Here is a 143,298-nt window from a genome sequence, read left to right as displayed (position 1 = left end):
TGCCAATTCTCTACTGCCTTTATGTGAACAATCTGCCCGAAGTGTGTCCTGAAGTGCTCCTTCAGATGTATGTATGTATGCAGTAGTTTATGTGTCCAACAAATCTCTGGCTGTCGTTGGTGCAAAACTGACCAACAGTCTAGAGAAAGTGTCTAATTGGCTGAACAAATCATGCCTGACAAGAAAGAAAAAAATAAAACCGAATCCATGCGCTTTTCTATTAAAAGGACACCTGCAGAAAACTAATTAAACATGATCATGAAAGGTGGAGTCATTGAACAGGTAGAACAAGAGAATCACTTAGATGCAATGTGGTGACTTGATTGACGTTCCCATGGGGAGGTGTGTGGCAAGAAGAAGCCGCGGACACTGACTCTGTACTTTCAAAGGTGTTTAATACAGAAGAAACAGCATCAATACAGACATGGTCTGGGCTCCTCCGAGATTGTGAGAAGCTCCGTCTCTGGGCGTACATCACCTTATATATCTCCACACACAAAGACCTATATATCAAACATTTTGACAGCTATGATCTCACACATGTAAAGGCCGGTTAGCCAATAAGAGAACAAGATGTAAAGAATATCCATATTTGGGTAGAATGAGGACCGAAAAGCCCTCCTCTGTAGGAACGGAGACATCCCAGAATCAACAGAGACTGGTACCAGCAGCTCTGGGAAGGTACATCCTGTTTAGATACACACATTCCTAAAACCAGCCTCAGAATGAGGCCTAACCTTGCATGGGCCTAACTTTAATACACTTCAGTAATTATAGTATAGACTCCCAATCAAACTTATAATTGTCTTTGTCAATACAATTATTTGGTCTCAGCTGCCATATTGCACCACTGTCTGGTTGCTGACCAACCAAAACACTCTACAATGCTATGAAAAAATTAAAAAATAAAATCAGATTTCATCAGTGTTAAATTCAATCAAAACTCAAAATATTAAACTGTATGCATTTTCTTAACTTAAGTTAGAGTTTCTCTCGTTTAAAACCACTTTCGCTGCCTTTTTAGTGAAATGAGCTAAACTTTGTAACTCATTACCTGCTCACATAAAGACTATTACCGTTCCCTTCACATTCAAAACACAGACTGAATCCTGGACTACTTCTTCTTCTACTTCTACTTCTTCTTCTTCTTCTTCTTCTTCTTCTTCTTCTTCTTCTTCTTCTTCTTCTTCTTCTTCTTCTTCTTCTTCTTCTTCTTCTTCTTCTTCTTCTTCTTCTTCTTCTTCTTCTTCTTCTTCTTCTTCTTCTTCTTCTTCTTCTTCTTCTTCTTCTTCTTCTTCTTCTGCAACAACAACAACAACAACAACAACAACAACAACAACAACATGTATGAATTGTGTATGTGTGAGGAGAGTGACAGTGGATAAGTGTGTGCGTGTGTGAGCGTATAGAGCTGTCCTATTATATATTTGGTGTTTTTGACATATCCACTGTAAGTATTGCTTTTTTTTTTTTTAAGTAGAATTAATTTAACACTACATCCCCTTCAGGGACTGGTGTTGTGAATTAGCCATGGCTAAAAACACTGTGATACCTGCCTCAGATTATTGTTACCTATGTTTGTGATTACTGTTACCTATGTTTGCTGTATATGTTCCTATCAAATAAATAACAATTAAATAAATAAATCCGAGCTACAGTGAAATTGATCTTCTGTTATTAAACAATATGTTTCCTGTGTGCTCCTGTGGGCTCCTGTGGGCTCCTGTGTGCTCCTGTGGGCTCCTGTGGGCTCCTGTGTGCTCCTGTGTGCTCTCGTTTTGCTTTGACAGGAGCCCTCTTTGTCCAAAGTGCTGACGTGCAGTACTGTTATGGTCATGGTTGTGCCTGGTCCATCTTGTCTCATTATCCAGACCTGATAGGCCATGAAGGTGCTCTTTCTCTCTCTGAGGATACTGGACTGCGTATGTCATTACACTATTACTTCAAAAATATCCCCAAAGACCATTTACATGGCTTGAGAGACCAACAGGCACGAGAAAATTAAATCCCAATGACGATTTTGACCACCAAACGTAACTCTTCAGCATCCCTGTTATTCTATTCAAATACACTTTGCTACAATTTAAAGAAAATAATCTATAGACTTGTATGTGTCTCTAGGCTTTTGAACTATGCCCCAGTATGTTCAAGACCAATATGAAGAGCATGACAATAATAAAATGTATAGTTAAGAGTTAGTTAGGCATTGTAAAATAATAATACTCATCATCATCATCACCACCATCATCATCATCATAATGATAACTTTTTTCATCCACTTGAATTTTTCATTATTTTAGACAAAATATGGCTCCAAAAAGTCGTCTTCAGATTTAAATGGGTTTTTAACATCAGTGTAAAGATGAGCGTAGTGCTTGACAAATTCCACTAGATGACAGTGTGTACACACTTCAACGAGCTCATGTTCCAAGATGGATTGTGTGAAGAAAACAAAAGGAAAAAGTAATCAAACCAAACTTAAGTAAACAAAAATGTTACTATACAACAGACACAGACTTAAAGAGAGTGATACTTTAATAATAATAATAATAATAATAATAATAATAATAATAACAATTAAAAAAAAATCTGTACAAGTTCAAATAGGTAGGATATAATATTATGATGAATAATTAATGCGAACCAGATTTAGGAAAAACACACATAAGGCCATACTTCAAACAAAAGCACGTTGAATTTCGTTTGGTTTCTATCTTTCTATCTGCTACAGCAACACACTTTGGTGAACTTCGAGCACAATGAGTGGCACGCGTAAACAAAGTCTTTACACGCTGGTGCCACGAAGAGCACACGCGGTATTGTTTGTCATCCTTTAAACGGCATTAATTAAAACGTTAACGTGATTGGGTGAGGGAGAGCGGGTCTCTGTCCCAATAGGCGCATCCTTTAACAACCCGCCTCAAGATAATGATGTAAAGAGACTCGGGCGTCTCGTTCCAGTGAAGGTGAACCAGAGCCAGGGAGAGAGAGGCAGGAGCCACACTTATTCCATGAGTGTTCTCCTCGCGCCCACACCTCCGCGCACAAGACAGGCGACAGCAACTAAGTGCAGCCACAACTAAGTCCGGCACTGAGCGCAGGCTATGGACCGGAGGATCAACGTGAACGGTGGTGCCGCGGGCATTTTTCACAAAACTCTCAGCGCTAAAATGGACCAGTTTCGGCCAGCACCAGGTTTGGAGCGCCAGTCACCCATCAGCTGCTTCGACCAGACGGACTCGGACTCGATTCAGCCCGGAGGACTGGCTGGTGTGAGAGGTGGGCCACTGGGGTTACCCACCGGTTCTCTGTGCGTAAAGTACGGGGAGAGCGCCAGCAGGACATCCGCGGCAGAAAGCAGCGGAGGGGAGCAGAGCCAGGACGATGACAGTGACGGCAGGTGTGAAATGGTGCTGCTGAGCGACGGGCGGACAGTAAGCGCGGGCCCAGTAGAAGGAGGTAAGAAAACCAAAGAGCAGAAGACACTGAGGCTAAACATCAATGCCAGGGAGCGGCGACGAATGCACGATTTGAACGACGCACTGGACGAGTTGAGAGGGGTGATCCCATACGCGCACAGCCCGTCAGTGCGCAAACTCTCCAAAATAGCAACTTTGCTTCTCGCCAAGAACTACATCCTGATGCAAGCACAGGCACTGGACGAGATGCGGAGGTTAGTGGCATATCTTAACCAAGGCCAAGCCATCTCTGCAGCCTCCATCCCGGCCACCACGGCTCTCGCAGCGCCTGGCCTCGGCGGGTACGAGCAGCCGCCCAGTTACCCCTTTCCCACCGGAGTGGCCGGATCCTCGTGCCCTGACAAATGTGCCCTTTTCAACAACTCAGCGTCCAGTCTGTGCAAACAGTGCACTGACAAGCCTTAACGCAAACACACACGGCACACGGAGAACTCTTTTTGAAGACGCTGTCGGCCGCTCAACAGGCGTTAGTGACTGATGAGTACTTTTATAATATTTACTAAATACATTTGTTGCCACAATACTTGATTGTGTACATAGTTCATCATAAGTGCTGGTGTGAACACTGGCCGTGCAGTGGGCCTGAGTTGTCACTTCTCGCTCTGAACTGGACTTGTTCACGTGAACACCTCATTATCTGCTGCTTCCTCACGATTTAGCGCTATTGAAACTTTTGTGATCAAAGCCTAAACTCTTAAATTAAATTGTCGAATGTCAAGAATGAGGAAAGTGGGAACAGTGGGACTAAACAACTTCAACTAACTCAGATTGAAAAGGCAGGAGGCATGCACTTACATGTTAAGTTAACATAGAGGCCCTTTGCGTTTTAACTTTGGTGGAGATTTGTAAGAAAAGCCGGTTTTATGTAAAAGAAATTCGATGTGTCTTTTGTAAGTTATTATTTGAGTTTATTTATTCAGCGTTTCGCGTGCTTTGCACTAATGATTAAAATATCAATTTTGAGGTTACAAGATGTTGTCAGGTCCACTGTACTTTACTTATGGGCGGGGAGGGTCATTTGTATGTATTAAGTGTGAAAAAGCTTTATTAAAATATTTTGAACAACATAATTGTTGCATGTAGTAATTTGGATTTTTTTAATTCAAATTTGTCGTTTTTGTTAAAGCTATATTTCATGTTTAAGCTTTTACAGCAGAAACTTTACTTGGGGCCCACGACAATCTTTATTCAGTGCAACTATCTGATGTGTGTCCACGCAGTAATATGTTGATTTTTAAAACAATTGAGTACCAAAAACGATCATGTGTAAATAATACCTAGTTGTAATGAAACACGTAAGGCAATTAGAGCCGTACAATGTGATTAAGGAACGCAATTACGACAGAGTTCATTGCCGTAATTTGGTGTATTCAATCACATTGCATTGAACGCAACACATGCGCTCACCAACCTGATCCTTTGTCCTCTTCTGACCACTGTAAACGTGAAAGTATAATACAATAGTTCTAGACATCATACCTGATATGTCGGAATATCGTCAACTTTGTTTCTGTTCTCAAGTTTGCTGTTTAACACTTAGGTTATAATGTGGCAGTTAGAAGCAAACTTCTTACAAAGTAAGTTAAATAAAAGACAAATCATTCCTTTAAAAAGCTTTAAATTTACTATTATTATGTTCAATTTCACAAAGGACTCAAATACAAAAAAAAGAAGAAGACAAAAAACCCGGCGACCATTTCAGCACCTTGGACAGAGACAATTTAACCTATAAAAATATATATATACAATTGGAAATTTGTAAAAAATGTATGATTTATGCTTTATTGGCTTTAACCCCATAGATATGGCCTAAACTATAGTTAGCGAATCAAAAAGAATTTGCCAATAAATAAGACAAACAAAACAGATTAGAATTAAATTAGATGTTACTGGAAATAACATAGGCAAGTATAAGATAACAATGAGCAAGAAGCGTATTTATTTCCTTTTCTTGTCTGTTTTCGGCCACAGATTGAAGCTTTCAGCAATGGGGTTGTTAAAGGATTCAGTCTATGTCAAATGTTACATTCACCAACAGGGTTTTCACTACTTTTGTTGGAAATGGATATTGTTGGTTAATTATGCCAGATGCATTAATGCATAAATGAGTGGAGCATTTAACCCATACTAATATTCACATTAGTCCAGAAGAGGACATTCCCCAGGGGTGAGACTGAGCCATATGTGTGAGCGAAGCACAACATCTGACAAAAAAACTGGCCTCATTTTTACAAATATATTGCCATATTTAAGTCGAACACAATACAAAACCTGCAAAACCATTAAAAAGAAAAGATCTAATTTAAAATATGGCATTTACACCCCTATGCCATACTCATGAATAAAAGTGTGTGATTCGTTTCATAAAAATCATAAAACGTCAAGTTTACCATATCAAGGGCCAGCAGGGTGCCTCCCCATAACAAGGATGTGATGTATGCTAAGGATGATAAACATGAAAGGGGAATATATTCTACATAAGCATGTTGAATTGAAATGTCCTCCTCATATCAGTAAGAGGGAAAAACTCCTCCCAGCAGTGAGCAACAAGATATATGTGATGAACAGGCCGAGGTACCAAATCAAAGAACCCGGTGGTAATTCACTTTTGGCAGGGTGACGATAGCGCTGCATAATGTTGTCTTTGTGTTTTGCGGGCACACAGAGCAGGCTAATAAAAGTGTAGAAACTAAAGGGGTCACATCTAGTTAAGTGAAGTGTACAGCTATAAACTTGTATGAGCTTTTATCCATCAGATATGACACAGCTAACAGGGACTGGCTACACATTAGTGCCGCTACATTGGCTCTTCAGGGTTACAATTTTTTGAAGTTTATTCCCTAATCTCCCTATAGGTGCAATTTTAAAATATCCTTCAGATGCAGCAGGTATTATTTATTCTTCACTAGTACTTTTCAAAGTTAAAAGTCTATTTGGGCAAGTTTTAACAGGATTGATCATTTTCAAAATACATTTCAATGCTTTTTACAAATCTGTTTTGAGAAGGAATAAAGCCTGTATTGTGGCACAGGCTCTACCCTTTACAGAGTTTTAACTTAAAAGCTCACTCAACAAAACAATACATTTTTCAACACCAAAATATAGCTATAGAATAATGCATATGAGCTTCTTTTACATTTAGACCCTCCGATTATATGCTTGACATAACATAACATATCATTTTATGATGTTTGTTCTTTATAATGTGCAATACTGATTATATGTTTCAGTTGTATTGGACCATGTCTTTCTAATTGTCCAGTTTCCCTCTCTTTTAATGAGCTCCTAATTTATTTCAGTGGGAATGTCGTTGGGAGGCAGTCTGGGGGTCAGGTAAACATATGGTGGCGTGTTCAGCACTGAAAGCTCTAACAGAGAACAATAAATGACATCCTCTCATCTGGAATACAATTATTGAGTAACATCTCTAATATTCCTACTGTCCCCGCAATAATCTGATTATATTCCCAATCCCCTAATCCCCGTTTACTGATGGCTAGTCTTCGTACCCTAATCTGATGTTCTTTTATTCCCATGGGATTGAAATTTGCATTGCCGCTGTAGTCCTTTGGGCTGTTGTTTTTGGACATTTTCCACAATAACAATTTTGGATTCAAGAAAAATATAAATAGATCGACAAAATTGATTTAAGTGTAATTGAATTGATAAAAAAACATGTTAAAGAGTAAGATTGTTTAAATGTCAAAACTGTTTCCAGAGCAAATCCATTTTAAATCTTCCGTTATGAATGTTGTAGCCATATTATAGTTGTTTTGAAAGACAGAAACATTCATTTGAAAATCTCATTGCAATTATATAGCTCACTGTAAACAAGGACGATTATGTTGATGATATAATATATGTTGATTGGATTTTTACTATAAATTGAAGGTACAAATATAAAGACAATTTTCTTCCACCAGATGGGTAACACAATAGGTTATAGGTTACAGGTATTAGGGTTGCATGAATGGGTGCAACTCTAAGAGGACTAGACAGTTGGAGACAGGGATCACCTGCCTGATCAATATGCAGATCGCGGATGCCCAAGGTTCACTGATGCTAAAGCCAAGTGGATTTCATCTTGACTTTGTGATATTCATTAACTCCGACTCCTCAGTGGAATAAAGACAGGACGATGACACAATAACACTATGAATCAGTGTCCGCTCAGCTTACACACTCACACAGCGCAGAGCACACACACACATGGGTTATGCCATGTAGAAGTCTGTCTCTAATACAGGAGGGATGTCTCTTAAACAGACACCCATTTGTTTACATGCACCTCTAATAATTGCTCATTTCCCTGTTTCAGGGCAGTTTTCTGATTAGAAATGTAATGAAGATTAAGGTTTATAGTGAACAAGGTCAACTCTCTTGTAAACAAGGGCACACAGATGCCTATAAACAGCAAATCAATAACAACATCAACTTTACTCAGCCATTTCTGCTTAAGAAACAATATTGTATAACCTATCCAGGAATGCATTTATTAAAGTAAATGAATACATTTAATTTAAAATTTGGTAAAATATGGTAAAAAATTAAGGGGCCTTGTCTTGTTGAAATTAATCCTCTTATTGGAGCATGAAACTGGGCCGTTAGTCGAACACTTGCTTGGCTGCTCCTCCTGATGCGTTGAGTGCTAGTGCAGGCTTCAGTGTATCTGTCTGAGCAGAGGTCTTTAACAGCCATGAATGCCAGGCATGGGGGAGGCAGGCCAGGCCAAGCGGAACCACCACGGCCCCATGTCCTTGGCTCCTCAGCGGCCTTCACCTCACACTCCCTGCACACTGAATTTTATGGCTAATTTCCGGCAATTTATCCTGGCACTTTGAGAAGAGAGATTCCTGCGGGAATAATGTGCATAATTTGCATAAATCATCCTGATAGAATGCATATCAGCATGTAACCCCTGTCTAATGCTGTAGCGTTTACTTTGTAATCAAAACTGACTCTTTCCATCGGCGACTGCACGGCGAAGTGCCACGACAAAACTCGGACTTTAGGTGAATTACTACAATACAAGCGATCGCTCATAACAGAACAGACACTTAATACATATCCACAATTACCTATTCAAAAGACCCTCACTATGAGCATACAGTTACTATTCAGCCCAAAGTTCTGCTTTCCATCTTTCTTTGTCCTCTCTGAGGCCTGCCATTTCTTGTGGTGTATAGCCATCCTGTATAGTGTGCACCACAGGCCTGCTCAGAGCTCTCCGTAAGCGACCAATAGTCTGAGGGGAAGAGACGGGGGTCAGCGCGCAGGATCTCCCTCTCGCTGTGATCTAATTTGACATACAGTGAGAACATGCATATTCTCTTGGACTGCCTTCGTTATTATAATCAGCTGTGGTCAAATCGGCTTTGTTGGTGGAGGAGGTGTGAGAGGAAAGAGAAAAACAATGCACTAAGTAAAGATGAGAGCACAGATTTTGGTGCATATGAAAGCACAATGCAGGCCTCCTGATGTAAATACTACACAACACAAGCTGCAGATGAGGTATTGGTTTGGCTAATCCGAGTAGACAGTCAGACCAAACATCGCTGCACGGTGGAAGGGAGCTCTACTGCTTTCATGCTTTAGATTTTGTGATTGACAGCAAAAACAGAACAAGTGGAGTGTTCTTGTGGGCCTATTTTGGAGGAGCAGTCTTCATCAGTGTTATAACAGTATTTTCCTTTTTTTTTGGGGCCTGCTTTTAGGGTGTAAAGATCTCAGGCTGGTGAAAATAGGACAGTTGTCCGCTGGGTGGACGTTAATCACAATAATCCAGGGCAGGCTAATCATGACTCACTGATCAAGCGCTAAATGACATGCCTGGCGTACCCACCATAACCAGTCAGTTTCAGGGGATTCGCACTCCAAGAATGGCCTGTATGGGGGGGGGGGGGGGGGGGGGGGGGGGGGGCACAGCCATCCAGACAATAATTACTCCAAGACTGTGGCCACATTAAGAATCAGTCAAAGCAGATTAATTTCGACTGATGGCATTGGTCTCTCCTAAATACAGATTTTCTTAATAAGAGTGAAATTGTGCCATTGAGAGGGTTAAGGATGGTAAGATTTACTATGTGGTGTGGTCCAATTACAATCTTTGCATGAATCAGACCAGTAGCTCAGGGAGGTTACTACATGCAGAATGTCAGATTAGCACGTAAATGCATTTTTTAACAGCCCATACTGATGTGTGTGTTTGTATGCACAATCACAAATGAGGCTGTGTGTGTGGTAGGCCTTTCACTAAATACCCAGAGACCCAGAGAATTACTCAGAGCAGAGAGGACAGCATCTGTTTGTGTGCTTGTGCCGAGCAAACAAGGCAATTTAGAGAACACCAAGGGAGCGGCTAATAAACACAACCTTATTCCCCCTTCCTCTTACACCTGGCCCTGAATATTGCAGTGCCACAATCTGTGGGACCGTATATTTGCATTGCTCTGAGGCAAGCCTGGTTTAACGGCTTTGTGCCCGTGTCCTTCATGTACAATTGTGTGGCATGATTGTTTCACCATTTATCATGTTACAGGGGGTGTGCCAGAGCTGCAGAGAAATTTCAGGTCAGTGTCCCATTTCACCCAGGAGTCTTCACAAAGCCAAAACAATGTCAAAACACCTTCTCATATGGCATCTTAGGAGTTTTCCACTGAACACAAAATAACTTCAAAAATACATTTTCATGAATGAGTCAGTTTTTGTGTGTGTACATGTTATACTATATTGCTGTGATGTTATAGTAAAAAGGCTTTTGTCCTTTTCTATCTGAGATTATGAGAGATATGTAGCCAAAGTGACATTAAGGCACGCCTCGGACTAGACACAAAATGGCCGCTCTGCGCCAAATCCTGCCTTGGCTTTCACATCATATTACAGGTCGCACCAGGCCTGGCTAGCTTTACCAAAACTCACCACCCTCTGTTGTCGTCTGACACAATCATTTATTTGAAGGCCTGTCTTTAAAGTGAATGTGATTAAACTAGTAACAAAGAACCGTGGAGAAAAAAGTGTAAAGGCCAAACATTTGTCCTTTCACTTACTAGGCTTCCAAGGTCTGTCTCATTAGAGCACATACCTGGCAACCTCAGACAAGATCCTGAATCCCATGTGCCTCTGAGCCAAGAAGATCCTGGAATAAAAAAGCCAGAAAAAATATAGTAAGTGCAAAAGGGGAGATTAATCGGAGTTATTACACTGATTAGATTTTCATAAATGCTAATTAAAAGATGTTAGGACATGAGCCCAGCCAAGGATCAGTGGACGCTAATGAGGACCAATAGGCTTCTGTAATCTGCACTATAATGGAATGGTTTCAATGTAAAGTTTGCAGGACGAGAGTGGGAAGGTGGATGGACTGTTAGAGATGGGCAGCAATCCTGAAAAAACAATCTCAAACAGCCATTACGATGTGAGGGCTTGCAGCCTCAGCAATAAGAGCCCATTGTGGGAATATGAGTAGAAATTCAATTATACAAAATGATTTGGTACAATAAAAACATTTGACTATGGGACAATTTCATGGCTGAAGGTCACATATCTCCTTGTCTTTAAATATATTTTTAAGTAACATGGCCATATCCTCTGCTCCATGTTTTTTAGGAATGAGACAATTCCCTCATGACGAGATGAGACAGAAGGTCTAGTCCACATGAATGAGAAAAGGCGAGATTTTGACATAGTAAAAAAAACACCCTTTGTTTATAAATTGCTGCGTCTCAAAGAGATGTAACTTTTTGTCCATAAAAAGGCAGGAATAGTTGATTATATCAAGACAGTTGCAACTCATTCCTGGGCCAAATGCTGGGGCAGGGGCACTGGACAAATCCAGAAATGGCAGGACTCACAGAACAACAATCCACTGTTTATTTCTAAACGTTTTCAGATTTATTTTGTATCATTCACCAAGCAGAAACAAACAACTCTTTCTACTTCAGGAAGGCTCCGCCCAATGGGCTGGACTTACCACAGAACAGTATAAATATCGGAGTTCTCGACCTAAATTCTTTTATTGACAATGAGTCTTGGATGAGAGTCGAAACGTCTATTTTTTCTAACTGAGTCCAGATGACTACAACTGAAGCTTTTTCTACTATTCACCAAGCAGTTGGCAACATAAAAAATAGGCTAAACCATTACCAGCTAGACATTGTCAACTTATCTTAAGGGGAAAATGCCTGTAAGCAAGTAAAAAGAATCCATCTAAAATCCATTTGCTTTAAAGAAAATGGCAGAATAATACAAAACAGACGGTTAAGGAGTCAACTGAAATTAAAAAGGACATTACTTATTCAGTGTAGAGTCATTATTAGCAAATGAGTTCTGCTGACAGGTGCACCCCACTCATTTACAAATTTGTGTATAGCACTATCATCAGCTGCTAATTTATCACAAATAATGATGTGTTGAAAACAGGGGGCTGTTAAATCCTCACAAAGAACATTGGTGTAATGTGCCTCATTCAGTCACAGTTTGTAAAAGCCAGGCAGCAAGAAGTTCTCTGAATTTGTACCAAAAACGCATACTTAATTGAGTTAATTTTCTTGTTTTACTTTTACGATTACAAAGCTGGATACACAATTAACAAATACAACATCACTGCTACTAATTCGTCCATCAGTTTGAAGAGCTATTTAATATGCAAACAGGCACCACCAACAACATTTTAAGGATATCATATTGAAAAGGTTAAACTTATGATGTGTGTTGATTTCAGCGCGTATTATCAACTCTAATAAGTCTGTTTGTCTGTGTGAACAGTAACAATAAAGCAATATTTGTCCCTCTAGTAGATGAGCTGTTGCTGGCTGCTCACAGTCAGTCATTCTGTCAAATCTTTGTAAAACAGTAGATGACACATGGCGTCGTCCTCTTTGAGAGTTGTGTTTAACTGAGCTTAGGGCTTACCATTCATCCTGACGAAAGGTTCAGGAAAAAAGATGCAGAAGATACAGCAGAGGTCGGCATGACAATGCTGATAGGCTATAAAACCATGTCAGTTAATGTCCCCTCTCACCCCTCCTCACTGGTCTCTGGTGTACCCACCATTAAGCCAATTCATCACTGTTGAAAGAAGGCCACGAGACAGATCCAGTCTATCAGTCAGACCATTTAGGATGTGATAATCAGGGATTCCCGCCTTACTAAACACTAGGGACATCTCAAAAATGATTTTAGGGTGAACTCTATCAAGAGGCAGCTCATTGTATGAGGAAAATTCCAAAAGCCGATAGCAGAAATTAGAATAGGAAAACATTGATGCAGAAATAATGTACAGTTTTGTCCGCTATTTGAAGCCAGTTGTTTGATATGTCACATCTCTAATAACCTCTTGAGATAGAATCTTAGATTTGCATTTTGGGCCCCTGCTTGCATAATGAAAAAAGGTAGAGCGGAGCATATTTCAGCCGACCTGTCAAAGCCACTCACGCCCTCTGCGAAGCACTCAGGAACTTCATTCTCATGGCTCAGCTTTCAAATTGACTATGACAAAATTAGCAAACCTAGACTGTTTGGACACATCGCCAATAGAGTGGGTTCCTATTTTTTCTGAAATGCAATCAAGGCGAGCAACAGCCAATATGAAGTCTCCTTGAAAGTTGCTCAATCTTCTCAGTGCAGTATCAAATGCAGCTGTAGATTTATATGCAATGTGCAGAGCTTGTTAGGCAGATCATTCGGGCCACTGACAGTGACAAGCATCGGGGTTTGGCAGAGGTGACATGTGGGAGGCACATATCGGCAGCACCACCCCGCCACAACAATTACAGATCTATATTTCTAGACAGGTCCAGATCCTGTTCTGTGGTGGAGCCATACTTTAGACTTAAAGACTGTATTAACATGACATGTGTGTCCCACTCACCGGTGTCCACTGACAGTCACTGGGTCACTGTGGAAGGGGGGCAGCAATCATAGAAATCATGCAGCCAGCACTAAATACAATGTCAATGACAATAATTCATTTAAACACAATAACAGCAAAAACAATATAGCTATAATTAAGTTGAGTCTCAGTAAGAGCACATTTACTATTAATTATTATTATTATGAAATAATGCCTGTGCACTTTCTTCTTCATTAAATTTTAAAATAAATGGCATTTGAAAAAAACACCTAATTGACCCCAAATAGTAGTAATAAATAATGGGACTTTAAGAAGATAATATTATTTTTGAATACTTTACAAATGTATTTAGTCACAGAATACTGAATACTTATATTAAAATGTTTTTTGTAACATTTTCAGCTGCATGGTGCAATCAGTATTGTGTTCTGAATATTTAGAATACTTTCACATTGAGTGGGATTACTATTTATTTTGTTTGTTTGTTTCACTACGTTTATTCATCACAAAATAAAAAGAAAATTGCATGATCAATTATCATAATGTATTTGTCTGAGTTTAGGAAAGTAACTGTAGTAACTGTTGCAATTGCATTTAGAGTTGTGATTTACGTTTTAACAATCTGATTACAATTGACAAAAAGACTGAAATATGACCAGACAAATTGTGTTTCAGAACATGTATATACAGATCTAAGGGTTTTTTCTGCAATAAAAAAATAGATATTTTGTTATTTGTGAAGGAATTTATGCTACTTCTGAAATTGCAGCCTTTGCTAATTACAATTGTAATTAATCTCACAGCCCTATTGTACTCTATATACAATCAAATTATGATATATTTTGAAAAACTCTAAATGTGTATTTTCTGTACATGTATTTTGTTATTTCACTGATGCAACATTTAATATGCAAAAGGACACAATCAAATAAATGTTACTCACTTCCATCAAAGCTCTTGAGGCGGTTCTAATATAGATGTAATTGCACCAGTTATGAGAGCATTATAGTTACTGTAAGTTAGCAAAGCACACAGTGTTAGATAATTGTGTTTCAGTTGTTTTTTGTGCCTCAACACACACTGAATGCTCCTGTTTAAATGAATCTCCACAGGCCTAAGTAATTAGTTCTGACTATTAATTACTGTAATTGCCTATTATCATGTTGGTTTTAATTTCAACATGCTCCGTGCATGTAAATAGGCCATAACAAATCTGTTTCGGTTCGAGCACTAAATGTCTTGCAATAAAATGGCATGGTTCAAGTATTTAATGTTAGTAAGAAAAAGATCTGATGTCTGCATAATATTCTGAATGATAAAGAAAACTGACCTAAAGCCTCATCCCACAACTACAGTACAAGATCAGACTATAGTTTTGTGTTGTGACCCCTTGAGCGGAGACAAATAAGTGGGTTCTCAGGAGGAGCCGCTGTAGCGTGGTAAACAAGGCGGCCCCGCTCCTCGGCTGTGAAGGTGACACAGAGATGCTACACGCAGAACAACCCTTTTGATTAATCACAGGATATTTACTAGCTCAGATCTAATCAAGGAGCGCAGGATCACAGCCTATATCATACACAGCCCGGGAATTTACACAGCAGAGTTAACCTGTCACCTGCCACTGTCCTCTTCCTATAAACACAATGAATAGACTGCCCCACTCTCGGGAGAGCAGCCCCCAAACAAACTACTCTTGAAGTGATTGTTTTATTTCTGCTCGAACAATATAAGCTGTAGTAGTCAGAAGCTAAACACATGTCGTTTGATATAAACCCTTATGGCAGGGACGAGAAAGAGCCGTTTATCTCAAGGTGAAGATGGTAATGACAAACATAAGCAGGTTTTTCACCTAAGTAAAGTTGAACTGTAAGTCTTCACTGCACTTGGGAATTTGAGGGGAAAATACATGTTTTTTCTTCAGTGACGGCTTTATATTTGTTTACACAACTTTCTCCCAACACGACAATTATCATGGCATATTTCTAACAACACTGCACAAGCACTAAAGCACTCTATAAATATTTGAATATAACTAACTGAGAATCTTAAGGACTAAAAAGAAGGAAGAAAAAAAGTCCTTATTAGAAATCTATGAATTTTGCCTTTTCAAATTTCATAACACTCTTATCATTGTTATGCATCCTTCTGTAACAAGCTAAGCCTAAACACCTCCTCAGCACTGTTTTGCATGAAGCCTTGTATATTGATGTACATCACACATTTAGTGTCATCTTGTCTGAAATCTATTAAGACATGACCTTTGGTGTGACCTGCGCCGTGTCTTCTGTTGTTAGTGTGTCTCTCACAAACACAGGCAGAAGTGCAAGTCTCCCGCCCTGCGCTGTTTATAAAGGGCTCAGTTTCAAGTGAGCCTGAAAAACAGCGTTGCGAGGAAAATGTCACCACACAGCAGGGTGCACCACTATTTACAAAGCACCTAATGCAAAAACTCACAAATAATAACGTGGGACAAAGACAAGCCCCATTGTTCACTGACGAACACAAATACTTTATGACTGATCCACTGTGACTACTCAAGCACATTTGTTTGTCTGAAATCACAAGTGACCTCAAGTGTTTAAGAAATGGATCTCTTAATGTATCGAGGCGCATGAGGCCAAGACAAATAGTAGGTCTATTAGATGAGAGTGTTTTTGTCTGTCAGCTTGTCTCTCAGATAATTCCTCCGACTGACGACCCACATTAAAACAAAGAGGAAGAATAATTTCAGTGTCACATCCTTTCAGCTCGACCTCACTGACAAAGGCTGAGACGGGGCCGTTCTCACTTAAAATTAAACACATTTGCCTTTTTAATGGAAATCCACACTCAAGTATTTACAATAGATTCTCATTCACTGTGTCGCGATCAACTTTATCAGATGAGCATAATGACCTGGTCCAAGATCAACTATAATCCTAAATATATTCTTTTGTTTAGTTTAGTCTATATTTGTCAGGGACCATGTACAAAATGATTCATCTAATAAAAGAAAAGCTTACCAACACCAAATTTCCTGACTGCTTCTTTCCATTTGCAGTCACAGGCAGGTGCACACAGCAATAAAAAAGTACACATTACAGTACAAGTACAACTAACCTAGCTCGTTATTAACATTAACTCAGTAAAATGTGCAATAAAATGTCATAATTGATGGCTTCCTAAAATGATTTAGGAAGGACAACGACAGAATCTACTGGAGTTAGCGGGGATTGAACCAAAATTCTCGGTCACTGGAAAAATGCTCAGCCAACTGAGCTACTGCACAGATATTGCCTCAGACCAGAGATTGTTAATGGACAGATTCAGGTTTATAAGTCTCACGGTGGTACAAGAATGACGGTTTGTTGCACTGAAACCTCACCATCAAATATTCAAACTCACTTGTAATTCCTTGTGAGCCGGGGCCTTTAAAATGAGACAAAACAAAACACTTGTGGTAAAACAATTTTTTGAGGATGTTCTGTCAGTTTTTGCCCTTTTTACAGCTCTCATCTCTGCACCGCTGTGGCGTAAATGCTTTAAAACCACTTTGACATAACATGCTGTGTCCAGAGACATCCAGCTTGTGAATAATGAATCTACAGTATGTTCACAACAGCTGTCTCTAAAAGAAGCTTTTTTTGTCCAACGGCATTTGATCAACTCTCTGAAGTCCTTGCACGATTTGAGTTTGTTTAGGAGGTAGCTTGTCACGACATTACCTGACCAATCAGTGGAGCATAAACTTTTGACAGGCCGAGGAGCGGACGAGTAAAGACTGTCCCCTGATTTCGCTCCCCCTGCTCTAAATATTTAATTCTGGCCCAGTGTATTTCTTTATGATTGCAACATCTGCTCGGTCCCAGTGCCAGCTCCCTCTGTCAGCCACCCTCTGTTCAATAATTCCTGTCCTGACCCCAAAGAGCCCGGACATCACAGCTCCGTCTGCTGCTCAAACTTCATAGGGAGCGTGCTCAGGGGGACACGTACCTGCTCACAAACAGAGCCAACTTCATCAAGTACACACGTCTTTAGCCTCAAGGTGTGCTGATCTTCATTACACGGACAAAACACAATCTTTACTTCAAAGTGTATGTATGTGGAAGGGGATTGCCAAGTAAACAAAAATGAAATTGTAAGACTAAGCACTACATATTAGGGTTGTGCAAGGACAAGAATCTCGCCATTATTCGGTTAATTCACAATATAGTCATAAGTAATGTATTATAATCATATGAATTTTAGAAGAAAAATATAAAAATAATTGTTCAATATGAAGCCCAATAATGGACCTAAATGTAAATAACTTGTATTTGTTTTATTTGGCTATTTATTTTTTATTTTGTCACACTTTTTTTGTCTTTCAGAAAGTTCACTTTAGTAAAGCTGGTCACAAACTTAATTAATATTAACATGTTAGACCAGGGGATTTAAAGAAAATCTGTTTTGTTTGGTCACAGTCTTTATAATCATGATTAACCATTAAACTATTATGTTTTTCTCACAAAAATCATAACACAAATTTTTGATTTAGTGACATCCCTTGCAACAAACTGCTATATACCAATTGATATTGAACAAAGATGATTTCAAGTTCCTAAACTTTCATGTACATTTATTCTAATCTGCTTAATGGTAACACAAGATATTCGAAATGACCTACAAATACATATACCAGCACTATAACACTCAGAAAAGGTTCCAGGCACACAATCTATGTTTTAGTCGCTTGAAGATTTCTTGCATTAGGACCTGGCAATAAAATAATACAAGTATTCTGTGCAGCTCTAGGCTCATGTAGACACTTTCCTATTGGTTAGCCTTTTTCATGCTCTGTGTGCGTGACAGGTGGATGCATAACTCACTATAATAAAGTTATTTTCACATTATAAATGTACAAATTCCAACACCACAGCTGATAATAAAGATTGGGAGAGTTTTGCATATTTTCACAACTTGACATTTGTTTGCAATAACGAGTAAATACAATATGATAATAAGTGGCTCATAAGACTATAAGGATTTGCTGTAATAAAAGTTTCATATTTCAACTTGTGTGCCGTCTCTTGGTCATTTTTCTTGACTTAGAGGTGACTATGGCAGGTTTGACTTGGTTCAGATGTCGGGCCTGTCAACACTTCTGACTGATCAAAGCTTTTCCCTGTGATTCTCAGCATGGCTCCTGTTGTCAGAGATATTGAAGGCGGCGTGGTCTATAAACAGATGCTACTCACTGACCTCAGAAAACATGGCGGAGGGGCCAGATGTTCACATGACCTCACGACCTTGGACCAGCTGATGTGGCACTGACAGAGATGGGGAGTGGCAGAAGAAAGTGATCCAGTGGCATCTGAGGGTCCCATTTTTACCACTTTTCTGTGTGGGTCTTTACCCCAGCACACGGGGCGACACTGGAAGGCAATGAGAGATTGAGAAAGATATAAACGCACAAGAAAGGGAGAAAGCCAGACAGGACTGGTCAGTAGTGCTGACAGTTGTCACAGATGTTGAGTTCAGCACAAAACTCTGCCAAGAGCCATTATGTCAAAGTTAAGTTAACCAAACGAACAAGAACAACTCCAGGCCCTGCCACTCTGCATCTTGCTCAAAAGTCAACAGCTGTTTCTTGAACGAATGCAGATGCAAAATAATGATAATAATGCCTACTTACAGCGCTTGCTTCACAGTAAACTATACGCCTTGACCACACCCTGTGCACATGGAGAGTCCCAGCTCTCCAAAGTTCAACTTCAGATACAATTCTGGCGGTAAATAAAACAGTAGCACTGGGGAAATCAATATTTGGGTTTTCTAATGATTACGCATCTCTTTAACTCTACAGTAGGTCTACATTTATGGCCAAATTATTTCACATAGCTTGTCAGAGATTCGTGGTCACGCGAGTAGGTCCTCATCGTGTCACACATGCTTCAACACCATTGCTCCTCAAATCAACGCCTGAGCACATCTACTCTGGTATCTCCATTTCTTAACATTTTGACTGGCTGCATCTTGGCTTCAAGCATCTTCACTCAGCTCGGAGAATGTCTCTGTGCCAAGGCTGCAGCCTGTGGCGCTTTTCTAGTGACAGATGAGCATGTCAACATGTTTGTGTGTGAGTGAGTGCATGTCTGTGTTGAAACAAAGGCCTCTGAAACTGTGAACTTTATGTGGTCATTATGGACACAAGAGCTGGTTAGGGGGCACTTTGGTTAAGGTCTATCAGTTCATCATTCCAGAGACACACATGAAAGCAAACATATAATACTGGTAAATAGAAAACATTTGTTTTGCCATTGATAGAGCCGTCAGCCTCGCACAGATGGCCTGATAACACTTGTACTTACTTACAGAGTGAAGTAGTTAAACAACAGTTACAAGTTGGGCCTGTGAATGTGAAAACTGTGAACACACTAAAACACAATCTAATGAAACCTTTAGGAGTCTTAAACACATTGAAATAAAGAAGTAGTAGATGGTGAGCATCACCTACACAGAGGTGGGACATGTGGATCTAAATGTGTCCCTCTTGTCTGGAGGCCTGTTGGCAAAGGGCAGCTCAGCTGCAGCAGACGGACTGTGTGAAGAGAGCGAGGAACATCTCTCCACAGGCCACACCAAGGTGTCTAATCCAGGACAGACTGTGAACACACAGCCTGTGGGCTCTGCGCTCCGCTGACTACTCTTCTTCTAGATACTGCCACCAAATCTACAATTGTATGCTCCTTACATCTTTACTTCAAACTCAACATCAGTCCTTTTTATATTGTTAAAATATTTAAGTAAAATTAGAATGTGACCATTAAGCAAATATAATTGTGGAGGGAATAACTGAACATTCAACTTCTTGCTCTCCACAGTATCTAACTTTTGGGGGATTATGTTTTCTTTAACATAACTTTGGTTTAAAAAAAAAAAAAACATACACATATACAGGTTTAAAGAAAATTATGTACCTTAAAAAATATTGCCAGTTTGCTGTGGAGTGTGTACCCTGTCCAACACCTGTCAGCTCCACTGAGTGTCACCCACATCACAGGGCATCATGAAACGACAGCCCCGGACTTCTGCAAGGAAGAGGCCTGAGGAGAGAAAAGAGGATGGATCAAAATTTCGTCAAGTTTATCAAAGTGACTCCTGTCAGCTTCACAACCCGAGTGCTCACATGAGAACTGTTCATTTCTCCTGTTTGAGGAAGCCGTTTAAATCATAACTCAGTTTATGGTACACTATTAAAAACACTGATTTTGCTATGAAGTTTTTAAAAAATCGTAACAAAAATCAAAACAAAATCTTATTGTCTCATAAACATCACTTAAGGCACAGGAATTTTGCATTAGAGAAGAGGGAAAAAAGAAAAGAAAAGCTTTACACAAAACAACATTGACAGCAACCATGGGGCAAGTCTATTTACCTCAGCTGTTTAGATAAACCAGTGCAAGACACACAAATATGAGTTCTGCAGCAATGACAAATATTCAAGACTCGGGGCAAAACCAAATCAAGGCGACCAAATCGAGATCAGTCCCCCAGGCCCAACTCTCACCCACCGCACTGTGGGCCACTTCTGATTTCAGCACTAGCTGGTGTAACGTAACCAGCCATGCATTAGCATTGGCCCTGCAGTTAAGAGCCAGCACTTAGGATCCTGTCATCCAAACTTACACAGCCTCACATACTCAGGCTTCGCTATGAGGCTTTGCATTTTTTGTCAACATTTTGTAAAAAACAAAACACAAAAAAATATCTATATGTGTATGTATATGTATTATTGTAATAATTAAATAATCACAAAGAAAAAATAAATTGTGGTAGTTGTGAGGTCATCTGTATCACTGGTTGTCACTGTCAGCAATAATCGCCCTTTTCACCACATAAACGACTGAATCCATGCGTTTAACCAAGCAGTCCAATATCGCTCTCCCCACTTAGAGAAGGAGGCCCAGCTAGTGCACAAAGTTCAACAACTGTGAAGAGGGAACTATTAAAGAGGACACACAAAGCAGTGACCTTGACTGACAAGTGCTCTTCATCCCGGCCATAAACAGCAGTGGGGCTGATAAGTGTTCATCGGTGCACGGAGTAATGACCTATCCGTCAGCACAGGTCGCCTGTGTGAGCTAGTATAAATGGAATATACATAATGTACAGCAATAATACCAGCACGCTCACAGCTTAATGTTTCATCATTATTCCTGGAGACCTGTTTTTTTTTACCCCTCCCCTAACCATGTGTGGGGGGCCCCAGCAAGGTGGGTAAATGCCTCTCAGACCTGATAATTTCATTCTAATCTTTGTTCCATATTATAATTTTCATAGTGAGAAATACACCAGGAGCGACACGCTGTTTCTATCAAGGGCTAAACAGAACACAGACCATAACTGTGGGTTTTATGTGACTGTATAACTGCCCATTCACGGTGCACCGCTCAATTTATGATAAGAAAAGAGAAGGCTGTAAATTCAGGTGTGATGGTCCATCTCAAACATCACTATTAAAAATGGAAACAGGATTTCCAGCACATAACAAGACAGTGATAGAAGAGAGCTCAAACATATTGCTTTTTAGAATTAACCAATAATGCAGTGTAAATAAAAATGCATGTGGACTTGTGGCCAATGCACTGGTAGAATGTACATATAATGTTTATCAAGTTGGGGAATGTATTTAATTTTACCTTTTATATATATAATACATAGATGATAAGTGAACATGCAATAAATGTAATTTTAGCTAAAAAAAAAAAAAGTATAAATCTACTTAAGTGTTTACGGTATGTGCAGTGTGGATGCATTACACTGCTGTACATCCCAAAATGCTTCCTGGGGAGTGCTAATTCCCTCTGGAAACTATAGTGTTAATCAAGATGCACTGCTAATTAACAAGCATTTAAAGGCCTCCCACACACTTTGCATCAAAGTCACAGCCTGTGTCTTTATCCAAAACACATCGCAGCGGAGATGGGATAGTGCCACTACAGCAACAGAAATAGTACATTTGTGTGTGTGTGTAAAAATAGTTTGGTTGTAACTGATGCAAAACCGTCGCAGACACTGCCGTAAATGCAGTTAATGACAGTGTTGAAAACAATGTATGTTTCTTTTTGTTCTTCAAATAATTGTTTGGCCCGTAGGCTTTACTAGACAGAAAAGCAAAACATGAAATGGGAAGGAGACTGGGGAAGGACATTGCAGCAAACTGTCGATAGCCGGATTCGAACCCACGACGCTGCAGGTTGTCTGCAGTCACATAGAACTGTATCCTGACAGAGCAGAGCTGCTGTGAGAGCTGTGAGAGAGCCTATATGAAGTTCAGAGACATTATCTCTCCAGCGGAGGTCAGATCTAACATGGCAGTTCAGTATCTGTGGAGATTGACAGCCTGGAGAATGCTGCCGGTGCCCACAACACGCAGTGACAGTAAACACCTCCCAGGGAAAAGGCTGGTCGCCAAGCCTCATAGAGGTAAAATCAGTGCTGTTATATAGGCTATCGACGGTCCGATATGTATTATATATATTTTTAAATGTTTTTTGCTGATACCAATATCCGATATTTGGCTTGGTACTGGGGTTGATTGCCGATATTTGCTGATACCAATATTTTGATTTTTAAACCCACAAGGTCCACAAAACAATGTAAGATGGTTACTGTTTCACTTATACATAAATAACAAAAAAGGTACTGCATATTTGAGTTCCCTTGATGATAATAAATTATAATAAAAACATCTTTATTAAATATCCACATTATGCAAAGTTATCAACATTAGTATTTTAGGTCACAGGCAAATATAGTCAAATGAGTGTCTGAAAACTGTAATAAGTAAGGAAGTAAGCCATCTCCTCCACTCATCTCTACGTTCGTCTGGTGTTACATATAGCTGCACACCACTAATTGCATAAAATATGTTCTCTTACAGGCTTGTGCTGTCTGCCTTTCATAAACAAAGGCTGACAGATCATGCCCTCAACCAGTGACCCTGCTGTGAGCATATGCACTAATGCAAGGTCACAATGGAGACTGGCCACATGAGGGTAAAACAGCCATCCAATTTGCTTGTGCACCTAACACTGCCACAAACCAATGACAGACTCATAATAATAGCCCTATAATAAAATATTAGTGTGCTGAACAGAACATTTTCATTTGGAGGCCTAATAAGGTGCTTATCTGAAATAGAAGATCCCATTTTATGTCCGTGAGAGGGGAGAGTGACAAAGGGCTTGCAGTGCCAAAAATCAACTCGATGCGCAATGTCAAGGAGGCTCCTTTGGCTCCCACAGAGCTCAGCTGTGAGCAAAACCATAACAGACCCTGATTTTCACAGTGGCATGTGGCCATCTTGAAACCACAGATCTACATACTATGTTGGCTCAGAGTAGGAACACAGTATTTCAAATCTTCAATGATGATAAATAAGCTCTATAGACACTATATTATGTCCACTTGGTTGTAAGGCTAGTATAGGGTGAGGAGCTATGTGATGGCTTTCCCCTCTTCCTCTGCTTGCCCTTTGTCATGCTTCCTCTTCACCTCAGAGCTGTCAGTGGCTTGTCAGAACCAATCAAAGGATGCCATGCTGTCTGGCAGCCATGTACGAGTTTAGACAGGATGACATCAAATTTCTGGTGCTACGTGTCAAGAACCATATGAAAACAGATGTCCTCATTACAGGGTTGCTTGTGCTTAAAACTGTAACATCGAATCCATTTGGCATATCAGATAATTATGACATATCATAGCTCTCATAATTTTCTTGAGCTGTGAATCCAATATGGGACTAAACTAAGAAAGATAATTTTCTTAAATAAATGCTTCAGAATGTTTTGGAACAAGCAAATGGCACTAAAGTGTATTTCAGACATGGCCTCATACAGTGGCCTTTAGTATAAATGAGCCTCTCTAAGATCCAGCATGACAAAAGTAACTTTATTGAATGGGACAGATCGCTGCTTGTCTGACTGACTTAATCTGTTTGATTGAGCAACAAGACGCCTTTGGCTTCACAAGTCCTTCAAAGGCCGGAGATTCTGCAAGTGTGAAAAAAGAGGGAGTGAAAAAGGAAAGCAAAATCCCCCATGCATCCATCTATAGTAGTCTCAAGCACACACCAGTGCAGCTTTCCAAAGGTTTATTTATTAGGTTTAAATGTCTTATTCATTATGCTACCACCAAAGCCCTTTCAGGTCATCAGGCAATAACAAAAGCTCAAGCTCAGAAAATCTGTCAGCTGTCAGAGGCATTGATCAGGAGCAGAAGTCTGGGCGGACAATGAGCCTTCATTGAAGTCAACCGTTGAAGAGTAATAAAGGGCAGAGTTAGAGGAGTTTGTCACTGACAATGCCACTGCTGCAGCTCTCCTCCAGATTCAAACCACTGTGTGTTAGTGAGCCATACATTCATTTACTCAAGCGTCACCATCTTATTATGGAGATGGGACCGTCCTCTCCACTCCCTTTTGCAGCAGCCTGTCATAGCACAAAGCCAATCACAGCTATCATTGTGCTTGATCTGAATTTTATTTAGCCCTCCATATGCTTCTCAAAGCGTGCTACTGATGCTTAGCCCCTCTTAGCTCATGAACGTTCTGTAACTGGGCAGCTCATTATGAGGGTCCCTGGTTCAAAACAAAAGTGTGAGATCATGTGTTTAGTAGTCCACGCACAAATCAGTCTTACCATGATCCAGCTTAATTAGAAATACAAAATAAATGCTAATGCACAGTCCCCAGCCATGTGTATATCTTTATTTTGTAAATAGTGAATATACATTAGGCCTATATGACTTCAGCCAGGAAGTCACTCTGTGGAGAAACACAGTACATAGAACGTTCATCTCTTCACAAGCTGGAACCTCCATGTTCAGCATTAATCCTTACACAGAAGGCCTGGAAGTACCTAGAGCTGTGCCAGTCAGGTCCCCCTTAGTGACGATTTGTCCACATCAGAGAGTCGTCAGTTTAACAAGATGTGACTCTGACACAAGAATGGGAGGGGCTGGCACAAGGCTGGAGCTGGGTCCCTGTCTGTCCCGGGGCTACGCAAAAACGCCATGCTCAGACTGTCGTGTGAGAGAACACAACTGTTTTCTGCTAAACTCTGCTTTACCACCATCAGCTCTACCAGCGGCAGCCCAGGCCGACAGTCTCAGGCCTTTTACTATGTCAAAGGATGAATAAACATGAATTTATTAGAACAATATTCTTTATAATACAGATGTAAATAATGCACAATTAGTATACCAAATTATAAGGAATGTCATGCAACAAATTTACTTCAAATGTAAATTGTTTATTGCAGTAGCAACCAAAGCAAACCCTTATGCTGTGACAATGTATGTTCACTCCTCAAATCCAAAAATATTTAGGCACTATGCACGTTTTAAACTAGAGAGGCTCCCCATCACCCCAATGACCCCGTGCCCTAAAATCAGTTACTCTTCCGGTCAAGTGCATTGGTGTGGGAAAGTTATGCAATTAGGTCATGCTGGCCTGTGTCACCCAAACAAAACAATCAGCGGAAATAATAGACAATGATTGAATGAAATGCTGTGTAAATTAAACTGCACTGTGGATCTACGATAGCTTGGAGAATCTTTCTTCAAGCATGTAGTCATTCTTAGAGCTTCATTTAAAGCAGTACACCTCAGCCCGTTTGGCTGCCCTCACCTCTTTCTCGGCCCTCTGGCCCTCTTCCTTGGCTCTTGTGCCTGACAAGCTCACCCACTGAGCTACAGATTGGCGAGCACACAATGCCCCAGATCCTCATTCACCTACACAATGCACTCACCGGCTGCACACCTTCCTTTCTCTTTTACCATACAAGTCTATGGCACATTCTTCGTTCAGTTTCATTCTTTTTGTCCTGTCACATCATTTCCTCAAGCTCACCCCAGGTATATGGTTTTTGCTCTGGTCCTTTCTTTGCAGGAACTTGTAGTTGACTGGTGGGCCAACAGGACCTATCTGTGCCGTATTCCCGTGCAGGACGGCATGAGTGGGACGAGCCAGGTCCGATAAAGCCACTGCCGAGCAAAACAAAGGTTGTGTGCTCCATCATTCAAACCGGGGCCACACCGACAGCTGCCTCCGCCACGCTCACACTGACAAACGGCCAGAAAAACAGATGGTTTGTGCATTCATGACCAGTTTAGTGGAAGCCCAGGAGTCACCCCCATTCAGGAGGAGGGTTTTGTCAGCCATTCCATAATAAAGCTTTTCAGTCTGGTAGAAAATTAGAAATGCATTTTAAAATTGTCCCTTAATTATTGAGGTCATCTCAGCCCCATGGAGAAGAGCAGAGCGCGGTGAGACTCTGGCTTCGTGACACATGACTGATCCGAAAAGATGGGCCGCCTCATTTCACTTTTTACATTCTGCCAACACATTAACATACATTTGTCAGTTTTGTCTGAAAAGCAGACGCACTGAATTTTGGAAGCCAGTCTTTCTCCAAAGAAAGTAGAAAGTAGAAAGGTTCATCCTTTCAACATTTTGGTCAATCTGTACATCCCATAGTGTAAGGCCAAAACATGTGAAACAGTGGACAAAGATTACATTGTAAGTAAATTGTAAGACACAGATTGATAAGATAAGTTTACAACCATAAGAAATTCCAGGTATTTGAAGTAAGTCAAGTGTAGTAATGTTTTGTGTCACATCATTAAAAAGAGCTTAGCGGTGGCTTTGAAGCAGTGATGCATGAACCATACTGGGCTTCTGAGCATCATCATCAAGGTTTTGGCAACACACCCCTAAAAGTCATCTCCAATTTTAGCAGAAAGCATCCACCATGTTGCACTATATCATACCCAATACTGTTCACATGGATTAGCTCAAGTGCCAGGCAAAATGACACTAACTAAAGTTAGTTTGTTTGTTCGTCCATATTAAATGAGTTGCACATCTCTCAGTGCCCAGAGACAGGGTCTAACAATGCAAAGAACGGCTGAGCAGATATGAATTAAAGATAGCGCCAGGCCACGGCACGTCTGTCTCTGCTTGGAAACCATCTGGACGTTCAATATTACATCCTCGTCTACACTTTTCACACTGATCATGATCAGAGTTTTGTGACAGCTCTTCCTGATGCATCACACCCAGATGTGGAGCCTGACGACACGCATTTGCTGAGCTCTCACTCCCTCTCAGTCATCATCCGACAGACCTAAACTTGCCTTAAACAAAAGTCACAGAGAGGCACGGAAAGTTACAAGTTGATTACAGTAAAGTAAAAAATGACAGTAAAATGAGTAAATATGTGAATAACTTTATGACTACCTGGTAGGCCTCTCACAATAAATACTATATTGACTTGTCAACATTTGCTCCAGCTATAGATGGCTCAAAGTGTTTCCTGCGTACGGAAAAAAGGATTTCTCTTTTTTTGTTGAAGGATGAGATTTGAGCTCTAAAGGGTCAAATAAGTCACTTTGATTTGTTATTAATTATCAGTGTTTCGTTCTGCTATTTATGTATTTATAAAATTGTTAGAGTTATTAGAGTTATCTTTGAGTAATTGTTTCGGTATTATTGTTTTTTTGTGATATTTTTCTCGAGCAATATATCACATTTGTTATTGTAGCTGAGGTTACATTTTCTTTAGTTAGAAGGTAATAGTTATGTTGCTAATACACTGAATAAGAGTCTTCTATCTGCCAACAGCTTTAGTCCAGCTTTAATCTTGAAAGTTTTGATTTCATTTTAACCAATCTGTGCAAAATAATTGAATACATTATTGGATATTAAAGGTTTATGTTAATTAAGTATTGACTTTTATTAATGGAATACGAATATCACACAATGTTGTTTCAAATGTAACTTTAGAACCCGCACTACTAATGTAATGTGATATAACTTGTTGTGATCCTATTAATAATGTAGTCTCAGCATCATTGCACTGGCGACTAATAAAACCAAATTAACATAATCATTGTCATCATTAGCATAATTTCTGTGTTAGTTTGTCTGTACTAGTTACTGTAATGTATAGTACAACAGAGACACCCGAGAGCATGTTACATGGACCAGCTAATAACATAATGCATGTCCTTACTGACCCACTCCTACACGACAACAAAGATATGCACCTTTGAATACACACAATTAAGTTGATTTGGCAATTTGTTTCCACTTGAACACTGCCCCCCATTGACCACACTCAGAAGTGCATGGATGCTTAAAGCTTAAAGACAAACCAGACAACATCTATAAACAATGTTTTTAAGCTTGTCACATTAAGACATTTCAAAGTGCGATATATTCCTACAGAAAAATATCACAAGAAATTATAATATGGAAACTAATTTATGCCACTGTATCTCAGTAAACCCTTTTCAAAATGTATACATCGTATTTAGAATTTACAAATTCTCTCATACTACAAAAAAACAAATCCAAAAACTAAAAATGATTTGTGCAAACAAATTCTACAGACAAGTTATTTTTGTGACAGACCTAGTTGTATCAAGACATTCAAAACACAGCAATATTAATGCAACTTTTATCTACTGTCACGTGCAAATGAACTGCACCTATTTGACAATTTGGCAGCGTAAAATGGACCCACTTTCTCCAAATGCAATGTGGGAGGTATTCAAAGATAGACACTGGCAGAAATGCGGTGTCTTTGCCAAAAGCACTGGCATTTCTGATGCTCATGCAGAAGCTCTGATAGGAATGCAATTTGATCAGATAGATGTGATAAATGTGTGAATTTTGGCAAAATATAGAACTGGAATTAATTAAATAAGATTGATACATTCTTAACTTCTACCACAATATATATATATATATATATATATATATGTAATTTGTAAAAAGAGGAGGAAGGAGGAAAAAGTTACCAAACTGCCATAACCATATATTCTTCAATGTCATGCATGTCGGATATGATTTACAGTCAAGACTGTTGATTACACTGAACACGCCGTACAGTCAAAGGCTTTTCCTTCCCTCCACAGACACACATACACAACATGGCTATGTGTTTGTCCCTCCCAAATTAATACCCACAAGTGAAACCATGACCTGTAGCAGGCAGCCCCGACCTGCTGTCTAGAGCTACTCAGAGGACCCACCCCCAAACGCCTGGGTCCAAGTGTCCCCCACTCCCTTGTCCCACCTCTAGGGCTGAGCAAGGACAACAGCACAAGATGAATATTATAATGATGGGCATGACTCTTCAAGTACACAACCCTTCAAGGGACCATACTTTACAATGATTGCCCGGATTCAAAATCTAACAGGATAGTCTATTTCATACTACTACGAAAGTCTTTATTTTACATTATTTTACAAAGATTTTACTATATTTTACTATACTTTACATCTTTTAAGAACACTGAGGCACCTCTTAAATGAGTATGACTGTGGTAAAAAAGAAAAGTAAAGTAAAGTGAAGCCTTTCAAGGCCAGACTGACGGTAAAGGACCTTGTCTGAACAGTCACTGAATGGCTATTGCTTGGTTAGCTGTAAGCTCCATTTTGGGACCTTTGGCTCCCATATTTAATTAAAAACCCATTATCACCTCTCAGCATAGTGAGCACCACTTCAGCCCATATCAGTCGCATTTGCACTCGTAATTGATCTTAAATGGCTAAATTGAATTTTGTGTTGTCAGTCTGAGTTGTTAATTTTCAAAAGCAGTGTTTAGATCTAATTTGGTTTGTTTTCTTTTCTAATCTTGGTGTAAAATCTTAACTTAGCGGAATAGTCAAAAATAGCATGTATGTAAAGTCCTTGTGCCAAGACCTGGCAAACTCTTGCTTAGGTAGTAGGTGCATTAATATTCAAAAGGTGATGCTGCCAAAGCACCTTGAGCAGATGCACACTGGCATTCACTGGCATACAATACTATTCTCTGCGGAGGATCAAAAACACAGGGATGGCAAGTTAAAAGTACACAAGAAAAGTAACTGGAGACTTTTATAAAAGAGAATGAGTTAAAAGTACATTAAAAACTCGAGGAAATGGAGGAGTAGAGGTCTCCTTCACATCCCAGTGCTGCTCTCCTTGGTTGTTACCTCAGCGAGTGTGGCCTGGTCCCAGCTCCCCTGGCACAAACTAAGTGGCTTGCTGGCATATGGTGTAACCTCCATTTGAGTGCTAAAAGCTGGATATTGTTTTTGTGGAGCAGATGTTGGCGGGCATGGAGAAAGGCACAGCTGACTGGGCCGCACAGCTGGGAACAATGCATGTGACCCACATACAGGGGGAGCAGTAGTCAACCGAGAGCCACAAGCCTAATGGAAAAGAAATAGATATTGAAAATCACACCAAATATTCAGTAACCATGCCTTTGTCATGGTTTTGGGTTATTTAAATAAAGAAAATAATAATAATAATAATAATAATAATAATAACAAATAGGGTTTTATCATGAGACGCTTCCATAAATATAGAGTAAATGGCTCTCAAAACCCCACAAAGAACAAACAAAATGGGGAAAAGGTTGCTCTTGAATTCAAGTTTTTTTTTAAAAAGTATCTACCTTCAAAAAAAAAACAACGGAAATAAAAGTAGTTTTCTTGCAAAGATTTGAGCTAATGAAACCAAAATGAGGACACTTCAGGTCTTGACCAATTTCCCAAACCCTGAAGTATCCCAATGCCAGCAGTGGACAAATGAAGATTATGCTGAGATTATAATAAGGATGCCAAAGCCATTATCCAGTCTACTTTGACAAATGCTGTGCCTTTCTCTGAGCAGATGGGACCAAGAGTTTGGGTGGGGAAACAGGCAGAGTATCCTTCACCCAGTTGGCCAGAAAAGACTACGATAAACGGCATGCAGAGACACCCTCAAGACTCCACATTAATGCTTAATACTTCAATACGCACACATTTCAAATATTGTCTTTGTTGTCGTTCATTTTGATACTATCTGTACGTGCAAAACATTTTACTTCTAAATCTTGCCATAAACGTTTACGTCCACATGTAACATCATCTGCCCCTTATCTGTCAATTAGCACCGGCCAATGCCCTCAGACTGGGCAGGGCCTTTTGGCTTTGGCTACTTAATTATGAGAGTGTTAAATGCCGTATGGTGTGGGCTGGGGAAAAACAAACTGACCAGAGTCTGCAATAAAGCCTGTTTTCCCTGGTGAAATGGGATTAGAATGGACTGTCACTCAGGAGGTCATGCAAGGCAGGAGCACTACTTAAAAAGTCGTTTGAAAGATTCCCGTACTTAAAGGCTGGCCATAAAAAGAAAAAATAACACAAATATTACTATGAAAATCAGAACTAGTTTGAAAACAAAAATCTGAATGTCTGTCACACTCACACACTTGCATTGCAATATGGGCAGCACGGTGGTGGAGTGGTTAGCACTCTCACCTCATAGCAAGATTGTTGCCTTCAATTCAGTTCAATTCAATTTATTTTCGTAACGCCCAAAATCACAACAGCAGTTGCCTCGAAAGGCGACAATGAAAACAGATTAAACAATATTCATAGGAACAATGTCCCAACAGCTTTACAGTACACATTCTTCTTTTTTATATAATAGGAGGACCTTCTGGTTTTGAATAGTAGGCTTACCCACATTTTTATTTTGTATTTAATTTGTATTTATCATATTCATGAATTTGTGTCCAACTTTTATTTTCTTTCAACCCCAAATTTGTATTGATGCCATTTTATATTCTGGGTCTTAGCTTCTACTCATATATTTAATTCTTACTTATTTTTATCCTTTTATCACTTTTAGAATGTCCAATGTCCTCTGAGGAGCCCTCTGTACAAGGGGCGGTGGTCTACTGTGGTTGTTGGGGCCTGACTCGTGGTCCCTTGGTGGAGGTGCAGTGTCAGCCTCATTTCTTCTCTGGAACCCGAACTTGAAGGGGGAGAAATAGAGACCGCCCGCGGAGGGTGAGGAAGAGTATATATATATATATATATATATATATATATATATATATATATATATATATATATATATATATATATATATATATATATATATATATATATATATATATATACATATATACACACACACACACTGCACTTTTCAGATGTCAGATGTTTTTCCTGGGATCTGCTCAAACCATTCCTCCAGTTTGGGGGTCACTGCCCCAAGTGCTCCGATCACTACGGGCACAACTGATACCTTCACGCTCCAGCTCCTCTCTGAGGCCTTGGTATTGCTTTAGTTTCTCATGTTCCTTTTTCCGGATTTCGGATGTTACCATAGGGTAATGTCCACCACCACGGCTTTTTATATATATATATATATATATATATATATATATATATATATATATATATATATATATATATATATACACAGTATATATATATATATGTATAGGTGTATAAATCAAGCTTGATTAATTGATTGAAACCATGAAGCAGCAGAATTTGCTCATGATGCATTGGCTTTCTCTTGGTTCCTGCCCTGCTGCGGCTCACAGCTTGGACTACAGTCTGGATAGTACAGCTTTGACAGAAGTTATGAATACAGATCAGATTTCATAAGTGAGAGGTCTCACAGATAACTGCTGTTGGCCTTAGGGACAGAACAGATGATTTGACAGAAAGACATGGAGGCCTGTTACTACTGAATATGTTTGCACCAGACTGGTATCCACTTGCTGCTTCAAATGCATGAGACATAAATTGTCTATCGACATTTGATTATTTTCTATGTAATTTATTACTAGCGCAGCCGGCCAAAAAGATATCCTGTGTTTTGTTTTATCATTGCTGTATGCTGTTATTCAATTTTATGGTAGAAATACAACTAATCTCTCATCAATAGCCTTGAAAGGTTAGGTTCTGAATTTATATTTCTGAGCTTTGTAAGAAGAGAAAGAGGCCCTATTGCTCCTAAGTGAAGCGGAGTGCTGAAAGTTTCTCTATAGAGTACATACTGTATGTGCTGATGCATTATGTCAGTGTGCTCTGGTGAGATTGACATACTTAAGCTTCTCTATGAGTCAGTCCGAGCCGTCCATCTCTGGAGTAGGCCTCAGCGCTCACGGCTGCTATTGGGCTGACTTTGATGGACACGTGCCCCCTCTGAGTGTGGCAGCACTGGCGTTTGAAGAAACTCAACAAAGCAGCAACTGCAATCAGACACACTCCATGACACAGCTCCAGAGCACCAGCTTCTAAATGATACACGTGAACAGAAATGACCGCATAGGACCATAAAAAGAATAGTCTACAAATGGTTGTCGTGTAATCTATAACATGCTCTTTTGGTACCGAACAGAAGATGTTGTCAGTTGTTCCTAAATTATGAAGACTAGTGTAAATAGGATTATTTTGTTATGTATATGGATGTGCCACTGCCACCTGTGGGTCGATGCCCTCAATCTACATAAAAATATATATTTTTAGACTCTCCCTTCAACAAAGCAGCACAATGGACTACAAAAGGATGTGGACACCAAGGAGTCCTGGACCACATCTATGTCAGTCGGCTCATCCCATTTTATTCACTCTGCTGCTTCCAGTCATCAGTGATGACGAGCCTTCACCTGAGCTGACAGGTGACTGTCCTGAGGCAGTGCGGCACCAACAGGGGAGCCCTAACCTGCCAAATATCTGTCAGCTCCCCAAAACCAGCTCTGTCATGTCATCTCCACCACACCAATCACCATGACACATCAATTTTATGTCAGCCAACAGTGTTGTAGATTACACTCTAATGCAACACGGCCCTAAGCCACAGAGAGACACCAGGCAATTACTCCAGACAGGGACGAGGATGTAAATGCTGGCAGGTCACATGCAAATAATTATAAATACCATTAGTCGAGCTACAAGTGTAACTTTTAGTATAATTGTTTTTGGTATTATAAAGAATTAGAACCAACAGGCCCCTATTAAACTTTCATGTAAAACTTGATCTCTCCATTTAATGAAAAATGTGTTATGGTGATGGTTTGCAGGCCTCTTACAACATGTTGTCGATGGATCCAAGTCAATTTACAGCCTGTACTTTCCTTATTATTATTATTATTTATTATTTGTTATTATCTAAAAGCAACAGCTTAATTAATTATATTTCATTGTATATTTGTGCAAAGAATGCTCTGACAATAAAGCCCTTCTCCTTGATTGGAATGAGATTTATTGATGCAAAGGTAAAGGTTATGCCGACCTGGCCCTGTAACCATAGATTTCTGAACATTGGGAAGGGGCACAGTTTGCGCCATATGGTTAATGATCACAACAATAAATCAATTTCAAGCACCTCACCATAATTTATCCGAGAATTTGCAATCAGTTTCCTCCTGTTATTTTCAGTTGCTGGGCCATTTTGAAGTCTGTAAACCAAGAGGTGCAGGGCAGATCGAGCTTTACAAGGCTGCAGTGATTTTATAGGAAACTAATCATGAAGCACTGATTGATTGAAGCTGTGTAATTATTAGTGAATGGCTGCCCCCATCCCCCAATATGCAAATGAATAACCTTTAGCAGGAGTGCGAGTGGCAGCAGTGGCAGATGGGCAGTAACTATAATGGGCCCAAAGTTGGCTGGAATAAATATCCCATAGTCCATAGCTACCTACAGCATCCAAGTAGATGTATGACACACACAGAGAGGGCACTTAAAACCTTTGCTTCTTGACACTAAATTAATTAGCTCTGTAGTTTTTAGCTATAACTAGATATTGGCTATGTATCAGGTACAAATTAGCTCTTGAACGTGAAGCACTGCTGAACCAAAAATACTATATTTCCCCCCTACAGTCCCACATAAACCCAATTTTTTTTATTACAGCAAAAGTGAGTGATTAGTATTATCTTTTAAATTGTAATTTGGCAGTTAATTAACATGACCTTGGTTTCTATTGCTGCATGAGTAAATGGGTGACCAGAGTGCAGTTTGGTGTATGGGCCGTCTGTGAAGCCTGGTACAGGATCAAGTCGCTCCGGTGACAAACCCCAATGAAGCAGCTGTCATCACCTACCTGAAATCCAGAGTTTATGTTTACCACAATCAACTTATGGCTGGTGGGAGAGTCTAGACTGACTTTCAATACCTTTCAACATCATGTTTTGTTTCATGCTCAAAAGCCAGTGAATGTGTTACAGTTTAACTCAATCAATTAATAATCAATACTATACAATTGAGTGTGTGTGCGTGTTTGTGTGTGTGTGTGTTTGTGGTGTTTGTGTGTGCGTGTGTGTGCGTGTGTGTGTGTGTGTGTGTGTGTGCCTGTGTGTGCGTGCGTGTGTGTGTGTGTGTGTGTGTGTGCGTGTGTGTGTGTGTGTGTGTGTGTGTGTGTGCGTGTGTGTGCGTGTGTGTGCCTGCGTGTGTGTGTGTGTGTGTGTGTGCATATTTATTATTTATTTATTTATTTTCCAGTGATGCAGTTGGTTGAAATGCATACGATTCATTCACTTGATGAGAAGTGATCACTAGATTTTTTTTTTAGTCAGTAGATATCAGTTATTCAATCATTGTTTCAAGCTTAATCTTCTCTAGAGCACTGAAAAAATCCTCCTATGATCTGAAGACACGGGTCCTGTCTTGCACTACACTCACCGGCGAGGGCGCATGAGGAGGCTGTCTTGTTTGTCTTTGTTTGTTTGAGCCTGAGAGAAAGAGAGAAGAGAAAACAGGACAGTCAGAGCGAGCGGCAGCTGTATCCACAGATGCTCATGTAAAAACATCTTTATTCACATGTTCCCCTCCACTTGTTTGTTTCCTGCTAATTTAGCCCTTCAGTTTAGAAAAAAAAACACTGCTTTGTTTTCATACTAACAAGCCAATTAGCAATCATTACAGTCAGGGTTGCCCACTGGCTGATACTGGTGATGATTTAACCAACGGCTTTCTAATTAGTTTTTGTATAAGCAGCATGTACATTTAGTGTAATTTTAAATCAGTAGACATGTTTATTTGGCCAGATGTTGCTAGTTCCACCTCTGCATACATGTACATTTTCACCCGGGAAGGAAGAGGGAACAGCAGTGATACAGCGGTGGAAACAAGAGCAGACAGGAGACGTTGACACCTTAAGAGCTGTAAAGAGCTGTTTGCAGTTCCCTCAGGACACTTTGTCACGCTATGATCACCGAAATCTGTGCTTTGAGAGCAGAGGGAGAGAGGGAAGAGGGTGGTGCAACGATGTACACTGTCTGGACACAAGTCACTAAATATCAACTGTTTTAATTCATCACTTCAACTACAATAATTTGATGTTGTAAATGTAAAATAAATTCCAAAATTTGTCTGTCCTTGCAGGCAGTTGTGATCCCTGTGGCCTCATATGCTGGTTCGTGTGACTGAGCCAAATGGCCCTCACTGCAGAGTGAGTCTCTGGGGTCTGGCCCTCTGTTCAGGGTCTCTGGAGGCAGCCTCCCCTCCCTGGTTACCTGCTCAGTTCACATGAGCAGCACTAAAGGCCATATGTGATGCTGCAGGAAAGCAGATGCTGTTATTTCATTTGTGAAATTATTTATTTGGAAAACAGTCAGTATTTTGTCGACCAGTCAGACCAGGTAGAGTGGGCAGAAGAGAGGCAGTTGACTCCAGGCTGACACACATAACCATTTGATAAACATTATCGTGAGAATCTGCAAGCCTTTCATGCAATGGCACACTGTCTCCGCTCAGGCAAACCACAGGTTGACATGTGGACAGCTTTGAAGAGGAACTGTCTTCAACTGAGCTGTGTCTTTGTCAGGCCTCACATGATCTCAGCTCATAGACAACACTGCTCTGAGGACACATGTCAAAGAAAAAGAGTGACTGAGATGACAGGGACTGTGGCCTTCTTCGGCTTCCTCTGACACCCCAGCACATCGCTCCCACAGCGGCCTGAAACACAGCACTGTCATCTGTCAGTCAGATCATAACAATGCGGCAGCAGCAAATGCAGCTCCACATGTCACTGCATTTGTGCACAGGCATGTGTAAACTGAAGAATCTATAAATCTGTTCATATAAAGCTAGTGCATTTTGGCCATTATATGTTTAGCAGGTGAAACAATGACACCGGCATTATATTCAAATTTTTACAACACATAAATGTCATGCTAGAGTCAGTATATTTATTTGTTTATTTTGGATTGCCCTTTGAGACGCATCATTTCTACCTCAATTTATTTTATACTGTATGTGGAAATACCTGATTAGCACCCATGTATTTCTTGGTTTAGGACTCAATTACAACCAAAGGAGAGCAGAGTGGTATTTTGGAAAGGTTATATCTAATACAATTATGTGTCAAAGCACTGAACAGCTACAGCCACTGAATCCCTCCTGGCGACATATTTCATTAACAAACCTGATGTATACATCACAGTTCAAATGGACATAAATTTGAGCCGTGGGGACCAGTGGTCACATTATAACTAATCAAAAGCTCCTCATACCCTTCAGGAAAAATCCTCTGTTCAGATGGGTGGGAGAGAAATAGGATAATATGATGCTTTTTTTAATCAGCATAAATTACCAGCATCCATCAGGTGAAGCACAAATTAAAATTCTCGTTTGACAAATCAATGGGATCAGTGTGAGCTCACATGAATCAGTACGATTTAATGCAATCTTACAAGACCCTAAAGCCAGACATTTCACTAAAGATCAACTCAATTGGCCTTTGTCACATTTCCTTCATTATAGGTCCTAAAGGGAACATTTGGTCCCAGTGCTCATCTGCGTACATAATGTTAAACACTTACCTCAGAACTATCTGAAAACCAAGGTTCATCACACAACCTATTTTTATCTTTTGCCTTGTGGGCTTGTTTGTAAAGTGCACAGATGAACAGGCCGGTTCAAATCTCTCAGACTGAAACCACTGCCATGGGATTTGGTCAGCCCCAACGTCACAAAAATGAAAGACAATGAAAAGCTCCAGTGGTTATCAGGCTTAAACTAATTCTACAATATTGCCAGTATTGGTTTGAACAGTATTTTTTTATAGACCCTATTTATGTACTATATCTAAATCTTGTTGCTATTAAAAGTTAGGCAGCTTTGGCTTTAGTCCACTAAATTACAATTAAAGTGCTACTTTAGCCACATGCTCGCTAGCACATCAGCAAGTAAAAACTGGAATAAGCCTTGAACTCGGTAAGTCAGTCTATTTATGTGTTTTTCTAAAGACAGAGTTAATCATTTGAAAGGAAATGCATTTCTGCCTGAACCATGTGGTATATAACCGCTTGTCAGTGCAGAGTTATTGGGACCAGGGGCACAAAACATGGTGAAGACACCAGATCCACATGCCGATCACCTGTACTTCCCATTGCATCAGAACTGGCATGTTTGACGGACCCTTCAACAACAAGCTGAAGGAAAAAGTAGCAGTAGTATCTGTAAATGTGTGCAGAATTTATAAAGCAGGATTGTGTTGTCTCACCACAATATCCTATAATACAAACACATTTGACCAATTATACTTTTTGTCAAGCTCAAATACTTTTTTGGGGCTTGAAGATACTGATGGATACAAAAATACAACCCATCAGGTTCAATTAAAAATATTGCACTTTTTAATGAGATATATAAGCCTTAAGTGAGCTAGCTATTGCCTTAATGTCCTTGCCGTTACATAGCACAGATTTAAGACTAGAGTCAAAAAGACAAGCCACTATAGGTATGAAACCTAAAAGCCACTTTACTGCTTTAATCCAAGTTATGATATTAATTAGTGTAATTGATATAATTATGAGTTCAAGTGCACATTTAACATTTGTAAAAATGTTTAATAGAAGATGATTAAGAATAGACTACTCCAGGACACCTCGATAAAACAGAGGCTATAAGAGAGACCACAATGGAACTTGTGTTATTAATCAAATAAGTGTGTCAATTAACTAAGTGAGTGCTTAAAGGGTGGTGCTCCAGGGAGGACAATTGATTTTCTCTCAAAGTACTTGGGTCCCCTTATTTCATTAGAACTGAGGGGTGAAGATGGCTGAGGCTGAACACTTGTTCATATTTCTCTTTGCCTAACACCAAAAAGGCTTGCTTTTCAAATGAAAATACTATTGTAGTGTAGAGTTCAAAGATAATATCTTTCCAGTCATTACTGTTTTGGAGGCATTTCTCTGTGCCTAGATTAGTTTTATTGAACAGATGGCGTTTCAATTTTGAACTTTTGCACTGGTACAAAAAAAGCTTGGAGAGTCAGGCTGTTTTTCTCACATCACTGACAGAAGCTGCGCATCAGATGAAGGGGATGTGTGAAATAGCATTCCCAAGCATTACTGTCTGCAGGCTCAGGACACAAACACCAAGATAGAGACACTGAGCGGAGGCCGGACCATGCTGCTCTCTCAGATGTTTACAAATTATCTAAACCTAGAAATTTAGTAACATCACTTTATTATAAAGCTATCATATTCAAATAGGAATACACAGTGCCGGTCTTTCATGTGTAAATAGGAGCAAGGTCATGTTGAGTTGGACTTGTCATATTAGTTTTTTACCAGCCTCCTACTTAATGCCTCCCCACCTCCATCCACCTCTATTGCCCCATATTAGCAGCATTATGCTCTCAATTTTACCCCAGTTGCATTGCTTGTCCTGGCAGTTAGCTCGCCCACGCCGGCACTAGTCGAGAGGACAACTGGAGAAAGATCACAGTTCAGGCTCAGTCAGACGGAAAATATGGAAATCAGGCGGCAGCAATGGACCGCTGCGTGTCCCCCCTGTTTCAGCAAGCTGCCACAGTTTGACTGACAAACTGACTTTTTGAGGGGCCTGTGCCCATTCCAGTCAGAGTTTATTGAAGGTGATTTTGATCTCCTCCATGAGGCCACAGCAGTGGTGCTGCCATCTGTCACCTTGATTGCATGGCGGTCTCTCCAGGGGGAGCGCCATGGCTCCTGATCGTTTACAGATTGTGCTGCTTTCGCCTCCATAAGGGCCACATGCACAGGGCCAGATGGTGAGCATACACGCTTATTATGAGTCTTTATCTCTGTGCAGGAAGGAGTGGAACCATTAGGCCTCCCTCAGGATCTCCAGTCCTCTCTGCAGCCATGCTGTTCCTCCACAAATACAGTCTTCTTCAGCTGTCACTGGCCTCGACACACGCACACACAAATACACACACACACACACACACACTGCACTTGTCAAAAAACTAACAGGACCACGTCAGGGCATGTGACGGCAGTGTTAATACCTCTGCTCACTCTGCCCTAACACCTGTTTTCAGAGCTAAATAATGGGCCAATGTGGCATGTGGCAAAACGCTAGGTGGAGATACGCAGGTGACATTCATGGTCCTGTAGCCCACTGCTGTGTGAACAATATTATGGAGTGATCTGAGGCAATACAGAGCACTGACATATGCTGTCAAAGTCACACCTTTCATAAGCATGCACAGTTATGACAGTGTTTAAACAGTAATAAAATGAACAGTGTGTCAAAGGGTTGTGTGCACAAATGTCCGCTCATGCATAGGTCTGATTCAAACAGATTCAGCCTGGTATGAGACGTTGGCAGGAGGCTGTTGTCCCTATCCCTGACATATGTACAGCATGACCAGGAGGGTGAGGAGTGTGCTCAGGATTAACTACTGACATGTGTAACGTCACCACACATTTGTCATGCTCCTTTAAAGTTCATTCACTTCACGCCACTTAGTGTTAGTAAACTCCCTCGTTTAAGGCAGCAGAAGTGGGAGTTATAATTAGTCAGTCATTTACAGTGTAATGCCTAATGAGCATTTGCTCAGTTCTTGATGAGAGGTAATATCCCACTTGATCAGAGATTAACAAACAGCAGCACAGAGCGTGCTTTAATGCAAATGCTTAACATCTCCAAGAATGGCTACAATTCTATCAGTTACATCTAATCAAATGTGTAGACTCCCTCTGCAAAGATACAATGTTCAAGGACATAACTGACCTAATGAGTGAGTGAACACTGATTTGTATGAACAATATGATGAGAAACGCACCTGATTTAAATTAAAACAATAAATAGATTATATAGCAATCAAAACTGTTCTATTGTCCTTTACTGTTCGTGAATGTCTGTCCTGGGGCATAAGAGCAATGTTCTGCACTTTTAGGACAACAGCCGGCTTTCTGCAAGGGTGCGCCCCCTCTCCATCCTCCAGCACGGACGGTGCACAAAGTGACATACTGTATGCCAGCCTGTGGTCACATTTCAGCTCTGGGCAACACACACATGCTTTGTGACCACAGATTATGCAGAATTGTTGCATTATTTGCATTAGGCAACTTCAAACCAGTAGTTTCACCTTAAATATATTTCTCCCAATTATGGCGTTTCCCATTATATTTGAATAGATCCACAAGGCAGACGTCTCCAATTTATAGTTCAGACTTGACACTTATATACAACCTCAGTTTTGTAAACCTGAGACAATCACTGGAAGCAGGTCACTGAAGCCTTCGGGGTGTAACGCTTTAGACTGAACCTGAACTGAGCCCAATCTGTGGGAGTTCATGGAAAATGCCATCAGCACCAGGCCTCGCTGGTCTGTCACAGACTGAAGGTGTCACCCACAAAACAACACTAAATTAACTTCAATGGGCTCCAACCCACATTGCCTGCAGCCTGCCATCTCAGGCCAAACCACACTGTGGTTATTATGGTCACCTCAAAGAGGCTTTGGTGAAAGTAGACCATGCAGGACACTAACGACCAAAACAACACACTAGCGGAAATCTTACAAAGGTCACTCATCAAAATTCTCAAACAACTTCATATTTTCAACAGGGATTGATGTAAACACATTTAAAATATCTCTACATGTTGAATTAAAATGTGGCCAAAATTAAAACAATAGAATTCTTCAAAACATGTCAACAGTTTTGGTTGGGATCTGGTGGGCAAACTTCCATGTAATTGAAAAAGCAATGGCCGCGCCCTCAGGGGACATAGCATCAGAGCACAGCAGAGCTGAGTTACTTAGAGGAGGCTTTCTCTTGTTTGCTTTGGAATCAGCTCTGAGAACACATCCACACATACACTCCCTCTCAGCCTCTTTCACCCTTCTGCATCAATCTGTTCCCAAGCTGTTCCCACATTTTGGTGAATTTCCCAGGCTTTTTCTCTGGCACAAGTGGATACTGGGGCTGATTACTTTAGCGCGAACCCATCAAGTTTGCCCAGGGCCTGCTAAGAATTTATGTCAAAAACCTGTCTCCTTTTTCAATTTTCAATATTTTTACTGTAAATTTGTTGAAATTGGTATGTAAATGATAATGTTAGACTGATATGATAAACAAGACGGCGTTCAAGTTCACATCATAACTGTAATTAACAGGATTTTCCTGGGACATAATCAGAACTACGTTGGTTGTTAATAATATGAATCTGCATCAAATCCAAGCTTTCTAAAAGAATATAAATTTAAAATCAACTTTGGTTCTCGACCCATTGCTGATTTGCTATCTTCTTCTGTCTCATAAATTACATTTCTGGTGCACTGTGCAAATATTACCAGGCTGTAAGACAGCTGTGCCCCATTAAAATGTGTTATGGTTGCTGATTTTCTACAGCACATGGTCATCTTGCCAACTCCAGCCAGTAATTAGCAGAGATGAAATGTTTAATTGTGCTTTAATTTTAATAAAATGTATCTGTCAGCTATCCTATAATCAGACATTATGCTCACAAGTCAGTGTCAGCTGATAGAGACACGCGTTAACCTTGCAGACACGCCACAGCCCACTCCGCCATGCAGCAGTAGTGAAAGTACTTGAAACTGTTCAGCTATGAAGAATTATTAATATCATTTTTGCTTTTCCTTTCCTAGGTTGTAGCAGTTTCCATGTGAACAGACAGCACAGAGGAGCATGTGGGTGATTGTGTCAAAATCACAAGACGAAAGGACAGCATTTCCTGACAGATGGATAACACAAGCACAGAAGAAGGAGTGGGTCAGAATGGGGCAGGCATAAAGCGGTCCACGCAGACTGGATGTGAAGGGCCAAAGTCCTGCCAAAGCACGGCCCGGGCACACGAGAGGAGCAGCCCTCAAGACAGGCAAGAGGACACTCTGTATGCCACAGAAACATGGAAAACATGGGTGTTATGTTGATAGACTGAAGCTGAATTGATAATATTGAAATATGTAGTATACAAGAATTATCGACGTATTTCATGGGATTTTAATTCATTGTTTCCATAAAGGTAACCTAGAGGACGATCAAAACAGGAAAAACACAGTAGGGACAGCAGCCGTTATTTTGCATATTTATGTTGTCACGCAGAGAGGCCATCCCTCCCAGGAGCATTATGGGTGATTATTGTCATCTCAGTGCAGCCAGTTATTCTCCAACATGCACCACATAAAACACATCATTACAATGGTTTGAGGACAGGAAATGAGATGAGGGGCAGGGCTCCAGGAGCGCTCCTTCTAATCACAATGACCAACTGTCACCCTCTGCATCCGCTCATCTGCCACAGCTTTAAGTGGCAGCGTGGAAGGATTTCACTGCAAACTTTCGAGTGGATCTGCAGTGGTAGGACATCCTGCGTAACATGTGGCACCCATGATAATTACGGCAGAATTAACACAGGCGGGTTTATGGCCCTTCTGCCGCCAGGAGAAGGCTGCCAGATAGACACAGGCCTCGTGTTTGAGCAGCACACTCGGTCCAGACGCCCACCCATCTCCAACACTTCTCACTACAACAACTGTTCTGGAGGAGAGGACCACTTTCAAGAGAGCTGCCTGTCACAAACCCTCTCAGGCTCACAGCAGAGACTGAATACATTTAAGACAATTCCACTGGCACGTTACTAACACGCACTGGCCAAATTAATATTGTTAAAGTGCTAGACTTATCTCCAATGCAGTTAATCCAAAAACAAATTTCAGTTCTTCACTTATCATCTTATACACTGCATATTTACCAGACCAATTAAAATCATAGAGCAGGGACATCCTTCAGAGATAGTGAACTACACAATAGATAAAAACTTGTTGTTTTGTGTGAAGTGTGAACAGAGAGGTGGCGTTCAAAGACCTGCAGCACCAGTGCAGTCATGTGCATTAAAATCAAAGCCTCCACACGGAAACTCTATTCATAAAGCCACACTACAAGGGACACCACATCAATGCACCACCGCAGTCCACCCCCACGGCCTTGATTTCTTGTGCTTTTTGTTCTCGGACTAAAGAACATTCGCAATTAGCATTCAACAACATTGTGATCAAAAACAATTAGCCTCCTCCTTCTGTATTTCTCGCACAACAAATGAGTAAGATTACAAGCCTTGGTGAGCGCTGGCTTCTTATGGCCTTGTTGCATTTAGATTATTTGAAGTTTCCTGCAGTAACTTCATTAGGCATATTTTGTCCAGAATTAGTGGAGCGTGCGGAAAATTGCTAATGACAGATGTTTCTCCACACTGTCACACTCCTTGTATCATTTGATTTGGAAAGCAACATACGGTGTTCTGCTCCATCAGTATGTCACAGACTGTCTACAAACAGCTGGTCATAACTCAGTTCAGTGAAAACCATTACTTTCCAATGAAGTGCTGGACATGATCCAAATTGGGTTTTGGCATGGCCTCAGCTGCACCCATGATGCGCTGTGGGCCGGAGGTGCAGGTACAAGTGGAGGAGTGAAGACTTGTCCATAGTAAAGATCATTATCCTTTGTAAACTTTAACACTGTGCAAAATACAACTTTACCATCAAAAAGTAAAACCTGTAATCATAGTTACATACATATTTCATGGGTATTCATATGTGTAAAACATTTTTTAAATACATTAATTGAAAATACTTAATTCAGTTAATATTCAATTTACTGTATTTCCCTAAACCCCAGGTTACCATACAAGTCTGCACAAACGTTCTCAAGATAAAAATGCCAGAGGGAAGAATAACATCTTTGTTTAATGTTGAAATGTAAAGGTAGATACAGTATATTTGGCTCTAAATCCCTGGCCAGAAAGACTGTGTGGTGTGCCAGGACATCTCACAGCTCAGCTGCTGCCTGTATGCAGCAGAAGTGTTATCCACACCTCCCTCCATCTCTAAGGATAATGCTGTAATATAATTTTGTATTTTGGGTCTGTCAAGTCTGGCTATAAGTCACTGTTTGGCCTGAAGGGTAAATATATTAACAGCAAAACAGCACAATGCTTGAGAGCACATGCTCAATTAATCAAAAAAGTCATATTTAGCTGAGATCTACCTTAAGTTCAAGAGTGTTTCAAATGTTACCACATTTATCAAACATACAATATTATTGTTTCCTAAATAGGAAAACTCACCCGCACCTTGAGGGTGCTAGACATTCAGGAGGTGAGGTCCACAGAACAGAACTGACAGCCACATGAGGACAAATCAGCCATGTGACTCCTGGTAATACCTGGTGCTCTTGTCTCCTCGATTGTGTCCAGTGTGCTGTGTTTGGTTTTATCCCTGACGATCAGAACAGATCGCTTTAATGAAGACAAATGTGTGTAGTGGCATGGATAAATGTAGCCTTTGAGTTGCCTTTTGGTGGTATTTCTGTTGCAAGAGCCTCATTGTAATCATTCTGATTCAGTCACACAGTGACAGCTCCTCAGAACTGCGTTTAGCACAGCAGCCTCAATGACTGGACTCACTGTACCGCACTCTGGAGTGAGAGGATGTTGTATTCTTCTACACACATACAAAGTATTTCTTTAATTTTACTATAAACAAAAGGTTTTAATATTTAATTGTTATTCATTTAAATACTTTTTTTAGTTTTGATTATAAAATGTTTTTTCTTTACAAGACGTTTTCCCTGGTGGAAGCTCAAGTCATCTGCCTCAAAGTACATTGTCAATCATGGATTCCAGCCACACAGATTTAACAAACATTGAAATTTCTTTCACCTGGGCTTGGGTCTGGCTCAAAGGAAACATTGGGTTGCTGCCTTTCAACACAGTAAGTCTTATATTTTGTACACTATATATACAATGGGTTTTTGTCTAAGTTATATGCACTTTTCAGTCAGAAATATAATTATCAAATGACAACTTTCCATGTAACAAATACATTCGGTCCCAAGTGCCCACTGCTCATTGAGCTGCTCAAATATTTTCTGTGCAGCCCAGAAATGTGTTGTTTAAGTACAATGGAGTGAAAAATGAACCATTATTTGTGCTTTCATACTTGTTCAAGCATTGAACACAACCGTGGCGCATGCTATTCTCCAGCCTTTTAATAGGATTTTGTTTAGGAGACATGTCTAATCGGGCGCTGTCGTGCGTTACACCCTATTAAAGGCTATGAAACACTTCCCATGTGGTTGCCTGTAGTGCTCTGCTAAGGCTAACATAACTAATATCATTTAATGCTTCTTTTTAGTATGCTAGTCTTCCCTGCCATGACCCAAAACTGACACTTGTGTTAATTAGACCTGATGAGGTTAGTTGACTCAAATTTATCTTTAACTACATTAAAGTGAAGGGAAGAAGACATCGCCCTTTGATCATCCGCTCAATCAACGTTAATGACACTAATGCTTCTTTGAATTGAACCCCTAATAGATTATAATATAAGAATGAGAAACTGGAATCTGAATTTTAAATCTCTCAAATCCAGTACAAATATATTCTGGATAAATCTGGGATATCCTTTCTTTTATGCCTCTTGACCTTTAACAGCAATTAAGTGATCAAGGCAATTTTATCATTCAGGCACTCAAGCATTTATTAACAATCTGAGTGACTTCACAAAAGAGGCTCCCCAACAAAAACTAAAGGCCCTTTATCTCAGTAATTGGATGCAGTCTTTAAATGCATTATGCGGTTATCATTGCATTCTTCCTCCTCTTCTTCCTCTCCGCTGACTCCTCTGTAAGTGTGGAGCTGGTGTAAGTGCGATGCAGAGGCACGTATGCACTCTGGAAAGGTAATCTCAAAGCCAGTTGAGCCATGACAAATAGGGACAGCTGGCCTAATTGAATCATTTGAACTAAGACAGCTCAACTTGGTTATCCCCTCCACAGCCCACACTGATATTAGTGTGGGAATCATTAGCCATGAAATCATGTCTGCTCTCTCCGAGTGCATCCTTTATGACTTGACAGCCTGGCCTGTCTCTGTCGCTCCCAAACCAAGGAGCGCCCTACTTCATAAACAAGCGGCTGGAAATACACTAAGTGGGATGTCTTTTCTCTTTAATAGACATTTGTTCTAGTGAAAGTAATTTATCCAATGCAGTGAGCAGTAAAGCTTTGTTTGTTGAATTTGTTATAGTAAAGCTTAGAATTTGTTAAAAGTGGACAGTAACAATTTCTCCATGAGGTAAAAAACCTGAAAATTGCATTGCATTAGCATAAAAAATCAATATAAAGAAGCGTATTCAAACAAGACATTATGTTTTGTCATTCTTGGGGCAGTATCATAGGCTGTATATATCTGGCTATGGGTGGTATAGGAACCACAAAGTGAAATAATTCTCCTCTATTGGCTCATTGGTGAATACGTAATCGGGTGATGGGCTCAAACATGGGACCGGGGGTGGAGCAGGAGCGCGGTGCCCATGTGCCCAGGCCCCTCCTGTCAGGCAGCCTGTTTCAGTGGTTTCACTCTGCGGGACGCCTCAGACATGCCAGTGGGTGCCACGGCATCGGCAGAGCTGTCTGGCTGGGGAAGACAACAGACTCAGACTATGCTGCGACTATGGGCTCTTGGCATGTGCCGCAGATACAAACTGGCCCTTGAATCCTTCTTCTTAATAATGAACATCCGTGACAGAGTGTGGTAACTTAATGGAGCCCAGACTGGGGACGGTTTAATGTTCAGGCCCATTTCTTCTTGCCTAACCGTCCCGTAGGTGGCATGACCCCAATGAGACGGCAGCTTTCCCAGGTGGCAGTGAGTGATGCACCTCCGTAGTGTCAGAGCAGGAGGGCAGTCACATGCCCCGTGCACACACACACACACACACACACACACACACACACCTCCAGGGACCACAGCCCATTTTCAAACTCACCAGGAATAATTGAAGGTTAGCAAACGACAGGTCTGTGCCAGGTCTGAGCAGCAGGCGCACACAGGAGGACTGCGGGTCCGGGACAAGTGAGCCACGTGTCTGTCACTCTCAGGGGACCAGCGTTTGGGATCTCCCTGTATTTTCACTCACCATTAAGGTTCAATGTTTCTTCTCTCTGTCTCTTGAGGTGAGACACTATAGTTAGAATGTTGTTGTGTTTATTTACGGGTTTAAAATGTTTGGCTATTTTTCGAATCATGTCTTACACTATATACTATAAATCAACCAGTAGTTATTATTTTTGGACTTAGAGGACTTTTATTAAAAACAAATCTCACAACAATTGTCCTAAATTCTAACAAGTCCTCTGTGTACCTAACACTGCCTCCTCAGCCAGTCATAAGCACAAAAAAAGACAATAATTTGGCCAAAAAAACAGAATAGCATCACAACACTTGAATTTGTATTTATCTAAATGCATTTTAGTTCTTCCTATTTCACAGTGATAATTACATGCTGATTTGCAATTTTTACACACTGAGAAAAATGATAAAGTAATTAGTAATGGCTGGTTTTATTTGCGTGCGCGCTAAAGAACTGTGTGATTTGAGTGGAGGAAGAAAAGGTAGAGAAATGTGGTTTGTGGCACAGACACGTTACACAACAGTGGTAATGAAGCATTGGCAGAAAGTGTTAATTATTTTAATTAATGATAATGGTTTTAATGATTCAACATTTTGGCTAATTGATTATGATTGATTGCACACTACTAAACAAGGAAAGTGAATCAGGGAGGTAATCAGGGAGATGACAGCACAGGTCAACACTGCAGCGTGACGGGACGTACACTACCCATGCTAATCACAGCCACACACTCAGCGAGACGGCAGACTGGAGCAGGGACACAAACTGTACCCACAAGAGTATACTATCTTACACCATAATAATGCAATGGCACAAATAGAAGTGGGCAATATATCAACATTTAGATAATAACCTGAATGTTGTTTTTAAGATATGCAAAATGTGTATATCAAGTACGTTGTAAAAACTAAAATGTGAGATTTGTTTGCATTTTTGTGATACATTTTACAGACATTTCACATTTGTGTGATAGTTTGTTTTTTAACACAGTTCTGTTGGAATTACATGATATCGATTGACTTTCGTTATCGAGATACTATTTTTTGTTGTTGAGACATTTTTGTCAATATCGCCTACTATAGGCAAACATGGAATTTGTTTTTGGTTCTAAATTTTAAATTCTACAGGAATACATTTACGCTTTCTTAACAAAAGTGATTATGATCCAATAGTGATGTACAATTTTTGTTCTTCCTCCTAACCTTTTCACAGCCCCCTGTCATATACACTTGTCCTCAAACTCCTTTTGACAGGTGAGTCCCTGATTTTCCATCTTTTTTCCTCCACATAACCTGTCCTGAGCTTTCAGGTGCTGCTGTGTCTCTGTCTCCAACTTTAGCCCACTGTGGAAATGGTGTCACATGCAAATATCTGTCCCCTTGATTTCACTTTGGAGCGAAGCTGAGTGGAGTGCTCTTGTGTCTTGGCCTCTGTCTGGTCCCCTTCACCCGCTTTCCGCCCCCGTCTCCTGCTCTTCTGCCCCGAGTGGAACAGACACAGGGGAGAGGGTCCTTCCTGTGAGTGGATGGACCGCTTTGAGTTTAATTAATGAAATGTATGATAATGTGATTTCTTTAATAGAATGACATAGTCTAATGGTGTTGTGTGATTATGATTAATACAGTACTTTGGGGGAAGAGAGTAGGAGCCAAGGTCTAAATGAGGAGCACCTCTCTCCAGTTCAGAGCTGGATACATTTCAGTTGTGCCCCAACCTCTGTATATAGGCTTATAAGCCAGGACTGCTACATTAATCATCTTTATGCAATTTAATATAACACAGTAATATGGCCACAAAAGACTAGATACTTTATTTTTAATTTACGTTTAAGGGTTTTACTTTTATTACTACTTAATCTCTGACTAATTATACTTGTTACCACAGTGAAAGTAGGCATGTAGAGGTTGTAAAAGCAATTGCACAAGTGACAGAAGTATTGGCTTTCAAACATTACTTATTACATGGTTTTGCGAATACCCAAGGGGCATGTTGTATTGCTGTTTTGCCGGGCTTTCCCATGGCAGAAGCCCAACTGTGAGAATATCCAGAGTGTTATTGCCAAAACCAGTCTTACCTGCCATAAGGTATTTGTTTCCTTGTTTGGCAGCGGTGCTTAGCATGTTACTTTGGATGCACACCAATAAGACAGGTGTACACAATCAAAGAATATACAAGACCAGGAAGAACTCATTTACAGGTATCAGCGATCATGGTTTTGAAATGTTGGTCTTTATTGCATAAAATGCCTTTTTGCTTATTAATATCATAGTACAAGTATGGATGTCACAATACATTTTTAGAGTTACTATTATTGTGAGAAAAAACATCCAGATTGAACAATTGTTATGTGTGAAATCTTTAATTTTCTTTCATTCCTGCGGTCTAACATGTCACTGTTCCTCAAAGTTAAAAGTGACAAAAAGAGCCATTTATATTTAGGTCTATTTTTGGGCTATATATTGAACAAAAAATTGTCAAGATTATTATTTTTGTTTCTTACAGTTATATTGTGACCTGAATAATTATGATTATCAATTAACCAAATAATCTTGACTTGATCCTTAAGTACAAGTGAAGTTGAATTATCCCCTCGGAATGTTGCCACATTAAGTCAATGTTATACAAGGAATACTTGATAATTGTGAGATAGCCCTGTCCAAATTAAGCCACAAGGTTCTAGTAATAGAACATTCAAGCGTTTTGTGCTGGGGAACCAAAAAAGATCATTTAGCTTTGATGCAGTCAAATCTGATCCTAAAATGAAGAATGATCTTTCAGTGTTCCCTCATTGTTTCACATGTCTGTGGTGCAGGGTTCAAAGGTAATGCTCTTGCCTCCAGATGAAGACGAGTGGAGTGGCAGTCGAGCGCGAATCATATTATCTCTGAGGAGATAAATGCAGCCAAGTGAATGAAGAGGCTAATGATGTGGGCAAAGGCCATGGGGCTACCTCTGCTAAATGTTTGCTTCAATCCATTTAAACTTATTGCCAACATGTTTATCAGTTTTGCATAAAAATGTATAGTTTGGCTCCAGAGATGGAAAAGGTGGTTAGAGTAATGGATCTTTCCTAGACTTAATCCTGGTTAGGTCCGAAGGTTGTTCGAAGGACAATCTGTGAAGATGTCTGGAGAAGCAGAAGTGAGCCGAGTGCTTGTGCGCAACCGTTTGTCACTGTGATACATGCTAAATGTGCTAATTAATACTGTAATGTAACTAAACCCACTGTGCAGGCATTGTAATTAAAACTGATGTACCTACTTAGTACACCAAGCATCACAGGTGGGCCCAAATTAATCCACAAATAGAGCTAAATTGCCTCAGCTTTGCGTTTTTCGTCAACGTCACTCACTTTGGGGTGAAATATTGTTAATTAGTTCTGATATAACAAAGTCATAAATTTGGGGTTAAACGCAGCCTTGACAACAGACGCAGTGACAGCAAAAGACCTCCTCGAGCTTTTCCCAGATGGGATCCTCCAAGACTTCTCAGTGGAAAAATGTTGGCTTGGAGACAGGCCTTGACAACTGTGTGTGGATAAAGCAAGAGAAGATATGCAAAGAGAGTCTTTCGGAGCAGTCTGTTAGCCGTTTTTATTTGTGAAAATGAACTGGAGTGGAGGCTGTATTCTTGGGCTGCAGATCGGAAAATTGAGTGATTAGTTCTGGGTGGAGGCCATTGAATTAATGCATTTTGATTGTCTCTGTGGCTGCTTGTTTAAATGAGTGTGTGCTCAAAGCTAATATGTAGTTCATTTTCGTGGCAAAGATAGTCTCATTCTTTTTTTTTTTGTCACTCAGCCTCAAAAGAAGTTTGATTTCTAATGGTAATGCTTCCTGTCCAGAGCACAGACAAATGGAGAAGATTGGCTCTTGAATGCCCCTGATAATCTATGCAAAATCATTGAGCACAACTGTTATTTTAATTGTTTAAACAAACAGTATCAAATTGGTGTTTTACTTTCTGTACAATAACATAGGAGTTTACGCTGCCCCACACATGTCTAATGAGTTCCACCATGTCTCTTCCTGCTCTTCATCCTCATTCACATCTGCCCTTAAAAACAGTTAAACTAACTGTTTTACTTGTTTAGTTCATGACAGCAGGAATACAAGATTATTCCTAGATGTGAAGCATATAAGTCTGTTTACACACAATAAACAGCATCAGCTTGAAAACACAACGTGACCTTTCACCTCTTCTGCATAACAACACTTGCATGAAAAGTGACAAAGAAGTTGAATAACCATGTGAATACTATGAAGTACAGCTACGGAGGAAGGTTTGCACTTTGAATGCACAAACTGCTCATTCATTGTTCTCTCTGTTTTTCTCAAGCTGCACGCGGCTATTGTGAGGCAAAACTAGTCGATTAAACCGAATGACAGTCAAATCAAAGTAATAATCACATATTTATGAATATTTAATACGGTCATGGCAAATAAGGAAAGTAATTAGGAGTTTCCATAAATTAGCAAATTGTTATTTTATGTTAATGAAAAATCTTCAGCTTTTCCCTCATGCATAATTTATAAATCAACAAGAAAAAGTTTAAAGAGTGGAGAGAGAAACTGAATGTGGAGTTGATCAGAAACACACACGGACGAGACACAAAGACTCCAAATTACGGCTGTGTTGTTTAGTCTCGCATCATTTACAATCAGTTTTATTGTATTTCAGGGTGAAGTGAAGTTTTATCTTTCCTATTTTAATGTCTTAGTTCAGTAGTTATACGTGGACAAGTTACTCCTGCACACACACACACACACACACACACACGCACGCACACACACACACGCACACACACACACACACGCACGCACGCACACACACACACACACACACACACACACACACGCACGCACACACACACACGCACACACACACACACACGCACGCACGCACACACACACACGCACACACACTCAAATTCATGTTCCATTGTACATAATATTGCAAACTGGATTGTTGGTCAGTTTGCAAAATATATTGGTTGAAATTTGAAGAATTGTTCAACAAAATAGTCTACTTCTAGTTTCAATCCAGAATGAATGTTTGATGATTTTCCGTGGCTGCCCTGAAAGGTTTAATTTACAAATCTTTTCTTTGTGTACTCTATATTTAGTGACGTAACGACTGTTATGCCCGAGAAGTGGTTGACAACTTCATTTGTTTTGTGGTTATCGGTTTAAAATGTTCATAACGCACCTTGAGCTTTGTTTTCCAGTGTGGGCCAATAGCTAACTGAAGAGAGAGCATTTACTACAAAACTAATTGATCCATGGTTCAAGTCTGATCCTCGTATACCTCTGCGAGACACAGCTATTGCATCTCTCCTGCTGTAATCAGTCGTAATTTGATACAGAAAATACATTCGACTTCATTGACTAACCATTGTCATGTGAATTTTGCCAAATATCGCAGAACGAGTGCAGGTGTGGCTGAAAGAGCAGTGAATCAGAAAACAGGAGCAAAACAAATCTATGATCTGGAACTGTGAGAGGAGCGGGATTAATGAGAAGTAGGAGGCTGTGAAATGATGTGGCCTTTGAGTGGGGAAAATGGCCCTAGCAGAGCATGGCCATCCAATGAGGTGAGACAAACTTCACCTGATCCACAATTAACGGCGTTGTGCGGATGGGTGACACCGGGGCGCAAGAGGAGGGGGCACGGCGGAAAAATAACAATTCAACTTTATGACATGTTATCAGCGCTCTAAAAAGGGCGAGCATTAGAAGGTCCCAGTCCAGACTTGGGATATGGTTAGGTTTTATACACCTGTCTTTCCCAAGTAGACAGTCGCGCTGATGAGAGTAAAGCTTGTTACAAAGATTTATGTTTAATAAAGACACTGGCTGGGGATTGGAACAATTAACGGCAGAGCTAAACTATAAATAAAGAAGTGAAGTGGAAATGAGGTAGAGTTGATAGTACAGAGGGTGAGGAGCAGGAACAGGAGCGCAAATGATTAAGTGGTGTTACGGCCCGGGAACACTTGTTTGCAAGGACAATCTTTGTGTGCTTTTGTTGTCGGCTGGCCGCCTTTATCTTTGTGTAATTCTGCGTCTGATGAAATGTGTTTAAAGAGATGAATTGGGATCGGAGGAGCCGTCCTGACATGATTATGAGGGATTCATCTGCAGCCATCTGCCACCGTTATGAAAGGAGAGGGGGGGGCGTGATAGAGCGAGGAAGACAGACAGAGGAGGGAGGGAGAGAAGACCTTCTGTTCAGCAGCCATGCCACATAGCCACCATTACACAGGTCTGTGGCCTACACTTTGACACACAGACCAGGCCTTTCGGGCAGAGGTGCGCACAGGGTCCAATCTAAGAAGCAGCATCAACTCTGTGCACCAGCAGCCCCTAAAACCACCACCACGGGTCTTTGAAACACCGCTCACTGCTCTGGCCAGTAGCTCTGTCATAGTGAAGACTTAATGGCTTTAGACTGACACAAAGTTTTATTATTTTCTAAACATTAGATTTTGGCTTCTTTTGGAAAAAAATTTCCCCGTAGGCCGATGTGAAGTGAAATAAATCAATAAATCAATAGATCTGACAACACTGAGGCCGAGCGCACAGAGCCTGGCATAAGTGCTACTGCTTGGACCACTCAGCCACTCAACTTCTAAACTCAATTATTTTGTTTTGCACTATCAATGTTCAAAATAAAGTTGCTATGCAGACATTTTAATATTTTAAATGTATTCCAATCTCCAAACTACATTTGCTGCATTAAGGTTATAGGATTAGATCACACATTAAGCCCATTGTAAGAGTGCAAGTGTGTAAGAGTGTAAGAGTGTAAGAGTGTAAGTGTGCAAGCGTGTAAGAGTGTAAGAGTAGTGTTCTCCCCAGGTAGCACTGCTCCGCAGCTCGGACTTGGAAGTGGCACCTCCAGACTACATCATATTCACACACCAGTTGGAGGAGAGGGCACAACAGATGGGTCCATTGCTCATCACAACGTCCACTTGTTCTAAAGGGGAAAGCGGGGGCTTTAGACAGCATGTCTTAAATTGTATAATCGGCTTTTAGTGTCACCAAATTAAAGTCACACATTTGTTTTTTTCTCAGGTTGCTTGCTTTAGCATCACTTTTAAGATTTTTATCACACCTAAAACACACTATAGACGTATAAGTCCATGAACAAAATGTCAACGAGAATTAAAAATTAATTTGTCTTTGCAGCAGAATGTGTTGGCTCGCATGGAGAACCGCTGAGGCATCTGTGCAGGCATTTTCTATGGCACCTCGCAAACACTTATAAAACCAAATCGCCTTCTCATTTGAATCAAAGTGTTTATTGACAGCTGTCTTGTTTTTCCCATCCTGCCATATTTTAACAAAGCAACCATTTCCTCTTTGCCCCATGCGACTGAGCCATCACATCTTATTACAGGTCAACGCTGCGGTGCTTAATTACGTTGCTGCGGCTGGGAGGCGCCTAATAACCTGTCATTGAGGGGAATTTGAATGTCACACCATATTGTTGGACCCTAATGGCAGCAGGCAGATCCATGATGAGTCGTTTTGGGACAATTACAGCAGATATTCAAATCACAGGGAAGTGTGTGTGTGCGTGTGATGGTCAGTGCCCTTCTAACACACACTTGTATCTTGACCCTACCACCATCACACTAAAGAAGATGCCCCTTTCCCGCCTCTGTAACACTATAACTGCGCTCTGATCTCTTTTATTATCTGCCTAATCCAGATATCAGCCGTTTCATCAGCCAGGGGGAAGATATGCATATCATGAATTATTTTGACACTGGGACCTTTTAATTTTCACCAGTAATATTTCATCCAACCAATCAGAGTGCGGACTGGCAGCCGTAGAGGTGCCACGGGATGAGACACCACACACATTTATTACACACAGAAAATGACAAAAGCTTGTATCTTTCATTTGATCTGGTAATTTAAGTGTGTTTTCCTTAAATCTGACGAGAGACTAACAAGAAAAGAGGGAAAGCAAAAGCTAAATTCCACATAGCTACTCTACATGGGACATTTTAATCTATCACTATCTGTGAAAAATATCTAAACACTTTTTGGTGATGAAAGTGCTAAATGAATTCACAGCTGGGACTACAATTGAGTCTATGGGCTGGAGAGGAAACTTGTTTAGTGTCATTATATTCTTAATAACAATAGTTTTATCAGCTTAGAATAATTGAATAGCTTTAATTCAAGGCAAATGCAAATGTATATCGGATTTTCTAGTTTTTAATGATGTGGCCTATTCATTGTTATTCTATTTACAAGAACATTAGACTAGAGAACCATGATAGATTGTTCTTATATAGTTAACCAATAACTTATCTTGGACACCCATATCATAAGTGAGATATGGCCTTCATAAACAGTCTTACTCTGCAGCTTTACTAAACTTTTTGTGACGCATACTTGTACAAAGTGATCAAATGTGATGCTCAAGCAGCGACCTTTCCCCATCCTAGATGTTGACCCTTGGTTAAAGAGAGACATTACATCTCCTTACACAACAACTCGGTTCCGGCGCTTTGCTGCAGATAAAGAAAAATGTCTCAATTAAATCTTCGCAGGGCCCTTTACCGAAGACTTATCGCCGCCCTGGAAGCGCTGATCGCACCGCTCACACATCCTCAAAAGTTATTTGACATAAATTGCTGGAGTCACATCATTTCCTGCCACACTCCGCGCAGGATTTACTGCTGATCCCATTGACGGGGAACTAAACCTACAATAAAAAATCCCCAAGGGCCGTGGGTCTGGAAGGCGCACCTTGCCACCATCAGCGCATCTCCTCTGCGTAAAGATTAACCATGCAAATAGGCGCATCTTCGTGGAGCCGGTCATGAATACAGGGCATGCACTGGGCTGATAGGACTGCAGCACCGGGACTAGGGACATTTATCTGATGGGAACAAGGTAACGGCTTATCCTACAGGGAAATGTTTTTAGGCAGTGACACGTTTCTCCTTTTGAAATATATACATACATATATACATACATATATTCAGGCAAAGCAACAATTATGTAGCAGTGATTCAAGAAAAAATAATCCACTGCTAATGTGCATCTGGAACAGTCTTCCTGAAGATGTGAGACAGGCTTCAACTCTGACAATGTTCAAATCTAAGCTAAAAACAGTTTTGTTTAGCTGAGCATATGACTGAAAGGATTTTTTCTTTGCACTCTTCTCTTTTGTTTGTGATTTTATTAGTTTAGAAAATCAGTTGGATTGATAATTTTTAATTTAGTTAATTTTATTGTATTTCTGTTTCTGTAATTTCTTTGTGATTTGAATGCATTTTTCCTGCTGTGAAGCACTTTGAATTGCCTTGTGTATGAAATGTGCTCTACAAATAAACTTGCCTTGCCTTGCCATGTGTGGAGAAGTGCTTAGTGCACATACAATAAAGGCTGGACAAAGCACGGATGGTCACAGTATGTTAATGATAATGATTCTTACTCAGGCCTAAACTGGCCAGATGGAAATGCACTTTCAGCAATTTTCTTGTGTCATTAAACTCTCGGGTTATCTCATTACAAAACGCTGTTTACATCAGACTATCAGATTAGAGACTGGAGACTTGGCCCTTGTCTGATTTCTTGTTCCCCTGTAAAATGACTGGGTTACGTTGCTGTTCTACTCCACATACAAAATGTAGAAAGGTCCAATATAAGTCCTATACTTTCTGTGATGTGCCATTCACCTTGTGTTGAGTTCACTTACACTGAGGTGACCCAGTGTTGAGTGAAGACCACCATGGCCTGGCCTCATGTCTGAGACACAGCAGCATCAGCAGTGGCTCCAGGGCGTCCAGCTGGGGTTGGCTGCTGCCTCTGCTGCCTCTGCCCCACACCAGCTCCACGACTGTGGGGGAGGTGGTGGGACGGCCACGGGACTGCCCTGGGGCACCTCACTTCTGCACCAGTAAAGACACCCTCTCCTCTCTTCACTGCAAATTCTGCTGCTCTAAGCAATTTGATGAAAAACAGAAAAGCAAGTGAGCATAAAAGCAGCAGAGTGACAGGGGAAAAAAGTACAGGAAATGTTTAGTAAAATAATGAGACCAGAGGAAAATGCATTGATTTTACATTTATTGTGTTTGAATAATTACAGTATGGCAATATATTACAAATGGCGTTGGCTTGTGATGTCTGTACACTTATTTATAATTTGTGGGAATTATAGGAGACACCAAAACACAAGCGGAAACATAATGTAGGTTTATGATGAGCAGACTTGTCAGAACACGCAAAAATAAAAACACAAGAGCAATGTCAAGAGATCATTCTTTGAGAAAAAAGTACAACACTGGAAAGCTTTACTCCTTTAAATCTACAGCTGAGGTGTGTGTCCAAGAATAAACATGTTTTTATTGCTTTTCTCCTTAATGTTTGTTCTGCAGGTTTCCAGGTCACTCCCTTAGTTTGACCTGAACCCACTGTGACATCTCCATCACCTTAGACACAAAAAATGTTGCCCGGTCAGCACTGTACATCATAATCGTTAATGACATGCACACAAATCAAAAAATACAATTAAACCTGATGCGTGTCACCGGACTGTTGGGGCTACAAAATTGCCACACTGTCACTAAAAGATGAATAGAAGATCAAATTAATTATGTTGGAAAAAAATTCAAATTGTCAATGGAACTGCTCTCTAAATAAAAGGCCTAGGATTACAGAGGCACCATTTATAAAACATTGGTAAGGAATCGGCTGACTGCTGCTAGCATGGCAGCGCGCAACTACTGTACATGATCTTAGCTTTAAGGACACTGCTGGCTCGGTTAACATACAAACTAACACTTGCGCCTAGAATAATGTACAAATGTTTAATACCAGGAAAACACACAGTTAACTGGTGTATTCTCTTCTTCATGCAGACTTAACATTTAGTGGCTGAAACAAAACGCTGATGTGAGAGCAGAGGTAGCCTGCGTCTGTGCAATTCCATTTAAGAGTTGTCAGTCTCTTTGCCCCATTTAGTGTACTTTTTGCAAATCTACATTGGCAAAATAAACAGAAAATGAATCAAATGTAGATGAATAAGCGGCAGGCTCTTGCTGGTGTCCATTTCTACTCAAATATGTTTTAGAGAGCTATAAACTGGAGGAGGCTAACAGGAAGCACTACTGTGATAATCTGGAAACTGGAGTTGCTGAATAAATAACATAACACGGTAAAAGGCACAAACAACACAGCTCTAGGCATCAGACATGATTGGCACAAAACCCATAGTATGCAAAAAATGTTAGAGGATTAAAAAATAGGGGGGGAAATTTAAAACATAATTTAAAAACATGCAAAAAAAAATAAAAATAAAAATAAAAAAAAATCATACTAATATCAGCCTCTGCCAGCTTTATTTTTTCAGATTACTTTTCAGATTACTCCAGTTTTTGTTGGATTTACAGCCACCGCAATAGTGTTCATGACTAATATGGTCCTACTTAGATATATGGTCAGTGTTTGGATGTGCAGCTTAATGCAAAGTTTAGGTTATTGTGGCGCACAGCTGGGGTCCGGAGCAGTGAGCGAGGCGAGCAGGCTGTTGCTTAGGCTGCAGCTGGATGGCATTACCGCGAGCGGAGAAAGACTAGGAAGTGGTCACCAGTAAAAGGACCGGGACAGGAAGTTAGCAGCAGTGTTTAGCCAGCCCATGCCATCTGTGATGGAGCCCACGCGTGTCACGGCCTTGTCCTGCTCCTGGGATGGACTCTCCTCCTCTGGAAGATAGTCCGGGATGTCCGTGTTCTCCTCTACTGAAACTTCTGCGTCCTCCTGGAAGGGCACAATCCGCTGCACAAGAACATACAGTACACAAATCAAAAGTACTGTTTAACAACAAAAGAAGTATCAATAAAAACACAGTCAAATTAAACCTATACATCTTTACACTAAAATCACTACAATACGCGCACATGCCTCCGCTTTAAAAGTGAGGTTTGTCTGACCCCTGCTGGTCAATAGGAGAAACTGCAACAAACTAGACCTTACGTTCGTTCTGGTTAAACAAAGATAAAAACATCAAATTATTTCATATATGTGGAGGAGAATTAACCAGCCCAATACCAGAGCAGAAAAGTGGGCAGTGTAATCTGTCAGTGTAAATTAATCTCAAGCAGAGGCAGTTACACAACATTAAACACACAACTCTACAGCTAGATCTTTTTATACATATACATATATATTTTGTAACAACACAGAGCTTTAGATTTTTCTGAATTTGCTTCTGCTTGTTCGTACCTCTCCACCATTTTCTGTCCTCACCACCTGCTGAGCTGTCATGACTTTGGTCAAGCCGATTGCTGTGCCCAAAGCCTACAATCAGAACAATCAGAACAATCAGAACAATCAGAACAATCAGAACAATCATAAATGCAATAGACCACTAAATGTGACCGGTTTCTGAAATAACACAAACCTCTGCTTTGAGGTCAGAGCGAATCCTGACGACGCATCTCTTTACAGCCATCTGGAAGGTGAAGCTGATAACCCCTCGAATCTTCAGCAAAGCCTCTTCACAAAGTCCTCTGCGGCTCTATCAAAAAAACGAATAAAAAGGTAAACACAAAATAGAACAGTTCATCCGTTTGCAGTTTGTTTGGATTTGGCTGCTTTTTTGTCTTTCTTATGCTGATGAAATTCCAGGGGGGAGAGGATTTGTATCTACAGTAATGCTATCTGGCTAGCTGCAGATCTCCAGCATAGCAGCATTCAGGTTCAATCTCTGCGACCTGTTGTTCAATAGCTGACATTTACAAGCCGACACTGCCTCCCTCGGCTCGTGCCAGACAGACCAAATACACAGTGTCAACATAAAGAGACATGTGCTGTGCGTCGGAGCATGACAAACGCACACACAGCGAGCCCTCACCGAGTCGTCCAGCCCGTTGATGTGCAGCACCACGGTCTTCGCCCTCTTGTTGTTGGAGCCCAAGAAGAAATGGGCTTTGCGTCGACAGGAGGCTCCGGATTCTTCCGCCTGCTCGGCTTCTTTCCCGGCCGACTGAAGGATCTCATAGATCTCCGAGGCCAGCAATTTGGTCTCCCCCGGTGACGTGCCTCTGTGGGGATCAGATGTTAGATGTGCAGACGACGGTCAAATCTGGTCACAGTGTAAATCGTATTTCCCATCACTTTTTTTTTCCAAGATCGTCACAAGTTAATGAGTCATGTTTTATTCAAATTCTTTTACATGTTTTGGTGTTGCAGAGAAAAGTGATACTTGCCTTGCAGGCCAATCGGTTACAATGTCACAAACGTGTCATTGCTTTTATAGTAAATGCGTTCGACATGAGCTGCCTGACACCGCAGCCCCTTTGTGACACTCAACCCATTCCTCCACTGTTGTGTTTAGAATTCAATACTTTAGGGAAAACTATTATACTCTGGTACAAATTAGTTTGATTTGTAAATTATTTAAAAAAAAACACTTCTCCATTTACCTTCAAGAAAAATACATAATTTAAAAACTACAAGCATGTCACAATGGCCCCTTGAGTTGAGTTTCCAGTCTGTCGAGCTATGAATGACCTCTGCTCAAAGTCAGTGTGACAGGACTGCGAGGGGAGAAAGCTGTTGCTGTTACTGCGGGGCTCCTCTTGATGCCAGTCTCGTCGAGCTGAAGTGACTGTGTGTCTGCAGGGCAAGCTACAACATTACTGCCACAAGGGAGGGAAAATCACACAGGCTAGCGACCATCAGCCACTTGAAACAATAGTCCAACGTGAGTGTTGATGATAAACAGTAGCCACTTAACACCTCCACAGCAAAACAAGATACACATGGAATTTAATGCCTCGATTGCAAATATCCTTCGGCACGCGTCAGTGAAAAACAACAACTGACGTCATCAAAAATGTTGAAAGCTGGCACAAAGAATTGCAACGTTTGACATGAAAGCCTCTACCAGTTCCTTTCAAATTCAGTTTTAATACCCGTCATCCTGACTTTGGTTTGTCCGAAACAAACATTTTTAAATGCGTGTGTACAGCAAGTGTGTGTGTGATGCAGCGGCTGGGACTTACTTTTGCATAACCCTCTGCAAACTCAGCATCATGCCCAGTTCGCTCTTCATTTTCTCTCGATTGGCTCGACATTCTGCCAGGTAGCGGACAGCCTGCAGAAAACCAACAAGCACCATGTTACTGGAACTAGGGAACGGCGATGTGGCTTAAAACTATTCTCACAAAATAAAAAGAAATTTGTGATAATGATATAATTAAAGCTTAACAGGGGCTTTTAGTTGTGTTTCGGGCCATTTAAGTCAAAGCTGTAAGTTTTGCTTAGGCTCCTCAATACTTATCAGTTTCAAATAGAGTTTTTAGCCTCTGCAGAACATCCACAGTCTGTGTTTAAGTCACTCGAGGCTTTAGCAGCCGCAATTAGCCATAATCTCCATCTGTCTCCCCACACTTCATTTATTTATATTATATCCCTGGTGCTGTATTGTGATGTGTGTGGATAAGAAGGCCCAGCTCTATTTGTCACCATGTAAAAGAGTATGAAAGCGGCTACACTGGTAGTGGTTATTCAATAGGATTACATAATAATTTCAGACAAAGCCACTGTATTCATTCTTCTTGGTTGCTAACATGAAGCCGTTTTAGCGCGTGTAACTATGTTCTTTTGGATAGGGTTGGTAAGACTGAGCGTGACATGCTAAACAGGGAGTATTGAGACGAATTATGCACAAGTCATTTATTGTTGCAGGTAAAAAGCTGTGTTTGTTTAAGTTTGTGAAGAATGATGTGGGCCGTGTGTTTTTACTAACAAGCTGTGTAATAGCACAAATCCAAGAAAAAAATATTCCAGTAATTTGACTTGTATAGGCATCATCTTTATACTTTGAGCTACTTCTATTCTGGACATACACTATAGATCCCATGTACTACAAAATAAAATACATCTATTCATAATCCCCTGTGCGGCAGAGTAAATCTGTCAGAATAAATACTCAAATGTTGCTCAACAACCTGATCCTTACTGCTTGATGATTGCTAAATGCATTATGTAAAGCTGTGAACAAAAACTTTTTAAATTCTAGCATCTTATGAATATAAATTGTTTCTGTCTGCTCTGTGTGTATATGAATTGTGGAATACAAGTGTTTGTTACTGCAAGTGTCCAAAGTTTTCCAAATCTATTTTTAAGAATACTTCGTATTATCCAAGATGGAAATACACATATATATAAAAAACAGGCTAAAACATTACAGTAGCCGGCAGCTTTGATTTGTGATTCAAATATTACTTTGTTTAGTTGATGATCAAAAACGCCACAATATTAACTTGACAAAGTGAACAATTGAATCAAAATTGACTAAATATTTTCTACAATTCTTTCCAAATGATTGTGTTTGTTTGGAGTATAATGACCATTGCCACTTTACGCAATACAAGAGATGATAAAGTTCAGGACAAGATCAGAATGGCTGCTTGAATAGTTCTAAATTAACTATTAGGAAAGGATATAGATGCATTATACATACCAATAGTGCAGAGTAGACCACTTGTGGGTTAGGGTGGTCTAAAAAAAGAATGAGACCTGGGAGACAGCCCTGATCTTCAACTATGGCTCTCCTGTTGAGAGGGTCAGCAGCGAGGTCTTTGAGCTGGTTCACCACAGTCAGAGCGTCCACCTCTGCACTCATGGTGCTGCTCCTCTGGATGCAACACACATCAAACCAACCACGTCCTTTGGCCAAAGCACAAAACATACATTAGCAAACAGGGAATGACAAAAGATAACGTGGTGGTAACTGTAGTACTAGCACTGAATCAAGAGACCATCTCAGGTTTACATGTTTAGCTAGCTTAACCAAAAGCTCCGCAAATGTCAACAAATAAAGCCAACAAAACAAAAATAAATTCAAACAATGGAAAAGAGGAAGGCAACACAAATAAATATGGTAAAACATATATAGAGCTCAAGCTAAAATAACAAAGACGTGGTGCCCTCTGGCCTTGTAGCATGTCATCAACAAAGGATAATCCTAATAGCACGTTTAGGCAGCACATGCTTTACAAGTAAACAATTGAAAACGACAAAGACATTGAATGCTTTACAATAAAAGTACAAGTACATTTTGTCAAAGACGACCTCGTTGTTAAAGTCAGCACCTCAACTCACGCCCTGGGAAGCTAAGCTAGAACAGCTCGGCTAACATGCAAATTACAGCTTACCTTTCAGTCAATTTGCAATAAAAGTACAAGACAACCAATGATAACCTTAGGAACGAACGATGCTAATCAAATCAAAATATCCACAAATGTTAAAGACGCGATGGAGCAGTAGGCCTCGGACCTCCGGCTAGCAGCTGAGCGGTGTTTGGGTTTTTTGTGACACATATGAAAAGGTACAATGGCTTTCCTCAACTGGGCCTCACGATCTTTGTCACAGCGGCGCCAGAATCAGAGAGTACTCTTAGCGGGAATCAACGGTGTAACAACCAAACGCACACTTTACTAATATGTGATTGGCTAGCAGGCTCAACGCGGTAAATAGAACACTAGAGAGATATTCGGCATGGCAACATATTGTAGCCCACATCCAGTTCCAGCAGCCATGTTCTAACTGTAATATCTATATCTATCTGTATCTAATGTTCTACCATACTAATGTGATTTTTATTTTATTTCAGTTAATACGCTAGTTTATAGTAATAGACATGATGTAAACAGATTAATTATCGTCAATGATTGTGTCCATATGCTGTATTGACACACCAGTTTAATTCTGCATAAAAAATAGACCACTGTTTTTAGTTTTATTTATTTGTAGAGCACAATTCGTACACACAGCAATTCAAAGTGCTTTACACTACAATAAATTGTGCATTAAATCATAAAACAAAAAAATAAAAACAAATAAGTATCATTAAATATAATTTGAAATAGCAAACAAAATCCTTTTAGTCATATACACAGCTAAACAAAACCTGTCTCACATCTTCAGGAAGACTGTTTCAGATTTTGGTTGCATAAAGCTGAAACACAGATTTCCCATGTTCCTCACTATGGGCACCAGCAGGAGGCCGGTCCATGTTTAGTCCTGACTCTGGCACCAGTAGGAGGCCGGTCCATGTTTAGTCCTGACTCTGGCACCAGTAGGAGGCCGGTCCATGTTTAGTCCTGACTCTGGGCACCAGCAGGAGGCCGGTCCCTGAGGTCCTCAGAGTCCGAGATGGTTCATATGGCACTAACATGTCTGAGATGTACTTTGGTGCTAGGCCATGGAGAGACTTGTACACAAGCAGAGCTGCTTTAAAGTCTATTCTCTGAGCCACAGGGAGCCAGTGCAGAGACCTGAGAACAGGACTAATGTGATCATACTTCCTGGTTCTAGTCCGGACCTGAGCAGCAGCGTTCTGGATGTACTGCAGCTGTTTTACAGCTCGTTTGGAGAGGCCAGTGAGCAGGCCGTTACAGTAGTCTAATCTACTGGAGACAAATGCGTGGCTAAGTCTCTTTAAAGCTGCTGATTGATCAGATTTCTAATGATTAGAGTTTTAGAACGAAAAACTGGAGGTGACTAATAACTATTTGTCTTTGTTTGTGTGGGCCAAAGACAATGATTTCAGTCTTGTCTGAGTTCAGCTGGAGAAAGTTGTTTTACATCCACATCCACAAACTGATCTGTTGGATGCAGTGACAGAGTGAATCCACTGGTCCATATTCACCTGCCGATAGTGAAACATAGATCTAAGTGTCGTCTGCATAATTGTGACAGGACACATTATTGCTGCGTATCAACTGAGCTAGAATAGAAGAGGTACTAGGATTTACTCTTGGGGCAACACAGGTCAAAGCCATGTAGTCTTAGACATAATTTTAATTCAACTGTTTTGGACTTTTTTCGGCTGGATTTGAGCGTTTTTCATTGCGTTCGTTGTGTTGTTGTGACGTGAGCTAGCTCCGAGCGAGCCCACCAGCCCCTCCCCCCCCGCGCCCTCCGGCCGCGCTAAAGTACGGCGTGTCGTCGGTACACGTTGATATTCACGTTTATATGAAAGAGGAACTTCACGAACGATCGGGACACGCACTGGAATCGCTTTAAATTAACTTGTTTTGACTTTATTCGGCTGGATTGAGTGTTTTCGTCGTGTCGTGGCGATGTGTCGTGGCTCTGAGCCCCCCGGCTCCGGCCCCGGCCCCGGCTCGTACCGCGTTTCCACAAAGGAGGAACTCATGAAACTGCGGAGAACTGTCGTCTTACCCGGAGATCGTCACGTTATCCCGTCGCAATACTGACCTAACCTAATACTGATGTGCAATTCTGTCATATGTGCAATTGCTGTTGGAATTCATGTGCAATTACTGTGAAATTCATGTGCAATCTATGTGCTGTCGTGACACATATTCATGTGCAATTACTGTGGGGATCACATGCAATGGTATTTATTTATTTGTCTATGGGAGTTTTTATTTATTTATAGGAGATCTTCTACTGAAAGTGTTTTTCAGACTTCCTATAAGTGATCTGTTCTTCTGTATCTACCTCTGTATCTACCTGCGTTGCACCAATGAAATTTCCCCATGTGGGACAATAAAGGAATATCTTATCTTATCTTATCTTATCTTACATAGTCACCAATCTCAACAAAGTACTTCCTGTCTTCTAGAAGAACTCTGTTGATATTCTAGGGTGAACACTAATTTGAACAATTCATCTAAATATGTCAGAGTAAGGTAGGATTCCATGCATTTTTGGATCACAAATATACCCCTTAATCAATTACATTTCTGGTCCTGTTTTACGCAGGAATTTCGCTGCTTTTGCCATTTCAAGATGGCCGCCACTATGACCATGGCAACACAATACCATAAAGCTCTAGCTCTTTTATGGCTGACCGATAGCGACCAAACGGTGTTCACCTTTAATTTTATTTTATTTTATTTATTTATCAGATAATGTTATGGCATTGATGAGTATTTTCCTCAGTTCACAATAATTAACACAAAAAATAAAATTATGACGATGTGATTTTTGCGCGATCCAAAAGCACGTGACCAGCTCAGTGCTTTGCCATTGGCTGAAAACAACCTCTTCCACACTCGCGTTAACCTCCTCGTTCTTCCGTCGCTTTGACAAGGTGGAAAACAGAAAACTTTCCAAAAAGTTACCTTTTTGGTAAGTTTATGTTCATTGGTGCTGCAGTTCGCTTTCTTTCTTACCTATTTGTATACTAAAGTGGTCCGGGTGCCAAAGTTAATCCTTTCTCTTTCAGATACTCGTGAACAGCTTAAGTTGGAAGAAGCCGACGGTGTAGCAACAGTTAGCCACATCACCTGCTAAGTTCACATTGAGTTGTTAAAGTAAGTAAATATTCTCACCAAACTGCTTAACTACATAAATAAATACCTTCGTCATTAAGATAAACAACTCACCTTAGTTTATTCCCCAATTCATGTTTTTGTAATAAACTCTCATGTCGCAGGAAAGTGAAAGGACAATGTGAAAGATGGTGACTTATTGTTTTTCCAGTTCGCCTGGCTGGTGACCTGTCGCTGAAGATGCCCTCCTCACACTGGGGACATGTGGGCATTTGAACACTCAGTTATGATCAAAAACAATGCGCGGATCGAAATGGATCTGGTGAGTGACCAGCTTCTCAGATCTGAGGTCGGGATGATGTGTAAATCTTTGTTTGTATGTTTTTTATTGCAGGCGTTTGGAACAGCTAAGCCTTATGGATCTTCCAGAAGTATAGTGAGGAGAATCGCGTCCAGTTTACCTCTCAAGCCCAGCTCCAGAGTGCATTTTCAGGTGAGTCTTGTGTTTCATCCAGTCGCTTTAATCCTTTTCTCTTAAAAGTATCTGTTCATTTTCGTAAAAACGTTTCTGGTGTTTTCATTAGTAGCTTTTATATCTCATCGTCAACACGAGCCTTTTATGATATTTTGATGTTAAAATGCATACTAAATATAGACTTGACAATGGTATAGTTTTCTGCTTGGCCATGATTACTGTAGGACACCTGACTCGCACATCTTTTTAATCCTCACCCTCTGTTTTTATATGGGATCCATAAACAAAAGGCAATCCTGCATCAACTACTTTTATTTTATTGTATTGTCGTCTTGAGTTATTTTTCCTGTGAGTCTCCCCAGTCGTGAGGAATGTAGTCTGTCTGCTAGAGGTTCTTTGTTCATCAAACTTCAGCACCTACAGCTGATTAGAGACTACTGAAGTACTAATGACCTACCTCGACCTTTCACTTCAAACAAACAGCCCTCAGCTCCTCTAGCTCAGAGTCAATATCAGAAAAGGGATATTGCCATTGTCACTAAGCAGTTCGCTAACATAGGAACTTGTTTTGGCGGTGACGGTTCAACAAAAAACGATGAATTATAAAATAATATTAGCAAAGTCTATACAATCAAATATGGCATGCATAAATTAAGAATTTACTGATAGAATAAACACAATTGCTGCCTGTATACTGGCTTATTTACTTCCTAGGACATGTAAATTAATTCAAGATCATTTCCGCTTTAGTTTCTCTTTTCACCCATTTGTTCCTTTTCTATGGCAGCTTTATCCGTACACAGAGGATGCAGGGATCCTGTTTGCTGCCAAGAGACAGCCTGGGCTCGTGGCATCTCTCGCTGATGTGGGCTGGATTGATGAAGATGATGATGAGGATGATGCAGAATACTTAGATCGACCAAGGTAAACTCAAACTATGAAGGAAATATTTTTAATTTATTTTAATCACTAAATATAACCGTACTTATTCGTCTGCAGGTCTGTACTTCCCGCTGGACTTGTGTTCAGAGCTCAACAGAGACTGACCAGACAACAATCCCTCCCGAGCCTGAACCAGGGCCCTCCTGACCCCCAGGGCCCCACTGTAGCCAACGATGAGGCCATACAGAAAATAAGTGCGCTTGAAACCGAACTGGCCAAACTCAGAGTACAGATTGCACAAATAGTTTTGGCTCAGGAAAAGACTTCACTGTCAGGTATGACCATTGATGTTTTTATTTTACTTTAAATTATTCACCCTTTTTAAAATGTATCGTTTGCTTAATCAAACACAAAAATAATGTATAAAAAGGACAATTAATTGTGCGTAAAGATGAAAATTAGTCCATGTTGCAGGGTCTGTATATGACCACTAGATGGTACTGAAGTGTTTCAATCTAGCCAAAAGCCTTTATCTTTACTTTTCCTTTCTTTAACACCAGCTGCTTCTACAGGGGCACCTCCCCCACCCCCTCCACTTAGTGGCACTCTGCCTCCCCCTCCCCCACCACCTCCTCCACCACCTCCCCCAAGCCTCCAGCGGACATTTTCAGCCATTGACTTGATTAAGGAGCGTAAAGGGAAGAAGACGGACAGCCAGACAGTTTTAGAGCCTAAGCCAGCAGAAATCCCCAACATGCTCGACATCCTGAAAGACATTGGCAAAGTTAAGTTGCGCTCTGTCAAAAAGTAGGTTATTACACTTACAATAAATCTAAAATTGTAAAAGTGTGACCTATGTCACCCTTTTCTCTTATGGCATCCACAAATATAGCCGTATTTTGTTGTGTTTGCAGTCGTGGTGATGACGGGGATGTTAAAACAAAGCCCCATGAGCCAGTAGATGCAGCGACTCTGATTGCTGAGGCCCTGAAGAGAAAGTTTGCTCATCGTTACAGGCACAACAGTGAAGAAGACAAGGAGGATTTCAAACCTTTTTCAGAGGAAAAGTCCAAACCTGCTTCCCCTTTGGTACAACCTTTTAATAAGCCGTTAGATATGCTGTGATCCGGCTTTATAACTGAATTATCTCTGTTTTTCACAGTTTGGGCAGCACATGTTGAAGCCGACAGGAAAGAGGAAGCTAGTCTGAATCAAGAACAAAGCTCTTCTTGACATGGACATGAACCACCAGTCATCTTACTTAGCACTTTTCTAATTTTGTAACTACAGTTTAGTTTTGATTTTTGTCATTGGGAATCATTCCTGCCAATCACAGTGACAAAGACCTGCATGTCCACTCAGCAACAACAGTTCAGTGTTTTTAAGTTGAATTATGCATCACATTGTTTCAGTTGCACACGGTCAGTCTGTCGGACTGGTCAGGTTAACATTCCCAGTTTAAATGGTTCTTCCACCACAGAAAAGAGGGATTACTTTCTTGCTGCTGGAATATTTTGTAATGTACTTAATTTATGATTGTGGTTATTTTATTTATGTTGTGACCTTGTCTTTGTAGTTTTACCAACACTAATAATGTTTATAATATTACTACTTTTAATGTGATGTACTTGTAACATTGTGCCAGTATACTTGCCAAAGCTTTTAAAATGTGTGTTCCTGTGTAACCAAAATTAAAATCAAAGACATTCCAGTCATTGTAGACCTTTGTGGGAAGTTCTAATCGTAACCTAAACATGGGTTGCCTCTTGGGATAAAAAAAAACAAAGCATATTGAGGGAAAAGTGGCCACACAGTTGCTACTCAGTCACCAGACGCTCAATACTGGAGTTGTAAAGGACAGATACTGCCAATATTTTGAAGAGTATCATTGTAAAATTTAAACTTGAGTTGACAAAGTTGTTCCACCAGTGCATGAGGTTAATGTGACTATTTCACCTGTGCAATAAAAGCCACTGGCTGTTCAAAGTGACTTTTCTTGTCAATAGTTTGCTTGATATTACTGAATTTGTCTTGATTTTAGAAATGAGGGCAGAGGCCTATAGAACATTTTATTGGAGATCCATTGTTTTTTGCAAGAATTATACAAACGTACGATCCCCAAACGACAAACCCTGTCATTGTTGGGGATTGACTTCAGAAATGTACCAGATATATCTGTGTAGTCCTTTCAACTGACATACACACCTTTGGGATTGATTGGTAGCACTTTATGAAGCTATTGGGAGACATTTTTTGGAACATTTTTTTCCATTTGCGTTTGTTTCATGAGGAAAGGCCCAGTAACTACAGCAATATTAACCATAAACCAGGTCAATGTAATTTTGACAGTTAAAAGGAAAATCCTGACCCAGCCCAGTTTTAAACTGTCAATGTTATGTTACATGACCACAGCCTCGAGTATGAAATGTCAAAAGTTGAACAGATTACAAGCATAACTCAAAAGTGACAGTGTTATCAGCCCCGTAACCTTTCTCAGGTGGAGGCATGGAGGACAAACGTTTGTTAACAGGTTTTATTGTTCAAACTTTAAATGCAACAGGCATGTATCAAAAAGGTCAATACAGCAAAAGCCTTTACAAAAATCTGGCTCGACATACAAGTCATCCCAAAAATGGCTGTCGCAACAAATTGTAAACAGTTTTGTCAACAGTCTTACAGCAAAATACAAATCAGCAAAAGTAAGAAAAGCACCTGTTATGTTTTTAAAATGTTCCAACACAAACACAACTTGTGCCACTGTACAGAATCAAAGTAGACAAAACCAAACAAAGAAATGGAATGTTCAAAGTCACTCAACCATTTTGTTTCAGTAAAAAAAAAAAAAAAAAATGCTATAGTTGTTCATAACAACAAAAGGCAAAGGGAGTGGACAGTGCATTCAGAGACGAGCACACCATGCACTTGATGGGAACAAGAGTTGGTTTGGTCACTTAGCATAGTTTGTGCATAGTTTTAAGGCATCTATCAAGCAGTCTCTTAGGTTGCATGTGGTTGTGAGAGACATTCTGCCAAGAGAAGAAAGAGTCTCGGCCACTAGATCCTAATCCAGGAGAGAAAAACCAACAACCTTGCCTCCCGCCTGCAGTCGCCCCTCCTTCTCTAGATAAGAGACTGGCAAAACCCTGAGGAGTCGAGTTGCGTGGAGTGGAGTTCCTGGTGAGATGCATATGCAGTGAGTAACTCATCTTTAGTGTGGGAGGGATGCTTCCCCAACATAAACCAACACTATAAACATATTAAAAACAACAGTGTGGACTACTTTCCATACTTTAACAAGAGATGAAAACAAGGCTGCTCAACGAATGCTGTCGACACGTGGAGTGCAAAAACAGGAGCGTATGTGAAGAGTTAACTTATGGCATTTGGTGTGTTTGACAAAGATTTGCTAATGGCTTAAACAGTGAGATGACAGTTCAAACGAGTGGTTCTTCACATCTGTGCTTCGAAGGCAAACCATGGAGTAGACATGATTGACTTCAGTTCAAGGGAGAGAACAAACAAAAGGAGATGCGTAAACAGTCTTCGTAGAGGCAGCAAAAGGACTGGGCTTGTCACATTTTTTTGTTTTTACGTGAGGAAGAATCTTCAATACAAATGCAACATGGCATTATGCTAAGTCTTAGGAGGGTCTTGTCACGAATACTCCAGTTTACTGTCAATGCAATTAATGTCATTCTTCAAACATTTGTCTTCAAATGGCACTTCAGAACACCACAAAGTGTGGTTGAGTTCACATACTGCTTTCCCCTTATGCCCACCAACAAAGATGGTGTTCAGTCCATAATGCCAAAACTACAGTGGACAAATAAATATAATACAGCAAATAAAAGAAAATACAGCAGTAGCCAAATGAGGTATCTATGTATTGCTATATGCCAAAAAGAGGAATTAAAAAATTAAATAAATTAAATAACTCAGTGGTTTATCAATGGGAGGCGGAAGCAAAAAAACAAAAAAACAAAGCCGCTAGGATCCGGTTAGGCATCCCACCTGCCCAATAGTGTGAGTGAAGCCTTGAGGCCGGGTCAGGAGATTGAGGTCGAAGAGCAAGAGGAACGTCAGGATTCGCTGCTTCCCTGAGGTATTTCTTTGGAGCTGGTTCCCTCTGTTGTTCTGGCAGTGTCCCCATCTTTTGAGGCTGCAGTGGTGGGCTCCGCCGCCTCCTCAGAGGCAGAACTTTGTTCCTGCTGCAGGCCGCTCCAGCTGGCCTTGTTCAGGCCCATGTGTCCCAGCATGGTTTGGGACAGACGGGTGTCTGAGAAACGAGCCCACTCCCCAAACAGCGGCTCTGCCACATACGTCATGAAGCCTGGGGGAGGCAATGTTGACAATGAATAACTGCACACAAACTGCTCCACGCATACTGCACAGGCTTTATACTGTAGTGTACTTGCCTCTTTGAATGTTGCCAACACTATCCGTCGCTCTGTCACAAAGTGGACTGACTTCAAGATGGTGTCTCTTTTCAATGTCACCTGCAATGACAACATTGATATTATTAGTATTATTATTTTTTTATCTTTATATTAAAAACTTTATGACTCCACAGTTAGAAAATATCTCAAAAAACAAACCTTGCTGGAAGAACTCTTCAGTCACCTTCTCACTCCACTGTTTGCTCAGCTCCCACTGTCTGCAGGGGTTACAGATGTCTGCACATTTGAGAGCCATCTGGGATGGGTGAGATGAGCCCGTTAGTATTGTATACACAGTATGCATAGCGCAGGAATGCATCAATCAAGCAAACCAAATGTAAAGCAAGTCGAACCTGCAGGATGAAGTGCCGATGGCTGGCGCTGCTCAAACACAGGTTCTGCTGGTCCAGATGGAGACGGAAGCGGGACAGGTACTCGTTCTGTTGACTGATGTCAGTGGCCAGGATCAAAGAGCCCAGGTCCCTCTCCATGCTACGGCTGAAGTCCACAATAAACACACAGTTAGACTTTGCTGTGTGAAATATGAGTTTAGTTACAGCTGCTGTTCTGACCTGTCCTCTGGAGGCATGTGTGAAAACAGCCCCGTCTCTCTGAGCAGGCCCACAGCAGATTTCCAGTGATGGTTTTCTAGAACAGATGTATTCTGCACAGCCACACAGATCAAAGATCTGTTTTAGCACCTGCTTTGCTCAAATCATAACAAGGTGATGTGTATTTTCTCACCCTGTATAGAGAAGCCAAGTAGTGGTCAGTCTTGATGAGGAAAGGCTGGTTAACCCCAGGATGATCCAAATCATGAGTTGCAGCTGCAAGCAGCCCAAGAAGGATGTCGTATGAGGTCAGAGACTTTGCAAGCTGAAGTGAAAAACAAAACAAAAAACAGTTAATCACTCATAGTGATTCAAAATGAAAGTGTCCTTTCTGACCTTTGGCTCTCTCATGTAGCAGTACATGGCCTGTGTGACATCTGCAGCGTGGACAGCGTTGTGGTAGGGGTTGTCGCTGTGGTAATCCTCCTGCACCATGACCAGAAACCTCCAAAGTTTGACCATGTCCAGCTGAAAGAGCTCAACCAGGCCATAATGGTTCAAGAGGTGGAAAGTCAGGCTGATCAGGCTGTTTCCTGAAGAGAAAATAGAGTCTTTCAAGTCACTCTCGACTATAGAAGTATAATATAACTATTGATGAGACAAAACTCCAATCGATTGCACCGCTGCAGAAATACTTAGCGGGTCTTATAGTACAGATGCCACGACCAAAAATCTGATTTACTCACCATTTGTCAGTCTATCAAAAAGGAAAATATCAAAGTTCCAGTTCCCAACTTTATCCAGCATGCACTGAAACAAGATGTTAAAGGAATTATTATTATTAAATGCATTATTTTGGACAATTGTATTTTGACGTCTTGAAATGCCATACTCTGGCCTGTCCAGTGTAGTCTTCATCGAGGATGTGTAGGGGCATCTGCTGGGGGATTCCTCTGAGCAGACGGGACGAGTGCAGGTACCGCTGAAAACTCAGCAGTCTGTGGACTCTCCTTTCTGGAGATGAGGCCGATGTGGAGCCACATCCCAGGCGCGCTGTATTAATCAAAGAATGCAAATCTTTATTAATGACACTTTTGAAAAGCCTTTGGGGATTTTCTGTTGTGCCACAGGCTTACGGGGCTCACAGAGTCATTTGGATCACACAAGCTGGTGGGGATCTGACACCAACTCAGCGATACACAAACAGTCGCTGCTGACACAGCCGCCCACTCATAAGCCTCTCGTCTGGGATCACACGGCAGACATGCACACAGAAGCACTGGGTCTGGATAAACTGTGGCTACCACTCGCAAAAAACATTGGTTCAATTTGGATCACTTTTGGCCAGAATGTCCTCACATGCATAGACTTTGTGGGTAGTTAATGAAGTAATGGAATGGCTTTTAGACAAGATTTACATAAAGACACTGGGATCATCGTGTGAGAAAGCAGTGCACAAACACCAGGATAAAGGCATCCTGTTTGATCAAGTAACTTGTTAATAACTCATTGGGGGCCATTGTTCATACTTACTGTGAAGAGTTCGGAAGTCGATGCACAGGTATGGGTGGGAGCTCCTTCGTTCCGGTTCAAATCCAACCTGACTTCTGACTCTCACATCTCCTAGAAGAAATCAGCACTTATTTCCTCTAAAGTCACGCTGTGTTCAGTGTAAGCTGTGCTAGGCCAAGTAGTGTTTACAATACACTTCAGATTTCACTGTATCTTGTGCTGCTCATGTGCCACTTGCTTTGCCACAGGATAATGACAACTTTGAATAAATAATATGATTTTTTTCCACATCATTTAACAACCCACTTGACATCTGAAAATTGAAGGCCACTGTCGCATTTTAAACTGTAATTGGATTTTGTCTTTCTTTCTTTTTTTTACATTGCACAGAAGTTATTCAGAGGAATACCGATTTTTTTAAAGCACTGTTGTGGGGAAACGAATAAATCAAATAATTGTAAAAACTATTTGACCCAGCCCTGCTGTATGATATTCAATTGCATTATCACTCAGCCACACACTCCCACAAACCAGAAGAGAGAATTCAAATGGACAGACAAGTCAATCAGACAGCTGAGCATGCAATGCAATGTCAGAACGTCCACTCTATATTAGTATTGATAGGCACCGAGAGATCTGGACTAGTCTATGGCTGTTTCAGTAGTCAGGCAACGGCACAGGGACAGGCTGGAGCTCTGGGCAGGACTCTGTGGCTAGGTCTGAGGACTGCAGTCAGGAGCAGAGCAGAGCGAGGTGACAGAATGGTGCTATGACACCAAACTTCTTCACAGCAAGTCTGTGCTCTTTCTGTGGAAGTATCTAACTCAGTCAACAACAGTGCAATGATCTTTTTTCTAGAAGGGCTTTAGTTGTGTCGTTTGTGTAGTAAATCAAAGCAGTCACACAACTATGTCCCCCCAACCACTGCGTTACTTGCAAACAGCTGTTTAAATAGTACATAAGCCCTTATCAAAACATCAAAACTATGATGGATCAAATGGATCCTCAACATTATTATTTTGCCATCTGTGTTTTGTTGAACTGATGCAGGGGACAGTTTGGAATAATGAGCAATGCAAGCTCACTGGCCCTGGTGGTGTAAAACATACAGCTGGAACTAGAGGTTTACCAACACTGCATAAAGACATTTCCCCCCATTCTCTGACATCAAAACAGACAACATTGTAATGTGGATGGTCACTATTAATTACCTAAATATTTCTGTATCTATATTTGCCCTTTTTGTGCATCTGTGGATGTAGACAACAAACAATAAAAACAGCCAAGACATCAGGGAGAGAGTTCTAGACTTCCACATGAACTATTCCCACATGGTCCAAGATTCCAAATACATGGAATTGTCATGCCATTATCCTGGTGAAGGAGGAGACTGTTTATGTTCTTAACCAACCCTAGAGTCCAGACCAAAGACCGTGTGGCTTCTGTTCAGGAGATTTCAAAATCCACAGTGATAAATGTATACTGTACTGTGAGAAAGAAACCATGACTTGACAGTTTGTAAAATTCAAGGTAAAATACTTTTTTTTTTTTTTTTTTACACCAGAACAGGCCAAATAGAAATATATTTTAGTTATTATTCACTTCAATATGTATACTTCTGGTTCTAGCTGTATACCATCTGCAGCTGCATGTGCCTAGGCCTCGCGTGCCTGTGTGATTAGTGTGAGGGAGTCAATGGGTCCATGTTTCCCCCATGGTGCATTAGTGCTGATGCTCTGGGGTAGATGTAGGTCATGTCATTATAACTGATGTGGCGAAAGCTTTGACTCCAGCTATCTGAAAGCAAATCCGCATTAACTTGGCCAACTAAACGCGAGCCTGCAGTGTGCATTTGTGTGTCTCTCACACGCAATTAAATAAAAACCTAGAGAGAGATGCTTTATGCTGCAGAATCACCAATGTATCAGAATTATTTTGTTGATAATACTTACAATAGTATAATGGTATGGTCTGGTATTTGCCATGTTTCATACTTGCTCACATATTCTTTGTACCAAGTAAAAATAAAACTATTAACATCAATTGAGAAAAAAGCATTTTAAGCTAATGATCCATACAACATCACACTGTATTGACCAGGCAGTCCAGCACTGTTGGTTTCTGTTAATAAAGATCTCTGGCAAAGCAATATGCCTTTCACGCTAATCAGCTTTTTCAAATGTTGATTCATTGTGGTTTTTGCCCCTTAAAAATGAACAATGTGTACATCAAGTAGAAAATGTTGTGTACTATATTTAATTAAATCCAAATAATATCATGCTGTACCAATTAACAATATTCAACTTAATCATAATACAGAAAATAATGGCCATTGTGATTGAGGCAATGGGGAGGTGAGAGTCAGGCCATGTTTACACGGCAACATGGGTCAGGAGAATGTCACATTCACGCTGAATTTGATCTACATGTACACAACCGATGAAGGAAACCATTTTAGATGTGGAAAGCTGCATTACACATATTTATCCCGCAAATGGTGCTGTACTGACTCACTGTTATGTACAGCAGAATAAATCTGACCTCCTGGGAGTATAAGAAGTTCTAGAGAAAAGGATCTGGCTGCAGCTGATGGGCAGTGCCATGTTGAGTGGCACTCCACACTAGGTCCACATTCGGTTTGGTTTAATACTCAACTATCAACACCTAACCCAAACAGTAATCGTAACCAACTAAAGGTAGCTATCGTAAATTAATAAAATCCTCCCAATTAGTTTGGCACGGATATGACAAAGTGGTCAATGGCAGCAAACTTCCACTCCATACAGCGACTGCAACTGGACTCTTTTGGATCTGTATCAAAGATGGTGTCGAATTGGTTTCCTCTGACCTGTGCTCATGATGGCAAAACGTCTGCTTTACTTCCACAATTCGGGCTAGCGCTGCCCACTGTGTGACTGGCAGTGCGTGATCAGTTCTGACCACTCAGCACATTAGTGACTAGTGTTAAGCTAGTGTGGGCCCAGTGCATGGCTAAAAAAAAAATAATCTCTTTGTGAAAGCTGTATGGGCCGTGTCAACACGAGCAGTTTGATTACACAAAAACACATGGCCTTGCAACGGGTTATGGGCTCGGCAGATGCAGTAACACCGAGTGGCCACTAATCAAAACATACTTCAGGACAGCAAGGTCGTATGCAGTTTATATCATAGATATACTTCAACAAATAACTTTTAGATAGAGTTCTTCTCCGAGGCATTGCCGGTGCACTCATCATTCTACACAATTTCTTGAAAAGTGTTGTATTTTGTTATTGCGGGTCAGTTACATGGTTCCTGCAGACAGCCAATCTCTGTGCCTCCTGTCCCCAAAGAAACTACCTTTTCAGCATATTCAAAAAGCGCAGAGTGGATGACCAAGTAGCTCATTGTCATGTAAAAGAGAGGTCAATTCCACATCTAAACACTGCAGATTTGTGAAAAAGTGTTGCCCCTTAGCCAAGCCAGTCAGAGAAAGTGCTACCCATTAGTAAAATACTTACCTAGCATACGAATGTACAGGGCAGTCTGGTCCGAGCTATCGTAGGAGATGGCCCCCCGTCTCTGTTTAAAAGAAAAATGAAGGGAAAATGTGACTGACAAATATGATTTCAGGTCTTATATTGTACATGACTATACACAGTGTTGTGAGTTGTAGTGCTACTGTGCGTTTTAATCTACAGTTTTCAAATGTACACAAACTGTTGCACTGATAAAACCAGTTCTAGCTCCATATCATCCGCCTGATATGGCACTTACACCACTGTTATCGGTCATGTGAGAAACACATGCCTTATCTAAACAGAGTCATATTTGCATGAAATAATACACTATACAAAATATACCAGTACAGGCCTTCATTTTTGAGATGCATTTTGTTTATATATATCAATAGAGGTCCCTCAATGGTCTTTGCTTTCCCCCATTGGTCAGAAACAAAACAAAAGGTGAACTACAATAAACTGGTATTAGATTTTCATACACAAAAAGTAACAGCTAATTTGAGGTTATCTGAGCTCAAAACAGTTTTGTTTTGCTGTGCATATGGCTGGAATTACTTTCTTTGCACTCTACTCTTTGTCTTTGTGATTTTAATGCATTTTCTTCCTGTTGTGTGAAGCACTTTGGACTGCCTTGTGTACGAATTGTGCTTTACAATACAATAAGTATTGATTATAAAAGAAAAACAGGACATTTGACCTTTCGTGACCAGTTTTAGAATGAACTAGTACAAAACCACATAAAGAAATTACAATTATTTCTGTCTTGAAAATTACAGTCTTTCTTTTTTTTGTGAGGGTTTGTTGTTATCATTGTGGCATCAAAATCGGTATCGACTAGTACTGAGCCTATTCCTTAGAAATGAAACAGAGTTTGACATTTTTGTAGCATGAATTTTAGACTATGGGGGCCAACATGGTCATCGCTATTAATTGGGCACATAAGATCAAATAATTTGCTCCTCCAAAAGTCCGTGGACTTTCAAATTTCATAGCTCAATGTCTTTAAATATTTCAAGAGTATGGCGTCAATAACAGTATACCTGACCAGCAGCCAGTTGTCACCGCTGGTGTTCATTAAAGAGACAGTAGGCGGGTGTATGCCAGCAGCTCTTGTGTGGACAGACTGCTGCTATGGGCTACACTGCAGCATTGGCTCACCTCTCTGTGCACTCCATAAATCCTGGCCCCCCTCCAGACCATGTCTCCACCGGGGCTGCCCTCCGCTAGGGTTACCCATTCCAGTGACAGGCCCCATGACTGTCCACAAGACTACAAGATGACTTATTTGACCATGCTTACAGACGCACTGGCTGTCTAAGATTAAGAAATGTGAACGAGGGTCTGCCTGGCTAAGTACTAAGTACATAATTTCTCTGGCAGAATAAACTGTAGAAGACTGAAATGGTCCTTTTCAAATTCTAATACTGAATATTTTAATTTAATAGAGCATATTCAAACCAATGGTTTGTAAATTTATATTACCACCATCTAATATACAGCCTCAAATAAGTTACATTAAATATAAATAGTTAAGTATAACCCCCCCAGAATCAGACAATGCAGGATCAATATTACACCCTTGTGTTTTTGTAAAAAGATGTGTGCATATGGTGCAACTGAAGCCCTGTATCTAGGAACTAATAACAGCCGTCAACTGCCACAAACAAAAACACATGCAAACACCAGTGTACATGCTTTCGGGCTCATTACTTCATATGTAAAGGATTAGTTTGAGAGCACACACACACACACACACACACATCTCTGTTTACACACAGCACTGGTGGTTAGTGTGAGCATTAAAGTGTGTGTCACACTGGGGTGTTTGTATCAACTGGAACATTATTGACAAGTGCATAATGTGACCCATAAGGCTGGGATCGGAGGGTTGACCAGCTGTCCCAACTCTTTCCAACCAGCAAACACTTAAAAGGGATACTTGGCACTTAAGTGGACAACTCACATGTGTGCTGAAAGAACAAATGCTCAGATTCATGAATTTAGAACCGTTATCAATGCAAGTAACAATTCTAAACTAAAGAGCCATCTATTAAATGGTCATAAGTTCTCAAAATGGCACCTTTAAGCAAGAAATGAAAACCAATGAATATATGAATAATGTGTGCTTGGACAAGACTCTTGGACAAGAGGTGGGGAATGTATTGAAAGATTGAGAATATTGCAAGAGTTTGAAGATATGTATGATCAAAAAACAAAGTTGCAATATAATCTTTCAAATAATGATATAAAAAGGTAATACGTTTGCCATTTTGGTCCATTTTCATATTTTTACTTCAGCCATGATATTACAGGCATGTTTCAGCACAGTATGGAAAAGACACAGGTGCAAGTGCAAGGACTCAAGGCAGACTAGGAAAGGGAGCCGTTTAAATAAAGAATTATAGCTGCTAGCTCCAGGGTTGGTCGGCTTTAGCGACCAAACTCGCCCAACAGAGTCTGAAAAGCACCAAAAACCCGACCCAATCCCACACGAACACGGTGGATTTGGCAACACTGGCTAGCAAGTTGGTTAGCTGCATAGAGAAGGACATCAGAGTGGAAATACGTGAATATGGACTTGTGATGAGCATTTCAGAATTAATTACCACCAAAATAAACAAGAGGTTAGGCCTAGAGGTTTAGGGAAAAGCTCAAAAATCTATAACATAGGACCGAACAGGTTTTCTAGTTCAACAACATCAAACATTTCCGTTACTCTACAATTATTTTTGTGGACAGAAGGTGAGAGAAAAAGGCTAAGCCCAAAGGCCAAACTAAGGTCATGAACTCAAGTTCAGATTTAGATCATTATATAAATGTTTAGGAATCTAAAATTAAACATGGAGCTCCAACATAATGGTTCACAAAGTTGTAACACAAGCGCCATCACAAACCATTTGCCTTTCCTAGTACCACTAGGACTGGTTTCAATCCGTACGAGGCAAGGATTTAAATGTGCCCCAAACTTGGGCTAAATCATGGCTAATGTGGTTGTAAATTGTGTTGAAACGTTAACATGTTTGAACATAAATACAGCAGAACACAATCCTATCCATAATTAAATACAATTTAAAGACTCAAGTATATCCCCAGTAGTGTGTCCTGTTTGGGAACAGCTGGGGAGGAGGTGGGCTGTGCAGCTGGCCCCTTCTTACAAAAACTCCTTAATCAAAAATAAACCTTTCCTAGATCTCTAAATCTTAACTGTTGTGTTCGCAGTGACCTGGTTAAACAGGGTGTCCAGACAAAGCAATGAAATATTTATCTACATTTGAATTACATCTGATAAAAAGGCATTTCCTGTACTATGCCATACACAAAAACAAGTGACACTTCAGCAGATGGGTGTGGCTCAACAAGGAATCCAGGAGATCTACGGGAATCAAACATTTTTATTAAACTGCAATTGTTTGGAGATGTACTTGATAATCAAATTTTGCATGTCTATAAAATAAAAATCTCTGAAACTTCTGCACTTTTGGATTCAATTTTACAGCATTTTTTGCACAATATGTACAGTATCAATATTGTTATCCGGTCATTAAAAACAAAAAAAAACAAAAAAAAGGAGTCTCATATTTTTCAATATCGCTCCGGTTGACATTTGTGCTTCATGGACAGAGGTTTTAGATCCTTATCACATATTTCCATTTGTTTAAAATGACTCATAGGAAAATTGTTTACAAGCACCAACACTGAGCTGAGCCATGTTTCAAAACCTTTTCTCACCAAGCCCCACCACATAAACTATTTGGCTTTCCAAGTGCCACTAAGACTAGATTCAATTTGTACAAAACCAGATCTGCAATAACACTAAAGTATGCCAAAACTATAGGGCTAAATCATGACTAATCTGGGTGTAAATTGTGTCAAAACGTTAACATGTTTGAACATAAATACAGCAGAGCACAATCATATCCAAGTATTATCACCAGTAGAAGCTTGTGTGTACGGTTTGGGAAAAGCTGGAGCGGAGATGGGGTGTGCAGCTGGCCCCTTCTTAGAAAACTGACAACTTGAAAGTTCTTAATCAAAATGTAAGAATGTCCTAGATCTCTAAATCTTAACAGTTGTGTTTGCAGTGACCTGGTTAAACAGGTTGTCTAGACATCTGTCAAAACTTCATTTATACGTTTTTGGAAGTTCCAAAACTACATTTATTACACAATGCTTCTTTAGGCGTGGGCTGGCTTTAATGGACGTATAGAAACTCTTCATGTGTGTAAACCAATCACCTGGAGCTGAGGCTGGGTGGTGTTTGCTTGCAGAAGCTTGAGAACAAACCAAATTTCAGGTCCTTTTGGCCATTTACTGCAGCTAGTACAACACAGTCCATCCATTGTGCTCCCTGCATTTCCCCGTAAGCTCGTTTACATGCGGTCCTGGTCCTTATCTCGGCTGTGAGCTCAAGTGGGGGTCAGAGAACTCAGGTTTCTAAAGGTCAGGGGTTGAGATGTCTGTACACACGTTCCAAGTCATTTTAACCACTTACAAAACTACAGCGAAAGCATTATTCTTGAAAATTGGTTTTGCTTTGAATGTACTGCTTTTGACGAATTTAATTACAGCAAGCCCAATTCATTTTGGGCATTTGTGTTCTAGTTTAGCAAAGATTTATTGCCCAAAGGCTTTGTCAAACATGGCCAATACAGTACAGCAGATGGTAAGTGTTCTTCAACTTCTGTGTTTAACTGTATTGTGTCATCTGGTTTTGTTGCTGCAGATCAAGTCGAATAAGGAAGCTTGAGTTCCTATAAAGCAGCTCAGTAACACAAAGCCAAACATGTCTCAAACGTCAGCATAGATGCATAAACTGAATACTTGCTCTCAACTGTACGTTTTGGGACATTCCAGTAACATCAGGCGTGTAAACCGGTGGAGCAGGGTTGAGTGTGCGTGCATGTGCAAAGCTCCAGCTGAGGTCGACCAGCTGCAGAACGGTTTACTCTTGGCTCACGTTGATTTAGTCCAGCTGCAGGAACTGAGAAGGAGGAGAGGACTCCATGGTAGGGCTGTTCGATTATGGCAAAAAAACATTCATAATCACGTTTATTTGGTGCCTAATTGAAATCACAATTATTTCAAACAATTACTTCACTGTCAAAATTACCCAGTAGAGAAATATAGACTTGATATATTGTAAGAGTCAGTTTTGTGACACTTTGGTTTTCAAAGCCACTGTAGGCAACGAGTGGCTTGGCTCCAGGTTTTGCAGGGTAGAATAAGCGCACATAACAAATGTATTTAATTCTTTTCTATGGCAATTTATTTTGTAATTGAAATCACAATTCTAAATGTTATTCATTGCACATTCATTACTCAATGGGCCAGATGACTTGGAAGAGCTGCTGCTGTTGAGAGACAAGACAGTGTTGAACAGCATCTGCAACTAATGTTTTTACTGGCGGCTGAAGTATCATAAAATGATTTAAAGGTTCTTTTACACAGAGTGGTTTTAGGGACCTTGTATAAATGTGCTTTGAGCGAAGTGCTACGGTTAGAGGTGGGGGCAGGGAGGCACTTGTTTCATTCTCTCAGGTGGTCTACGCAACACAAGAATTTCATTCATTTCAAACATCATTGCAAGGCTGTAGAGGTTTCTCTAGTCAGATTAATTTATATCCCAATCCTAAAGAGGTCAAACAAAAAGTGGATCTGAACAAAACACCTGCACACAAGAACTTCAACTGTAACAAATGGTGAAGTTCTGAGTAATTCCTTTCCCAGTCAGTTGTTGGGTAGTTTACTGATGTGTACAGCCATATTCTCATGGCTGATTGCACTCAACACTTCAGCACAATGGTGGTCATGTGACTGGGCCCCTTACAGAGAAGAGCGGTGGGGACATATTGTGTGTGTAATTATGCATACACATACACATACACACGAGAGAGAACATCAAACTTTGGCACAAGGGTTAAAGTTTCTGAGAAATATTGTGAAACTCCAGGCTCAGTGTCTGAACGGCTCCTTCAGCATTCTTACCACATCCTAAAACTACATCAATGTGATGGCACTGAGCAGAAAAAATACTTATCGCTTCAGTTAAAAACAACAGTCAACTCCCTCTAAAAAACAAAACAGAACTGCCGAGCTGTCCTTATCGTTTATACAGTGGACGAGACACAGCTCTATCTGCCCTTTTTATGCACAAAGTCTATCAGCTCCAATTGTAGCCAAACATCACAAAGGCCGAGCTGGACTAAGCACATCACTTCTTTGGAACAAACCAGACTTCATCAATACATTCCAAAGCTTTACTAGTTTCTATGTGTCAAATTGATTTTTACTTAAGTTTAAAGTGCACCAAAACAATCTTTACTACACTATAGTTGTAATACTAATCCATTATCAGACATAAAAGTCACACAAAGAGATTAATTTATGTAAGGCTGATGAATTGTTCAGTACAAAGAAAAAGTATGAATTATTGTATGCAAGAATTTAATGGCCCGTGCCTACGTAGGTTTATATAATACGCAAACACAACTCGACTTTACGCATTTAATCAAATAATCTACTATGATACAATGGACAATATTGACACATTGTTTTCAAAAAAGTGTTACTTGGTTATATTTTAGTGTATGGTGTGCAAGCCTTAAAAATGGTAAAACAACAACGACACAGAAATAAATGCACTAGTTCAAATGGTGATATTGGCTGAATTTACGACTTGCATTTAGCCATAATAGATCATTTGTGTGCATGTGCAATGATTATGCACAACCGTCCCTCCTACAGCATGAGGCCTCTGGAGAGCTGGCATCAGGGCAGCTGCTCCGGCAGGGGTTTTCCTGGCTTGGCTGATGCATGAGAAGAACATTTGTGATTTGGAGAAGTGATACTCAGACATTTACCATCCATGAAAAACCATAAATCAATCAGGTTTTAGAATTAGCTGGAACTTTCCTTAAAAAAAATGATAAAACCAACAAGCCACCGACACGTACTCCCACACAACACAATAACAGCTTTGTAACGGATAAATGTGGCCGTTCTTTAATGTAATTTCTACGCCTCCCTCACTGCATATTTACACCTCATCATCAGCATTCCTAAACTACATAGTTACATAATATGTCACTATGAGTTGAACAGACTCTATATATTATACAGAGTCTGTTCCATTCCTGTCTTTTATACAAGGAGGAGAGAGGAAGAGCAGGAGCATTTCAGCAAGCAGAACAAGATAACCAGTGAAAGAAAAGAGACTTTGGCCATCTGTGAGTTTGGTCTGAGGCCAAACCACTGCCCACACAGAACCAGGCCCTGTTTTACTTCCTCCAACAGGTGAGAGGAACCACATGCTAAACACCACCAAGGGCAAGTGAGGTCCTGAAAAGTACTGCGACTTATTTGGAAATATCAAAATGCCAAAAATCTATTGAAATGTTTATAGTGGGTTGCTGTCATTTTATAACCTTCTAAATGTATTCTGCATTGTACAGAAATCAAGGTTCCAACTCGCAGTATTCAGTTCTGGTCGAATTATTGCCAAACAAGAACAATGGAGCACACCTCCCACTTGCAAAACAGAAATGAGCGCTTATGTGATGAAATAAAAACCTGTTGAGAGGGAAGCAAGTTTATGAAAGATGTCTAGTGTTCTGAAGTAAGACAAAGGAAATGGCATGGAAATTACCATGCAATTTACTTTGCACAGTAATGTTGTGCTACTTAAACTTGGCTTGAGGATAAGGCAGTTGGTGAAAAGTTCAAACTCTGAACAGAAGTCATTCCAACAGTGCATTCATACAAGTACAAGCAATTAAAATGATAAGAAAACCACTGAATCCCTGCATTGAGACCTCCATACATTGAGGGTTTGTACCAGATGTTCAAAATGGACACACATGGATGCTTATGTGGAGCAGTGGCCCTAACAAAGCACCAATTAACATCCCATTGAAACAAGTAAATGGACAAAGGTGACTTAAAGTTTTGTGATATCAAGTGAGCCGAGTGGCCAAATCACATTACGCTTTAGGGCTTTATCTGGACTATACGGACAAGAAAATACATAACAAAAGACATACATAGACAGTAAAATTTTCAAATCAAAATGTAAAAAAAAAAATAATCTGATCTAATCCTTTTGAAACGAGGGGTAAAACATTAATATCACTATTTTCTTGACACGGCAATTTTGATTTGATCAAAAGTCATGTACAGTTTATACAATATATTCTTCAAGACATAATAAAGTGATCTGCTTATTCCAACGTCAACACTTGTGATTGTGATTTATTCAAATCCAGCCGTCACTCAGTCAGAGCTTTGAAGTCAAACAAATGTGAGTGGGTGGGAAAAAAGTTAAATTGAGAACAATATGATCGTAATCGCAGCTCGTCACAGTTATCGGATAAGATTTGAATTATTTTCAATAATCACATTTATTTGTAAATATTACATATTGAGAAGCTACTATTCAACCCTAATTTAGTTTAAAAAAATGATAAATATCTTGATGTACAATAAAAATCATCATTTGACTTGTCAACTGATAAAATAATGTTTGCAACCCAAATACTCTTCTCAACGCATGTAAGGACCTAAATAATTCAGTAATTTGTTCACATTACTTGATGATGGGCCAAGAGGAGAATACCACAGAACCCCATATCTGAGACTCAGATTGTTTGCCTAATGCAGTGAAGTGCATTGTACCGGCGGTGCCACTTTTTGTGTGTACTTGAGAATCAAACAGAAAGTGACCCCCAGAAAAGGCTGTTGTGTACTAAACTGATTTCCCCTTTTTCTAAATAAAGAGCAAACTAACCACTTTTCCAATAATCATTTAGGCTTCTTCTGTTAATGTGTCAAGAGATGCCAACACAAATAACACACTAGTACAATTGTGGCAAGTCCCAAGTCAAGACTAGTACTTTTGGTATCCACCTACAGTGCTGGTGCAGGCCAACACATGGGGGCTTTATCTTGGCTCTACATGCACAAATGCAAAATGTTTTTAGGTGATGTGTGCTTGCGCTGGAAGTGTGACAGATAAGAACATGTTGTGTACTTCTGTAAAAGTGTGACCGTGCACAGTGTAAGTTAAGGCCTTGATATCAAACAACCACCTGCAAGATTCCTGCAGATTAGACATGTATTTGTCAAAGAAAAAAATGTAATTTTGAGTTTAAGAAGGCCTGTGTGTTGTGCAAATCCAATTATGACACAATGGTTCAGGTGTAAATACAAGGATGATAATACCTGTGACAGTTGCCTTGGATCTGGAGCCCCAAATAGGGAAGAGCTGGAGCTAAAACTTATGGCTCCCCTCCGGCTGAGGACGTGCTTGGGAACCGGCCTGTCCAGAGGCAAAACCGGCAGCTGATAACATACTTCCATTGAACAGTCAGAGCTGGATCCAAGTAAAAAAAAATAAAAAAATAAAAAATAAAAAAGGGAAAAGCAACTGGTGACAACAAATAACAAACGCAGCGCAGGACTGTTGACAAAGAAAGTGTTCTGAATATACAATAATGTGATCTGCTACTATATTCGAGCAGAGCAAGTGTTTCTGTCCATGATAAGAGACACAAAACTTGTCCTAATCGCCTTCATTGATGTTGCGTCTGGTTTTACCCCCACCTTTGGTACGGTTCCGTGAGGAAAACGATCATGCTGTTGCTGCATTAGCCCTTTTCCTTCTCATTTTACTCAAATCCGGGCCCAAGAACGACGACGAGACCTTGTAGTCATTTTCGAGAAACGCTTTATAGAAACGCTTCCTCATTTTTCAGAGCGCATCGAACACGTCAGTCCATTTGACGCATATGGCATGTCCCGAAATGAAAACAAAGGGCACGATTGCATCCAAAAAATGTCATCCACATATCACACACACACCGCATGCACCACTGGCGGACGGACGACGCGAGGGCTGCTCCAGGATGTGACCAGGCACCGCCGACTCTCAGATGGGCGCACACCGGGGGGACGAAACACCACCAGCGCGGAGGAAGGGCTTTTTCCGTCGTCTCAGCTACATAATGATGCAGATGAAGGAGCAGTTGTTAATCCACCACTGACTGTAAAAGCACCAAGTGTCTGGCTCAGAGAAAGAAAGAGGGGGAACCCCGATGTTCAACCGCGAACGCCGCAATCCCGCCGCCTTCAGGACAAACGCATAAACTAGCATACACTAGCAAACCTAAAATGGCACGATGCTAAAATAAATCAAGCCTATTTCTCCCGGCACCTATCTAACGTCCCTAAACATTAGCCTACTGTGTGGTTTTAAAGCGCACACCACCTGCCACAGACGGTGCTGCCGGAGCGAGCGAATACGCCCTTTTGTGGAAAACTGACCAATCGCGTCGACGCTGCCGTTGCAAGCTCGTCGCTGATTGGGTGAAAACGCCCACAATATTTACAACGGGGTTCGTGATTGGCTGTACCAGCAGGGTGATCCCAAGACCTATATGAGCAGTCGTTTGCAGACGGCGTGGACTTTCTCAAGGGTATTCCTCCACAACGGGGCTTGCCCTGCAGCGGTCCACATCATTGCCTGTGATTACCTTCCTCTCATGAGTCATACTACTTGGGAGCTTAGTCTCACTAGAGTTTGAAATACAGACTATAGAAAATACTATGAAAATATAAGGTAGTTTTGTTACGGGTTACAATTCACTACTTTATTGTATGTGGCTATGGGGGCATTTTATGGCGGGCTCTGACGACTGGGGTGGGGTTTGACGACTGAAAAGCAAATTATGGACATCAGTGGGGGTTTTGTGGCAGCGTGCTATTGAACAATAGATGTGCCATGGCAACACCCATTGCCAATGATGCCATAATCCCCTCCCATGTTTACGGGTTTCAACACCCCCAAGAAGGCCCTGCATCATTCCCAAGCAACACAACACACAAGACACCAAAATATGATATGCACATGTTTCTGTTAAGAGACAAGGATGTGGTAAAACAACGTGGAAGGACAAATGGATGAGTGGTTCCCTGACAATAGGTCAAAATGTTGTTTTGGAAAATCAAAATTTATTGCACCTTTTTTCCTCCCCCATAATTACAAATTATATTCAAACACTCGTAATACAATCAGTAGTCTGGAGGAGGGCATATCATGATGAAGATGTCACGGGACTGTACCACCGCCACAGACACATATTTAAGCCTAAACAGAATGGCAGGTGGACCATACATTAAAAGTGCACTTCATTTTCTATATCTCTCTGAACAAATATGAATTGAGAACGTTGTCTCAGCTGGTAGTATTCACGTTTACTATGCTGTTACTAGACAACTTAGTCAAGACAAGTGCGTGATCCGACATACAGTAAATACGTCAATACCACGTCATGACAGCACAGGTTTTACATTCAGACCACTAAGTGCCCAGTTGGGAACAGCTAAATTATACTTTGGGGGATTCTCTAATTAATTCCTTGCACCGCAATAGGCCTCAGTCTCAACAAACAAACAAACAAACAAACAAAAACGACCAGGCTTGCCCTTTTTGAGAGGGATGTGTGCTTAAGCCTGGAGAAACAGAGACCAGGTGCACTGCATAGCTGGTGATTCCCAGTGGGGTCCCAGGCTCCATATGTGCCCCACACCCCTGGCACCAGCCTGACACTGGGGAGACATTCCAGTTTGCCTTGGTGTCACTAATTAATACAACCATTTACAACACAAGGGAGTCCCCATTGACGCTTGGACTAATCGTACACGTTTAACGGGGCAGATACGCTTCTAAATTTGGCTATGTGACCAAGTTAAGACTTCAGGGCATACAAACTACTATTAAGCTATTTGTGTGTACACTTCTGATAATAAATAAATTGATGTGCTTTTTTACACTTTAAAAAGAAGGTGACAGGTTTATATGCATTTCAGTTTTAATGGTGGTCAGTCTATGTGCTCTATGGATTTATAGAGGTAAGTAGATAGAGTCATCTAGTGGCGCAAACCTGTCATTGCAGTTCTGACTAAATAGGAGGTTGTACACTCATTAAGCAGCCATGGCCATAGATCTGGATACATTCAGTTCAACCAAATGTATATATAGTAAGCCTAAACTAAATATTAGCATTAAGTTGATATAGTAGTCAAGGAGATTTTATTATAGGCTCCATCTGAAGGTACATTTGACATTTAGATTATTAAAATGAATTAGGAAAATTCACAAACTCAGTGGCAAGGACTTTTCGCCAATTCAGCTGTCAACTCAATTTTTTTATATTATATTCACCACTAGATGACGTTCTATCACCGCTAAACAACGAGAAAAGGCTCGCACAAAGAGCATGATATACACAGTGAAATTTACAAAATGACCAATAAACAATACATTAATTTAGCTCATATAACATTGATGAATGTAGGACTATGATTAGTTATTTGATCAGTTAATTGTTAAGTGAGATTTTGTCATCAGACTGCACTTATTATGGCTCACGCTGGTCATATTTTACACTATAAAACTGGATAAGCATTTTACCCCAAATAAATAATAATAATAAATAAAATACTATTTGTTTATGGGTACAGCCTATTACAGTCGTCAGGTTTATGGGGTCATAGAAAGCATAGTCTGGTGGACAAACGAGCACATGCAGTATACTTACAGGAAAGTAAGATATTCTAAAGAGTTTCAGCAAAATGAACCCTGCCTTCTGAAACACCCCACTTTCCTGTGACCATCAGCTGCAATGGAGCCTATTAACATGCTGATGTATCCTTTATTTCACTCTGTTGAAGAAATGTGATCAAAGTCAAGTAAAAATATATCCCATTTATGCAATATTCTTTGCCAAAAATATGAATATGACAAATATATAGGTCTGGCTATTTAAAAAATATATATATATTTATAACTTTTACAAATTATCCATGCCACTGGTTCCCAAACTGTGGCCCCTGAGTAATAAAAATATTGTAAACAATTTTTCACTCAAAAACTGATAGGCCATATTTATGTTCAATGTTCCACTTAAATTGAGGAGCAAATTACTCCTTAATTATTTAGGTCCTTACATGCGTTGAGAAGAATATTTGGGCTGCAACAATAATTTTATTAGTCGACTTGTCAAATTCAGATTTTTTTTGCACATCAAGATTTTTTTAATTTTTTAGCCAAATTAAGTTTGAATATAAGCTTTTCCATATTTAATATTTAAAAATAAATGTGATTATTGGGTAAAAATCTCATTCAAATAGTTTTATATATATATATATACATATAACTATATGAATGAGATTTTTAAAATCATACATATATATATATATATATATATATATATATATATATATATATATATATATATATATATATATTACAAAAAATATGGTCATAGTACTTTGGATCTACAGCGCTATTTTGTGATACTACATTAATATGACTTTATTTGATAGACAGCTAAATTATGAGTCAGGCACTAATGGCTTCAGGATATGAATTGGTTTATTTCTAGGAAGCATAAATTTCTAAAATGTCTTCCACTTAATTGGTCTCATTAAATGTACTTTTAGGCGCCGGTTAAATTGTGAGCATTTGAGCCTTGCCTGCTTTTTGTTAATGAATATCTAATCATTAGTTCATCCCTTTGAAGAAAGATGATTACACAAAATAACAAGACATCTTGTAAATGACAGAAAACGCATAGAAAGAACAGTAGGGAAGTTAATACTAATGTAAATGTAAATTTAGTCATCAATAAGATTTGGTGTACTTAGTTGTGTTGTGTTCTTTTTTAGAGTAGTTGATCAGTGTTGCTAACAACTCGGGGGGAAAGAGAATTAGCTAAATTGTAAAACACAGGAAAAGATTTTCCTCCCTCGAGCCGGATTCGAACCAGCGACCTAAGGATTTCAGTGTTTCTTCTACAGTCCTCCGCTCTACCAACTGAGCTATCGAAGGGGCTGACAAATATAGACTAAACAGGGAATATTTTCTTGGCGTGATTACGTACAAATATAAAAACTTTCGTCATGTTGGTTCAGCCACTTTTAACAAGACTACTGATAAAACAACAATTCATTTGTGTTATAGGACAGTGTCAAACCAACTTAAACCTATAAGTACACACGTTGGACCAAGTTCTTGCAGTAAGTTAGCACATTTTGTGCCCGTCACAGGCAGCTGATCGCGTGGAGGGCTCAGCAGCTGTTCTGTGGGCGACTGCTCTTCTGGGTTTCAAATATGGGCAGGGTAAATATGGCCCCCTTTGACATGACAGCAATAGCTGCTAAAAACAGAACTGACACCAACAAGATAGTGGCCCACACCAGCCACGGGGCAAGAGCAGCAGGACAGGACTCGGCCTGTGACTTTACACAACACTTGTCTTCGCTTCTTACTTTGTTGTTTGTTTACGCGGGTCCACATTGATATTTAACCATGGATACTATGGACAATTTGGAAAAACAGCTGATTTGTCCGATATGCATCGAAACGTTTACGAAGCCAGTTGTCATCCTGCCTTGTCAACATAACCTCTGCAGAAAATGTGCGAATGACGTTTTTCAGGTGAGGACATGATTGATTGATTGTTTGTTTGTTTGTTTGTTTCATCATTTATTTTGACTTCGGGCTGTGGGATGTGGTGGGACTTTCCTAAAATGCTATATCCAGGCCTAGTCTGGTCATTTCGAATACATTTCAAACATGTGACATATACTGATCTTGTGTTCGATCAACTTTCCTTTATGTATTAGACCGTTTTTGTTATTCTTATTTGTTTGTTTTAGTTAATTTTCTATTGGACATGTATATAGTTGTTTTTTTCTATTGACGACTCACATTACAGAAAGTCTCAGCTAAAATTACTCTTTATTCCTTGTATGCTATACAATGGTATCTATAAACAATGTTCAGATGTTGAATTGTTGCATGTGTAATTATGGAGCCTATTGGCTTATATGACTTTCATGTCTGTTGGATATGTTTATTACTGTTTATCATATGTGGCAAACAATTGAAATAATGTGTTGTAATAAAAAAATTGACCTGATGACTTTATTTTAGGCTGCAAATCCGTATCTCCCCACCAGAGCTGGCTCCTTGACGTCTGGAGGCCGCTTTAGATGCCCATCCTGCAGACATGAGGTAGTACTGGATCGGCATGGAGTCTATGGACTGCAGAGAAACTTGCTGGTTGAGAATATTATTGATATGTTCAAGCAAGAGTCCAGTAGGTAAGGCATTTCACATAAATAAGTCATGTATTTACAGTGTGACAAAAATTATGTATATTATATTACAAGAAATTTCATTGAAAAATCATAATTGTCTATATCAAAAATATTTGCCTATACGTGGCAATGCAAAGATTTTTTTTTTGCTGACAACGTTTTCGCGTGGCAAGGTGTGAGTGATGGATTATCAATACAGAACTGAGATGTGCACTTGTGACATTATCAAAGTGACAGTACCATCAAATTAACATGCAGTGGCATGTATGAGCAGACAATAAAGTAGCTCTTTCTCAACAGCACAAAGCCTGAGCCTGTGAAGAAGGAGGAGATGCCCATGTGTGAAGTCCACAAAGAGGAAAAGATTAATATTTACTGTGTGACCCATGGTGTGCCAACCTGCTCCATGTGCAAGGTGTTCGGGGCACACAAAGACTGTGAGGTGGCACCCATTACCAGCATTTTCCAGACCAAGAAGGTGAGTCTAAAAGTAGTAAAAACATGACTTCATGTTGCATTTTACAAGCTTCTGAATGCTACAGTTAAACCATAAGAACAAATACATAGTTCGAATTCCCCAGCAATACTTAATTTAATAAAAAGGGCGATGAAAAAGTTTGACATGAATGTGGCACATATTTTGTATGTTGATGTGCTGTTCTGCTTCCACAGACCGAGCTCAGTGATGGGATTGCCATGATGGTTGGGACTAACGACCGGATGCAGGGCATCATTAGTCAGTTGGAGGGAGCATGTCGTGTAATAGAGGTCAGTGTATAACAGGTGCAGTCACTCTGCAAGCCTGTGCTTGTACATGTGTACTCCACATGTACAAGAATCAGAAAAGGCATGGCATTGTGTGTGTGTGTGTGTGTGTGTGTGTGTGTGTGTGTGTGTGTGTGTGTGAGTTTGGGTCTGGGGAAGTCCAGCAGTAGCTGATTTGTTGACCTTAGAGCCGGGCAGAGAGAAGCTTGCCCAGATAAGGAGGTGCAAGGCCATTTAGAGCTTTAAAAACAAAAAGTAACATTTTAAAATCCATTCTAAAAGAAAAGGGAAGCCAATGGAGAGCAAAAAGTGATGTGATGACGTCTGGGTGGGTTGGTTAGAAAACGCGCCGCAGCGTTCTGTACGAGCTGAAGGCGGCTGAGGGCGACTGGGAGACACTGACATAAAGTGTATTGCAATAGTCTATTCTTGAACTGATGAAAGCATGAATAGTCCTATCAAGGTTGGTGCGATTTAAAAAAGGCTTTACTTTAGCTAAAAGACATAATTGATCAAAACCTGCTCTAACTACACTGTCAATTTGTTCGTCAAATTTAAAATTGTTGTCAAAACCAACCCCAAGATTCTTTACGGCCAGTTTTGTCATGTATGTCAAGTTCTCAAACTTAGACAGCACAGAATTAGAATGTACTCTGGCTTCTTATCATTCAAATAAACGAAATACCACATCTTTATGTCTGCAATACAATCAGTCAGAGATTGTCTATATTGCAGTGAAAAGCTAAACTGTGCTTGCTATAATTGACCCCAGTGGCAACATATACAGAGAAAACAACATGGGGCCCAAAATAGAGCCCTGGGGCACTCCAAAGACCAGTGAGGCAGCAGAGGAGGACAGGTCCCCAATCATGACACAAAAGTTTATGTTGGCTCAAACCATGCAAGCACAGTTCCACAGATACCAACATCATTTTTAAGGTGAGAAAACAAAATTGAATGGTCGACTGCATCAAAAGCTGCCATTAAGTCTATCAGAACGAGGACAACGGGGCACTTTGCATCCACAGACCGGGCAATATCATTGTGCAGTTTCAGCAATGCAGATTCTGTGCAGTGTCGTGATCTGAACCCAGACTGGATTTTTTTGTTGCATAAAAAGCCCTTTCTCAAGAACTTTAGAAATAAAAGACAAGTTAGAAACAGGTCTAAAATTTGACATAACATTAGTATCCAGTTGTTGTTTCTTAAGAAGGAGTCTCACTACAACATTTTTAAGAGAATCAGGGACACATCCTGAGCTGAGCTGTGTTAATAAAAAACATCTATGGTGCAAACAATAATCTAAAAATGCTGAAAATAATTCAGACATTTAATTGTAAGTATTTGTTTTCAATCAGCCTGTCATCAGGACAATGGCAGTGATGTAAAGTAACAAAGTACAAAAGTTAAAAAAAACGTGAATTTGATGTTTCAGTCACCTCTGTTGACTTAAAATCGTCACAATTCTTTATTAAGCTTACTAGATATGACTAATAAATAACTTTTAAAATCTCTTTTGTAACATTTTCATTTTTACATACGTCTTTTTTTGCTCCTCTATCTGTACTTTTAGTTAATGAACAAAAATTACTTCATCCACCACTGGACAATGTTTCAAGTAGTCTGGTGTCAAGAGAGCCAGGGGTGCACAATGATAATGATACCATATATAAGCACTTCTAGGACATAATAGAAATGATAAACCACGAATAGGGATGGAATATATTGATTACATTTATATCAGGATTTTTACTTTGAAGGCAAGACTCTGCAGATGAGTCAAAAAAATATAACATTTTTAAAACGTTTATATAGTTTACTTACATAAATGTTTTTTTTTAACAGTTTTTCATATTTTTTTACTTTTCTTTCCATCAAAAAAGGTCAATATTACACATATGCAAGACACATTGGTGCTGTTTTTTTGACTGAGGGCTACACTCAGGGATTCAGCTGCAGCACTTGAAGGGTGATTTGGAAATTGGTTTTCTTTCTTTGTTTCTAGTTCTGATTGACTTGTCCATTATATAGCTTTGAATGTAGTTTATGTATTTGGTTTATTTAGTACTTGTTAGGAGTCATTTTGTTTTGTACACCTTATTGCTGCATTATACACACAAGAATACAGTGCACAGTCCCCATCAGTGCAGAATCCACATTATTGCACAAATACACTTCATAATAAATCAAGCTTGGAATTTGATATCAACAAATCCTTCTGTATGATCTGCCCGAATCTGGTTAAGGACACGATTGTAAAGGTTGATGTATGTGTGTGCTACTTGTGTGTGTGGGGAGATCTTTATGTCCCTATAGAAAATAAGGGATTGTTGTGAAATATTTAGCTGCTGAATGGACAATATTGTTGTTTGCACATAAAAGCTTGATTGTTGAGAGAGCAAACTGACCTGAAAAGGTTTTGCTTGTAGTGTCTCACTTTAATTATCCTGATGAAAATACAGTTTGGAGACTATTTTATGGCAATCATCAGAATTGTGCTAAAAGCTTCAATGTTTTGGTTAAGGATAATGTACTGCATAAAACTGCTGAAAAAAAACCACATAATACCCTTGTTTGGATGATTACTCCTATACAAGAACTTTGAATATGTACTGTTTAGTCATTTAACATTGTTTATTTTGATGTCCTAGTTCAATAAACCTCCAACCTCTAATCATGAACATGGCCAAATAATTAAATCCATGTCTTTGTGTATTGTACAGGAAAACAGCTGTAGACAGAAGACAATGCTGTGTGAGAAGTTTGACCTCTTGTACACGATCCTGGAGGACAAGAAGAGGGAGATGTGTCGGAAGGTGACATCAGAGCAAGAGGAGAAAGTGACCTACATCCGAGGACTCAGCAGGAAGTACACAGAGCACCTGGAGGAGAGCTGTAAGCTTGTGGAGTCGGGCATCCAGACCATGGAGGAGCAGGGGCAGGCGGTTTTCCTGCAGGTCAGATTGCGAGTTCAGATACATGGTCTTTTGATAAATACATTTAACTCACTATCTTAATGTTTTTTCCCGTTTTATTCTTTTTATTTGAAGGCCATAAAGCCTCTCCTCCAAAAGTAAGTCTGCTCTTATCATCACTATTAATCACTGTGACTTAAGTGCACTACAAGCCCTGTTTCCTGGCAAACTTCCCTAGATAAAGACATCAGACAAGGGTTGCATGTCTGAGTAGTTGAATGTAATTGTGTGAAGTGTAGCAAGCCAATTACTGTAATTATTCCAAAAATAAGTCATTGAGCGTGCCATATGTCAAGATTGATAGTATTTATTCAGCTGTACAGTGACCCTAATTGCACCATTGCCCTCCTAAAGGATTGCGGAGGCTTCGAGTGTATCACATTTGGAAAAGGTTGAACGGGGCTATGAGAACATGGATCATTATAGCGTTGACTTTAGAAGAGAACGCCAGGCCCTAAGAAGCATTGACTTTATTCAAGGTATAAAATTGCTGTAATTTCCTCATATTATTATATCTTTTTGTGTTGTGTTTGGTCTGTAATTATTGCTATAATAAATTTTTGTGTCTGGGTGCAGATGAAGATGAAGATGAGGATGGAGAGACAGAACTAAGCGATGAAGCGGTGACACAAGCCGTGCAAAACCTCTCTCTTAGCACGAGCAAGAGTCCTGCGTCCCCTCCCAGCACCTGACAAGAGTGCAGCCCTCTCCAAATAGTCCTATGTGAAAGCGGGGGTCCATGGCTCAAAAAGATTTATACATGTGCAATTTTGGAAAGTGCAAGTAGTTGACGTCGGCGTTGAAGTCCTAATTCCACTCTCTCTGTCATGTTGTTGGCTATTTTCAGATGTCATAGTCTTGTGATGTGATCCTAAATTGATTTGTTTGTGTAGCTGATCTTTCACCATTTTTGTTATCACTTTCCGTAGGGTTGTCCTTCGCATTGTATTTTTTTTGCGACTTCTTAACTTTATTAGTTTGATAAATGAGTCAAATTTGGCTCTTTTGACATTTCATAAACCTGTTTGTCGTTCTTATGTTAAACTGTATTGTATGAATTTTTAGTCATATTTTTCAAGATATTACTAAATCTGGTTTTGCTACTATGGCAGTGTACATGAAAGTTACACTGACGGAGACATCAGATTTAAATGTGTTCTACTTTATTTGAATGTAATCATGTTAAAGGATGTAAAGACATTGTGGTTATACTGTATAGCGCCTGATATCCTGGGTGCTGTTTTAATCCTGCGCTCTGTCCTATTGAGTCAGTCTCCACTGAGTAATCTGTAATTATTGTACCTCATCCTTCACTGAGTTGGATACTTTACAAACGGCTCAATGCAACACTAAGCCCCAAGTTACTAAGTGGGCCAAACACAATAGGATGACTCACGCACAGCTCTTGTTTGGTTTACTGTGACACTGAGGGTCAAGGAGTAGCACAGTGAACTGGACACAGAGACGGTACATTTCACCCTCATTAGATGTAAATGTTGCACCTTTCAGCTGTCACAAGGGATCTCCAATTTACTTTTTAACGATTAAACCTTACCAAAACAGGGTTATGCTTTATATGAGACATCTGTATTCAAAACAGACCTATTTTCGTATAAATCAATAAGCTTTTGTGTGCAAGGCATACTGGAGAGTGTGCTGGTAAATGAATATGGTAGCTAGTTTATTATTGTTACATATAGCAAATAAAGAATACACATTTATTGATCCAAGTAATGCATGCAGAAAAAATGTAAGCATTCCTTTCAATTTTTTATTAGAAATATAGACGATGTTCTTTTGCAAAACAAAAAATGACTGGTTGCACATACGTTTATTAACAAATATCATAAATACATTGATAATCATAATCTAAAACAAAATGAAATTGTCTGATGCAATATGCAACTTATATTCAAACCATAGGTTTTCAATCTCAAATATGAAGAACGGTCATTCTACAGATTTGACACTAACATTTAAAATGGCATAAGGTACAATCGGATTTGAGCCGAGCCCGTTTTGATCAGGTTAAAGCTTCAATAAACAATTGTGATAAAGCAGCACTATATTGTACAGAGCATGTTTTGTGCTGATGGTCAAAACGGAAAACAAAAAATAAAACGGAAAGGAGATCTTTGGCGGGCTGGAGGGAGGACTTCACTTTCCAAAGAGCTCCATCATCTTTCTGTTATTCTGCGCCTGTTGGGCTAACTGCTCCGCCTTAGACATCTCCATCATCTCCCGCAGCAGGTGGAAGGTCAGATCCAGAGATATCGGCGGTTCTTCGGACCTCCTCCCTCGATCCATGGACTCATCCCCGTGGCTAGCCAAGTCTTCAATGAGCGCCCTAATGTTGCCAACTTTGCCCTGTAGGAGACGCCGCGTCAGCTGAAGTTGCAGGGCTCTGTTGAAGATGGAGGAGGCTCCCCCGGGATACATTGAAGAAGTCGATGGAAAAGAGTTCGAGTCCCCGTTGCCAAGCCGGATGAAATACTCCTCTCCAAGCCGCTCCAAGATAGGACCAGACTGCTGAGGGGAGTTCTGGCTCTGTGGAGCGGGGACGCGCAGGACACTGCCGGGGCTCTCAATAGCCCGACATTCGTAGCGCGGTAAAAAGGCAACAAGCAAAATTACGGTGGTTCCGAGTAAATTGAGCTTCATGTCAGGATTTCAACTGGAATCTAAAGCATACACAAAATGCATACACATTACTGCTGTGTAAAAAAAGATCTGCAGATAATTTACGCACAGTCTAAAAATCTATTCCGTTAAAGAAATCACATGCAAACTATAGGAAACTATTGAAATGGCCTTTAAATGCCCATTTACAACTTTAAATTACACTACTCTGTTTAATATCTGTAAGTGTGAAGTCTGCGCGATGCGTACGTAATGCTTGTGCGTAAAGACGCTTTCAAAAGAGTCATATAGGCCTACTGAATTAAAATATAATATCAATAAAGTGGCAGAAAAAAACATAAAAACGTGTCTCTTTAATAAGTGTATCCCATCCTGCAAACTAGCAAATAAATGCAGAATTTAGACTATTTCATAATATGCAACGGAAAAAAGAAATCATGATGACAAAAATCAGAGCAGCACTTGAGAACATACCTTAAACGTCTAGAGGAGGTCCGGATTAGATGTTTCTGTTGTCAGGTGTTTGGTGAAAGTCTTCCTCCTTGCCTGTGCTAAGAAACAAGTATTTAGTTCCTTTAAAAGAAGATGCTGAATGGACTTATATAGCCAACCTCACTATAAGTGTCGCGCTCCAAAGTGAGATTGAGTCTGCGCGGTCCTGCCCGGGTGTAATGTGAATGGACGCCTCTGACAAAGTGCTTTAGTTTAGATGAGATGAGTCATATGTGAGCGTGCGCGCGCGTGCGCGTCAGTTTACCTCGTTACTTTCAGCAGTGGCGTATAGGTGCCGCACCTGACATTTTCACTTGAATGGCTTAGTAAAAGTGATTGCAAGGGTTTATGGGGGTGTTAAAAAGAAAGACGACCAACTAAACTGTAAGGACTGCCCTTAACTAAAAATATGTTTCAATAAAGCTTTTTGGTGTTCAGACACTGACGTGTGACGGTGGAACCGATGTTAAGTGGAAGATATACTCATTTTTCAAGCCTTTTACAAATAATGCAAACACAATTTTGCTCATTAATACTGCTTCAGAACATTAATTCAATTTGTAAAATAAAGTTTGAAATAAGATTTGTGATACATTATGCATTTGCATACAAGACCAGAATGGCCATACATATTTGCGTCACAGCATCAGTACTCTGCACCAGGCGCTGCATTGGAGCGGACAAACTGCGGACTAAGTCCATAATTTTGACATATGAAACAGTAAACTCTTCTTTTTTTGCATGAGTCACAAAAGATTTTTGTATTCAATTTAATCTCTGTGCATTTTCATGAGATGTGTGTATACTGCACAGAAATAATAGATAATGCACTATTTATTTAATTTCAAAAAGGTTATCGAAAGAAACAACCTGTTATTTTTTACTTTTTTATGGAAGCCAATAAAACTTTAGAATAAAATCACAATTTATATGTGCCAAAACCTAACCTGTTACATTCAGACGCCTGTAACTCAATCTGAATTGAGGTCAAAACGATTCGGCACATATCGTGCATTTGAGTAATGAAGAACCAATTTGAGATTCAGACGTAAAGCTCTCTGAGTCTAGCCGATGCCACCTTCCAAATGTGTATGTTATTCTCATGGGAGATTTAAGTGGATGCAGGCATAGATGAAGGAAGTGTGAAGTTGTTTGTTCCGGGGCATCTTCTCCTCTGTTGCTCTTCATGCTTAAGCACAGCTCTGGGCGGAAGTTGTCAGGTCCCATCAAAGAAACACATGTTGTCTGACACAAATAGCAAACACCCTCCAATTTGAAAGTGACTGCTTGTGGTCAACTCATGTCACCTCATTTTCAAATCACTGTCCTTTACTCAGAGAGAAAACTGTGACGCCACGCCAGAAAAGACCTGTTTGGACAAAGGCTATTTGAGATAAAGCCCACAATTAGTTTGAAACACTGATTATCTGCCCTGAGGGAAGGGATAATAATCTCAACATATACCGTAGTTTAGTTACAGAAAAAAAATGTTTCAACCGTAACACACCAAAAAAATGTCTTAAAATCTAAATTTTGAGTATCTGCCAGGGGAAAAAATCAAATGTTGTTAATCCATTAACAAAATTGTTACTGTTAGGCTTTTGTTTGGCCTGTCAGTTGTATTGTATGTAATAGTGTAAATAGAATATGACTGTGCTTGCTGAATATCATTTTCTGTCAAATTTGCAATACTTTGAATTTTAATACATGCAGGCTATGGAGCATGAGCAACAATACATATGTTTCAGGCCACTTTTTAAATAGATTTAATGATCCTTCTTTGTTTTTATCATTTTAAACATAAATATTCAGGAATAACAAAAACATTCAGACAGTTGTAGACATGCAAACAAAAATTGTCCCAATACTTATCACTCGCTAGCTTGGTCACATGGTAAGCCTTAACGGTCTGCTAAAATTAAGATCAAACACTTTTCCTATAACTAGAATTACACATACTGCTTGAGTTTGATACAAGCCTTTTCATCATCAAGGTCACAGTCTTTGCTAATGAGAATTTAGTGATGTTGTGGAGTAGACGGCTTGAGGCTCTGCTCACAAGCCCACGTCACCTCAACAGTGGCTCAGGTGTCCTTCTCCTTCATAGGCCATGATATAAGCTCTTAAAAACACCTCGGATTGATAAGTGCCCTTTCAAAACACTCACAGAAGTAGCCTTTGCCAGACACCAACCTACAAACTGATCAACCAATTACAAAAAAAAGACGAGAAAGAGAGTGCTAAATTGGCCGGCTCTAAACAGCCTAAATCGTAAAGTATATTTTTTAGATTGAGAGTAATAGATAGACAGACGGAAGGAAGGATGGAAGGATGGGCTGACAGACTGATAAAAAGACAGATAGATCCCAGTAGATTGATAGATAGAATCCATTTAGATTTAATATGCAGCTTGGCCCTATCACAGATTTTCTACTGTTCTCACGAACACTGAAAATGTATCCAATAATTCTTAACTAAAGAAAAGTTCAAATAAGATAAACATCCAAATAAATTCAGCTTGAAATTGACCACGCGCTGTGGGCTGTGCCAAAAACAAGCCTCAAAACAAATGATTCCTCTTCTGTAGTTCCAAGTTACATAATGCATATTTAAAGACCAAAAGTAAGTCTTTAGTGCAGTAAATCACAAAAACAATTGTGTTTATTTATCCAGGCTCTGGATATAATGGCTTCGCTTGTAGTTATAGCAATAATTATAAAAAAAAAAACGGTAAACAAACAAACCTTCTTAACCATCTTTACATCATGATGAAATTAATAGTTATACTTGAAATGTGTTAGGGCAGGTTAACCAGAAAAGATTTGTACAATCTGTAGCACTAAAACTCTGGAGAATTCCTTTTAAAAGCAGAACGGAAGCAGGTTTTCTTCCAACTCTTCATAATTGAAATGATCAGCTATATTCTCGCCTCTGAAAATGTAATCTTTTAAAAATCAAAACTGGCAAGGCAGCTGGCTTTTTGCGGTCTCTTGTGAGGGATCTCTTGCTATAGTAGCCACATGCCACACTTAAAGACATGCAAAGTAAAACTGTCTATAATGCAAGTTTGAAGCCCAGGGGCATTCCAGCACTGAAGGTGTTAACTCTGAGTGTGCCTTAAGGTGAGGAGACATCCATTTTCCTACCATTACGTTACTGATGCCTGGCAGAGATTAATATTTTGAACAATCTTGTCATAGTAATGTGGTAAAATTATATTGAGAACAAATCTAGGTCAAAGCAATTGGGCCAAGATTAAAGCCCACTTTTCCCATTCTCTTCAAAACACTTTGCTTCACACATCCACTTTTCAACATAAACCCATGATGCCCAGCTTAATCTCGACAATGGCATCATTGTGCCGAGTGCATATGCAGACACATTTAACCAATTTAGACGCTATCATTGCCAATCATTTAAATATATTGAGAAGATGGACTGAAGTCACCCCCAGCTCACTGTGTCTTGATTGACAGCTTTCTTATACAAAGACACTGACAGATATTGAACGGGTCAAGAGGAAAATAAAATGTTGAAATCTCCAGTGATCATAAAAATAGCACATTTCCCTGAAGAAATAAAAGAAATCTTCCAGTGTCCCTCAGAATCTGTCAGTTGTGAGTTGGGCGAAACGATAATGCTGCTTTTATATAATAATTTCCACACTCAGAAATAAAGGCAGTTGGTTTTGTGTTGTTTTGAAGGGCAGATCGAGTCCACTGCCAAGCGAAAGGCTAATGAGGGAAAACTGTCCGTGTGGCAGAAAAGGATACTGTGTTGTATCTTCACTCAAGCATGTTTGACTTCCTCTTTAATCGGAAGCAGGGTCTCAAAAACACAATACAATACAAATCTATCAGTTTCAAAGACGAGCAGATGTCAATTAATCCAATGTGGAGAATTTCCTTACGTTTCTTTTGTGCAAACACACGATCTTATGTGTCTTCCTGTCTAATCATAAGGCCACAGTTGAGAGTGCAGATGAGAGCGCTGGACATTGGCCCGACAGAGATTGGAATAATGCATTGTTCAACAGTACATTAAACTGGATGCAAGCCAGTGAAGATGCAGTCAGATTAGAGGTGATGCTTGTTCATGAAGACTTTTTAGCTGTTATAGTGTGACTTCTACTGCTTTTTACTTGACAACTTTGGTGCTACAAACATTTAGTTCACAGTTTGTACCCCAGAGTAAACCCAGTGACTCATCCTGTGTTTTCCCTGTGAGGACCCGAGGATTTGAGGGTGACAACGACGAAAGCGACTCCCCTCTCCTTGTTTGGGGAGAATGTATCATACTTATCATTTCCTTGCTCGGCCAAAAATAGCACTACAGGCACTGTTTAAAACAATAACTCTAAAGTAAAAAAAACAACAACAGAGGACCAACTTCTTAAGAATGCACTGGGAATCCATTTATCACTGGAAGTCTTTTAATTTGAAAATGATGACTTGTATACAGGCAAGACACTTGACACAACACTTGATTGATGATTATCTTAATTGCTGTATTCTGTAAATCATAACATTTCTGACAATGTGTTTCAACTTACATTTACAGCACCTGTATGTCATGAGTTCAAATCTATGCCCCAAGGCAATATGCTAAATGCCTTGCTCTCATTCCTAATAGGGATATCAAGATTATTTGGTTATTTCATTATTATTTAGGTCACAATATATGGTAAGAACAAAAAAATAAACAAATCACTTTTGCCGTAAAAAAAAAAAAACAAATCACTTTTACTGTAAAACCTACATTTATATGGATATTTATGTTAAATTAACGTAAATTTTAGAAAGTTGAATTTTACAACAATGCGCATATAAATGAAAATTCATTAAGGACTGGTCATGGTGTTAAGAATGAATGAGTGAATGAATGAATGAGTGAATGAATGAATGAATGAGTGAATGAATGAATATAATATTGACATAAAAATGTGATATCGTCAAGTCAGATAGAGTGAACATATAGCGTTTTATAAAAGTGAACCTGAGCAGTTTTTAGACATTGCAGGTTGCTGTTATTCCCAGCACTAAGCATTAATATGTATGATATATATTATTTAGCTCTAGATGTCAGTGTGGCCCCCTTACATTGAATATTGTTTTCATGCGATTAATTCAATTGAGTGGGTTTAAGTTCAAGCTCACACAGCTCGGCATCAATCAACTGGCCCAGTGAAATAAAACTAATGTAATGAATCAATCAAGAGAGATACGCACATTCATGTGCACATCAGGTCTCAGCCCCCACACAGACAGTGCACTGGGGAAATAGGGGTCCTGTAAAAAGATCATTGTGAGTGACAGAGTGACAGGGTTTGTGGGGACGACATGGAGGCAGCTGTCAGAAGAGGTGCCAGGAAGTGCACTGTTCTTTACTGTCTTTTATCTGATGTGCCGGCCCTTTAGCAGTACAACTGCAGAAAAAAGCAAAACAGATTATATACTATATATATATATATATATATATATATATATATATATATATATATATATATATATATATATATATATATATATATATATATATATAGACTCAATATGGGCCTGAACAATTTGAATCAAAAAAGGATATTGAACTCTTTCTGGGAGCAAACATCAGGTCTATTGGGATGTGCTCAAAACATTTGTTAGAGGAAAATTATTGGCTTTAAGTTCTAAGAAAATTAAAGAAAACAGACTTCACATCCTCCAGAGCTCGAATCCTCAGTTTGCCTCATTTACCAAGGACGCACCTGTGGAAACTTGGCCTCCTTGGAGAGTCTCAAATCGCCCACAATTCACTGCAATTAAAAATGTTTGTGGACTATTTAAGCAGTGAAATATGTTATAATAACCCTTTTATCCAACACTTATGTAGATAACATTAAAACCAGATCAATTACATTTAAAATCAGAACTCATGCTGCAAATCAAGCAAACAAACAAACAAATGCTTGTGAAATAGAAAGCTTTATTATGTTAATTGTTTATATTAGGCCTACTGCCAGCCTGGTTATGTAGTTGTACCTTATAAGCCTAATTGTGTTTGTGTATACCAACGCTTATTGGGGCCATGGCTATGCATTTATTTAATTCCCAGTCAAAATGAGTGAATGACATATTATTAAAAAGGGAGTGTCTACAGAGCCACGGCGCGCGGCCGAAACTGCGCAAACAAATTTTGTGGCGCGGCCCCTGAAACTGCTGGGCTATTTGACCACGCCGTTTTAGACCGCACCGGGTTAAGGTTAGGGTTAAGGTTAGGGTCAGGGTTAGGGTTTTAGGGTTAAGGTTAGGGTTAAGGTTAGGGTTAAGGTTAGGGTTAGGGTTAAGGTTAGGGTTAAGGTTAGGGTTAGCCATGAGGCTATATGAGAGTGCAGCGGTTCCTGAAACTGCTGGGCCATTTGACCGCGCCGCGGCTCTGCAGCCACAGCCTATTAAAAAAGCCATTACATTAATCATCTTACCAGGCTGAGACATACATACACGTCCGGCTTATTTTCATTTGTATTGTTTAATCTAACTAAGTGTTTAACACATTTGATCTGGTCACGTGACAATGTGCAGTTGAGCCTGTTCCAAAAGCCCAGGCGGCATTAACAGGACACTTGTCTCGTCCACTCTGGAGGAGAGGTACAAAGTGAGCTTTGAGGGAGGATCCTGGGAACTGAGAAACACCTATTGTCTTTGTATCGCTTGTAGTTTGTCAGGCACTGGTCAATACTGTGTCCAGATTTATATTAAAATGATTATGTGATTATGATTTGTTTTATTTGGTAGGGACAGTGCATGTTAATGAACATACATGATAATCATGCTGTAAACTTGCCAGATTGTAGCTTTTTCATCTGTTGTCCCGCAACAGATTCATACACCATGCATGGACACTGTGTTTGAGACAATACCTTAAATATTTGTCTCGTTTTATATTGGCTCTAGATTCTGTTTACAGGCCTATGTAACTTCCAGAAATGATCTATGTTGGAAATCTCAAAATTACACAGGTACTTGTCATTGATACATGCTCTAGGACTGTTCTTTGATTTCTCCAATGTAGTGTAAAGTGTTGGCCTGCAGGGCTGATTTCCTTGAGATCCAAGTCCCCCAAGCGGGGGGACAAGTGCCTTATCTGAGCAAACGTTTGTTCACAATGATGAACAATGCGTGTGAGATGATGTTGATGGATAAATGTAAAGGATGACTAAAAAAGTGTTTCTATGTTCATATTGTTATTGTTACACCTTATTGTTTTGTTATATTTAAATGTAGTTATTCTTTGTTTAATATATATATATATATATATATATATATATATATGATTATGATGATATGATTCTTTACACGCCATTACAGGGAGAAAGGCAGCCAGGGACTACGTAACCTACTGTAGGCTCTTTGGTTACTCAGGCTGCCTCCTGCTCTAACTCAAGTCATTGCCAATCCAGCTATATATATATATAATATGGCCCTGTATATTATACAGGGGCCATACCACTGTAAAATGTTTGAAAATGTGATCAAAAATATGTTAAAAGGTGATTTAACAATGGCAGACTTCAGTGTTACTATTGGGATTTTACAGTGTCATCTTATGTGTAAATGTAAAGGCACAAATTCAGTTCACCTATAAATCATATTAATTTTTTAATCAATATTATGATCCTTCCATTGAGTTATACTACATAGAAGTTATTCATAGACTTGTAAAGATTTTGGTTAGAAGCAAAACAATGTTTTTTTTTATTTGCTGTGTTTCCTTTCTGTTTTTTCCCCCAAAACTTAATTTGAATAAAGTGTGGAAAGGGTATACAGTTTTATGTTGTTAACAAAATTGTACTTTATAGAATGAAATCTGTGTATATAAATCTTTATGCCTTTGTGTAACCTATTCTATATGTGTGTATGTCTCAGGGACAGCAGATGTGTTTTTTTTTTTTAAATCAATGCTCCTGTATATGGTGCCTGTTCAATAAACTACAATAATCATAACGTTAAAGTCCATCAATCCATCTTCTTTCGATTATCCGGGGCCAGGTCGCGGGGCCAACAGTCACAGACACATCCTCCAGCTCCTCCCGGGGGGATCCCGAGGCGTTCCCAGGCCAGCCGAGAGACATAGTCCCTCCAGCATGTCCTGGGTCTTCCCCACCTGGAGGGGGCTATCCACCTTTCTCCAGTTGAGAACCACGGCCTCGCATTCGGACGTGCTGATCTTCATCCCACTGCTTCACACTCGGCATATGTCATATGAAAAAACATATAAAAAACAAGTCCTGACAACAAAGACATTAAAAACAGCCAAAGGAAATATATAATTCCCTTTACATGCTACTAATATCCTCCATTTCTATCACACATATACTAAATGTAATGAAATTGTTAATAGAGCTTTAAATCTCCAGTGTTAGAATTGTTTTATTATATTTTTTAAGAAACAATCTCTAAACCTAAACTTCATATTACTCTCCACTGATCTCATACTTTTTCCCTCTCTCTGCGGTTTCCATCCTTGTTGCCTGTTGTGCGGCTTATGTTGATTTTGTGCTCAGTCTTTTGGTAAGAGGTTATAGTCTTTGTTCGGCCTTCCTCATCCCTGAAATCCCTGATTGTGCCGAGCGGTTGAAACGGCACCATCTCTATATTTTTTACAAAAGCAGCAGCGACCTTAATCTTCCATGTAGTCATTGATGAGGGTACATTTGCCACACTATTAGAAACTGACATAGAGACCTCTACTTACTACATGGACAAAGATGAGAGAGATACATAAGCAATGGCCTAATAGGAATGTTTTAAAAATAATTAGAAGATAATCAACTTGAGGGTAGCAAGACATGCCTCAATGTGCCATGTTTCAGTATTTTAAATCTACATAGCACATAGTCCATCTTTTACTCAAAGATGCTCGGTTAACGAAAGATCCACCTTAAGACAAGTGCAAAATCTTTAGAAATTAAAGAGGGCAAATTGCTTACATTTAAATTGGCATAATAGACAAGTTTAAACATTTAAAACACATGTACCTATCTTCGCTTTCTATCACGTTGTGCATTCAAACTGCTCTTCTAAATGGATGCATTACAGCATGAAGAATGAAGCCTAATAGTTTAAAAGTATTGAGCACAGTTGATAATAAAAAGCGTAAAAGCATTGGCTAATGGTCAACCTACCTTGTACTCTCTCCGACAATATGATAAAGGATCAGCAATTAGAAAGACTAATGGCACCAACATAATTAGTGCATCCTGATTACTGCACCACTGGAACTGATCTTTTAATAGCTGTTTAATTTTGGTCAAATTAAACATGACATTAACACTGTAGCACCAAGAAAACATTCTAATGCAAAGCAGGGGAGGGCTTTTGTCCTGGTTATGCAACTTTTTTTTTTCTTTTGTCAAGACATTTTGATTAGCATCAGAGTAAATGAAAGCTCCTTAAGTGCTCCCTGATGGTGGCAAGTTGTGATTACTAGCTACAAAGCAATTTCATTTCAGCACACAATGTATTGAGTAATTTCATTCAATGTTCCAGTTTTCAGATGCTAATTAATTATAAATCTTAATGCAGTTTAAAAAAATAAATAAAAAAATCTGGTCTATCTCGGTTGTAACGGCTAAATCTCCACTGATTGATCCAGTTCAATGGGCTGTGCTGAACTCCTGAGGGCTTTCTATGAGATCCTTGTACTGCCCCACACACATATGCAAATTCTGTTAATTAATCATGTAAACATTAATTAGATCAGGGATTTGGGCACTATCAGCACTTGTAATCTTGTGTCCATATCAAATTGTAACCTTTACTGTTCAATATAGGTGAAGTTTGTCAGGCTGTGCAAAGCTACATTGATCTAGATAAACACTTCAGAGAAGCAAGGAATGTCACAGTTAATTTATATGTTATCATTATATATCATTTATATGTTAACATTAAAATGTTATCCGTTCACTTTTTTCCAACCCATGATTCATGAACCAATTTGCATCTCCTTTCAAATACACTCCAAATGCATGTTGTTGAAGTCCACTATAATTTTAGATCTAGTAGCATTATGCACAACATGCATATGAACGCATGGGCTGTGATTGAACTTACGCAGTCATTTGCCTAACTGAACATGTGCCCTGGGCTGAATATTTAGCTGGATTGGCAATGACTTGAGTTAGAGCAGGAGGCAGCCTGGGTAACCAAAGAGCCTACAGTAGGTTACGTAGTCCCTGGCTTCCTTTCTCCCTGTAATGGCGTGTAAAGAATCAAAGATGAAGCCAGCATCCGTTCTGTGTTCAGATAAGTACCGACACTGAATCATCACGTTTTATTTGGGAGTATATGTCACTCTGTATTACTCGTCATTGACACCGTGTATGCAGCCATGAAGCAAATGACACTTATTGCACAGCGTGAGTGACAATTACGTCTAATTCCCACTTCAGAGAAAAGTCTAAATAACCTCAAAATAAACGTAAGAATTAGCACGGTGACAGTGATGTTTGCAGTCACTTTCAGGTGCTTGAAGGAAGTGCACGTGTGCAAATGTGAGAGGTATTCCCATAAGTGACAGAATGGAAACAAAAGAGGCATTCAGGAACCTCAAACAGTTAGTATTTTTTCAAGAAGGAATTACTGCCATTTTCCGCTCTTCATCTTTCACTGAAGCCAATATGACAACTGAGCAGCAGGCGCTCTATGTTAAACCCCATCTATACCCTCAGAACCGAAGCAGGTGTGGCCAAAGAAATGGTGTCAAGGACCTCAGAGGGAGCAGCATCATGCCCTGCCTTGAGTCTTCAGAAGCTGTCACAGTCTGTGGCTGTGTTTACTGAATAAAAGCATTCCTCTTTGAAGCGTAATGGAGGTGGAAATCTGCTTTGCATGCTGAGATCCAAAGGCCCACACAAAGGTGCAGTGATTTTCAGATGTGTGCAATTCCTGGCGGTGCAGGTTAGGGCTCTTCACATCAGGTTGAGCTCTTTTGTGCCAATGCATTTCAGAAGTAAAGAGCCCTCCATACATTACAGCTTTATGTTCTGAAGGTCATAACCTGCAGCTTTCCTCAGGGTGAGTGGGAGAGGTGCAGTTTACTTTCAATATTGAGACATTTATGGCGCTTCAGAACCTTTCTTTAGAAATCCATTAGGAGTTCTTTCGTCTTTCTTTAGGGTTCACTGTCCTTATCGTGTTTATGACAGAGCGTCATCCAATGGGGGGTTAGTCTGTTTGTCCTTGTGTACATAAAATGAAATAGGTACTACACAAAGTACAGCAACAACTTTTATTTTACCACAAGAAGGTCAAGCGTTGTTTCCGAGCCAGTTGGATCTCTGCTGTGAGGAGTTTGCGTGTTGTAAAGGTAATGTAAAGGACCAACCAAATCTCTTTTATGTCTTAAACTGTTTTGTCATTTTTTCCTGTTGTGTGAAGCACTTTGAATTGCCTTGTGTGTGAATTGTGCTCTATAAATAAACTTGCCTTGCTAAATAAATAATATAAAACAATAAATATTCATGTCACAAGGCATATGATTTGCTGAGTTTGACTTGAGCACATTCTGTCAAGATTATAAAGCAACTATGACCGTGATTATTTGAAACCTGAGATTCCTTGTCCAATTCTTATTAATTGTTAACTTGCTCATACTCCAGGGAATGGATAAAACAGCCGTATGCATTTCCATTTCAAAGCCACTGCTGAAAGGTCCCTGCACATATACATCATCCACACTATTTTTAGCTCAAGACAGTCCCCCGATATCCCCAAGAGGTTCACTGCTTCTTATGCCATGACAAAGGGCAGTGAGAAAGTGTTGTAATTAGTGATTGTTGCATCAGTTCAGACCAAAGAGTTTACAACGCGTGACCAACATTTAATCGCTGCATTGATCAGACAAGTTTGGGAGAACAAAGTCAAACTTTTCGACAGGAGTCACTTTGTGGAGCGAAATAAATGTTCATGAGCATATTTGACTTCACATGAACGTGTTGATGGTGGATATTTAGCATGCCGTCGACACAGTGACAATGTGTGAGCGATAAGTGACAGGGGCAGCGAGCACGAGACGTCCAAGATGGCTTCTGCCCTTTTGCTAATGAGCAGGGCTCCTCTGACTCACTGGCCAACATTGAGTGATCCATAGCCGTGGCTCCTGTTGAATAGAGTGTGAGCACAGTCTATTCCCTGGAGAGTGTGTGATCTGTCCCAGGCCTGAGCAGGATACAGCATCAAAATCACATGAATATATTGAGGAGCAACGGAGGAAGCCGATGGAAGAAAAGACCGTACACTGTCATATTGCAAAACACACCTCATGGCCTCACTTATTCTGAACTGCATTATGGTGTTGACATTTAATGGTTATTATAAATGATTGAGAGTATTTTGTAAGTCAAATCCACAGATAAAATCTCTCAATGACTCGTCAAAAGCTCTGGAGAAATATCGCTGGTGCATGATTAGCCGCCCGCATGGGAGACAAAAGCACTTGTACTGTCACCACGCAGCTCTAAAAAGGCCATTTATCACATGTCAAATTTCATGTTGTCTTTAAAACTCTCTCTTCAATATATTTTTCATCCTTCATTCCCCACAGTCCACTGCTATAAAATCTCTTGAAGTGGCACTTAGCGTTTAAAAGCCCTCATGCTTTTGATAAAGAATGTGAAGCGTGCATTATGTGTGCCCTGTTTTTTATCTGGACAATTCTCACATGATAACGATCCTATATGTTAATTGTTGCCAATCGAAATGTGATGTGCTAAAATGAGACTGGGCTGTACAGTGTTTTAATATTTTGTTCTAAAGATTTTCTCCAGACCAATTTGCAATTACCCAAATTCCACATACATCTTACAGTGAGCCTTCCCCATGGGAGTCAGTGTCGCTCTACATTCCTTAAGCTCAGATCAGTCTAATTATGCACCATGTGCTCCTTGGACTAATTAAAGGGGATCAATAAGGATCCAGGATGCCCCTCACGTCAAGGCCGAGAGATCAGCCCCCTCATTACTGGAGCTTCACCAAGGCTTCAAAGGGGATTTCTCTGGCATTACCTGAGGTGCAGAGGTTGGGCAAACATGACTTTTTCTTGGTGAGCCATGAGATCACACATAATGTGAGAAAAACCATAGGCTCAAGATACTTAAACACACCACTTTGGAAGCACAGCATTGAGAACTATGCATGCCAGAAATCTGATCAGGTCTTTTTCACTGCTTATGGTTCTTTTCACACTGATATTGGAGAGCTGTACTTCAGCAAAAACCTCTGAGGAAAGTTGTGGAAGCCCTGAATTTCCTTTTAAACGGAAATGTTTATGATGACACAGCACACAAAGATGTAGCTGAGGTTGAAGAAGGGACGACCTCTGGAAGTTGCCATGACTCTCCTGCAGGAGCGTGCGGCCGCATACGTCACTCTGCTGTTAGTTGCTCCTATCTCATGCATAGAGCTAATGTGGATGGGTGAGATCTCAAGGACTTTTCTCTCTAAGTCATGCTGTGTCCAGGCACCAGGCCAAGATTCCTCTCCAGCTCCACTCCAGCCTATTCATTGACAAACATCAGTTAAACTGATTTGTTATTTCATGTTAAATAAATGTTGGATAGTAATAATGTAAATGCTGCACATTATTTTGATTCTATGGTCATGAAGAACCATCTATCTGGCATGACAAAGAGCAAAAAGACATTTCTGTCCCAAATACTCACAAATCAACAACTCTGACCTTACCTATCAGCAAACCAAACAGGATCCCTCCTGTTCAGCTTATGGCACAAGAAGCAGTGAGCGCAATCTACAAAGTGCCAAAGCTTGTCATGTGGATTATTTGTTTTGCATGGCTTCATATATTCACCTGGACACACTCTCCCTTTGTATCAATATTTGTAGGCATGCATTCATGATTGTTACAGAGTGAGAGCCATTTATTATTTATTGAAAATAAATATATAGAAATCCTGTTTGCCTGCTTTTTTTGTTCCCTGAAAAATCCCTAATGGCACAAAACATTAATAACCACACTGCCCTCCAGTGAAGTAGGTTATAAGAATTTAAAGATGATGAGATTATTTTTGAACTTCTTTTGCACCAGACCCTGCAGTGCTCTCACCTCCACTGTGATGCAAACAGGATAAGTTTGAGACGAGAGAAGTTAGTGCCCCCAGGCTGCAGGCTCCAACATGAATGAACGTCCTCTCTCTCTTCCTGTGATTCATGTGCTCGATGGCAACCAGCCACTATATGCGTTTGATGAAAAGGCGACATCGCCCTTCTGTAGAACATAATGTGAGCCAAGGAGCAGCCTGTTACGTACAAGCTGACGTAATCTTCGAGTAGAAAAAGATGCACCCCTATCTATGAGTGAAGGTCTAAATCAACAACTTTACATGTGCATTAGTGGCACTAGAAAGAATTAGCATAGAATATATACTCTATCACAACGGTGCTCATTTTGAAATAGAGGAGTGTGTAGTGGATAGGTGTAGAAAACCTATCTATATATTGATTTCTGTGATCACCCCTAAAGGGAATGCAGTTAAAGGAAAAGAGACAATACTGAGAAGTGCACTGAATTTAAACAGATCAATTTTTATTAAAATATTCAATGAGGTTTAAATTGGGGCTAATCTGTGTAAATATGTACGGTTAGATTGCATTGCATTTACTTGCATCTTCCCAAGAGGACAGGGAGCAGTGCTTGCACATGATAAATTATTGACATCATGGCAAACACGATTCAGAAGGATCAGGACTCAAACGGACACCTGTGAGCTACAGTCCTCTTCCTGTTCCTGTTCTTATGCCAATTCACATCAAATTGTAAGTGTTTGTGAATATAACAAACAGAAATGCGATTTATCTGTAAAAGGAATGCAATTATATAAAATGAGATCACATACATACTTGAACGCTAAACTATTTCTATACCATTTCAAGCTTTTCCCTTTAAGCAAGTTATAAACTGACTTTTATCCCCTCGTCTTATAGGACATGGAGAATCTTATCAATGTGCAAAAAAGAAGTGCCACAGAAACGCAATGTAACTTTGGTCATGCTCGGCTAAGTCAGAGGAAGATAAAGGAAATCCTTGATGTTGTGCGGTGGCAGTGCTAACAAGAGGACAGGCTCAAATTGGGTGATTTTCAGAAACTATATGTCCACGTCACACCGGACCCTTATAGCCTCATCTAAATCACCACAGGGACATTGGGCCACTAATTACGCATTTCCTCCCATCTCTAAACACAGCATCACTTGTGACCTTATCTGTGTGCCTGTCACCGTGTTAGCATTCACATGGCAAGTCTAGCGATGAATATAATTACTGCAGCCCAAAATAATAACACCAGCGTCGTTGAGCCACAAGCTGCATTCAGTGAGAGACCCCCACCCTTCCCCTGCCTGCTCCATCCCTCCAAGTGAGTGAGTGGGGGCAGAGACTAAAATAGAGTTATTATAGTCCATGGTCTGCAAGAGAATCACATAGATTTAGAATAGAGGCCGGTAAAAAAGGATCTGAAGTTGATTAAGCTCTGATGAAAAAGTGTCACAGTGTTTGAATAGTATCCAGAAGCTTAGTGCTTCAATGCCTTTACCCCCCGTGCATACGCTGTATGAATGTGTATGTTTGTGAGGTTCAAGTTGTGAATTTGTCAACCTTTGTGAAATTATCAACCTAATGAAAATGATATTCTTCTGAAGAAACATGTTAACACTTAGTGGCTTGTTGTTATACTTAGCACAGGACAGTACCTCGACTTACTTTCAGCAGTTCACATTTGATTAAAAATCTACTCTGGGCTATTAGAGTCTGATTAAAATCTCGTAACGAGGCTGTGGATTTGAAAGTTCGACGCATCAGCTAAATGGTGTTGAGGACAACAGAAAGAACAGTGCAGACGTGAAATATTTAGAACAGACAAAAAACAAACACTGATGTTGTTAAAATGAAGAGTAACTTTCGAATAGAGTTTTTGTCCACTCAAGATTGCAATTATGCTATATGAGCTGATGCCCTCTGCAGACAGCCATGAATAAAGTGAACAGAGATTACAAAAGTTAAATATGCATCTAATTGCAAATTAAATGCTGTGGAAAAAAATAGAACAAGTATCTGCATTTTCCAAATTGGAACTCCCAGACTCATGTTGCATTTATTATCTACTATGTGCCCTCTGGTCTTGTTCCGTTTATTGTGTTTGTTGTTAAGTGTGTTAAAATAAAAAAAAAACGAAAAAATATCTATCTATCTATATATCTAGATAGATAGACACTACATATTTGTTTCATGTTAAGGCTCTTAGCTATTCTAAGATCTCAGAATAAATTCCTATTCTTGCCGAGTATTCACAAGAATTCATGTAAAAAATAAGAGGTAAATTTGAACTTTTTGCTAATGCTGTCAAAAGTCTACAAACAATCCTTACTTGCAAAACTACACTCATCTTCACACCAAACATTCATAAAGTAACTGGCTTGGTTCATTGAAAAAATATTTAGCTAATTTCCCTATCCTCGTTAGAAGTGCCAGGCTACTTTTGGAAAATAATACATACATTATTTGGATTCAACAACTAAAATACGTATGTATATATTTATTATTTATTTGACTAGGACCCGTTGGACAGATACAACAAACAGACAAATACGTAGACCAATATTGACCTCTTGTGGCAGCTCCAGGAAATATCTAAACCAAACTTAAGCGTGACCCGGAAGTGTTTGCCGGAAATGACGCCCTGTTCCCCACGTGCGTCTGCAGAGACAACATGGCCGCGTGCAGTGTTGAGGAGCTGCTGGCTAAAGCCGAGCAAGACGAAGCCGAAAAGCTCAAAAGTATCACCGTGCAGAAAGACTTGGAGTTGGAGTTCGACCTCGGTAACCTGCTGGCGTACGATTCAAACCGCGTCGAAGTGCGCCAACAAAACAGAGAGGAGTTTTTGAAGGCGCTGGCCCGGGACAACACGCAGCTGCTGATTAACGAGATATGGAAAATACCAACAGAGCGGGTCGAGGAGGCGATAGTGGCTAAACTACCCGATCCAACGACACCCGTGCCGAGAGAAAAGCCTCCACCCAAGGTCAAACCCCCGACAAAATGGGAGCAATTTGCCAAGCTGAAGGGGATCCAGAAGAAAAAGAAGACTAATCTGGTGTGGGACGAAAACGCGAAGGACTGGAGGAGGCGATGGGGCTATAAAAGAGCCAATGATAACACCAAAGACTGGCTGATCGAGGTGCCTGCCACGGCGGACCCGAACGAGGACCAGTTCGCCAAGCGCGTCACGGCCAAGAAGGAACGCGTGGCCAAGAACGAGCTGAACCGGTTGAAGAACATCGCCCGGGCCCAGAAGATCAAGATCCCCGGGTCCGGTCTGATTCCCAAAGCGCGTCAGTCCAAAGACGAGCTGGCCCTGGCGGTGAGCGTGGCCAAGACGTCCACAGCATCCGCGGGCAGGTTCCAGGACCGTCTGCCCAAAGAGAAGGCCTCCAAGCAGAGGGGGCAGAAGAGGAAGTTTGAGCCGGTCATCGGGGACTTTTCACACGAGAAACAGAAACAACTGGATCTACTGCAGCTCATGGACAATAAGAGGCCCAAGTTGAACGTGGGCAAAGCTGTCAGTAAGCAGATGAGGGAGGAGGACAGAGAGACTGCTGCTGCTAAATATAAAAAAGGAGCTGGGAAGAAGGGACGTAAGGGCCCGGGGGGCAAAGGCATGGGTAAAGGGGGCAAAGGTGGTAAAGGCATGGGCAAAGGTGGTAAAGGCATGGGCAAAGGTGGTAAAGGCATGGGCAAAGGTGGTAAAGGCATGGGCAAAGCAGCAGGAGGAGGAGGAGGAGGAGGAGGTGGGGGCAAGAGGAAAGGCAAACCTGGGAAGAAATGAGACCGTCTTCAATTTTGTCTGTGTGCCTTTTCATCACACAGACTGTTGTGTACAAATACATAAGTGACTGTCTTTATAAATGAAATATATAATTGTAAATATTGCTGCAGCTTTGTGGTGATAATAAACGCATTTCGTATGTTGAATACGAGTAATAGATTTTTTAAGTGTTGTCTTTATACTTTATGACCACATAAATCAATGGTTGGTTCTCAAACTTTTTTGGCAGGTGCCAATGCATTTTTCTGTTATGGAGCCATTAGAATGTATCAATCCAGAGCTAAATATACATGCTACAAGGCGGTGATCAACACTGTTCCATCTGCAGAGTACAGTGTTCCTCAATCTGGACAGTGGGACCCTCTGTAGTTTAAATATTTCTTCAATTCAGAGATGCATCTATGTTTTGTCCTTTTATTTAGAACTACATTATCCCTGGTTTAGTCTAATTTTAAACCTGATGTAGATCTGGTGATACTCTGAAAGCCACATTCACTCTTGGGTAATACTGGTTTGAGAACCACCCAAATACAGGGGTTTCCAGACGTTCTACAGACTTGGGACCCCCCACTGCAGAATAAAATAGACGGTAAAGGTTTCAAGTGTCAAAATGTGCTGCGACAGGTTTACATTTTTGAATGGTTTGTGTTATTGGATCTAATTTCACAGGAAATGTTTTATATAAAATTATTTATTGAATAATCATAATTTTAAAAGCATATCTTGAGATCCTGAGACCCCCAGCTTAGTGGCCCATAACTCCCCTGGGTGTCCTGACCCCAACTTCGGGAACTACTGCACTAATAGTTCATAATTATTTTTGGTGCTTATTTTGAAAGAGAACACAAAGGAATATGTTCCTTAAATCTTCCAAACTGAGATCAGAACCCTTTTTAACTCTCTTGCCGGTTTAATTTAATTGTAAATGATTAATGCAGTGGTTCTCAATTCCTTTTTCAATCGTGACCCCATCATTTTATTTTTTCCCCCATATCACTGTCGCCTTCCGAGACAAACGCTGTTGTGATTTTGGGCGTTACAAAAATATTTTTTAATTGAATATTTTTGCCCAACCCCCAGGTTCAGAACCACTGGTCTAATGTATGAACAAAAACACACTTTTACCTCTAATCATTTGTCTTACCAAATCAACCTTAATGTTTTTGTTTTTAATTTCAACATTGGACAAATTCTTATGTCTGTCCTACATAGTTAACTCTCCAAACATACAGTGAATTAAAGGACTATTGACAATAAAAATTAATATTCAGGACTCTATATACAATGTGAATGAATCTAATTATAGTTGGAGGCTCTGCGTAATTTCTGATGTTGGCATCCAAGTCTTAAAGCAGCTTTGCAGTGGACCTTTATTATGTAAGGACTGGCCAGTGACAAGACGTGTGGCGTCACTCTCAATTGGCTTTTCATTAAACTGAATTGAATTTACTGTGTTATGTATGCGTTTATCTAAAGGAAAAACATGTGTTACTTCTACTGCCTTGCGATTTCCCTGTGTTCCCTAAGTGCAGATTGTTGTGACTTTATTTGACAACATTTTTATTGATCTGTGGTGTTCATTCACATGCACAAGCCCAGTCCAGCTCCATCGCACTGGGACAGCAGAGGAGAGGTGTGAGGAGACAGGGGGGTCATCACCATCTGTTGAGCTGTCCATCCCAAGCCATTTGTCTTTGTCCTTGCTCACCCGGGGACACTTGGAAATGGGACGCAGTCGATAGCCCAAAATCAATCAGCCACTCGTGACAAAGTTAAATGAAGAATTTGAATTCCCATCACGCGACTTGTGGCCCTCGTCTGTTATTTCCCACATGTGACCAGATGGTGCCTTAACCAAAACTGTTCAGGCATGATATTGTGGATGACAGTTTATTATTCTTGGATAAAAAAGGGTTTATTTTTTTATTACAATAGTGTTGCATTGAAACTAATTGTTGGTCGTCCAGTGATCGGTGCCCTCTGGATGGACTTGCTCTTGTTTTCGTAGCTCTCTGTTCTGCTGCAGTGGATTAGTCAGCTGCATTTATTTTAAGGCACTGCAGAAGGAGCGCCATCAGATCCTCAAGATGCAGCGGATATACATGCACACCAATGAGCACTTTGATGTCTTCACCACAGTCCTGGCTCCCCAAGGTAAGCGTGGTGTTGCATGATATTACTGCATCATAAAGCTTTTATGTTATGGCTCAGTGTAAGTGGCAGCCTCAGTCAACTGTCTGTGCTGCAATGTATTCTTAACTATTGATGTTATTGATTGTTTGTTTTTTCACTAACAGGAAGATGTCAATTCAGAGGTGAAGTTGAAAAGGCAAGAAGACTTTTTGTTGCACTTCTATGATACAATTGAAGCACACAAGCACACAAAATGTGTTATTGTATAGGCTATTTGTCAATATTTAAACTGCCTACTTAAACTGTATATGCTATGTATAGTGTATTGTTAATGTAGTCAGTAGTATGTCATTTTCTATGGGCACATATTGTTACAGTTACTGTCCATTTATAGGAGAGTGCAGGTCGGATAAGGTACAGGGCCAGATTTAGGGTTTCTATTTCACTATAAGACAGCACTTAATCTCTAGACTTTAGACTTTTATCCTTTACATTCACTTTAGCCGTGGACTGACATGGCAACATCAATACAATGTAAAGGATTTGCATTATTTTAGAGCCCATATGACCAAATTAACGCTCTCACAAACTGATCCAACAATGGACACAACATGTTTTTTGATGATTTTTGTCAACGTTCTGCGTCAATGTGCCATGCCCGCACTGTCCACTAGATGGTGGCGGTGCACAGGTACGAGCCGCACTGGCAGGACGAGCTGCAGCTGACGCCCGGTGACGTCGTCCTGGTCCTGTCCAAACATGAGGAGGGGCGATGGTTCGGGCGGCTCCTGGACGGGCAGCGGGGGTACTTCCCTGCCTCTTGCGTCATGGAGCTGAGCCAGGTTTGTGGTGGCTGCACATGTTGTCGTGGTGGTTAAAGTTCAGCACTGCAGCACTGAGATGTGATCACTGTGTAACCTCTGAGGTACAAGCACATGTCTCCTGGAGTGAGCATCCTAAAAGCTCTACAGTGCATGAGGCAACCCTAACCCTCTAGTGTTAATTAGAGAAATACTGGCTTCCTATTTTTTGTCTTTTCTGCTGGTTATTACTGTCAAATGCAACATGTTACATAGGCATCGTAATATACTATTATATTATGGCATTATGGTATTATGGTATTATGGTCAATGACGGCACAGAATTAATTATGAATATGAATTCTGCTTTTTCCAGGCTAAAAAGATCACAAGGTCTGTGTCTCTGAGAAGCACAGTTTTGGATGATGCAGGTGTTCGGAGGAGGCATCAGACGTAAGTCCCGCCACAAAAACCAAGTGGATGCATCATGTACACACAGCATTGAGCAGCTGTTCCAACACGGGACCCCACCTCCCCCCATATATGTCCACTGCTCCGTCTCCGCCTTGTGCCTCTGAACAGGTGGCCCCTCCGCTCCCTCATTAGTTGACAATGCACTCTGATTACAACCCCCCACCCATAACCCTCCACCCATAACCCTCCACCCATAACCCCGCACCCATAACCCGCGCAGTACACCACGCTCCGCTCTCATTAAGGGAGGGAAAGGAAAGGCTGCACACACACACACACACACACACACACACACACACACACACACACACACACATACACACATACACACACATGTATGTATATATTTATATATGATATATTTTAAAATGTATATATATATATATATATGATATATTTTAAAATGTATATATGTATATATATATATATATATATATATATACATTATTTTTAAATATATCATAATGATCTAATGATCACAAGCATGTTTGTTTTGTAAGATCACAAATGAACAAATACTCAATAAAAGACTCCTAAAACTAATTAAAATGAAATATTTGATAAGAGTGCACACAAGCCACTTTGCTGATGCATGTTATGTCCAAGTCGTAATAGAGGAACATGTTTGTTTGACAGCGTTCCAGTGAGTTTGCACACAGCGGCCTCTGTCCCGCTCCACGCTGGTCTCGCAGTGGAATTTGGGTCATGAGGAATAAACAGGGCTTTGTGTTTGTTATTTCCTCTTTGTCCCCAGCGGACACGTTCAGCAGGCGCTCAGGAGGGGCAGCAGAGCTGGAGGAGGGGCCTTGGACTGGAGCCAGTCTGACAGCGAGGGCTCCGTCTCAGCTCCAAACACACAGCGGTCGCCCAGTCTCCTCCACAGGATCCTGTCCAAATGCCGCAGGAAGAGCCAGTGCCAGGGAGCCACCAATAGGGCCTTTGAGGGGGACTAGAAGCCCTCCTACTGTTAAGTGTGGGCCGTGCATAGAATTATGGAAGGTAAATAGTGTAGAAGCAGCTAAATAATTTATGTAGGTGTGCATGACTCCACACGTATCCAGATTGTTGCCAAGTCATATCTGCTGTAACATCAATAAATAACTGATAGTAGATTCATGCCAATGCCATACAGAAACAAAATTAACAATACTATTCTTAACAATGTATTTTCATACATTCATTGCTATGTGTGAGCAGTAAAATTGCAAAAATGTTGCATTGAAAAGCAAAATTTTGTTTTCAACATGTAATATTTCTATGTATAGTCTGTGACATATGATGTGTGTTTAGAAGAACACTTGTGTCAGTTTGTATGCATGCATATGATAAAGATTAAGAACAGAATTCAAAAACTAGAAATGTCCTTTCTCTACAAAGACCCTGGCTCATTACCTCACAGATCCTTTGAACACACTGGGCCCCTCGTTTTCACTGCTGCTGCTGCTGCTGCTGGGGAAATGCAGTGAAAGGAAGAAGGAGTGAGGCCTATGGCAAACTTCTCAAAATGACCACGGACTGTGGCTGTTGCTACGAGCAACACTGGAGCAATGCACATGTGCGCTCTTTTCTTTTCTCTCTGTGTCGCTGCGCAGAGGGAGGGCTGGAGGTTACTTCTCTCTAGAAAATACACAAATTCTAATCCCAACCTTGGCCTTGACCTTCGCTGGGAAACTCAGTGGGTTCTCACCCTGACTAGATTAGGTCTGTGGTTTAGTCTTTGTATGGGACCTGTAGGGGGCAATCACTCTGGGGCCAGTGCTGGGACACTTTTCTTGCAAAATCTTTATAAAGGTTCTCAGCTTGTCCGCCGCTGATCAATCTGATTCACTGATGTCATGAGTTTGGCTCATAGCGTTCTACAAGAGTGTGATAAGAGGTTCTGTATAAGTATCTATTTTAATCTGCATGTCTTTTATTGACCAATGACTGTTTCATTGTTTGATTTGATAACTTTGTGTTGGGGAAAAAATCCAATAAATGGAATATATTTAAAACATTGAATTAAGTTACAATTGCCTTGTTTACAGTGTGTTAGATACATTTGTGCTGAAGGTAGATGATGCTATAAAGCATTCTGGAAACATCAGTCAAACAAATATGACAGTGATGGATTAAAACATTAGAGCTGTTTCTTTCTTGTGATCTGTGTGTACTGTTGTGAAGCGTGTCCTCTGAGCAGTCTCACTCAGCCAGACTGGAGCCGCTGTGACCTCACGGCGCTGACAGCAACAAGTGGAAACAGTGATGCTTCTGAATAGTGCTGCCAGACCCTGCACAGGAAGGTCCCGCGTAAAGTGTCCCATCCTGCTGCAGGAGCTGCCTTTAGGGGCACAGGGAGGGGTTAGGTGCCTGCCAGATGACTGTCCTGTCAGGCCTATAATGGGCTGACATCTGCTGTCTCGCCAACACAAAAGCGCAGAAGTGTGCATGTTCACTAAAGGGAGGAGATAGATAGGTTCAATTCAATATTTGAATTTTCAATATGTTTAATTACAAATAGGTCAGCCCCTTACACACACTAACACTTAAGTTTATTCTTAATTAAAAATAAGCACATTTGAATCTTTGACACATTTCACTTCAAATGTGTCATGAATTGTATGAACCTACTCTATGAGACAATATTTGAAGTTAATGGTGCATCCCAGTCAGAACAATGGATGCTTTTACACAAGAATGACTTTATTGAGGGAACATTGATTAATTGAACATGGCAAACCATGTGTTTCTTGTATGTGCATATGCATTTATATTGCTGCTCCTTCAGCATAAGGCAAGTCATCATGTTGTTTCCTTCCCTCCGTTTGGGGGCAATTGAATGAATGGGTGTGTAAAACCAACAGGTCTGAGGACAAAGACGCCCGGGGGCATCAAGTCATGGGTGAGTGGGCCCCTTTTAGGCCCACAGCTGACCCTGTGGAGAGGGACGAGAGGCACTCGTGTCGCGGGACCTCAGGCCAAGTGAGCATCTTTACATTGACATACATAAAAAGAGGTTCAGTTTTAGACCCCTGCTCCTTATGTCTGCCTCTCAAACCCTGTTGTAAAAATATTAATTTGAGACATAAAAATATGACACATCAAATATATAGAAATGCATTTATTTATTTTTTGTAATAGAGTACAATGTTACAAAGACACTCGGCAGGATTTCCATTGTACCAGTTATTCCAACAGCAAATGCTACAAAACAGTGTTACAGTTGTGATTTGCCTTAGTTAAATAAAGCAAACAGTGAATTGCTTAAGCATAATTATAGCACGTTTGCTGCAGCTACACTTGTGTATTACTTAATTTCCCTCAAAACCCCAAATGTCATTGCCAGATAATAAGTTCAAAGTCACTTACTTTAATCCACGTATCGAATGTACAAAATCCAGATAAAAACATACAACTTACATACCGAATGATGATGAATTACACAAGCAACACATGTACCTTGTCTACTTGGTTTTCCCTTTTTACTCTCACTCAGACAACTACATAATCCAAAATACACTAGCAATGCCACAGCTATTTTACAATGAGCTGAGGGTTGCGAAATAGTTAAAAAATGGAAGCACTGATAAAACAACAGCGCATTTGTGCAGAAAATGTACCGTATGCATTATAATTTTTCTTGCTGGATTGGAATATGAATTGTTTAAGCAAAGTAGGATTAAATGTAAGACATAACAAACCAAGCAGCAGGATCCTAACAGCACAAACAATGTTACAAACTAACACCACACATCACAATCAAGCTATATCCTCCTGTATAAACCATCAAATATGTACAATAAACAATAGATTAAAAGTGCAAATTTGTCTATGATTAGAGGTCAGAAATAGTCTTGCTATCTAATTGGGCTAGTGTATGACTTCAGAAAAAAAAAGTCCCACCTACTTCAAATAATCATTGGTGCAGAACATAAACCTACTGTCTACGTTGACAATGATGGAGGGAAAAAAGAAGAAAACTTTAGAATTGTTCATATTTTTCTTATTTCAGTTTTAGAAATAAATAAATTAGTAGACATTAAATAAATAACTGGACAGCCTTCAAAAGAGTGAATCCTTTAGGACAAAATGCATTATAAAAAATCTTCAATGTATTATTCATACCAGAAGTTGTAGTAAATTTAGTTTTAGGCTGTGTTGTCAGCAAAGTTAAAATTTTAAAACGTATAATGTCTGATTTATATTAAAATCTAAACTTTAGAGCTGTCAGATAATAAATAAATAAACATACAAGGTACCCTTCTGTTTTTCATAAGAGAAAATATGAAATACATTCAAACTAATGTCCGACTGAAACTATGGCGTTGTTGAAATGTTGCACTGTTAAAAACATCATCGTCCATCACAAGTGCTATCCAGTTTCCAAATACACTGTTCTCAGCAGCAAAATATATTAGTGCAACACCACCAGTGTCCTAACAAAACATCTAAAGATCATGCACATGCTCCTTACTGAAGTAGCCGCTGCAAAACAGTAAAATGTGTCTATTAAGCGTTGTTTTCTGCAGCATTGAGCTATGCACTTGAAGAGATGCAAAATTAGTTAAATGTTACACTCTTTACAGTTAAAATATATTAACATTCAAATTTAAGAATACACGTCACTTTCTATCCATGTCTAGTGCAGAATCTACCTGTCTATTTGTACAAAACCGCTGTAGTGAACTGTATCTTGTAAGAAATCTTTCAAAACATTTCCCTGGGACCTACAAAAACATGCACAATAACAGCAGCCATGCTTTTGCAAGTGTCCGTGACAGTGCACTTGTGGTCTGGATTGTCTGTTACTGGACTCACTGTGCACACGGTTGGTGAAGGGTAGACTGTTCTTTAGAGCACGAGGGCCCTTGAGGTGTAGGGGTTCAGGTACTGGCGAGCCTGTTCTGTCAGGAGCAGCTGATCCTCAGTCTTACCATAAACCACAGCCTCCCAGTCATGCACCTGCACAGAAGAGGCCTGTTCAGAGTGTGCTCAGTGAAGCAGTTTAAATCAGGCTTTGCTCGTAGTCACCTCATTTAAAGTGTGTTTCTGTGTTTTTTCAGTTGCAGTGGACTCAAAATTATTAACAAGTACAACAGAGGAATCTTCATCTAAGCAGTTCAAAGGTTGGCTGTCCTCTTCCTCTTCTGTATTTGTGTTGATCAGTGATGAGCTCGTCAGGAGGCTGTCATCTGGCAGCTGAAACAAGGTTTACAATCATTGTACTTAGATCCACATGTTTCCTTTGGAAACTCCTGTCACAAGACTTAGTAAGCTTACTTGTGCAATGTTGAGCTGCTCTGGAAAGAGTTGTACATTTAGACCATTTTTTTCCCAAGGATCGAGCACAAGGGACTTGCGTACCTTCCTAGCTGGAGCATCCAACTAAAAAAAAAAAAATATATATATATATATATATATATATATATATAAATGTATATCACTGCATGTATCTAGAGCTTATTTAATATATACAAATATAGTACATATTTACAGTAATAGGCTATATTTTCATGCATTTGTTATTTACTTACACTGTGTTTCCATGTGCGGTAGTCGTGGGAATCCATTCGGCTGAAAATGTCTGCTCCGGTCTCATGCTTCAAAACTTCTCTAATGTCTTCCTCAAGAAACGCCAGAGGCTGAGGCTAAAGACAAGATATAAATAAGTACAACAACAAATGAGTGTCCAGGATGTAAGCCAATAATGCCATTTACCTCCATTTTGAGAGGACCATGCATTTTCTCCTGTGCAGCCAGGGCATTTTTAAACGGTGTGGGAGTCCTGGGCGTGGGGATCATAACAGTCCTTCGAAATTTAGGAGTTCTGGATCTACACAAAAGGGTATAACACATTCGTCACTATTTAACTAAGAGAATAGGACAATTTACGGCTATAGTGTGTTTGTTAACGGATCATTAATTACCCTTCATTTTCTTTCTCGTGCTTAGGTGTGGTTTCTTTATGGAGAGGAGTGTTGAGGAGACATCGTTGACTGCACACTGGGGTTGATGTGAGAGATGGATTATCCAAGTTCAAATGCTCTGCCCCTGATATGTTGCAAAACTACAAACCAAAACATCATATTCAGCCTGGATGAAGTAAGTTACATGTTTAATTAAGTAAATGAAGAATATCTACTTGTGATGGCGTAAATGGCAGTGACTTTGTAGGTGTTTTCTTGGGTGAACTTTGAATATTGTCCAGGAAGGAGTTGCAGGTCCTTTCTGACAGCGGCTCCCCTCGCTCTCTTCTCCCCCGTTTCCCAGAGGAAGTGTTAGTTTGTTTGGATGATGTCATGGGCGTTAGAGAAGTAGTGCTGCCAGCTCCAAATGTGGCGTGGTCCTTGTTGCGTATGCATAAGGCCGCCTGGGAGTCCACTGTGTAGCTCACTGAAGTGTCCACTGTGCTCTCCTGCAGCACTGTGGTGTACCCACCCTGGTTGTGTCTTGGCAGTGTCTCAGTCCCTGACAACTCAAAGTTGGTCATGTCACTCCATGTAACAGGATCCTACAGAGAAAAAGCAAATGTTTTCATATTTCACACATCAAGAGCTGTCTAACCTTCTGTGCGAATATACCAGTTTGAACTGAACTTACAGAGTCAATAAGCTCCATTGTCTCAACAAACTCTGGCATGGTCCGTAAAGAAGAGAGCACAGTGCTAGCTTCCACAGCCAGGAACTTGCTTGGGGAGACAGGGGTGTGTGTAGGAGGTTGCTGTGGAGTCTTGGGGCCCCCCCATGACCTTCTCTCTGTCTGATCCTCCAAGCTGCTGCCACTGTCCGACCAGGCAGAGTACTGCTCCAAATTCTGGGGCAAAGGGTGAAATGTAGATGTTAGCTATTGTTTTAGTTATTTAATGAGTTTGAGATATCTTTTCTGGAAAGATGGAATAGAATGTTAAATGAAGAGACAGGACGATTGTACATGCTGTTTAGGATGAATGAAATTGTGATGTCAGTGTAGAAAGAATGCCGAGCCAAGGCACAGCCACTGGGGTAAAAAGAAGAGAAACAGGGTTTGAAGCTGGGACTGATGGTGAGGGGCAGATGCAGCTTTGAAGCACAAACCAGTGCAGTCTGCCTTGTGATATGGGAGTCTAGTTACTATAGCAACACTACGGCAAAATGTTTTTATTTTCACAGACACTGTAAAAAGGAGACTACACATAAATTATGATATTTCAAATTGTAAACTTTTTGATAAATTAAATGTTATATGTTGGTTAAATAGTGAGGACCATTTTTACAGTGTGTAAAGAAAACTAAAAACGTGGTTCAAACAGGGTGTGCTAACTATGCTAACACACATCCACACTGTGCTCTTACACCGGGGCACTGCACTTGATGATGGACTTCACTTTCAGCTGACATAAGCAGCAGCTCAAGCTCCTTAATTCTTTTCTCTCTGTCAGGGTCATCCAGGCATGACGGCTATAACACATTTTAGAAGATGAAGAGGAGAGAAGGAAATGTTATAAGAAAATAGACAACATTGATTCAGCCTCAATAAACCACTTCTCTAAGCAGAGTTTTAAGATATCTGTCCATTAATGTTAGATGAAAATTACAGGACATTCAAGTTTTTGATTTGAAGTCCAATGTTAGCGATCACAAAGACACTACAAATCAGAAATAGAGAAAATAAAACTATAGACCCCTTCCCGCACTATCTTACCGACAAAAATCCTGGATTATTTGTGAGGCTGTCCATCAAGTGCCCAGTGTGTGAATCAAAGGGGTATGGTCCAATCTGAAATCAACAGTTTACTTTACTTACTTACTTTAAAACATCTTGCATTAAAGCAGGTTGCGTCTATGTTCTAACCTGGTTCTGTTGCACAGGGAGGGGGCTGCTGTCGCTGCTCGGAGGCTCGGTCGGTGTGGAATGACACTGTCTGTGGCGCCTCTTTCCAGTTTGAGCCGTGCTGAAGCTCTTGGAACCCTCCTGCAGGTAACCCTCATGCTCCACCTTCCTCCTCATGGTCGAGTTCCAGTGGTTCTTGATTGAGTTGTCTGTCCTGTTAAACAAACCAAAAGCATGTTAGGGGTTTTAACTTTATCGTTTTTTACATGATTCAATTAAATTAAATGTATTACCTTCCAGGGAGAAGTTTAGATATCTCAGCCCAGCGGTTCCCTAACCGTTTGTGGGCTTCGTAGATGATGCGATCTTCTTCTTGGGTCCATGAGGACTTCTTCACCTCTGGATTCAGATGGTTGTGCCATCGCTCGCGACACTGCTTTCCAATCCTTCCCTGGAGATGCTTTGCTATGACAGACCAGCGCTTGGGGCCATACTTGTGAACCAGGTCAATCACCTGCGCAGATGCATCGGAGAAGGGTTTAGGGGGGAAACGGTTATGCTTCAAGACTTTGGATACATTCATGGACATTTAGAAATAAAACTCTGCTTTAGATGAAGAAAAATCTGCGCACAAGTTGTTGTTTCTATGTTTGCACTAGTTAATGAGCCTAAAGCTTGCACAGCCCCTATCATTTAGCAGAGTAGAACTAGAACTCTGGTCTCATCTTACCTTTTGATCCTCTTCTTTTGTCCAGGGTCCTTTCACCAGCTCCGGGTTGAGCACCTTCTGCCAGCGGTGCTGACACTGGCCATCTGTCCTCCCCTGTGACAGAGCCACACGAGCAGCACATGAGGAGCCTGCACCCCGACATGACAGTTTGGCCTGCTCTGACTATCTCCACAAAATCTGGCACTGAGCCCACTTTTACATTACATTATTGAAACTACAGATGGGCGACACTAGGTACTTACAGAAAAATAGTTTGCTATCAATTTCCATGACTCTGTTCCATGCTGCTCGACAAGTTTCTTCAGCTTTTCATCCTGAAACCAAGAGAAGAATTTTGTTATCTACATTCACAAGTTCCCTCCTTTTACGGTTGGTCACAGGCCTGAATAAAACGTTACCTCATCACGAGACCACTTCACTTTGCACAGGACCTTTTTATCTCTGTTCTTTTCTTTACTCTCTGGGTCTGTGGAGTGCAGCTCTTCATCCTCGTCACTGCTAAAATAAAGAGCAGGGGGAAAAAACCACAACAACTTAGACCCTGGTCATATAGAAACTCACAAATACAAGATGTCACTGTTAAAATGGCTTATGCCTCCTTTGCTGCAGCGCTCTATGTTGGACATGAGGGAGGGGCGACGTTTGGCTGGGAAAGAGGCCGCTTTGGTAAACATGTTCTTTCACTTACAAAGGTATATTTGTGAGGGAGTATTTGGAAAGAGGATGGGGTGTGGTCAGAACTGCAAAGTCAACAAACCAAATTTAAACATGGTATGTGCATGAATTTCAATCAAGGCTTGTTTCTGCCAGTCTGCCCCAGGGCAGCTATGGCTACAATAGTACCTTACCATCATAGAGTATGGGATGAAAGTATAATGATAACAGTGTAGTGCTTTGAAGGGCTTGGACAAGCCTGTGAGGCACATCACAAGTGTAAGACATTATTATAAGTCTTAAAAAAAAAGAATTGCCATAGCACCACCAAATCAAAATTAATGAACAAACCTGGGTTCAGCAAAGAGAATCAAAACACAGGATGCAGTGTGTAAGGACATGTACAGGGATTGTTACACTAAATTATACAAATGCAATGTGAACAAGACAAATAATGTTAGCCACATGATCCACAGTGACACCAACATAATGCCTACAGACAAAAGCATGGATATTGTCATTTGATAGGGTCCCTTTGTAGACCAGCTGGTGTCCCTTAGCAGCCACTTCCCAAAATACATCACTTTAGGCATTTTAGGACATAATTATTCAAACCTACTTTCCACCAGAACTGGCCACATTGCAGAGTGAGCCAGAGCCCGTCTTACACCGGGGCAGTTCTTACATAAGTGGACTTTGACAATACAATGCGTGCGTCCAATGCATTAACACTGTTTTTTTCCATTTGATTAACCATCCAAAGCATAAAATACAATAAACGCATAAGAACAGTCATATCTAAACCATCAAGAGTTAATAAACATGAATTTGCCTGGTCAGATGTGAATGATCAGAAACGCACTGTTTGATTCCCTGAAGACGTGACAGGTGCAGGGCATTGTGCAGAGGCTTACAGAGCGTTCATAAGAATGATTTATTAAGTAGACTACGAACACTCCTTTCTCTGCGTAGATTGCATTCCTTTTACTGCTCCTAATTGTATTATATAAACAAATACAAATACATTTAGTCAGTCGGCACCCACCTTCGCGACTTTAGGTTATCCATGTCAGTTGTGCAGATGACTTGTGTCTTTGAACGACGGTCCTGTGTTTGGCAGCTCTTCAAAGTCCTTGTAAATGTCTTTATCCATAGAAACTGTTGTCAATATTTGCTTAATTCTCCCGAAACACTACAAACCAGGCTAGCTGCATGTTTTAGCCCGTCCCCAGCAGCAGCAGCTCACTGTATTATGATTGTCATAAGCAGCATCAGCAGCGAAACGTCGTATCCTCCTTTCAAAGAACTCTCTCCCTTGTCTCGTTCCTTAACCCAAGTAAAACACAGAGTCTTGAGGCAGACGAGGCTGTTGAATCGTTATATCTCAAACCGAAAGCAGGTTCTTGTCGTGGCCGGCGGCCGCACGGTCCCGGGACTTTACGTTTGTGCCTCTGCAGAGGAGTTTCGTCCATCCCGCCGATTCTGTGCGCAGGCGGCCTCGGCTCTGATTGGTCCAAAGCGACGCCAACAGAAGGCTGCCGCTTTAGTTTGATTGGTCAGTTTTTAAAGAAGGCGGGGCTTCTTTAATTCGTCACGTGGTGTTTATTCTTTGAAACCTTGGATCTAATAAAAATAATATAGTAGATCCGTGATAAAATATAAGCCTCTCTCACTAACCATTCTATACATTGTATTCGGCCCATAGGAGGTGTTTCACGCGGGCCCTTCATTTATTAAGACTTTATACACAAAACGTTTAAAGCATTTGTACTGACTTACTGGACCGAAGTGCTAATGAACTAACTAATGAACAAAAAGTAGGTAGACGTCACAAACCAAAAGGGTATTCAAATTGAATATGTCTACAAAATGATTTGTCTGTGATGTAATCATAACTCGTGGCCAATAAAACTGGACCCTATCCTTGGGTTTTGGTGACACCTACTGGACAGAAATGACATTTTTTGTGACGTAAGCCTCATTCAAGACAAGGTTTGCGTAGATGTGTAATCTAACATAATTGTGAGATATTGTAAGAGTTGGAACTACACCAACTACCCGAGGTGCAAACAAATTAATGCTTTTTCAAGAAAATCAGTTCATACTATATGCAAGAATGTACAATACAAAATTGCAACATAACGTTACATACTACGTAACCAGTTCAACGCTTTAGATGTGTGTTCTGGGTGTTGGTGTTGTACAGACGACAAAGGTCCAGTCCAGATTCAGAGGATTTAGTCTGTTTCACAGAAACTGCTGTGAGTGCGAGGGGTCCGACAGTATTCCTCCACTTTTAAGTACCCAGCTCTAAGTGCATGTTGCTAGGCGACGCCACAACACCCCCAGTAACACAGGTAACAATTACATGATTAAACAATAACAACAAAAGAACAACTGATTTGCTGGAATTCAATGTATGATTGCAAAATATCAATTAACTATTAACACACATACACATAACGTTACATACGTACAGTACATAGATTACATAGGTTACATACATACATACATACATACATACATACATACATACATACATATATATATATTTAAATGCTATAAATTGTTGAAGCGTTTAAAATCCATTCATCCAAAACTATAACGTACATTACCATTTTACCGGCAGGTGGCGTCGTTTTTACTTCTGTTGTCGTGTGTAAAGTTTGACCTAACGTTAAACGAAAGACCACAAAATACAAGAAATCGTAAAGTAAAAGATACATAGTATCAAAAGATAACTGTGATAAATATGGTTATTTATCACATTTATCTTTTGATTCTATGTTTTTACATCACAATTTTATAGAAACTTGCAGTTCAGCAAAAACAGTATGATCAATACTAATTAAAACGACTACCATGAAACGAACTCTGCTTTTATTCTGACATCATATTCCGGAAATGGCTGTGTGCCGAAATGTAAATTTACTGACGCCGCGGCAACATTCAGGTCCCGTGACAAATTTCATGGGAACTTTCTTTTTACAGCGAGGAAAGACTGATGTTTCCTGCTTCACTCACTTCGTACGCGCTTATTCACAGCAGTCAAATTCAAATATACTCGCAAAAACACTGCCTCAATTTGACGGAATAAACGAAATAGTTATCAGCGGTCTACAACGAAAAGTCTACGACGTGGAGATGGAAAAACATTGTTGAACATCGATTAGAAGAATTCGGAAAGGTACGTGATGTCCATGTCCACGTTTTTGCGACTTCTGACAGGCGCAGTGTCAATAGATTACTCAGGAAATGAAACCAACGTACACAAATTCAAGCAGACAAAATGCTGTTGGAGAACGGGAGAGCAACAAGTGTCGTGATCATATTGTGTCTGTATCTCCACCTAACCACGCAGTGCAGCAGTGCGATCTCCACCTTTACGTGGATGTTTGTGTTTGATATGTTGTAGTTAGTCATTTCTTTAGTTTACACAGACGGATCATGTGTACGTGGGCTGGTAAACCACAATGTTTCATGCGTAGGTACATTTAAGGCCTTTAAAACTCTGCTTCTCCAGCTTCAGGAGCATTTTTCTTCTCCTGGTCAAAGGGAAACTCTGGGTTTCCAGTAAACCAAGTCACGTGACCTCTCCTCAAAATGTAATCCTGTCAATCAAGGTAATCAACGTGATCAAGCACAACAAACCCTGGACATAGTAGGCTATGACTAAATCATTAACATAAAACAAGTCATAACTTATAAATACATGACATTTAGTTGTGTTGCCACTCTTCTGACCTTAATTTGAAAAAATAGTTTCTCTTTTATTCAGGTTGTATTTGAGCCATGTTTATTATGGTGTTTGGTTGAATAAAATCTCACATTGAGTTTGATGTTGCAGATGGTTGGAAATCCTTAGGTTTTATTGTATTTATTTACAGAATGTAATCAAATTGGCATCATGGCATTACGTGACTCCTGTCCCTCTTGTAGTTGGCATGTTTCTATAAGAAAGTAGTATCAGCATTTGCACAGTTGACTTGTCTGTAGCTGACCTGGCACAAAATATATTTATATATATATTTTTTGTCTTCCTCGTCTTTTACCACGTTAAACTAATTCATCCATTATTTGCATTAGTTTTAGCAACATTCCCACTGAAGTCACCAATGTTCTTTCTTTCTTGGCTTGCACATCACATGACCACACAAAATACTGTGGTTCAACACTTAAAGCTGACCTCAAGCAGGGACTTGTATTCAAACGAAGTAGAAAGAACGCAGATTTAGAGTCTGGTGTGTTAGCTCAAGTATCTTCCTGTTGCACTCTGAGCACTTGCACTGCTCGTCTTATCCGTCTATACTAAATGACTAACTGTGTTTATAACATGTTTGCAAATTTGGAATAGTCTTTTTATTGGGTGTGGTGTCCTGCCGCATTCCAAATGAAGGAGTAGCATGTCAGCTGAAAATCTGAAGTTGTACAAGACAGTAATAGGTTATTTCCCAACTTGGACTGAAATATGCCAGGAATGTTATAGAGCAAGTCCCTGTGTGGCAACGTGCAGTCATTTAGCCTTGAAAACGGCTACGCTCAAAGGTGGGCATCAACGAACACGTCCAGCATCTTTTAGCAAAACAAAAGTATATCCTAATACTCCATCTATTGTGGAACATACATTTTGGCAACAATGGAAGATTAAACCCAAGATACCAGTGCCTTGCTACGATAGGCGGGAAATGCAGGTTGTTTTAGCTGCACAAAGTTTTAAAAAGCAATGCAGCCTTCGGTATGACTGAAATGAATAATGTTAGTGAGATTGTAGTTGGAAGACAGACGGATGTCCTGGAGTGTGATCTGTCTCCTTTTGAAGTAAGTATTTAAGGAAGAAAATGAAAGTAACAAAGAATGACCGAAACAGGAATGACCCCACCAACCGCAAACAATGGACAAGGCAGCAAATGGAGGCACACTGTACCAACCATGACGTAACCCTGTCTGTGTTGAAGTGTTTACCCATCTAAAAAAAGGAACAGATTGAGGAATAATAGCAGGCAATCCAATGACAATCCATAATTATAAAACGCAACACATGCTTTTTTTTATGTCTCTTTTTTTTCTTTATCTTTATGGAAGTGCCTCTCCAGGGCATATCCTCCACCTATTGTGTCCAGCGTCAAAGGGGGCGATTTAAAAATACTCTCGAGCCGTCCGTAAGAAGTGGAAATGTCACGTACGCACGCCGCATGTGTCCTTGTACAGTCACCGCGTGTGAGAGAATGTGGGCTTGAGTACTGAAGTGTTTTCAGAACGGTTGACTTTGATGTCAAACCTACAGGATGCAAAATGAATGTCTGTAACGTGGGCTGCAGCGTGTCCTTTGGTTGCAGGTTAACGCACACACGGCTATGTAGAGACATTTCTATCAAGTACAACATTTAAGTTTTATGTGTATATCCATAGCCTCCATCTATTCTTAAAGCACCTTACTTTTACTATATTTTTATGATAGCACAAGAAGCAAAAACATCATATACGGTATTTAAGTGTTTTTTGCTCATTATTAGACGCTAGGGGAATAAATTGGAGTATGGTGGCCTTAAATTTTGTACCACTACTTTTGACAGAACAGCCGATGTAAATTATATGATATTGTATTTTAATTTTAAGGGCTTGATTTTCACTTCCTCAATATTTTTGCTCTCTTCTGTTTTTGTGTGTCCAGATCTGCCACCAGAACGCACAGGGCCTTTGTGAGCCAGAATTACAGAACAACACAATCTGTAGTTCAGCTTCTGTCTCCATAAGATGGAGGAGCCTGCCAGCTTTCCCAGTGTCAGCATTCCCTGTCACGACGAGCAGAGAGACAAGAGGAATCGTTATACAGTATGTAAAGGTTTCAGCTAATTACCTATGTATCAATTCATATTAATATTAATGTTTTGTCTGTGGTGTCTTTTTAGGTTTATAAAGTGATAGTTGGTGTCGGACAGCATGAATGGTTTGTCTTCAGGCGGTATGCAGAATTTGATAAACTCTACAATATAGTAAGTTTTTGTCCCCAACATGAGACACTTGGTTACTTAAATTAAGAGTATTTTATGTATTTCTTTAATTTTGACGTTACGCTTTGACAGTTACGAAAGCAGTTCCCAGCAATGAAGCTAAAGATTCCTGCAAAGAGAATATTTGGGGATAATTTTGACCCTGGTAATATTGTTGTCCGCTTCAAATGTATTACTGTTTCCTGTATATGTGCCAGTGAGTAATTGAAGTGATTTCTACCAGAGTTCATCAGACAAAGAAGAGCGGGTTTGCACGAGTTCATCAAGAGAATCGTTTCAGATCCCAAGCTTTGCAGGCAGTAAGTCTCAAGTCACATGCAGTATTTACTAATGTCTGGTATAACCAATCTCTGACTCCAAAGTGGATCTGTGTCTCTTGTGATCTTTGCAGTCCAGATGTCAAGAGTTTCCTTTTGATGGACAGATTAAAGCATTTCTCCGATGGCTCAGAGGATGAAGACGATAAAGTAAGTAATGGCATTTAAACGTTTTTTCTCTGAACTCTGTGAACTTTCGATGACTCATCACAACAACGGTGTCTCTTCAACAGAGCAATTCTACCTCGAGAAACATTAACCTGGGACCGTCTGGAAATCCACAGTACGTTTGTCCTACTCTCATTCGTTTCCTGGTCTTTTGGGGTCCGTCTTAAAATAATGCTTGTTTTTCCTTTTTCAATTTCAGAGCAAAGCCAACTGACTTTGACTTTTTAAAAGTCATAGGCAAAGGAAGTTTTGGGAAGGTATGGAAATATATATGGTTGATTATGGTCTTAATAAATGTGCTGAAACTTGACAAAATAGGCTCAATCTAGTGAGATGGAGTGAGGAATATAGAGTTATTTTAGTGCATTATGGTATATTATGCATAAGGCTGTCAAATATGTAGCTTCTTGCTATACAGAAATTGCTATCAAAATGGCCTTAAATTTCTCTGGAAACCTTTCTCTCTCTTGTGCAGGTTTTCCTTGGAAAAAGCAAGCATGATGAAAAGTATTATGCAGTTAAAGTGTTACAGAAAAAAGTCATTCTTAACCGAAAAGAAGTAAGTCAGTTTTATATCATTGTCTTATATTATTGTTATATATTTTCTCATTGCAATTATTGATTTTCTTTCAATTAACTTTTTTTTTTTTTTATAGCAAAAACACATCATGGCAGAGCGCAACGTACTGCTGAAGAATGTCAAACACCCTTTTCTGGTGGGGCTCCATTATTCCTTTCAGACCGCAGACAAGTTATACTTTGTGTTGGATTTCATCAATGGTGGAGAAGTGAGTCCTCCCAGTTTTATGAATAAGCCACTCGCGCTGCATTAATCACAAGGTTAACCCAAACTATGAGTGACGGCACATTGTTAAAAAAAAAAAAAAGCCCCGTTCCAGTGTTGCGTTTGTCTAAAAATAAGAACATTGACAAAACGTTGAGTCATGTTGGTGTGAATGATCTGTGGCTTTGAATGTCAGCGTGTGTGACTGTGTTAAAGTGGCAAACTACATCGAAATACCATTTGACTCAGTTTGAGGTTGAGAAAACGCATGATTCTACCAATCTTTTTTTACGACAGCTTTTCTTTCATCTTCAAAAAGAGAGGAGCTTTCCAGAACCCAGGGCAAGATTTTACATTGCTGAGATGGCAAGTGCACTGGGATATCTGCACTCTGTCAATATTGTTTACAGGTACACAGACATTTATCCAACTCTTCTTTGGCTTAGTGTTAGGAAACTCAGTCTATATATATATATGGTTGTCATTACTAAACTACCAAATTTAGATACCACATATTTACACAATTGAATATTATTTACCCCCCCCCAATTATTATTCCCATGTGATGTCATACTAGATCTGACGAAAACTATTCAAAAATGGTCCAATTTTGTTTTTTTTCAGTATCAATATTTTTATTCCGTTGTATCTTATTACTTTTTGGACAACAATTGCTCTGATTTGATATAAACATCTTTCATTTATTTATTGCTGTTATGTCTTTACAGAGACTTGAAGCCAGAAAACATTCTTCTAGACCATGAAGTAAGCACTTTTTTTTTAATGCCAATACAACTATTAATTAAGAGGGTTGGGGTCATTTGTTTGAGTGACTGCTGTAAAATCTGATTGTGCTGTTTAAAGTTCCTGTCCTTCAGGTCAAACATAGCCACATTTTATTTCATTTGACCTCTTTTAGCTTTGCAATTAGACACAACGTGCTGGTAATTAAGTTGGTTTTCGCTAACAATTTCCCTGCTTGAGTTCGTGAGGCATTAGTGAATGGAGCGGGCTGGACTGTGCTGTTGCCAACATTCCTGGGAAACAATACAACCTCATTGCCCGGGGATAATGGGCACATGCTGACTAAAAATCTCTGTTTCCTTTCTATTCAGGGGCATATAGTTTTGACTGACTTTGGATTGTGCAAAGAGGGCATTTCTCAAACCGATAAAACGACAACATTTTGTGGAACACCTGAGGTAAACGGGTCGAGTCTATGGGTGGGCGATATTGACATGAATGAATACTGTATCTGTGTATTTTTTTTTTGCATTATTTCGATGATATTCAGATTATATTTTCTCAATGCATCAAGAATGTGCTTAAATGTGTCTGTACGTGTCTTCAAGTATCACACAAACGTGAATGGAGCATAACATGAACTACAAAAGAGCAGAAATATAAATCTATATCCCTGTTTGGGATATTACACTAGACTTTTCTGTCTCTTTTTGAGATTAGTTTAAATCATAGACTATACTTGATAGTCTAATTTTGCACATCCAAAACATTGATTGCAGTATTGTGTATTTTTCAATTGTATTTCCCATGCCTGGTGTAATTATAATTGTTGGTTGAATACAGATAAATGATAAAAAATAAAAAATACATTGTTATCAGTAAGTTAAAGGTGTTCTTTGTTTGTATTCTGCAGTACTTGGCTCCAGAGGTCTTGAGGAAACAGGCGTATGATAACACAGTCGACTGGTGGTGTTTGGGGTCAGTGCTGTATGAGATGCTTTATGGCCTGGTGAGTTTATAAACATATATTTTTGCTTGTTGTAAAATGTGTTTTGCTTCATTTCTGATATGACATATTTCTGCGCAGCCTCCATTCTACAGCAGGGACACACATGAAATGTATGACAACATCCTGCACAAGCCTTTGGTGATGCGTGCAGGCGCCTCGTACTCGGCCTGGTCACTTCTGCAGGGCTTGCTGGAAAAAGACAATACTCTCAGACTGGGGTGCAAGGATGATTTTGTAAGTGGTGCACAATTGTGGTCATTTGGCGCCCCCTTGTGGGTGAGTTTCGTGTAGTTCTCTTTACTTTTTTTGTTTTTGTTTTAGAATGAAATTAAAAACCACGAATTCTTCATTAGTATAAACTGGGATGATCTTGAACAAAAGAAGATTCCTCCTCCATTTACACCTAAAGTGGTGAATATTTCTTGTCGATATGTTACTATATTGTACTGAGTTTATCACTATCTACCTGTTATTTTGTTGTTGTTTTTTCCACAGAGCTGCCCCGACGACATCTCAAACTTTGATACTGAATTCACAAATGAAATGGTGCCTAACTCCATTTGTTGGTCACAAGATCATTCCAAAGTGAACGCCAGTGTAATGGAGGTGGACGACGCCTTTGTGGGGTTCTCATACGCCCCGCCATCAGATGACTTTTTCTTATGAGACAAAACTCTCCCTAACTCTCATAACTAAAGGGAACGTTTTAAATTATGGACCTTCCTCTGTGAAACCAAAGCATCCAGCCAAAAGTAATTGGTTTGGGACAAACTGTATCAGAGAGGTTTTTTTTTTTTTTTTTTTTTTTTACAATTTCTATTTATAGAAATACATTTAGGCTATATACAAACTATTTTTTATTTTAAGCATTATTGTCACTTACACACACTTGTTGTTTTGGAGCCTTATACATACATATTTCTGGTAAACTTGAAAAGTGAACATTCCTATTATGTGGAGTTATATCCATACTATTACTGTAAAAACTGGGATACTGGGCCTACCTTCAGCTGCATTTGGTTTGAGTATTATGTTTTATAGGTCATTTATGTAGAATAGTCTGCATACAGTCAGGTATTGTATTTTGACATAGGTCTTTGATGTTTCTTTGCTTCAGTGCATTTATTACGAGTAGAAAAATAACAAATTAATCACATAAAATGTGTACTGTTTGGAACAAAAAATAAATCACTTTAAAACATCTGTGGCATTCTTCTCTTCAATTCAACAACTAAGGTTTTCCTATTTGAGACGTTTGCCACAATGAGGTAATGGACAGATCATGGATTATTGGCAATTGCTGAGGCCAATTTGAGATTGTAGGACAATTGCAAAAACAAGGCCCGAACATTCACTGATTAAATACAACAATTCATATATTTGTGGGCCTAATGGAAGGAATTTTACCTGAAATTGTCAGGACATTTTGTTCTCTGAATAATAATGAAAATCAATATTCACTGAAAAAACAAACTCAGCACCAAATACAACCTGACAATGATTCTGTTTACTTTGTGCAATATTTTATTAAATTACTAACCAGAATGAATTGGTAAAATTAGTATGGTAGAGCATGGGCTTTAGATAAAATGCCAAACATTCTATTTAGATACTAAACTATAATAAGTATTTAAGAGAAAAGTTTAATTAAATGTCGAGCTCTCTATAAATCTGTTCTTGAGAAGAAGTTAGCTGTCAAAACATGACTAGTGGAGCTGGATGTTTTAGAATAATGAGAACGTAAGACCGTTGCCATATAAGCAATGATGTATATCAAATATAATATATATATACATATTGTGAACAACACTGAGGCGCGCGTGGAAGGCTCCAGAAGCCCGCGTGCCGTGAGTCTCTCCTTCACCGCAGGACACGAGGACAAACCCCGATAACGGCAACAACATGTCGGAGTTGGACATATTTTCCTTGAAAGAATCTGTCTTAGTTTATTTAGACAGAAGTGGTGGTCTTGAGAAACTCTCTAATGACTGCAAACTATATAATGGTAAATGTTATATTGTTGTGTTAGCTAACTGCGGCTAACTGCTAATTGCTCTATTTTCAGACCAGCATCAAGACGAGGCCGTGTACACATTTTATATTTCTGTAAATCCCTCTGATATAATTGAAGTGGATCCAGAAGTGGGTGACTTTGTCTTGCACGATCCTTTAAAAGCAACTAAAGTGTTTCAGTCTGTAAGTTAAAACACTAACACATGATTGATTCTGTTTTGGCGTTAAAGTAACTGCATACATGTTGTTTAGGTTTGTTACCTTGCAATAAAGACACTTTCGTTGTTGGACAAAATACACACAGAAAACCAGGTGGAAATACATTTTGTCATGCATAAATAAGTCTAAAAAGGTTTTAAGTGTTTCATCTCTTACTAATATCCGCGTATGTTCCTTTCAAGATAAACATTATTCTCAAATTGACTCACCTTCCTCCTTTCCCTGACTACACCCTGGATCTGTGCACTTTCCCCCGGGGAAATGTCCTTCTAAAGCCAGTTTTTGTGGAGGGCCTTGTCATTGCTTTGACCAGAGTCACCAAGTACACCCAGGGAGCCCTCTTCCTCTGCATGAATGAAGACTGCACCTGCTCCTCTGGTTAGTTTTAAACCATGTACCTCACTGCCTCTCCACACATCAGTGCTTTGACCTGCTGTGTTCCCCTTTAGGGTACCACCACATACGAGTCCACGCTCCTGGGGCCACAGAGTCAGCCACCATTAGAAACGACTTTAGTTGCAAAGTCTGCAATTCCCAGCTGAAAGAGGACATGA

General features: G+C 40.0%; 11 protein-coding genes and 1 non-coding gene across 14 annotated transcripts in view; 7 read left to right on the top strand and 5 right to left on the bottom strand.

The window, feature by feature from the left end:
* Positions 1–2,908: 2,908 nt before the first annotated feature.
* On the top strand, positions 2,909–4,549 carry bhlhe22 (basic helix-loop-helix family, member e22). The gene has a single exon (XM_072450793.1). The coding sequence runs from the start codon at positions 3,105–3,107 to the stop codon at positions 3,882–3,884; it is 780 nt and encodes a 259-aa protein (XP_072306894.1). The 5' UTR covers positions 2,909–3,104; the 3' UTR covers positions 3,885–4,549.
* A 53,887-nt stretch (positions 4,550–58,436) lies between these two features.
* armc1 (armadillo repeat containing 1) lies at positions 58,437–64,734 on the bottom strand. Its single transcript, XM_072450792.1, has 7 exons — positions 64,552–64,734; positions 63,858–64,063; positions 62,395–62,486; positions 61,242–61,431; positions 60,789–60,905; positions 60,611–60,685; positions 58,437–60,163 (listed from the first exon to the last, which is right to left on the bottom strand). The coding sequence occupies exons 2-7, from the start codon at positions 64,017–64,019 to the stop codon at positions 59,972–59,974; spliced, it is 828 nt and encodes a 275-aa protein (XP_072306893.1). The 5' UTR covers positions 64,020–64,063; positions 64,552–64,734; the 3' UTR covers positions 58,437–59,971.
* A 2,696-nt stretch (positions 64,735–67,430) lies between these two features.
* mtfr1 (mitochondrial fission regulator 1) lies at positions 67,431–70,799 on the top strand. The gene is made up of 9 exons (XM_072450790.1): positions 67,431–67,498; positions 67,596–67,683; positions 67,853–67,963; positions 68,036–68,134; positions 68,904–69,040; positions 69,116–69,333; positions 69,559–69,805; positions 69,913–70,087; positions 70,161–70,799. Exons 3-9 carry the CDS (start codon positions 67,904–67,906, stop codon positions 70,206–70,208), a joined length of 984 nt encoding a protein of 327 aa, XP_072306891.1. The 5' UTR covers positions 67,431–67,498; positions 67,596–67,683; positions 67,853–67,903; the 3' UTR covers positions 70,209–70,799.
* Positions 70,800–71,517: 718 nt separating this feature from the next.
* pde7a (phosphodiesterase 7A) lies at positions 71,518–89,272 on the bottom strand. 2 transcript variants are annotated; one of them, XM_072450788.1, is made up of 12 exons: positions 88,214–89,272; positions 78,998–79,058; positions 75,519–75,608; positions 74,878–75,038; positions 74,732–74,795; positions 74,382–74,578; positions 74,179–74,310; positions 74,007–74,098; positions 73,788–73,932; positions 73,594–73,690; positions 73,414–73,494; positions 71,518–73,328 (listed from the first exon to the last, which is right to left on the bottom strand). In XM_072450788.1, exons 1-12 carry the CDS (start codon positions 88,349–88,351, stop codon positions 73,078–73,080), a joined length of 1,509 nt encoding a protein of 502 aa, XP_072306889.1. In that variant the 5' UTR covers positions 88,352–89,272; the 3' UTR covers positions 71,518–73,077. The 2 variants fall into 2 exon arrangements, with proteins under 2 accessions (XP_072306889.1, XP_072306888.1); XM_072450787.1 differs by lacking the exon at positions 71,518–73,328 and having other exon boundaries at positions 73,339–73,494; positions 75,519–75,605; positions 88,214–89,268.
* Positions 89,273–92,796: 3,524 nt separating this feature from the next.
* On the bottom strand, positions 92,797–92,882 carry trnay-gua (transfer RNA tyrosine (anticodon GUA)). Its single transcript is given in 2 exon segments — positions 92,797–92,832; positions 92,846–92,882. It is a non-coding gene; the product is annotated as a tRNA-Tyr (tRNA).
* Positions 92,883–93,231: 349 nt separating this feature from the next.
* Positions 93,232–100,243, top strand: trim55b (tripartite motif containing 55b). The gene is made up of 8 exons (XM_072450789.1): positions 93,232–93,491; positions 93,990–94,159; positions 94,457–94,634; positions 94,829–94,924; positions 97,645–97,878; positions 97,972–97,994; positions 98,251–98,375; positions 98,473–100,243. Exons 1-8 carry the CDS (start codon positions 93,363–93,365, stop codon positions 98,586–98,588), a joined length of 1,071 nt encoding a protein of 356 aa, XP_072306890.1. The 5' UTR covers positions 93,232–93,362; the 3' UTR covers positions 98,589–100,243.
* Positions 99,654–101,239, bottom strand: crhb (corticotropin releasing hormone b). Its single transcript, XM_072450791.1, has 2 exons — positions 101,011–101,239; positions 99,654–100,577 (listed from the first exon to the last, which is right to left on the bottom strand). The coding sequence occupies exon 2, from the start codon at positions 100,555–100,557 to the stop codon at positions 100,054–100,056; it is 504 nt and encodes a 167-aa protein (XP_072306892.1). The 5' UTR covers positions 100,558–100,577; positions 101,011–101,239; the 3' UTR covers positions 99,654–100,053.
* Positions 101,240–117,745: 16,506 nt separating this feature from the next.
* On the top strand, positions 117,746–119,042 carry rrs1 (ribosome biogenesis regulator 1 homolog). Its single transcript, XM_072450786.1, has one exon. The coding sequence runs from the start codon at positions 117,785–117,787 to the stop codon at positions 118,898–118,900; it is 1,116 nt and encodes a 371-aa protein (XP_072306887.1). The 5' UTR covers positions 117,746–117,784; the 3' UTR covers positions 118,901–119,042.
* A 1,699-nt stretch (positions 119,043–120,741) lies between these two features.
* Positions 120,742–123,518, top strand: LOC140364573 (nostrin). The gene is made up of 5 exons (XM_072450784.1): positions 120,742–121,054; positions 121,198–121,229; positions 121,708–121,879; positions 122,210–122,286; positions 123,062–123,518. The coding sequence occupies exons 1-4, from the start codon at positions 120,988–120,990 to the stop codon at positions 122,212–122,214; spliced, it is 276 nt and encodes a 91-aa protein (XP_072306885.1). The 5' UTR covers positions 120,742–120,987; the 3' UTR covers positions 122,215–122,286; positions 123,062–123,518.
* Positions 123,519–125,392: 1,874 nt separating this feature from the next.
* mybl1 (v-myb avian myeloblastosis viral oncogene homolog-like 1) lies at positions 125,393–132,823 on the bottom strand. Of its 2 annotated transcripts, XM_072450781.1 has the most exons (16): positions 132,525–132,823; positions 131,224–131,323; positions 131,068–131,139; positions 130,826–130,918; positions 130,389–130,609; positions 130,117–130,309; positions 129,967–130,041; positions 129,618–129,722; positions 128,887–129,099; positions 128,429–128,797; positions 128,214–128,353; positions 128,005–128,119; positions 127,821–127,934; positions 127,567–127,671; positions 127,318–127,485; positions 125,393–127,248 (listed from the first exon to the last, which is right to left on the bottom strand). In XM_072450781.1, exons 1-16 carry the CDS (start codon positions 132,545–132,547, stop codon positions 127,138–127,140), a joined length of 2,217 nt encoding a protein of 738 aa, XP_072306882.1. In that variant the 5' UTR covers positions 132,548–132,823; the 3' UTR covers positions 125,393–127,137. The 2 variants fall into 2 exon arrangements, with proteins under 2 accessions (XP_072306882.1, XP_072306883.1); XM_072450782.1 differs by lacking the exon at positions 129,618–129,722 and having other exon boundaries at positions 132,525–132,821.
* Positions 132,824–137,149: 4,326 nt separating this feature from the next.
* Positions 137,150–141,713, top strand: sgk3 (serum/glucocorticoid regulated kinase family member 3). Its single transcript, XM_072450780.1, has 16 exons — positions 137,150–137,311; positions 137,389–137,472; positions 137,563–137,632; positions 137,711–137,789; positions 137,882–137,957; positions 138,041–138,090; positions 138,175–138,232; positions 138,451–138,534; positions 138,632–138,763; positions 139,057–139,169; positions 139,488–139,524; positions 139,875–139,961; positions 140,417–140,512; positions 140,591–140,746; positions 140,834–140,923; positions 141,008–141,713. Exons 1-16 carry the CDS (start codon positions 137,234–137,236, stop codon positions 141,176–141,178), a joined length of 1,461 nt encoding a protein of 486 aa, XP_072306881.1. The 5' UTR covers positions 137,150–137,233; the 3' UTR covers positions 141,179–141,713.
* A 658-nt stretch (positions 141,714–142,371) lies between these two features.
* Positions 142,372–143,298, top strand: part of mcmdc2 (minichromosome maintenance domain containing 2) — a 7,167-nt gene continuing 6,240 nt past the window's right edge. The window contains exons 1-5 of the mRNA XM_072450779.1: positions 142,372–142,517; positions 142,578–142,708; positions 142,778–142,837; positions 142,927–143,122; positions 143,194–143,298. The exon at positions 143,194–143,298 is cut by the window's right edge and continues 18 nt beyond it. Of these exons, the coding sequence (XP_072306880.1) occupies positions 142,415–142,517; positions 142,578–142,708; positions 142,778–142,837; positions 142,927–143,122; positions 143,194–143,298 (595 nt within the window). The 5' untranslated portion in view covers positions 142,372–142,414. The remainder of the gene's footprint in view (positions 142,518–142,577; positions 142,709–142,777; positions 142,838–142,926; positions 143,123–143,193) is intronic.

The sequence above is a fragment of the Eucyclogobius newberryi genome, unplaced genomic scaffold, assembly GCF_026437365.1.
Source record: "Eucyclogobius newberryi isolate DKJ021-1_F unplaced genomic scaffold, fEucNew1.0.hap1 SCAF_18, whole genome shotgun sequence".
In the NCBI taxonomy this organism is placed as follows: domain Eukaryota; kingdom Metazoa; phylum Chordata; class Actinopteri; order Gobiiformes; family Gobiidae; genus Eucyclogobius; species Eucyclogobius newberryi.
This window is presented reverse-complemented; position numbering and strand designations above follow the sequence as displayed.

Excerpts from the sequence above, each read along its gene's own strand:
- bhlhe22 (XM_072450793.1), top strand. The coding sequence starts at position 3,105 with ATGGACCGGAGGATCAACGTGAACGGTGGTGCCGCGGGCATTTTTCAC.
- armc1 (XM_072450792.1), bottom strand. The coding sequence starts at position 64,019 with ATGAGTGCAGAGGTGGACGCTCTGACTGTGGTGAACCAGCTCAAAGAC. Across the intron at positions 60,686-60,788 it reads GCTCTGACCTCAAAGCAGAG|GCTTTGGGCACAGCAATCGG; the intron begins GTTTGTGTTATT and ends TTCTGATTGTAG. Across the intron at positions 60,164-60,610 it reads GGACAGAAAATGGTGGAGAG|CGGATTGTGCCCTTCCAGGA; the intron begins GTACGAACAAGC and ends GTTCTTGTGCAG.
- mtfr1 (XM_072450790.1), top strand. The coding sequence starts at position 67,904 with ATGTGGGCATTTGAACACTCAGTTATGATCAAAAACAATGCGCGGATC. Across the intron at positions 67,964-68,035 it reads CGCGGATCGAAATGGATCTG|GCGTTTGGAACAGCTAAGCC; the intron begins GTGAGTGACCAG and ends TTTTTATTGCAG. Across the intron at positions 69,334-69,558 it reads GGAAAAGACTTCACTGTCAG|CTGCTTCTACAGGGGCACCT; the intron begins GTATGACCATTG and ends CTTTAACACCAG.
- pde7a (XM_072450788.1), bottom strand. The coding sequence starts at position 88,351 with ATGGAAGTATGTTATCAGCTGCCGGTTTTGCCTCTGGACAGGCCGGTT. Across the intron at positions 79,059-88,213 it reads ATCCAAGGCAACTGTCACAG|AGACGGGGGGCCATCTCCTA; the intron begins GTATTATCATCC and ends TCTTTTAAACAG. Across the intron at positions 73,329-73,413 it reads TGTTGGCAACATTCAAAGAG|GCTTCATGACGTATGTGGCA; the intron begins GCAAGTACACTA and ends TGCCTCCCCCAG.
- trim55b (XM_072450789.1), top strand. The coding sequence starts at position 93,363 with ATGGATACTATGGACAATTTGGAAAAACAGCTGATTTGTCCGATATGC. Across the intron at positions 94,925-97,644 it reads GAGCATGTCGTGTAATAGAG|GAAAACAGCTGTAGACAGAA; the intron begins GTCAGTGTATAA and ends TGTATTGTACAG. Across the intron at positions 97,879-97,971 it reads GGCAGGCGGTTTTCCTGCAG|GCCATAAAGCCTCTCCTCCA; the intron begins GTCAGATTGCGA and ends TTTTATTTGAAG.
- crhb (XM_072450791.1), bottom strand. The coding sequence starts at position 100,557 with ATGAAGCTCAATTTACTCGGAACCACCGTAATTTTGCTTGTTGCCTTT.
- rrs1 (XM_072450786.1), top strand. The coding sequence starts at position 117,785 with ATGGCCGCGTGCAGTGTTGAGGAGCTGCTGGCTAAAGCCGAGCAAGAC.
- LOC140364573 (XM_072450784.1), top strand. The coding sequence starts at position 120,988 with ATGCAGCGGATATACATGCACACCAATGAGCACTTTGATGTCTTCACC. Across the intron at positions 121,055-121,197 it reads CACAGTCCTGGCTCCCCAAG|GAAGATGTCAATTCAGAGGT; the intron begins GTAAGCGTGGTG and ends TTTCACTAACAG. Across the intron at positions 121,230-121,707 it reads TCAGAGGTGAAGTTGAAAAG|ATGGTGGCGGTGCACAGGTA; the intron begins GCAAGAAGACTT and ends ACTGTCCACTAG.
- mybl1 (XM_072450781.1), bottom strand. The coding sequence starts at position 132,547 with ATGGATAACCTAAAGTCGCGAAG. Across the intron at positions 128,354-128,428 it reads TGCCATTTACGCCATCACAA|TTTTGCAACATATCAGGGGC; the intron begins GTAGATATTCTT and ends TTTGGTTTGTAG. Across the intron at positions 127,486-127,566 it reads AGCAGCTCAACATTGCACAA|CTGCCAGATGACAGCCTCCT; the intron begins GTAAGCTTACTA and ends ACCTTGTTTCAG.
- sgk3 (XM_072450780.1), top strand. The coding sequence starts at position 137,234 with ATGGAGGAGCCTGCCAGCTTTCCCAGTGTCAGCATTCCCTGTCACGAC. Across the intron at positions 137,473-137,562 it reads TTGATAAACTCTACAATATA|TTACGAAAGCAGTTCCCAGC; the intron begins GTAAGTTTTTGT and ends ACGCTTTGACAG. Across the intron at positions 138,535-138,631 it reads TCATTCTTAACCGAAAAGAA|CAAAAACACATCATGGCAGA; the intron begins GTAAGTCAGTTT and ends TTTTTTTTATAG.